Genomic DNA, 136,945 nt, shown 5'->3' with positions numbered 1-136,945 from the left:
GCGAGTATGTGTGAAATTATTGAGGAAGAATTCAATGTAAATGTAGTTTGTATTTTTTTAGGATCAAACAGGTTATTCTTGCAGGTAAGAATAGATTGTATGATGTATTGCACATGCAAATTGTGATATTTACGATTGTTGTTGTTTCGAGTTGAATGCCTATTAAAAGACTTTGAATTTTCAAGATAAAGAGCTGGCGCCATCTTAGACCGATGCCCCGAACCACGCGAAGGTTATTTCGAGGTCTCAGGTGAGTTACCTGCTAAGGAACAGGCGAGGTACTGAAGATACCTGTAGTATTTCGAATTCGCTGTCGGTGATGTCACCGATTTTTCATAAAAAATTAATTTGTTATTTTGATCACTTCGATTTCTGTGTCACACCTGCCAGAAGATTTGTGCAACAATCTTATCAATCAATATACAAAACTTCAGCATGAAAATCAAAGTTGTTGCATTATGCATGCCCGCTTTATTTGTTATTTATTCAAACGGATATTAATTCGCGTCAGACTGTAGTTATGCATTCATTGATTCAAGTACATGTGGAATGATCGTAGAATAAAATATGATGTGCATGTGATCTATACCTGATAACGAGTCATGCATCATTGTAGGAAGTGTGGCATACTATCTGGCGCTTGAATCCACCGCTTAATCTGGATCAGTCCGGATTAATTCAAGCTTGCTATCATTGGTTACCTTCTATTGTCACACTATGAATTCTGAGAATATAGTAGTACTAATTTATAAGATCTGCTTATCACTTTTTATCACTGGAAGATTTCGTGTAAAATTTCGTTTCCAAAATAATCGTCTAAAAGAAATCCTACATAAAATCCTATGTACTAATCACAGTAAATCAATGAAGGATCAGACAACAGGTTCATTACATAGATGCGTTTATTAACAAATGCGAGGGAGACAATAAATAATCGTGTCGCGCGAACAAATAAATAATTCCGAGACTCGCCGAGGAGGCATTCTCGTTCTTTTCAAACGACAACAGCTCGAGGCTCAGAATCAGCTCTTCTCCGTGGTCAATAAAGCCGGGTGTCCTTCTCGATCATGACAACGTATTAATTACCCATTAACGCGTACACGGGGGTCGCAGAATGAAGCATAACGTCTTATAATTCCACCCTCTCGTCAAGATCCCTAATCAAAGGATCTCGAATAACAAATAAAAAATACTGATCATTGATCCAGTTTCTCGACGAGGGGATGAAACCAGCCTCCATCATAATGACGGAGGACCATTCTCGCAGTCTTCGTTCGATTGACCATCGATGATCGACGATCGTGGTAGGGATCATTGGTTATTTGGCGTGCGTTTCTTTGGTCGTGTCCACGTGGGGCTCCGGCTCTGGATCGAACGTCGATCAATTGGTCGTTAGAGAGCATACATTAACCCATTTGCATCATTATTGTGTATACACGCTTTTCGTCGTGACTATCTCCAGAGCGTACATACACTTGCAACACGAAGTTTCTTCTTACTCTTCGAAATTGTTCTTCTTAAAAATAATAAATAAAGAATTGTGATAAGGACATTTCGTTCTTTCTCACGATGCAAATGGGTTAATCGGGGGGCGAGGAGCTCTTCAGTAGTTCGAGGAGCTGGGCGAGTTGCCTGACGACGAAGAAGACGACGAAGAAGAAGAGCTGTAGGAGCCGGAGCTGCTGCCAGGTGCATAGTAAGAGTATGCGAGGTTTTGGGCATCCACACCGTTTGTCGGCGTCCACACGCGGGAATATGGTCCGTTTCCGTCCCACGTGGCTGCCGGGTCGTAGCTCGACGTCGTCGAGACCAAAGGTGGAGCTCCGTACTGCGCAGCCGATTCCATTGACATTCCTGCGACAAGTTTCACTATTTTCACTTTTTTCGTCGGTTAATCGGTTAATCATTTTTCTACCCCGGCGGTTCAAATAGCCCGCCAGAGCCGCGCGTAAACATGGCGCTTCACCGGGCGCGTTGAGGTCGTCAGGTACAAGTGAAAGTTTCTTGAAATTTCATACGTTTTGCTGAATGTAAGTTAGCTGAAGTATTAAGGTAAATGATCTTTATCGTTTTCACTAGCATTATAAACGTTGAAAGTTCCAATTTATTGTTTAATAATGTTGATATGTAGGACTGTTTGGAACGATTAAATTGCCATTCATTTTAATCGATTTTGTGGCCCTTAAAATCCCAATTTTTCATCAACCCTGACCTCCCCAGTTGAAATAGAGTAACCGAACGTTCCACTACTACCGTAAAATTACTAAAACCAGTCTAATTACGTACCCATCGGCATCATCATTCCACCCTTCTTGAAGAGCTGCACGGCGATGAACCCGACCACGAGAAGAATAGCGAGCTTGGACAGCACAAGCGCCTTCATAGCCTTGAGTCCAACGATGGCAACCAGAATAGGCATGAGTGCCTTCATCTTAAGTTTCAACAGCAACAGAATAGGCAGCAGCAACTTCTTCTTGAGAATTCCTCTGGCCTGACTAGTGGCGACTTCGTTTCCCTTGAACTCAACATCGAGATCGGCGAGGCTTCTGCTGGGCCTATACTTGAGACTAGCATCCACGAAGGGTAGGTCGACCCCATAGTCGAAACTTTTCAGATACTTGAAGGTCCTGGCGACGATTGCTTCATCGATGGTATCCAAGGATCGAGCCTCTGTATTGGTCCCGAGTTTCTCGTCCAAATATCCAAGCACTTCATGTTTGAGGCACGACGTCCACGAGTCCGCGGCGATGCACTCGTTCAGCGACTTGGAGAGGAAGTCCTGGCTGGCCATGGAGCTTCCCGCGATCAGGATAACAGCTATCGGTAGGAACGTCCTCATCTTTTCCGACTGGTTTTTGTTTAATCCTTGATGTACACCTGGGCGGATCGCGTTAACGAACGGTGACTGAGAGTTTTGAACGAAAAGAAAAGAATGATGAAGCGATGATCGATCACCCGTGCGTGTGCGAGCGAGCGATCGGCGATCGAACTGCGACTGACGGAGGAGTGGCCCGCCCCTTTTATTTAATTTGCCCCCCGCGAATCTATGTTATTCGGTCGCGCATGCCGGGAATCGACGATCGAAGGAAAATTATTCAAATTTCACTGGCACATAGAGCACCGACACGCTCCTCTCCACCTTCCCTCTCGCAGCCCCCCCTCCAGCCAGGTGTCTGGATACGTGCGTGCACGCGCCCGAAACCGTGTAGATGCGTGTATGTACGTAGGTACGTACGCGGATCGATGCGTACGTCGCGTACAACGTACACGATGGCATGCGAGAGAAGCCACGGGAAACGGAACTCGCCCCGCAAGAGAACAGAACAGACAGACAAAACGACTTTCCTCTCTTTCCCTCTGCTCTTACTTGGCCTTCGTTCTAACGACGATAGGCCTCGTGGCTCTAGGCCTATAGCCTTCTACGAACCACGGTTTGGAGAACGGATAACCGTTCTCGTTGTACGGACCCGGCCGAACGGTATCGCGTATTTGGGGTTCTTTCGACCACCTCGCAATTACGCTGAATTTTAATTTATCTGCTTATTAGCTTTCAGCGATCAGACTTTTGGGCAAGTTCTCCAAGGACTTGGGTGTAGGGCGATTAGACACCATTTCTAACATTCTTAGTGAAACTTAATGAAACATTTTCTCATTGTTGCAATAATTTATTAGAACCAGAGAAGAGTACAAAATATAACATGTTATGAAAATCCACTTTCTTATATTCAATTATTACAGTTTCGCTTTTCCGTAATATTTAAAGTACCATTGTATATTCAACACTATACATGTCTCCTTATATTCGACAACAAAATGAACCGAGACAAGTAGAATTAAAATTAATTTAAAAAAGAACGATCAAACCTAGTCAGCTAAAATTTTGCAAATATGTATGTGCATGCGTTTGAAGGAATAGTTCGAATTTTTACAAGACGTTTTATTGAAAGTCGTCGGAATTATTAATAAGTACGCGAGTCATGTCTCGACGCGAGGTGGTTGTACAATTAGGCGCATTGATTTCTTGTGTCCGTTCCAGTCATCTGAATGAGACAAACCGTATGTCATTTTATGTCTTGAATGTGGCCACTGTTCAACCTACAAGAAATACTGTGAACAAATAATTCACAATATGACAGAGATTTAAAGCATAGAAACTCTAAATCACCAACAGTTAAGGCGGCATACTCGTTTCTCATTTCTCGATAATACAAAAATGGGGATCGATCTAGGGCACTATCGCCCTCAAAAGTTCTATTTTTTCGTTTACGAGGCGTAATTTGCATTATTCGACAGCATGTAGCTATGAAAATATCTACATGCGCAGTTGTATGCTTCCGAATAATACAAATTACGCTGCCAAATAATGCAAATTACACTTCGTAAATGAAAAATAGGACTTTTGAGGGCGATAGCGCCCTAGATCGATCTTTTATCTAGCGTTTTTGACTACTGAAAAACCCCATTTTTGTATTATCAAGAAATGAGAACGCGAATCCCGCACCCATGCAATCCCGGAAAAAGGAGTGTATTCCCTTAAAGAAATTTCTCCTCAACTCCAACTTTTCACAACCAACGAAGAAAATTGTTATTTCACATAACATAAGGTCCTCCATTTCGATAGTTTTCGTCACATCAGACAGTCCACTTGATGTCCGCAAGAACGTCGTGCTTGTAATTCATAAAGAGCAGGAGAAAAAGGAAAGTATATTCAAAGGAAGGGTAAACTGCTTTCCACAACGAAGACGAAACTGGATTCTCATTTTGCAAGAGCCAGGGAGTACCGAGAGACAAAGCAGTACTTCCGGTCGGTGCGAAGCGGTCGCGTCTGATCATTATCGGGCATAATCTCCTTGCAGAACCGGACTCCAGGACTCCTTCTGGAACTAGAATCGTCGAGGATCTCGCTGTCGTGGAGTTTTTATAATTAATCGACCGAGGGCACAGATTGTGTCAATTACGGAAGAGGGTCCCAGTACCATGGTATTAACGTTTATTCAGCTAACAGGTAAAATAACTTACGCGATTAACGAGACGGTTATGTTTATAGAGTATACGATTAGCGTTAACTGCCTGCGATTCTAGCCTTAGACGCTAATATACGCAGGGAAATTACCTTAATATGCAAACACCTGTCCTTAAATTACATTCCACCCTTTCCGATTAATTGAAAAATTTTTGAGCCGTGAACATATTTAATTATTTTCTAAATGAGGCTCATCAAGGAGTACGTAATTAAAGCACGTACATTTATGAATTTTTATTAAAGATATACATATATTTTACGTATAAACTAGTGTGATCTTCTAACAGGTGAAATTATATCACAATTTTTTAATATGCTTTAACAACGAGTACATATTTAAAGTATAAAATAATATGACCTTCTAAACCATGAAACTACTTAATACTTGTTTAATAATTATGAATGAGTCTAAGTATTTACGAAGCATGAACGACTCCAAGTACTTGCAGTCTTCTCTTTTAGTAAAACTTGAAGATAAAATTGTATGAATTTTTTAAACAGTTGCTAGTTCCATGAACTTCTTCTATTCTTCTTCTTCGCTTCAACTTCGGTTTTAATAAAACCACCCTAACGACGCATTATACGAATCGTAGAGTAACGAGACAGGCCAGGTTCAAATTGCAAAGAATAATTTATTAAATAAAGCGTACAGAGGAGAGTAGGAAGACAGGTATTTTACAAAAGTCTGGGCTATTTGCTCGAATCGTTTTACGACTGTGCGTGTGCGGAATACGCGAGTTCCTGCGCGTACTGCGTCGAAGGTTGCTCGTCCTGGAAGGATCTGTACTGAGCCTGGTACTCCCATGGTCCGTGAGAAGAGAGCGCTGCTCCATGACCATCAGCAGCAATCTTCTTGCACAACTGGAAGATCGCCATTCCGACGGAAACGATGAAACTGAAGAAGGACAGTTGAAGAGCGTTCCAGGCTTTCAGACCGAGAACACCGATGGCGAGAGGGATAAGGGTCATAGCCTTGAGGAGGACGAACACCAGGATGGGGATGACCACCTTCTTCAGCTTGGACTTGCGAGCCTCCTCGACGGCACGACCTTGGCCGAATTTCACGTCGAAGCTCAGGTGATCGTCGTCGATGTTCCTGGCGCTAACTTTTACGGAGGAGTCCAGGGGCAGTTTGAAGGTCACGTCGTGGGAGGACAGGTAGCTCTGTACGTTATCCAGGATGGAGCCTTCACTGCGCCCTGACACCTCTTCGACTGGGTACGAGTTTCGAGTCACTTCCACCGTCTCGGAAACCTAAAGAGATCATCCAATTATTGGTGGAAACAGAGTCAATTTACTGAAGGATCAAGAGTACCAAAGGATCCATTGTTCATTAGGAATCTGGGTCTCACGAAGCTCCAGATTAGAGACGAAGGGGATTAAAGCTTCTGGCGGAGTTAGAATCCTTGAGGTTCACATTCACCCTCAGATTAGGTCTATGTTAGCTTCAGTTAGTTCCCCAAATCTTTTAGCTGTCTAGAATACTTCTAGCATCCCAATGAAATCTATGCTAAGTCAATCCAAACCTCAATATCGAGCAGGTGTTATAATTAAAATTGTGAGAGTAAAAGTGACTTGAATCTAGATTGATGATTAATTAACGCATTGGAGGATTAATTCGTTGGAGGATCCTGGCTGGTGGGGGGTGAGACGCGTACCTTGAAGCTGTCTTTGCGGAACAGCTGGTCGAGCATGTTGAGGACCTTGAACTTCATGCAGGAGACCTCGTCGTTCTTCTGGGCGCATTCGATCTTGGTCTGGTCGACCATCTGATCCATGCTGCTGCCTTTCCACAGATCGTTCTTGGCTGGCTGGGCGGCTGCCAGGGCGAACACGGCGCACAAGACGAACAGCTTCATGGTTGCAGGAGGAGGTCGGCTCGTATGATACCCTGAGGAAGGCTGGTTCTAGCTCGAGGACAATTGCCTGGATACGACTGATGCCAATGGGTTGGGCTACAGGCTATTTATACGGGGCCCCCATATCGTCGTCGGATCGTCGTGCGTTCCGTACGCGTAGCGGAGCAAACGAACGAGCCCGCCCCCACTTCCATCCGGCCACGAATTTTCTTTTCGTTCAGTATGGTGTTCGATTATCGAGGCCTCGACACGATCGTGATCAGACTGCGTAACAGGTCGCAAGGATCAGCAAATCGACCGAGGAAAGAAAGGTTTTCTGCGAGCTGTCCGACGTTGTTAGAGACACATGGCCGCGAAACGCGATCATCTTGCGATATTAATGAGCGACAGTTTGCTTTCTACTAGCACGACACCAATTTCCGTCTGTAATCCACCGTTGGAATTTATTTTTGTCGACACGATTCGCCGAGGCTTTTTAATATTCGTTCGGCTATCGGAGGGTCTATCTTCACCCAGGAAGTAAATCTTTCAGAGTTTTTTTTTGTTTTTTCGTGTCGATTCTGAACAATGCTCAGAATTTTTGTAGTGTTCTAATAGGGTATTATTGTTTAGGTTTGTGCAGGTTCAATACACAGCGTGTATGCACTCGCGTGTGCAATACAGACGCAGAAATTAGCACCTCATGGAGCAAGAGAAAATTTGCACAGTTGTGTTTGGTTCGTTTACTTAATAGTTAATAGTTCGTTTTCATTATATGTAATCAGAATCCGTTTATAAAAATTGTAACATTTATGGTGCATAAATTATAATGTCAAGTGTCAATGATTCATCACCCAGCACGTGTTCCCGAGGAATCCGAGTGAACCGAATTAGGGAAAGGGGGTTGAAACTTTAATGCGTCTAGCCTGACATATTAAAATGCCCATTACTCCATTGACCCCGATCACGGTCCCCAATAAAACAATCACATCACGAAATCAGCTGGCACCACGAAACTTTCAAATATTTCGGCGGGCCATCTTACAGCATCGGAGACAAGCAAAAGCGGAAGTCAATCGCGATAGAGTAAGAGTAGACCCTTGATCCTTGTCACGAATGGACACTGTAACATTGGCATTGGAATCTATCATTCATTCGCGCCACGAACACGACACTTTCCACACGTCTGCTCCATTAATACCTGCACGCGTCAAAATGGCCGATTGGAGCCACCCTTTGACAGGTGCGCCAGGTAAATCATTTCTTCGAGACTCCAGTAACCAACGATCATACGTACTGTACAGGTCGATCTTCGAATCGAGCTTTTATTTTTTCATTTGGTGTTCAGGATGATTACTCAATCTTTCATTCACTTTTTATTTCCTTAATTCTGGCCAAAGACAAGTATTCACTCTTGGTTTCTGTTTTAACCGTATTCGTTTTTAAGACTGTTTATAATATTTTGTTTTAGTTCACATGGTACATTTTTTATTGCTGTCGAACTAGAGCGAATTAAAATATTTTCATTCACTAATTCGAATGAGTGTGTAACACGGCAATTAAAGCAGTAAACATTTTCGCGTTCGTAAATTATTCTGCTGCTTCCAAAGCTTAAGAAATGACTAAAAATTAGGTTAATCCCTTTTGCAGAATAAAAATTTTGTGTATAGATTGAATGAAATATCGAATCGAGATAAAAATTTCTTCCTACCATTAAAAATGAAAAAATTGGAAAATGTCCAATTGCTTTATAAAATTTGAAAAAAATCAGTTTTATGCATTTACATTACCGACTACGGATAAATTGTAGTACGAGGTGTTAATTACACTAACACTCACTACACGAGCGACGTTATCCAAAAATCTCCGAGTGTACTCCACAAACTGCTTCAGCAATCATTCCGAAATATCCAAAACCATCAGCAACGCAAGGGCCCGTTCCACCCTCCCCTAATTAATTAGTTTCACCACGCGTCCGCCGGTTTTCCTCGCGCGCAATCGCCGATGCTAGTCGCGTGCGGGATTCTCGTGCGAGAATGCTCGCCGCGAGTAGACTCTTCAGTCCGCCCTGCCCGACTTCCTGCCGCCCGTAACAATGAAGCAGAACGGTAATTGGAATTTCGGGTCGAGTTTGCATAAGCATTCAGGCCGTAGTATGCGTCGATCGGTGTCGCCTCTGGAACACACCTGTGTAACTCGCTTCCACGATGATTTTCACGAATTTCCCTCCCACGACCTGCATCCCATTACTCGCACGAAAGTCGTGGAGACAACCATCGAAGCTATTCCCGATTCCGTGTGTCAACCGTTCGTTCGAAAGAAATCGTGCAGCTTTCAAAGAAATCGCCGGAATATCGTCTACTTTTACCGCTTCGCGATTCCAAACAACGATCGACCCTGTTTCGAGCTCTGTTGATCGACCAGCGATTCCCGTCGCGTAGACAAATAACGAAAAGGGAAAGTGCTGTGTGCATGTTTTCCGACGGGTAACGTCGTTTTTCGTTTGGTGACAGAGACAAGGTTTCGTGAGACCAGGTAAGAAGTTTTATTATAAATAAGTCAGCGCGAATAAATATTAAATAGAGCGATCTAGAGGGTGATGAGGGGCCAGCCTACTTTCTGTAGGCTCGGTAGGGTCCATGGGGTGATGTGTCCCAGTGGGGAGGGTGCTCCACAGGTGGGTGACCATAGTGAACCACTTCGTAGGCGACTTTCGGCTTGGTCAGCTTGAAGATCATCATCGCTCCGCTGAGCACCATGGACAGCAGACCCAGGGTCAGGGCCTTCCAGGTCTTCAGAGCGATCAGAGCCAGTGCCAGGGGTACTAAAGCCGTGGCCTTGAACTTCAGACCCAGCAGGAACGGGATCATTACCTTCTTCACGAATCCACGACCTGGGGAAGCGATCAGAATCAATTAATCTGTTATTTCTAGCTTTGGGGATCTTAGCGATGAGTTTCAGAACATTTGCCTACCTTGACCGTTGGAGGAGTCTGTCAAAGGAATGGTCAAGCTCCTCGGCATGTTGTCGATCAGGGATCTAGGCACTATGTTAGAGCCTATGATGGCTTCGGGCAGTTTAGCCTCCAAATGATGACTGGAGATGAAAGTGTCCAACTTCTCCAACATCATGGATCTAAGGAGTTCCTTCCTGGCTGGGTCTACGGAGTCGTATTGAGGGGGATAGTACTCTTCGCTGTTCTCCTCGGGCATGTCTCGGGTCTTCACCACTGATAGATCATCTGTTATCGCGATCCTATCTTGTTTCACAGCGTTGCTCAGGTAGGCGAGGACCTTCGGCTTCACGCAGGACAACATTGACTCGTTGTCCACGCATCTGGAACAACGAAATTCATTTTTTAACTTTCTGAGGTCAATTGTCTAATTCTGATCAAGACCTCATGCAGAAAAAAATCAATGAATAAAACACAGTTAACTTTAATAATGAGTATCGAATTCTCGCTTTATTTTCAGATTGATAATATTCTGAATACGAGTATAAATTTTTTAAGATTGAAGTTTGGGAAGATCCGATTATAAGTTTTGATTGTTTGCCTAGTCTCACCTGTGATAAATGTTTCGAAGGGCCTCGGCCGTGGTTTCTGTGTTCTGGGCGACCGCAATGGCGGCCAGAAGTGCCATGGACGCAACGACAGTAAGAAACTTCATGGCGGTACCGATCGATTTGCGAGGCTAAACACCGAATGCCGGCTCGAACGGAGACAACCCGGTTTTATAGCCGATGGGAGCCACGTACGGCTGATGAATTTTGATCAGGGACGTGTGGCCGGCTGAAAGGAAAGAAGAAAGCCTCATTATCTAGGGTGCCGATGTTTTCACGACTTTACGAGCCGTCCCTGCGAGACAATTTTGGTTTCGACATCCCTCCCGCTTCCGGTTCTGCACGCGATCTAGCGTTCGATGACGTCTTTGATCGATTTTCACTGTCAGTCGATCGTTCCTCTTTGCCGAAGCCGGTCGAACTCGATTTATCGGGCGATCCTCTTCGAAAAACACGATCCATGGCGTGAAAATCGAGGGACAAGTGAAATTGATCGATCGTGAGAGGAGAATAGATGAAAGTAAGAATGGTCTATGAAAGGGGAATAACAGTCGCCATTAGAAACTTGGTAGAAAGTGATTCGGAATCATCGGGCTTGTATAAGATGTCTCTGATGATATCCTCCGATGAGGAATTGCTGCAGCACTTTGATCTTCTGAGAGAAAGAGTTCTTGTGAGAATTGCCATGATTCCGCAGTCGATAAAATAGAGGTGGACTCTTATCCTCGATGAGTATGTTCCCGGAGTTGTATGAAATCGCTTTTAAATTTGCTAGAATCGTTTAGTGGCGTAACCGACGCGAAAGCTTATTTAACATTTCGTATTTTCGGAAATGGAATTCGCGACATTATTGTTCCGTTGAGTAGTAATCGAGTGTTTACTGATTTGATTGTTTAATATTGCAAGAAAGAGAAAGCTGCGATCCAGAGAAAAATTCTAGTTCAAAAATTAGTGTTTTATTCAGTAGCAAATCAGTCTTTATAGATTTGTTTGATTACTTACTATTACAGAAAGGGAAAGGTGTAATCTAGACAGGAAAATTTCTGTACCATTTAAATAATGTTTCTTTTGTCATCGTGAGATTACACGCTAATTAGAATGGGAGATAATACCACAAATTTCACTTTTCACATAATTTATTATGTACGAAACAGTATTATACATTGAGACTTCGTGGTAGCGTATACCGAAGCATTTCTTTGTACAGTAAACCTACATTTTCATAGTCACACCGTGAAGTGTAACAGACAACTGGGTATGGCACCCGAGAACGTATCAATAAATAATGGTTAGAAATAAATAAATCCTTAGAACTAACGTTTCAGAACGCAAACACTGAGATACAAGAATAAACATATTTTACGATTCACAATATCCTCACACTCAAATGTACAATTGAAACTGTTACAATTAATCAACGGCGTTCCGACTCTTTCCGACAAACATGAAGATAATATAAATATATCACTTCCATTACAAAACTGGGAGAACTTATTATAAGACACTAGCCTAACGCAACGATAACGCAACATTAGGCTAGCGTTCCGGTGATTCTCCTGACAAGGCGTCAATCAGCATTGACACTTTATCAGAAAACGCTTCTCGGAATGATCTCCGAGCTTCAATCTTAATAAATCAAACCTGAAACATTCATGTTACAATGTTTTTAAATAGTAAGAAGATTTGGACTTCATAGATCCCGAATATAAAATCTAATCAAACAAAATGATATCTATAACCATGACGATTAAAATTAAATCGAAGAGAGAGACTCTATCCTTCTCATTCGATCTAATACAATTTTACATTCTATACAATTTGAAAGTGTAACAAGATTCGCTCGCGAGGAACACACAGAGCACTTCATTCGTATTTTCGCAATGTCATATACAAAGTTTATGATCACTTGACAAATTAACACAGCAACTCCCACCATTACTAAATCAAAGAAAAATTCCTCGACCTATAAGGACTAAGATTTAACACAAAAATCTATAGTCTTGAAGCTAGAATTCTCTTGCTAATTAACATCTTAATTAACGTTGACTTCCGGCCAGGAAAGTGATCCCAAACTTAGAAGATACGAACAAAGTGCTCATTATTATGTAGAAATAACGCCACGAAGTTGCACATAGAATTGCCAGAAATCCACGAGCAACTGGAATTCCACTTGTCGCGAGGTTCTGGCCATAATTCTGGAGTCTCTGCCTAGACAGGACGATTATGTCTTTGTAGTGGACCACTTAGGCTCGTGCCGGAGACTTGCACGCCCGACGCGGCGAGGAGACTCGAACGTCTGGTTTCTCCGTTTTTCTTCCGTTGACAAAAATCCTGGTCAGGTTTACTCGGTGTTTATGTGACACGGGTACATTCTCAGGCAATCACCACCGTCTTGACCCAATCTTGCCGCGTTCAGGTATCTGTGGAACTTCTGGCTGGACGAGCTCTCAGTTCCAGAAGCTTTTTTCAGCTCCTGCGGGTCTCTGGAAAAAGAAAACGACCGGCATGTTAAATCCGAGTTCCGTTGACACACTGCCGCGCTCGATAACCGATCGATAATCGTCCCAGAAAACTCGTTGGCCCGATTCGTTCGGTGTTTTGCACCGTAGCTGTCATATTAGTGTCACTTTCGCCATTTAGCGCGACGCTAATTGGCTGATATGTTTGTCTATGCGTTTAAATGGAAAGGAGGAGGCCGCGCAATCGCTTCCTGGCGGAACTAACGATAGTGGGATGGTAGACAGCGTGGTCCGCGATCGCGAGTATTGTTGACCGTGAACAGACGTTTGCTGGAGGCACTGGACATGGTAAAAGAGACAGGACCGCGTGAAACGCGATTCGACGTTCCGATTCGAGAGATTCGGGGCGGCGGCCACCTTTCTCTTCGTGATCGGCAGACAAGCCGATCGAAATTCGAGTACGTTGCTTCCTATACCATTCATTCGATCGATCGAAACCATCGACGCATGCTAAATAGCTGGAGAATATTTTTGGCTCGTGTGGAAATTAAAGGTGGCACAATTTTTCTGATCTTTGTACTGCTTTATCAAAAGTTTGCGGGATCTAACAATTGTTTCAGTCTGAGACAATGGTTGGAGATATTTGACTCGTTCCAGGTATACAGGCTTCTCGTTTTATCTGGGTAAGATGCAATTGAGGAAGCCTACGCGATTCGCAATTAAAGTCAGAGAATGGCGACTAACTTTCTGAATGGACATTTACTTCCCGTTAAGTAATCAACACATGTTCCGCCAGCCATATGCAATTTCATAATCGCGCGCTGGACGGTTCAATCTTTTCACCTACTTTTACCTATGTGTTTCTAAATTGTTAGCTGTGCAGCAATAAAGTTTCTTACACGGTGGACGGACTTCAGTTTCCATTCTTTTATGGAACACGTGGACGTTAGATGGATCGTAAAATAATATCTCTATTTATCTTCAATTTTATAAGCAACTTGCGTAGTTATCACTTCTGGACCCTACCACGGAGCATCCATGAAGAAGACAATTTACATATTCACCGCACAGACAAAGAAACTAAAAATTCAGATCACCGACTAGATAAAAAGAGCCCGAAAAGGCAGCGTCGACTATCATCCGCCTTCATAAATCAGACCATAAAAATGTGGCTCACGGTCGTCCTCGATCTTGAAATCGCCGTCGTCCACCCGGCCAACAATGTCTCCTAATTCCGGCCGTTATAAACAATCACCGAAGCGGTCTCGCCCGTGATTAACCCACTAATTGCGTCTTCCTTACCTGGAGAGTTCGTTCGACACGAGATTGCTGTGCGGCGAGTAGACGGCCGGGTTCTTGTACATGCTGCAGATCAGCCTCTCCCGGCAGGTTTCCTCGAAGAATCTCAGCTGCTTGAAGATCTCCTCGAGCCTGTTCACTATCGGCCCGTAGAACTCGTCTTGTCTTTGCGTCGCGACGCCTGGTTTCGCTTCCACCTGGCTGCTCTTCGCGGAAATCTGTCTTGTGTTCTGCGCGAAAACACCGTAAGAGCTTTTCACGCCGTTGGCAACTGGCAGAGCAGCTGCAGCGATGCTGTTAGGATTCACTGGGTTCGCGGGAACGTTGACAATTGGATTATTAGGGTTGCTGATGGCTGGACTGGCAGGTTGGACCACTTGTCGACGATTGTTGTCGATGTAGGCCGAGTAGGGTAGATTGTGGGCTGGTAGAGGACGTTTATCAGGGAACGTGGGTGTTATTTGTGGAGCGTTCGCTGCATACTGTGGGGCACCATAGCCTCCAGGATATCCTGGACTTGGATAGGGTGCTTGAAGCACCCCTGGACCTGGAACCCCTCGAATTGGAACTCCTCCTGCACCTATAGCGTCGTCTGGCTCTTCGTATGGCTCGATTCCCCATTCTCTTAGCTCTTCCATGTCTTTTCGGTATTGGATGTGCGGGTGTGCGTAATCGTAGGTGTCCAGGTCGTCTTCGTGGTGATGATGGTGGTGCGGGTAGTAGGCTGGGACTGGAACTGGGACTGGAACGTGATGATGGTGGTGTGCGATCTGAAATGGAAAGATTATGGTGAAATTGGTTCTGTAATTTAAAATCTAGGTTGTGCGTCGGAGAAACGAATTTAATTGGTGGTTTAAGAGGACAGTGACTTTAATGGTTCTAGTGGAAAGTATGAGTATAGGGAATTTTAATTAAATTAAATTTTCATGAATATAGATAAGTAAATGATGGAATTTGTATAAATTGTTCTTGCAAAACTCCATAATGAATGCCAGGTTTAAAGTACCTGATGATGATGATGATGATACTTGGTGTGCGAGGAATAGTAGCTCGAGCACAGCTTGAACACGTGCGCGAACGCAGGAATGAAGAACAGCAGCAGCTTAAGAAACAGCTTCTTGGCAGTGCCAATTCCGAACAAGAAAGGTATCACGAACATGAACTTCAACTTGATCAACTTGATGATCAGCAACAGCGCCAGCAAGCTAGTGAGCAGTTTATTTTGTATAAACTTCCCTAAAAGAACAAACAGATTAATACCATTGTCAAACTAACAACAAATATCCTCTCTTCTTACTTATTTTCTTGAAGATCCTTCCTTCCCCCTTCTCCAGAGCCCTCTGTCCAAAATCAACTCTAATCAAGGCTCCAGTCTCATCCACTTCCTTCGGGCTAATTTTCACAGCAGCACCCTCAAAAAAGAACTCGGGCAACTGTATTTCGTAGTCCCTAGTCGCCAGGAACTTCACAGCTTTCTTTCCGATGGCTCCAGTCACTTCTTCCAAAGGCGTTTGTTCCTCATCCATCCCCCTCCCTTCCTCTTCACTTTCCCCTTCGTCGCAATCATCACTTTCTTCCACCAAGTTCTCATTTAAAGAATCACTCTTCCTACATGTTCCATAATCCAAGCTATTCTTCTTCAACGTGAGTCCGTCGAACACAGTGATATTATCTCTATCGATGAACACATTGTCCAGATAAGAATACGCGTTCCTTTGGATGCACGAGAAACTGACAGACTTGTCACAATCCCTGAAGAGTCCGTTCCACAGCTCATTCCCAGTTTCGTTTTTGATGAGCCTATCCACGTGAAAGAACCTCGCGTACGATCTCAAGTTCTTGATGCTGAAGAAGCTGGTTGATTCGGCGTTCGCCGCGAGGACGCACAACAGAAGCACGATTATCTTTTGCATCTTGAGGGTAGATGGTAACTAAAGCGTTTTCTGGAAATGTGACGCGTTCAGGATGTGGACCAGCCAACACTGTGCACCATGGATCCGATCGAATTGACACCGAACCACGTGGATGTAGCAGCACTTCCGTCGCCCCTCCAGATCTGACCTCGAACGCTCGATAATATGGGACGCTAACCGGTTGCCCGGTGTGTTAGGGTACCAGAGCTCCTATTAGGCAGGTCCTCAGACTGTTCCGAAAACTAGCAGACTCCCGAACCGTGCTCATAGACATGTCCGTCAGAAGAGATGTCACGTCCTCATCCGGCCGTTCTGATCCTTTCTCTCTCTCTCCCTCTTTCGTACTATTTCTCTCTCCTCTCTACTCTCTCTCTCTCTCTTGCTCTCGCGAGACGTGCTCCGCTCGATCTCCCGCTCAAAACTAACCAACGAGCTTCTCCGTCTCGCAGCTACAATTCACCTGAGCGTCAAGTGTGTCAAAGGCCCTCCTACTCCGGCAACAGGCTACTCCGTGGAAGGTCATTATCGTCTCCTCTCCGGCTGCAACCGGCACGGAGCCGATCCGTTCTTGAACCGGCTACACGAGCGCCGAATATGCTAGAGACGGTGTCACAAGCAGATTTCGGAATTTGTATGCACCGAGCCTGCGTTTTGGCAGATCCCTTTGGATACCGGCCAGGTGAAAGCGCACGGAAACGGGCCGCACACTTCTGTTGTGAGGATACGCGGTTTGAGGAGGTTCGGAGCGGATTGGCTCCGCATGTTGATCAATCAGTGGGGATGTAAGGAACACACCCCTAATTTGAAGACATTTTTGGAGATTTATAGAATATGGAAAATATTCAATATATAGGAAATATTCAATATAGAAAACATTCAATGTAAATAATATTCAATATACAAAATAATCAATGTAGAAAATATTCAATATAGAAAATAGTCGATATAGAAAATATTTAATATACAAAATATTCAATATACAAAATATTCAATATACAAAATATCCTACACAGGGTGTCCCGGGTGTTGATGGACAAACTTGGGAAGCATATCCTACAAGTGGAAATAAGAAAAAAATGTTATTTGAAGTTTGCTCAGAAACGCTTTATTACAAAGTTATGAGAAAATAAAGTTAGAATTGATACGGCGGATTTTGCTTTACTGAACATTGAAGGGTCGAACGTGCTTATCGGATTATTTCAAAATGTCGTCCTTGGGCGCAAAAACAAGCTTGACATCGATTTTTTATGGAGCTTATTACAGAATAAATCTCTTCCTTATTTTGTTGCATTTTAGCAACGGAGATATTAATCCGTTGCTGCTTTAATTCTTCACACGAAGTAACTTCTGCACTGTAGACTATATTTTAAAGTTCCCCATAAATGAAAATCGAGAATTTGAAATAATCCGATAAACACGTTCGACCTTTCAATGTTCAGTAAAGTAAAATCCATCGTCATTAATTCTAACTTTATTTGTTTATAACTTTGTAATAAAGCGTTTCTGAGCAAACTTCAAATAACATTTTTTTCTTATTTCCACTGGTAGGACATGCTTCCCAAGTTTGTCCATTAAAACCCGGGACACCCTGTATAGGTTACGAAGACGCAATGTCAGCATAATATAATATATGAATTTCCGCACTGTTTATGTCACGTGATAAATGTTTAAAATCACGCCCATTATTTTCCAGTAGAGATCATAATTATAGTAAGTTCAGGAACAAAGAAATTTAATCGTGCATTCCTTGCATAGCTGGAGGTTATTAATTTTTATTAGCTACAAGTGTTTACGATGGGATGTAATGATAGAGTCCCTTTTTCCACTAATAAATCTGTAGTAACATGCATTTGCATGAACGTTTATGGTTGAACCAGAATTAGTATAGACACGTTGTGTTATGGGTTTACGACGCGCTGGGCAGGTAGTTTCTTTTTAATTCTATATTTTTTGTTATGCAAATCTGCACCAATATGAATACTGATAGCGTTAAAGATGGATCTAATAGTAATAAATATACAGCAGGAAGATGTAAAAAGTAGAACACGAAGGTATATGCAAATTTCATAAATTGGAAACAATTTATCGACATTCTTATTTTTATTTAATCAGTATAAGTATCTTGAATCAGCAACGTTTATTTTTTACCACACTGAATTAATGTCTACTTTCATAAATAAATTGGTTTGTACAATGTAAAGGAAATTGAAGAATTATTAGCAAAGTACCGATGATCTGGAACGTAAACAAACGCTGGAACAAATGTAAACAGAGGCCTCGCTGCAGTTTACGGCGCAGAATTGCAGTCTACAGCGCGCATAAAATCTTCCACAATGATCCAACAAGATCAACACCATGTTAGTCTGTTTATATCCCATCAGACCGGTCTGCTACGATCTAGCAAGTGATCCAGTTAAACCATCGATCGATTACCCACGGCGTAACACTCCAGCAAATTGCTATCGTATGCATAGAAACGGGTCGCCATCGACTCTCAACGATTTCTGAATCCGCGAAAAAAGGATCTGGAACGCGAGAGTGAAATTTGGAACGAACATAGGAAAGCAGACACACCGGCAAAAGAAGACCACCGCTGCCGCCTGGAATATTAAGTAACATCATCTAGTCGTAACTTTCTGTAATGAGGTTAATTGTCGTGGAGCGCTACGCAAAATCTCTTGGTCAGTGATTTTTAAAAACAAAGTAACTGGCCCCGTTTGAATCATCGTAGGCGTTATGAAGTAGTGGAAGTTAAAACATAGAAACTTGTTTTTCAGTCATAACTTGGAAGTACTCTGTCGGGTTTAATTGTTTCCTACTTTGTATTTGCTGGAACGCTGCACTAATCGGCAAGCTCCCGGAGCGATAGCATAAACAGGAAGCAAAGAACTTGGAGGTTGTGTTTTCCCACGTCGAGGCGAGCTGAAATCATTTCTCCTGAGGTTGTCGAAGACGTGGATCGGTGATAAAGTGTTATCATTCGTTCCGGGCGAATGTAGGTTGCCGACATAACGCTTGTATCCAAACAAATGGGAACACCTTCACCAGCGAACTATTAGTGAAAACCTCGAGGCGGGGATGTCCGAGAATTCGTGGCAGGGCTCATAACAGGGCACGTAACAGCTTCCTCTTTTTATGAGAAAAAAGGCAGGATGATCGGCCCGCGTGGGAACCGACCGTTCGCATTATGAAACTGGATCAAAATTATCGATTCGTTCTGAACAAGTGGTACTCGTCACGCTCCGCCATGAAATGATGACACTTACTCCATGTACCAGGAAAGCGGAGGATAATGTTACGTTCACGCAGGCTGGAATTAGCTCATTAAGCAGTTAACAATCAACGCTGATTGCCTGGGAGATGCGCGCCGAGATTCGCTGAGAAAGAATTCCATTTGAAAACATCTGCTGTTAATCACGAACTCGCGAATTACTATGCAACAGGCTCTGAACGTTTCTCGGAAATATTCAATGCGTGCGGAATGCTGATCACTTTGTTTCAGATCAATTTGAAAATGTTTTAAATTAGGTTGGCCAGGAAGTTTTCTGGTTTCATACAATGCCGAGCGCGAATGTCAATGAACTCTATAATCGATGCCATAATTAAAATCAGGATGCTTATGCAATTTTTCATTTTTATGTGCAGACGTTGCTTGCAACGTTAATAGCCTTCGTCGATAAAAAAAAATGAATAAAAATCGTATTAGATTCCATTGAACTCTGTGTTTTAGCATTTTTTTTTAATTTGTGTAAGCTGCAAGTGCTTTAAGATGCATAATTTAATCATAATTAATTCCGGAATAAGCGTTCTGCTCAGTCGATGCAATAAAATTATCCTCCATTTTTTAATGGCTATGTTTACTGGAGAGCAACATGGAGTATGTGATCAATTTCTGGTCTTCGAAACGCGAGAAAAAGTTAATATGACAGTGTAGCTGGCAGCTTAATGAAGTGGCAAGCAGCTACCACGACCAATGCGATATCGTGCAGCGAAAACTAGGCGAATGCTCGTGCAGTGACGTCATCGCGAATGATTTTCCCCGCGTTGACGACAGATAGTCCCGGAAGAGCTGGGCGGGTCAAGGGAACCGAACGGCGATCGCAGCTCGTTCGAATGAATTCCATTGACCTAGTTATCGGTCTGACCAGTGGATAAGCAGGTAGGTTGAGACTCGGCTGTTCTCGAGCCGCCGAAAAGCAATCGCGTGGAGTCTTCACAGAAACGAAATTTCTTACGCGAGCAGGCCGCGTGCATCTCTCACCGGAGCGGTGGGCGGCCATTTACTCCTTTTTATCGCGATCCTCGACACCCATGGCGGAACAAGGGGCGCGATCCATTCTAAAGCAGCCTAGATCATCGACGAGCTCGGTTAATGTACTCTACCGGCTGTACATATTATTTTTACGTATATCGTTAATTGTCTGCAGATCGTCGTATACTCCTCAATGTTTATTAGCCCTACATTTAAATCTTCTATAATCAGTAGAATTTGATTCTTTATGCACTGTTTATAAAATTTTTTTAAAATGTTACAATGGACTCAGATTATTTTTGGAACAACTTGTGTTATACTTGAAATGTGTGATTTTATCTTTCTCGTGTGAACTATGAGATCCTAAACATGAATAACGTGTAGCAAAACCAGCAAAGTGATAATAAATTACCTTTATCTCTCTTGGGCGCGAAATAATGATCAAAGTATCACAAAACAACATCCTCAAGTCCTCAAGTATCCAGAACGTTGAACTGTCCAATTTCGTTGGAATTCGCCTGACCATGGAAATTTCTAAGCATTCATCCAAAGGTCATGTTAAGCGAAATACTATCTATCTCAAAATCTATGTTGAATCAAGAGTTTCGTGTTTCCATGTTAGCCACCTATCGTTTAATTCATCAAATCGATAAGGAGGAAGATAATAGAACTTGTTTACAGAGTTAACGTTAAATAATGTGACCAGGAGGTACTGTTAGGTCCCGGGACACGCATCGCGAAAGAGAAATCCGAATGTCTATGAAGTAGGTGAACGAACTGTGCCACGTTTTACCAAAAAGTTGTTAATTCGCGTGAAGCTCGGCCGAGTCCTTGAAGCTCGAGGATCGAGCTCGAGAAACGCAGGAATAATACTGCTCGCCCCGACTGAAAGTATTTGCAGAGTGCATAGGAACTGGTTTCCACGTGTTGGAAGTGAACCAAGCAACTGGGACACGTTACATATTCGGTGGGCAAAAGAGTCTGTCGAGATTGTCACGTATGTCTGCGATTATCTGGATCGATGCTGACATGTGACAAAGTCAAGTGCAGCACAGACTCGATCCGATCAATTGTCATACGCGATTTTAAAGAGGAAAGTGTGCGACAGGTGATTCTTAGACATCCTTATTATCATTATCGGTTATAAAAAAATTCTTTACTTCCATCCAAAAGCGTCCGACGCAAAAGGGCGAATAAAGGCGAGACTCGTGGTATTAAATGGTGAACGACTTTAATTTCCCTTCGACCTCTTTGTCATGGATCTTTTCGAATGGAGTGTACGTTCGGTCAAGCAGGAACGGCTCGCGGGCGGGCCAGGAAAATCGGAGAAAGTTTTCGTGTCGCCGGACAAAAGTGGGCTTGCACTGCTGTGCCAGAAATAGGCAGAACGTGTCACGCCACGGGTTCGCGAATCGGTTCACTTTCCTACGCGAGCAGCACGCAGCCCGCAACAAGACAACACGATTCCTGTGACCGCCATTTACCGTTGACGTAATGGAAATTGACGACACCTTGCCGGCAGGAAGATGGAACTGTCGGGAAACAGTAGAGAAACCGATCGATGACACTCTATTTGCATAATTTTCTAGGCGACCGGCTCGGAGAAACTCTGTCTATATGCACTGGATTTTTCATTAGTTCGTTTGCATGCGGCCCACGATGTCACCAAAGTTTCTTCATTTATTTTAGGCAGCATTTTGCTGATCATTTTCTGACCGCCATTTTTTTATAATAATGTATTTATGTTTGAACATTTCTATATTCATTTTAGATCTTTAGAAGTCTTGCGGGGCACGTCTTTTGGCACAGTTTGAGATCAATGATGTGTAGGAGATTTTCACGGTAGTTATAGAGGAATTTGGCAGAGTGTGAATGGAGAAACGAGACCCGCCCGGAAAGAAGGAAGCAGGAAGAATCGTTCGGCGTACTTGAAAAATACGACTGCCGTTATACCTTTCAAATCAGATCGCGTTGTCTCCGAAAATGCTACCTGTCGCGAGTACTAAGTAGCTAGTCGCGGCTTGATGTGGGTCAGCCATTGTGCAGGGTCGATCCGGAGACGGGTACGTGCAGCATCGAGGCATACATTTCGAAGTGTGACTTAATTCCGACGTACAGTTACGGCACTCGATTAAGATGTGTACGCAATCCATTCTGATGCGTGACACCTGCGTAGCTTGTACTCGTCGTGTAGCCTTTTAACACACTCTTCAACGATTGATAATTTTTTTACAATCATTACATAGCTTGATTCATTCGAATCCTTACCTGCCTTGATATCTGCATTATGGCATATTCGGTGGTTTATTTTACCTTCAAAAATTTTTAAAACATTATGAAATCCTGCTGCAATGCCTCATCAACATAAAATTAAATTAGTCACACATACCGATATTCAAATTTTATTTACGTGCTATCCCCAGCTAGGATTTAAAATCCTATCATTGCATACAGAGCTTCGGGGACAAAAATTGAGTTCAGGAATTAGAAATCAAGAATGTTAACGGTGTTCGGCGTCCAGGAAAATTTACTGTGACGTGAATCGACGCCCTAAATAATTGATAATCGAGGTATCGAGTCAAGAGGCACAGGTGAATCAGAAATCTCCCGGTATTCATGCGGCAGGTGTGAAGCATTCAAAAGATACTCATTCGAGCAGCCGTGAACTTAATTGAGGAAGTCGGTCGATGGCCTTGGACGCCTGGTGGCAAGGTTCTTCAACTCTCAGTATGCCTCGGTCGGTAGTCGCCAGTTCAATGTCATGGTCAGCGAACGCACCTGGCGAACACAGGTAACGCTCACCTGCGAGGAACCTTGGAAAGCTGTACGAAAGATTGCGCCACAGTTTTGTGCCAGGAACTCGTGGAGAAATTGTTTTCTAGTGGTTTTCTAGTGGTATAAGGAACAAAGTATGGAACACTGATGTTTATTACGAATATAAAATTTATTCCCAACTTGTACACTAAGATTTTTTAAAACTAATTTCAAATTCCCCGCAGAGAGGATTCACCTGCTACCAAACTGCTGTCACCAAGAACATCCCTCTTCAAGTTCGTCAAAGCCACTTTGTCTTCAGAGGCCTGCCACTCGTCAGCATAAACAGGCCTGACATTCGAATCGAAATTATTAACATGATTCGTGGACCCGACACGTTTAGAACCATTCAAGTAACTTCCACTTGTACTGGAATCGCTGTTATAATCTTTAGCAGCTAAATTATGGTGAGAATCAATGTCGACATCATAATTATTCGATTCTGAATACACCAGAGATTTCCGATCAGTACTATTTCCCACGATGCTGCCATTCTCATTTAAATAATTATACTTCTGATCGTACTGATTGGAGTTCCAGTTCGTGACGTTAGGATTCATTGAAGGATTGTCTCGACGACTGCTATTGTCAATGGAGTCTGAGCTAGGGGACTTGTCTATTACCAGCGACGAGTTAGTGGAGTCAACGGTGCGATTTGTCGTGGCGTAATTTGCGGTTATCAACCGTCTGCTGAAGCTACGGCCCCAGCCGCCGCCGCCATAACCGCCTCCACCGCCACCGCCATAACCGCCACCACCACCGCCACCATAACCACCACCTCCACCGCCGCCACCGTAACCGCCGCCGCCGGATGGAGCCCCATAACTGCTTGGAGGAGGCGCTGCATAACTATCTGAAGGCCCGCAACAACCTCCTCCACCACCGCCTCCACCTCCACTGGATTTGGTAAGGAGAACGATTTCCTTGTACTGACCTGAAAACGTTTATTAATTATTAATAAATATCTCTTCTTTTCGTTGATAGTTTTTAGACTTTGTATGTTACCTCCTCCACCGCCACCACCATAGCCACCTCCTCCTCCTTTCATGAATTTGTGCATCAGCATGGCCATTGAGATCATCAAGGACATGCCTGCCATCATCATGCCTTTAATCGTTGCTATTCCTGTTGCGTAAACAAGAAACATAATCGGTTGTCTTCAGGAAGGAAATTTTTAATACGAAAATATAAAATACCAAGCCACTGTGGAAGATACTTTACCCACTACCTTCATTTTGAGCATCATCAGGCCGGCCATCATCATCATTTTGCATTTTCCTCCGCCGCCTTTGCCACCACCACCACCACCGCCACCTCCACCTCCTTTGCCTCGTCCTGTAATGAAGAAAATTTATTAATTTTCGTCCTTGTTTGTTTTTTTTTGTACTGATAATTGTCTTTCGGTGTAACCTTCTGAAAGACCAGTCTCATCGATCATAAGATCGATCTGATTCTTCTCCCGTTTGCCATTCCACCTAGGCAGGGTGAATCTCAAAGCAAACGTATCAAAGAAATCGTTCACATTACGCTCTATACTGTCATTAGTATAATTATCAGATGCATAATCATTGAGCACTCTCGTCTTCACTAATTTAATCTCTTGTCCCATCAGATAGATCTCGTTCAGGTTCTTAATAGTCTCCAAGAATAGACTGAAGCGTTTCTTCGCGCAGACCAGTGAGAAATTGATGATGCAGAGGCCAATGTCTTTCGTAGGGAATGCTGGGAAGCCGTCACTACTGTCATTCTTCAGGGAATCGCTTTTTAGGGAGGGTACTACTCTCATGTCCACACGGAATCCGTTTCTCCTGATGTCGAAGATCTGCCTTCCAGCGCTGCCAGAATTAAAGATAAATTGCAGTCAACTGTACTTTAGAAATTTCAACAACTAATGCAGCAAATCGCACTTCGGGGAATTGAATAATTGGTCAATTTCTACTTTAGGCACTTCAGTCATTAAGAGAACAAAATCTACTTTGGGAATTTCAATGCGTGGCGAAGCAAATTCCATGCTGGAGACTTCAATGCGTAGGAAGACAAGTAACTAAAGCAAGTTCTAAATTGCGGTGATAAAAATGAATGATTAAACAAGCTTATTCGTTCGAATGATAAACCCTCCAAAATATATTGAACAAAAATACAATCCAGAGAAATGCACAGTACTATTGTCTAGCAGCAGATCCAACGAATCCGTAAGGATTCACGAGCTTGTAATCCTTAGAAATCGCGGTTTCGTCGTTCCCATGACTCCCGACGGCGCTCAACAGCACTACAAACGCGACGAACATAAGTCCACGCACGGTCCACGGGGTAAACATCGATTCGCGATCGCTAACAACCAAAAGTTTGACTCCGTGTCTACCAGATGTACAAAAGACTGATCCCCATCGACCTGTAATTCGTTTATATACAATGAGATTTATGTCAGCCGACGAATTTTTTCAGCGATTCGTCACGATTGTCATTTACCGCCGCCTAGGCAAATAACTTAATGATAAGTCTGGCCGCAGAATTCGTCCCTGTGGTAACCGAGGGAATCGAACAGGATGCGGCGTTTCGAGATTTCCGGGACAACTTGTTAGCTGGGATGACGTTACGCTTTTCACGTTATCGAGGTACGATAATTACTGTGTTCGACAGTTGATTAATCTAACATCGATGCTTCAAAGTGAAAAATAAATTCACTGTTATGTTCATTGCACTACGCTGTCGACAGCAGAGTCCTTTTTCCACGATTGCAAGGATGCGGGATCCGCCTCCTCATTTCCCGATACATAATACAGACATGAGGTTTTTCAGCAGTCAAAACCGCTAAATAAAAGAACGATCTAGGGCGCTATCTCCTTTAAAAGTACTATTTTTTCGATTACGAGGTGTAATTTGCAATCCTGGAAAAAGGAGTCTACTCCCTTAACAAGTAGAATCCGGATTTTTTATATGATAAAAATGGGTACGAGAAATATGAAATGGTGCAAATTTCAGACGAACATTTCCATGAATATTTAAGTTTGAAGCTATGTGATCGTTTTACAAGAGGCTGTAGCAGCTCCTGTCACATGATGACCACAAGAGCAGCCATGCTCGGCAGCATCGACGCGAGCCTAACACACGGCGTTGTGAAGGGGACGACCTTGTTTCGTAACACTCTAATTGAGAGATAGATCCACCTACGGCCTGCTGTCGTTACCTGCAATTTCCGCGTCGAGACATGATATCGACGATCATTCCCGACGTCGGATCTCTTTCTCTCCAACAGGCAATGGAAAGGAAAATTCTCGAGCAACATTCTAATCAACAATTTTCTACATTCTGTCCTCCTTTCGCTGGAAATAAACCGAAGCAAAGCGCAGTCATCGCACCGACGCTTCTTCCTTTCTAAATTCCAAATCCTCCTCACCTAGATCGTCAAATTTTGCGATGATCCTCATCAAACTCAGCCAAACCTTCGTCCAACAAACTCAGCTTATCTTTCAACAATCATCGACATTCTGGACAGAGAAGTATCATCGAGAGGCAAGAGGAAGGCGGCGGTTTTTAGAAACGATTTTTATTAAAACTTTACAATGCATTAAATATAAATAACAAGGGAATCATGTACATGATTCGAAGACGGAACGGCGACCGGGTTGAGCCGGGTGCCGCTCGCAATAAATACCTACGAACCTATGGATAACTGTAACGGTGATAAAACGCAGGGCGATGAAATGAGACCAGGCGTGGCGCAGGGGAGCTAACGGATAGAACGAGCTAGCGAGCGAGAAGAAAGCGAGACGAATGGTGTGCGGGAGGATCTGAAGATAGTGGAGAACATGGTAGTTGGAGAGGAGAGGGCAAGGGAGATAGGAAGAGAGGAAGAGGGAAAAGGTTGTGATTGGTAGTCAGATCAAAAATGATTCGTGAGGAGTGTATCTCGGTGAGGTAGAGACGTGCTGCTGGATCTCTCGCTTGCCGTCAGCTGTTCCCTGACGGCTCCTCGATGATGATCGATGACGGATGAACGATTAATTCAATCGGATCGAACGACGATCCCGCGCGTTCCCGTACTTCTTCACCGCCTGCTCGATGGTCTCCTGAACGGCGTCCAATGATCTACCGTATCCAGAGTGACCATAACCGTGGCCATGGTGTTCCTCGGAGCTGTGAGTGTGCGAGCTAGTGTACACTGGCTTGCTCACGATCTCGTAGGTGGTCTTCTTCTCGCCGCCACCTGCCAGAGACTTCAGACCAACGATGGCTGATAGCATCAGAGCCATCAGACCCGTCATTAACGCTTTACCAGCCAGCAGGGCTAGGGCGCCAAACCCTACCGCGCCCAGGGTACCTTTCATCATCATCAGACCTGCCATGAGACCGCCGTAGCCACCCTTGTCCTTCTTGCGACCTGGACATTGAAAGGAACATGGTTGAGTCGAGGTTTTATAACTTAAGGAGATGTGAGAAGGTTTGTTTAGCTTAACTACCAACTATTACGTTAATACACTTGTACTTGGTCTAGTGAACAGATTTGCAATTCTTTCTTACAACCTAGACATTAAACTCACCGGTCCCAACATTTTGCGCTCCACCAAGTCCCAACTGCGCCAGAGTCTCCTCATTAAAGCTCCTGGCAGCCTCGAAGGTTTTAGGGTCGAACAGCTTGATGGAAATAGAGTGGCTGTTCAGGTAGCTTCCAACCTTATGCACGAGGTACGCATCCAGCCTCTTCTCAACGTCATTGGGGAAGTCTCTAGCCAAGTTAGCCACAATTTCTGAAGCTGGAAGATCAGCAGAGCCATTCTCCTTGATCACGGACACGCCGGGCAGGATGTTGATATCCTCCTGTTCGGATAGCCTGTCTAGGAATGACACCACGTCTAGCTTGAGGCAGGTAGCACTGTAGGACTTGCTACAGTCTTTGCTGAGAGTTGATACCAGGATCTGGGGTGATTCCTCGACCATCTGCTTGCTGGTGCGTCTCTCTATCTCTGCTAGGGCGCAGCTGATTAGCGCCAGTAGGAGTATAGGGTACGCTTGATGCTTGAATCCCTTCATAGCGAGGACGATTGAGTTTGCGTTGATGAAGTTCGAGATGGTTTCGAAGTGTATCCGGATGTCGTGATCCTGATGGACGTCCGGAGGCTACTGAGTCGCGTACGACAGACTACGTGAGGCCTAAGGACTTTCTTCCTCGCTCGAAGCTGACCGACGAGGCGCGTACCGTGCACTGGACATACCCTCGGATAGTTGCAGTATATATAGAGCGAGCCACCGGGTAGTCCTTTTTCCTTTTTGCCTTTCGGTCCGTTCCATACATTCTCCGTAGTCGAGAGCACCGCGCAAACGTGCTTGCTCTCCTCTTTGCGGACGTCGGAAGAGGAGGCGAGGGGCCCTCTCGCCTTGGCCACGCCGCCACGCCGCCTTTTGCCGTGTGCTACCAGGCGAGAGGGAGCGTCAAATAGAGCGGAGAACTCGAATCTTTGTCGAATTTGCGAGCCTGGAAAAAAAGGGAACCACAGACGACGATCTAATGAGAGCGAAGCCTTCGGACCCAGCCGAGACCACCGGCCCAGCAAATTCGCCACGCGACCACGCACCACAGAACTTTCCTTCTTCTGGGTCCGTTTGCTCCACAAACCAATCGATACGGCACGTATTTTTGACAAAATTTTATTTGTCATTCTGGTTTTCTGAAAGGATTGTGATGAAAGTTTTTAATGTTGAAGGTAAGACATGTCCATTGCCAACTATTTTGACAAGTTTTTCTTCTAGATTTTTTTCACTATTGAACAGCAATAAGTCCACGTGCTGACTCGCATCACGAGATTCAATCGTTCTATTAATTTCATGACGCAGTTTAAGAAGAAGGAGAGGAATCATTCGATCAAGAATGCTCGATTTGACCAGAAAGATCCTGCATGACTTCCCGATCCTACTCATAAACTAATTTATACCCCGTTCTATCGTCATTAAACATTTCCTATTCCCCGTGAAAAGTGTGTCATCATTTTTATGATTCCATTCGACGTTATTGGATACAATATACATTGATTACCACCGTGCAATTATTTTATCATTAATAATTACAATTTAAAATATACAGGAATTAAATATACTTCTGCTATCAGAAATTTTAATTTAAATTTTTTAACTTTTCTGGCCTTTTTACTGCTTTACATTTCATTCACTAATTTTTATCATTAATTCACGAGATACAAGTTCAAGGATCGGTCACAAAGATAATTGGGGGTGAACAGAGGTGTAGTGTCGTGGTAATTCTCATAAATCCCGGATCGGCAGCGATGAACGACGTCGTGAACCCGCCGGGAACCACTTTCAATCTCGACGACGAAACCGAAGCGGCCTCGGGGGTCAGACAAAGAAGCGGCCGCGGTCAAATCCGGCGTGATCGGATCCCGGAATCGTTCCTCAGCCGCGGAAAAGTCTTGAAGGATCCAGGCGGAGACGGGAGAACGCATTATTTCCCTCGGCTGAGCGAAACGAAACGGAGGCCTACTTTAAATTAGTCCAGTTAGCTCGCGGGAGATCGGATTTTCGCGCGCCACGCTCGAACGACGGCGCTTCAGACGGATCTGACGGCGAGAAAGTGCGCTCGGCCAATTTTCACGGACGCCTCGACGCGAGCCTAATGCCAGGATCAGGCCTTGGAAATTGCCCATCCGCTCGCGCATTCGTTTCCGCTAGCATGAGCCTTCTTTCTCTCAGATCACCCCCAATATATAACCTTAAAACATCCGTCAAACGCAGGAGCAAGAAATTGGGTCATCTTTAACTTTGGTACAATGTTATCATTTTATTCCCTAGTTCATCCGTTTTAGTATAGCTACATTGATTCGGTTATTCCACTGAATCATCCCTTAATCCTGGATGTAGGAATTGAATGAATCTTTAACACTCTGAACGCAACCCACTGTAGTTATTACTAACAAGTGAAACTTTATGCTCATTTGCATCGTCATGAATGACTTTACGGAAACCAGAATGGTAAATGAGGTTGTATCGAGCGAATAAAATAAAAGTCGTACAGTTTTTCAATGTCATGCAGATTTTATTTTATCTACATACATTTATCTACATAAAAGTGCACACACATCTCACAAATCGATAAAGAAATAGCCGTTTAATTACCACAGCATTATAGGCTTTGAAGATCAGACAACATCTTACACGTGTTCGTAAATATTCATGTGAAGCAGCAAAAATCGAAAAAGTAGCGTTCAAAATGAATTCAATTGGGCAGCAGAGCTGTGAATGTAATATACGCTAGCTGCATGGTTCACGGATTAAATATGCGGTCTCAGTCCAATAACGATCGGTTCCATTGTGCGCACGATGAACGCAGCCGCCAAACAAAGTCATCTTCTCCCGGTTCTTTTTTTTGGGGGGGGGGGGGCATTTTTCTCTGTTTGTATCTGACATGTTCCACAGAGGAATTCCAGGCTACGCATTCCGTTCAAATTACATTTAATTCCGCTGAAGTTCGCTCTGGGGAAATGCGCAGAATTCGTCGGTAAATGCTCGGTTGTGAGCGGCCGGTTAACACCGCAGAGGAGGCGATGGTATTTCGTACGGACAGAGAAGACGATGCGCTCGCATGCTCGGCCAGCAGGTGTGTCGGAAAGGAACGGATTAGCCTTCTTCTCGAGCCAGCTATTTCGCGACTTGTTACTTCCTTTTACCGCAACGCCTTCCTTTCGTTAATAATCGTACGATCTCCTGCTCCTGTTTCGAAACGATCCGGCCCAGAGTCGGCCAGTCGCTCGAATCTCCACAACTATAGACATTATAAACACTCTGGGAGAGGTACCGATCATTTTCGATCGGGACACGTTCGTCTAATTCCTAAAACTCCTGCCCTTTCAATTTTTCAACCCCTGGGATTTTCTCAAGAAAATTAAATGGGGGTTTCAGGTGAGAACAAGTATTCATTTCACGTTTCTGTCCGGTGAAAGAAGGATTTTTCTTAATGATCGTCGAGATGTGAAATCAATTTTATATATAGCCTCCCTCAATATATTCATTCTTCCAATTCTTGAACATCTACGAGCCTTCTCACATTTCTGATTTATAAAACAGACGATCTATATTTTCTGACGATTAACGAATTAATTCCAATGTACTGTTTACGGACTAAGAATTCGGTTTGATTAGATTTCCAGAGCCTTTCCAATCTCCCTCGATCTCATCGATCGCGAATCGTGCCGCGAGTGAAACGTGAATGGGTGTATCCATCGTCATAACTGTTCCTTGCATACTGTTACTGTCCCTCATGTTCTATTCGGTACGAGTACAGCCTAAAATACTACTGTAAATCGATCAGCGTCGATCGATCATCGAATGATCAACAGGTAATGGTGAAAAGCTGTCGATGATTGGTCGTTCACTATTCCACTTTCCGAGGCTTCGAAAGCGAAAATTAAAGCGTTTCTGAGCAAATCTGCTTCATGGCCGATTTGCAATCGCGTAAGTGGTCCTTAAGTCGGCCACGGTACGTTTCACGAGACGATTATCGACGGGGATGATATAACAGAATATCGTGAAGCGCGATTTCCACCAGGTTTTATCAAATTTGATGCTCATTATAATTACAATCCGTTTTCACTGCCTGTAAAACGACCAGAACCATGAAAGAAGGAATAAAATTAATTTTACGTTGGTGTGTAAGGTTTCTCCCTTATTTTCACTAAAATACCCCATTCATAGGAAATTATGAACAAACGCAGTAAATTTTCTAAATGATTTTCATTCTCCTAAAATAGTCAAGTCATCTATCATAGAAATTCGCGATTTCTTAATATGCTAAAAACTTAATAGAATTAATAAATATTTCAAAATAAAATGTACAAGCAAATTTTCGAGATCTGAAGCACCCAAGGGTTAATCCACCCCCCAAACGATTATTTAAAACATTCTGTGCAGTATGTTGTGTTTATTTCCGAACGGGTTGTGTGCAGCGTGCTTTCGACTTCGTAGAAACTGACATGTAAACCAGAAAAACAAGCATAAAAGCTTGTAACGATCCAATTCGATCCATTCAGCCGCGACCTCCGATTTTACGCGACTATCCCTGTCTGCGCCGCAATCAGGCCAACCCGCGCGTTCCTAGCCGTGGCTGCTCATTTTTTGCGTCGATTTTTGCTCTCGATCGTTGGCGGATCCACCGATCGAGATACTGCCCGCGTATTACACATTCGAAACGGTGAACGTAATTGCGCCGGGGTGAGCCATTAAACCGGATGATCTGTCTCCGGCACCATTTTCGCCTCGAAAATCGACGCTGCCACGAGAAAGTTACGCTTACCCGGCGATTTACGAGGCTTCTCCGAACGTACATCCACGCGATCCACGGAGGAAATCGATCGTTTCGATGGTGAATGGAACACGATTCCGGGAACCGTGCCCCGGGAATAATCACTTGTATTGACCAGCCAGTATGGATCTACTGCGTGCGCTAAAGGGATTCTGCGTGATCTGTAAACACTGAGTTCTGCAGATCTATGGTAAACATAATTTTCATTCAATAATAAAACTACTATTTAAAATTTTTTATTTCTTAATTGCTTAAATTGCTTCAAAATTTGCTGCGATTTTTATAATTTCAATAATTTTGAAAGAAACACTCCGAAACAATACAAACATTTACTCAATTTTCAACAAATCCAATTTCTAATTTCATCATCGCAATTCAAAGAAAGTCTATAGTACAGAAATTCGCAAGAAATCGTGTTCTTTTCCAAGCAGCATTATCCTCCAGAAATCCACGTCTCATCGCGCATTTGAAGATTATCAGACCTCGAAATTTGTAGCAGTAGTGACTGCATCTAATTAAAAGCGCAGCAAACACTCATTAGAAAAACGCAACACCGTACACATTACCGTGGGACTCGACTAAATTTCGTGAAATGCAGGTCGATCGAGGGATGGATCATTAATGTCTCCGAAAGCAGGCCTGAGAAGAAATGTGCATCCGCACCAATTCCTCGAGAGCGTTCATGGTCTTGTGCACCTGGCATCGCGTCGGTGCACCACGCGTCTAATATTTCTGCGACGCATCGTTCTGTGCAAATGCATCCGCGTTTTATCGAGCTCTGGGTCCGGTGAAACGAGAAAAATCCAGGGTGGCGACTGGCCGAGCTGCCTAGACCTCGTTAATTCGAGAACGGGCATCCGTTATGCACCTGAACACCGCCTCACGCGCTCATACTCCTTTGTAATTTTCATCAGCTATTTGCACCCATGCTCCTTCATCATACACTTCATGAACCATCAGAACATCTTGAATTCATTACAATTTAATTCTAAGAACAAAGGGTTATCTATGTACGTTCTACGACGCGTTTATGCTCCTTCATAATACTTCTCATCAACCATTTGGGCTCTTTGATTTCACTCCAATGCAATTCTAGGAACAATGTAGCTACAAACATTTTAAACAGTATTCGAACCGTCTAGGAACGTTCATAAACTGAATCGAACAAGCCGGAAAGATAGAAGCTGAAGAAGGCTTCTGAGAAGAATGTAATGATTGTAGGAACATCGTGGGAACATCGTGAGAATTGCATCACAGGGTTCATTCACTTGTGTAGTGCAATAATCGTAAACAAGCGATTTTTGTAAAGGGATATGAACATTGTATCTACTGCAAGCTTCCCAGCTTATTGTTAGTAAACAGTCTACGTGTACGAATCAACATAAAATTGTTAAATTAATAAAATTATGCCACCAATAAGAAAAATAAGATTTGTTCGACAATCCTTAGTCTAGGAACTCAAAAATCCTATATACCTCACAGGCTCAGCCTTCATGGACCTAAATGATAAGAAGGTTAAATAAAAAATAGAAGGGTGACAGAGGAAGGTTCTAAAGGGCCCAAGGACCAAGCCTGGGTGTTAGGAGGATATTCTAGAAAGCCTTGGCGTTGACAAAGTTTGATCCTAGAGGAGAAACCGGACGCAGAACGTCATCATTTAGACGTTCGGACATCCAAGCCGACGTTCTCCGTACGGAGGTCTGCGACTCTTGACGGTGCTGTCCTCTCGATGGCCTCGTATATACCCGAGATCCCTCTCCTATTCGCTGAGTATGGTCACAACCGATCCCGTTACGATCGCTCTCCCTCCTCGCCACGAGTGGAGTCAGTGATCGCCGAGAGAGTCGGCGAGGTGGGAGTCCACGTGGAGGCAATGACCCACTGACCGTGATCCTGATGATCCACCGAGGGGGAAACAGGACCGGCCAATCGGAGTCACGGTCAGCTTTCCCACCTTTCCCGTCACAGTGACCCCGATTACCTTCCACTTCCTACTATACCTTTACTCTCCCACCTGTTCCCCAGACGTGCCTCGGATCCCCACCTGCAGCTGCATTCACTCCCGCCCGCGTTCGCCTTCTATTTGGGTCGTTAGCCTTCTCTACCACCGCCACCTGGTTAACCTGCTTATCCGCGTCATTATAGATTTCCAATTCTAAATGATTTTTGGCCACGAGCGGCGCGCGTGATAGGGCTGCGAAGGGACTCCAAGGATTTAGGGGACTGGAGGATGGATCAGGGATTAGGAGAATTAAAAAAATTGAATGCTGATGATGAGGTACAGATGTTTAAAAACAGCAGCCTTAGGTGGAGGAATATATTTTTTTAGGAAAAGTATTTTTGAGAGAAAGAGTGGCTTTTGGGCTTTGTTTTTACCAGGAAGTAGACAATGAGACTCAAGGCGATCTCAAAATGAACGAACAACATCTACAAAAATACTGTGACGTCTTTATTCAACGCAGAGGAAACAATAAATAAAATGAAAGGATGAGGGGATGAAGAATGATAAATCATCTACAGAGGCAAGTCCTGGTAAGGGTACTGTTCAGGGTTGTACTCCGGTGCCCATCCTCTGTAGGGTTGGTTGACCTCTTCCTGCGACCTGTGCCAATGTTCATGGTGTACTTCCGGTTTGACGATGCCATAAGTCACTCTGGCAGGTGGAGGTGGTGTGAGTAGGGCCTTCAAGGCTACAGCACCAGACAGGAGCAAGGACATCAGTCCAGCACCGAGTCCTTTGAGACCGATGAGTCCTATGACAGCGATTACGATGGGCAGGACGATGATGGCCTTGAGTTTCAGGAGAAGTAGAAGGGGCAGGACGATTCTTTTCAGCTTGGTGCGGCCTGTAACAGAAAAGAAAATCTTTCGGTGAGAATAGCTGCAAAGAATTCAGCATTCAATGAAGATTTAATGAACTGCAATTTAGAGGGTTCTTTAATAGAGATATTCAGAATGAAAGACACTTTCATATCTAGATACATGCACTATTAATTTTACGACCGTTTTTGTCTTTGTCGTAAACGAACCGACCTTCCCCGCGAAAGACACGAATAATTACAACAGTGGGTGCTCGAATCGTTTTGAAATACTGTTTGCCAGGGGTGTCTAATGTCCATACACAGTCGTGCTACGGTCGATCGGTGGGGTTCAATGGATTAAGTGAAATTCGTCACGGCGATTGGCTTCGGTGGCTGGAAGGAGTTTCTAGGAGGCTCTAATAGCCGGTTGTCGGCGAGTCTACTTTCTTCGACATGTGGCACTCTCGTTCAAGGTCCTTGTTCGGCGTGTTCTCTCGTCGGCCGTCCCAGAAACCCGGAATCCCGTCGACGGCCCACTTTGTCCCGATATCCCTCTCCGCCTCTGTTCTCCCCTACTCGAGGATCTTAGGCATTTTCGCAGATGCAGAGGAAGTGGGACGCGTCTTCGTGGCTTTCTTCTTTCTTCACCTCCTCCCCCGCAGAGAATCGCCGATAATCCGCCGCGGAGGGAACGCGCGGAAAAAATCCCCGGAGGTAATCTAGACGAGAAAAGAGGCCAGAGAAAGAGGAGTCGGGGCAGACAGTGCCAGTTCAACGGCGAATCCAATCGGAAGACGACGCACCGGAAGTGCCACTTTTCAGCCAATCGGATGATAGCTCCGTGGCTTACTTATAGCGTATTGGAGGGACGATAGAAAGGCGAGGTACTATAAGTTCGAGATCCTGACGCGATCCACTCACAGCCCGAGCGGATCGCTAGACGATCCAGAGACTTAGAGGTCCTTGGGATTTCTGGGAAATCTGCGGTCTGAGACTATGCCGCGGACTCATGAGAATTATTTTCAGTTTCCGAAGTCTTTTCGAGTGAGGAAGACCAGAATGTACGAAGTTGTAGTATTCTTTAGAAAGGGGGATTTTGTACTGTTTAATGATTTTTGGGTTCATTCTAAATGTAACAATTTTTTTAAAACTATTTATGGTATAATTGGAAAGGGGTTGCAAAGTGAATGATATTGTTAGGGTTGAGAAGATTGTAGTATTGTAATGGAGAAAGTCTTTAGTTTGCATGGGGTGGTAGAACACCGAAACGATTAATAATGGGGAATCAGTGGTTTCACAATTGTGCAAAAATTAATAGAGAAAGATTTTTATCCCCTTATTTTCGGCTTCCTGTCATGGTCGTTCATTTTTTTGAAGATTGTAGATTCGATAATTACGAAGAAAATTTATTTAGATATCTGGAATCTTGGAATAGATTTCAAATAGATCAATTAGGTTAGCAACTAAATTCGCGGCCGTTTGTTTAGTAATTCTTTTATTGTATCATTATAACCTCATTCAGTGACCATTCCTTTTAAACTGTATATTATTGGGAAGCTCTGAATTTTGCGTCTAATTTGATATAAAATACTCGTGCTTCAAAAAATATATATAAATGACTTTGTTTGATAAAATGTGGAGGTCGCGAACTTGTTGCCAACCCAATACTAAGTTAATTCTTTATAGTAGTTCCGATATAACAGTAAGAATTTGTTTAGTGAAATGTACAGGACAAATTTGTGATGCTAAGAATTTAAGAACATATAAGAGAACTAATATAGCCCAAGTTCTTAAAATTCTATCATTATATTGAAATATTGTCATGTAAAAACTGGACTTGATAGTAAATAATATTTCAAACATTAATCTGTAAATTCCACTTTAAATAATTTGAAGCACTCTTGAGAATTATTGTGCGATCATAAATACATCCTTTGACAGTGGTGCCCTCTAACGACAGAATCTCCAACATATAACTAGAAAATTGAACGAAACCACACTAATGTTACTTACGCAAGCTTATACAATCATAATTAACTGCTACTTCGACTAACTTAATTTTAAAAAAGGGTTCAACCAACTCGATGATTTACGGTCTCAACATTTACAGCAACAATCAATACATTCTTAAATGAAAAACTCGATTGTAGAACAATCTTGAATGAAATACAGCCAACTTAATTTTAATTTTGCTATCATTGTAATTAATTTTACCTTCAGAAGCGCCTTTGGTGAGTCCCTTAAGTTCCATTCCAACTTCCTTCTGCCCCAAAGCTCGTCCAAACAAGTCAGCAGAGGATCCATCATCAGGAAATCGTACCTGGATCTTTCTAGTCCTCAGGAACCTCTCAATTCTGCTCACTAAAGCGTCCTCGCTGCTCCTAGCCAATTCAGGATCCATACCAAGGTCCACCTTGTCAAGAGTAACCATGTCACCATAGATCTTGATATTATCCATCCGATTTAAATCGTCCATGGCCCTGGTCAGCTTGGTCTCCATCTGTTCCATGGATGATCCATCGTCTGCAGCAACGATTGCAACCAGGGATAATACAATCAGCAATTTCCCGTTCATCGTGGCGATCGATTCGGTGTACCGCGAGGCCGAAGCTACGAATTTGACTGTTTGCCCCCAGGGGCAATTTTTCTTTTATACGTGGGACCGTGGACAATGGTGGGGCCCAGTTTGAACCATTTGGCAAGCGACGTGCAAGGACTGCGGTGTCAGGAATATTAATTCGATCGTCTTCTCCGGGCGCATACACGTTCACACATGCTCGCGGTCTCGTGACGTAGCGTCTGCCGATAGAAACTAATTTTCCTTTTACCCGGGATCACTTTCGAGCGATCGTGACCGCTCCCTCATCTAATTGGGTCTCTAATGGCTGCAACGTGAGAACTCTGCGGACAATTTCCCTTTAGGGGACTCGGGTTTCGAAATAGAAAACAATCTGCCCGACGAGACTGCCTCCTCGATCGAGAAATTATTGCGATTTTTTTTTGTGACGCTACTGAAAATTGAATCATCTTCGATTTTAATCTGATTCCATGACAGATTCATTTTTTATATGTCTCTAAACAATTTTTTAGAACTACACTATTGGGTACGAATCAAAAACTTAGAAGTCTTATGAATAGACTGCGGATTTTTATGCAAAATAAAAATTTTTTACATCAATTGCAAGAAACAGGAGCCACGTAAAAAATTTGTTCTTCTTCTAATTATCTCATATGTTCGCTGCTTTAAATTGTACGTATATATATATATATATATACCTATTTTTGTCATAAATGCATAAAATCCGCAGTCTACTTATGAACCAAAATATATACAGAGAATCAAAAATCGCATGAATCAATATACATATACAGTGATGGCAATCGCTCATCAAGCTCATCACTAGGTCAACCTAGAAAGCGCCAAACGTCGAAGGAACAAAGCTGCCGCGGCACAATGGTCTCCATTTCTGAGGAAGAGGAAGAAACGGGTGAAGTTCGACGTCGTCGACATTGTCGTGCACAATGAGTTTCCACAAAGACCGAGGAAAATGTTCGAAACGGTGTCCGCGGTCATCCACAATGGCGTGTATCCCCTTGTCATATGCAAAGGCGGCCCAGGCGGCTTGGTAATAAGTTTCTGGTGAAAATTAGATTTCCGTGTCCGTCCGTGTGACACGGAATGGCATGCAAAAGCCAGCGGCGTATGTCCCGAATGTTTCGGCGTCGTCGTCGAGCGAAATGGAACGAGAATGCCTTCGCCGCGAGGTAAGGGGAACGCAAGAAAGAGAGTACGTTAAAGTCGCGTCGGTGGGAGTGCGAACGAAACGTGGGTACCCGGCCGCATCCGATCAGAATCGCATATGAGCCAGCCGGTGATGATGCCTGATATTCCACCGCAGCTCAAACTAATCACGTACCGAGTGTTTTCTATGCACCTGGTCCGCCGGCCGGACCGAGCATAAATAATTTCTTCAATTTAGAAATCGCGCTTTCGAATACCCGTGACAACATATGACACCCCCAAAATCATTAGGATGTGAGTTCCCAATGTCGGTATTTACTTAATTTTTCAGAAATCAAATGAGAGCTGGAGCAATACACTTTGTGATAGACTTACTATTGATTTTTTTCATTATAATTACGAGATTCTGTCGAGAGTTAAGGAATTCCGATAGGTTTCCTCAGGAAATACGATATACCTAATCGGGTTGCTTCAGATTAATTTTTTAACTTTTGAGGCCTCAAAAGAAAGTTGGAAATATCCACTTTATGGTAAAGTTTCGATTTTATAGTACTTTTATATCCCGTTGGGAATCGCCGAATTTCCATCGATATTACTAGGAAACATGATTTACAGGTAGGAGGTTGTTTCAAATTAACTTTTCACCACTTTCCCCCATGAATACCTCAACTTTCAATGCTGCAAATGAAGGAAACCCATTTTACGACAATAACACATATAGAAACGCCCATATACAGAACTTAGTAGAAATAATTTATTAACAGTACAGTTGGTCGTCGAATAATTTAAGTGGTCCATAAGTTAGGGTACAGTTATACATAAATACTAGTCTAGCAGTCGTGAGCCGAAGGGTTTGAGAGTCCCACCAGGCTCGAGAGATATGGCCAATGGACCTCCATCATCAGCATGGTCGTTAAGATTGTCTGTTTTAATGAGCTTCGTTCGTTGTAGGTGCTTGAGCAGCATACGCCATATCATGAGCGTCTTTCTGGTGCTCGAAGCTGCGCTTATAGTAACCTTGTTGCTGAGCAACAGCTCCTGAAGACCAGCCTTGGCTGCCATTGTCAATCCATGCTGGTTGAGCGTTCTTGCTGAAGATATTGGCTTGGCCTTTGCTGCTAGCGCCGAACAGCCTTTGGAAAGCCAACACTCCGGCAACGAGCAAAGCAAGTTTACCAACGAATAAAGCCTTTACTACCAACAGGCCGAGACTTCCGAGCAGGATTGGCACCAGGGCGAATAATTTCACAGCCACTGCTGCTACTATTGGCAGGATCATCTTCTTGAGTTTGCCGCGACCTGAAAAATAATTTTGCAGACGATTTTACATTGGCTGATCCAGGCAATAAACAATTTATTCTATAAGTAACACATATCTATGAAATTCCACAATGTTTTAAACCAATACTAGACCAAACATAATACAATGCTACTATTTTTTATCTAATTAATACAACGGATGTTTCTTCAAGTCTTTGCTCAAGCCTTTTTAGTATCCACGACAAAATTAAGAATAGTCATCTAAAAATCAATAAAATCTATAATACATACAGGCTTCACGATACTAAATTTAGAGCCCGCAGTTAGAAAAGGTGCGAAGTGGGTCTCCGTTCTCAGAACCGCAGGTACTAAGAATCTAGAGGCCACTATGCCAGAATGAGCCCACGTGCGACAAGAGCTCTCAACAAACGTTCAAATATTTAACGAAGAATCTTTGGGTTAGACATGCGGCTAACCTTCCGTGTGGAACATGAATGAAATGCCGGCAGGACGAGTGTCCTTTCTTCGCAACGGGGGCCAAGGTTTCAGGAGGAAAGGGAATCCGAGGAACAAGTTTATCCGGAACAGGTTGCCGCGGCGCGTGTGGATGTCACGAAGGTGAAAGGCTCTCTCTCTCTCTGTATGTGTGTGTTGTTAAACAGTTCATTCGTGACAGTGCCGGGACACTGTCGGGAATGGGAGGGATCGATTACGTAATGAACACGACGCTATCATAGGCGATAGATGGAAAGTTACCTTCGTCGAGAGCACGGGAAATGGAGGCGTCCTCGGGCATGCTCAGTTTCAGGCTGTGGCTCTTGATGAAGGACATTGTAGACTTGTAGAGCATGTTCACTAATTCGACAGCTCTCTCTGAGGCGTCCCTTGGTAGTTCGTTCATGATGTCCAGCTCGGTTTTTAGGTCTTTCTCGCTGCGCGCCACTGGAATAAGCAAGAGACCGTGTAGAGATTCGTAAAGAGGTCCCTCTGCTCAATTTTTAATGGTACTAAATTTTGGCAAGGAACTCTTTTCTCTATTCAATCTTTAATTGGTCGAAAAATTGATCTATTCCATTCGATTTCAATTTCTTCTATTTCCAAGTATATTTATTATATCGTACAAACGATTATAAATTTGAAGTCTGTAGATACCTAACACCACTAACCCCCAAGCTAACAACCAGCCTGATCTTTTCCAGATATGATCCGAACAAACTTCATAAATCCCACCGATAGTAAGAGTCCAACTCACTTGGTGTTTCCCGAACGAAGTTGATGCCGTCGAAGATCTCAAAGTCGCCGGATCTTGCAGCCCTGTTCAAGGTGCTGACGGCTTTGACGAACATGCAGCTGAACAATGCATCCTCTTGCTCCAGGCAATCGAGGTCCCTGTTCGCCAGCAGATTGTTCGAGTCCGGCATGGGCACTGCCATCGCGGACGCAGCGAGAAGTCCCAGAAGCACTAGCTTGGTCATTCTTGTTCCTTGTTTGGTATCCTCTGAATAGACACGGTTCGAAGATGACTCGAAGATAGTTCAAAGACGATGGAGCACGTTCCTCGGAAAATTTTCGGGGCGAAGTGTGATCTGACCCTCCGTAGCTTCTATCTTTATAGGTGTGCACCGGTTGGGACCCTCCCCAATATCCCCACTCTGGATAACGATGACGCGTGTGACGACCAAGGCACGCGAGAGCCGTCATCCTCGTGGTTTGCCCACCTCCCCGCAGACGCGACAACTTTCTTCGATAATTTTTTAAACAAACCGCCTCTTCCGACCAAGCTGGGCCAGTTGGGCGGACCTTAGGCTTAGGCGATCCCTGATATTGGTAGCCAGCGTAGGTACATGGATTTAGGTCAGTAGGGGAGGTGACGTTTTAGGCCTACGATGCATCTTCGAGATGCTGCACCAGAACTGATTGGTTTCTCGTTGTCTAGCTTTGTCTGAAACGAGGTTGTCCCGCGTTGGATCTTCAGACACAATTGTATCAAACATTGCATCAAAGATTCTGAGATAATCACCCATCTTTTGGGATACACTTTATCGTGTGAACTTTAGAAACAGCATGAAAAACCCTAGGATTATTATCTATTTCAATCATTCGAGGAGCAAATCGAATGTCTCACAGTATCCATAAGAAGAACGTGAATAATTTGACCGACTCATAGAGAAATATTTGAGGAATGCGTGCGAAGCGTTGGAATCTCCGAAAGTAGGGACCCAATTTGCTCGTTTCCACCAAAATTTGACAATTGCTAGATTAACGGTGTCTCTGATAACCCGGCGAATATTTCGAATTTCATATAGGCGCTGTTTTGAAGAGCTTCCATATTCATGTCAGAAGATTTAAAAGTCATAACCATGGGTCACCAGCACAGTCACCGGATAGGTATCAAAAGCCGTCATTTTTATTCCATAGCATTCGTAGCTCACATTCCACGCGACCCGATAGAAGAATTCGACGGAATCATGCTCACGGGTGTCACTAATAAATGGCTGACACACGACAGGCTTGTGTGATCTTTGCTGATCCTGCCATTAGCAAAATGTTAATAGTAATTCCTAATTATTCATCTAAGAATTTTAATATATTTCAAGATTATCGACGTCTAATTTTTTTTATTTTAGTATGAGTCAGGAGTCGAGGAACTCTTTAGAAAAATCCTAATGGTGATTGCATCCAAGTGCGTCCACGTGCATCAAGCTGCTCACCTTGACCCACAGACATGGTCAGCGGACACTTCAAACCACGGATTACATCGGCATCGTCTGATATAACACCTATTCGAACAATTTCCGTTTTGTAAAAATATAATGTTCGCACCTGTTCGATCTGATGACATGGTTAACGAAGATCAGTGGAGTGTAAACGTATGCTGATGAGATGGTAGGAAATCCAATGAGTAATCTCCAGCATTTCTTCTGAGAATGAAATTTCGCCCAATACCCCGAGGCAAGTGAAAGATTAGCAAGTATTTATAATTCAAATCAAATTGAACCCTTGAATATGCGACGTGTTAGAAAAAGTGTGCACCTGGTGTTAATCAATCTCTAGACGACATACAACTTTTTAAAATATTCTCATTAAGTTCGTTTCCATTTTTTATTTTTTCCTGGTCAAAGAAACATTTTTTTCAAAATTCTGAAGAGATCACACACGTGAAAAATATGCAATGTTTATAATAATATTGTTTAACAGAATATTCAATATACCCAGCGCTAGTTTGAAGAGGGAGTAACATTTTTTCTGAACTGGTTTCCCCAAACAAGCAGTTTTCCCACTTTCTTTTGTGATGAAATATTGCACAAGAATACGAGTGTCAGGTTTCATGAAAACTTCTTTGTATTCAAGCTTCCTCGGCGTCTGACCAAACCGAAAAATGGCACAGCCTATGAATCTTAATCGCCAAGCGTATTTTGTACATCGATCCTAGAAAATCAGTCAAAAATTCATGTCTGCTCGATTAGAAAGTCAAATTATGGTCAAATGGTCCTAGACTACTAGTCACCGTGTTGTCCCCCTCCAATTCGTAGCCGACTCGCATATTAATATACTCCTGTTTACCATTTGACAAATCTCAACAGTTAGTAAAGTAAAGAATGTGAAATCCGCCATTTCGTCAGGTCGGGTAATCAACGGTAGCTGTAAATGAAATATATAGAACAACGAATTAACCGATTGTTTCGAGATGGACATAGACAATCGGGGTTTAACGAAGTCCGCGAAGTAGCCCACGAAGTGTCATTCTTCCTTGAACAAATGTTGAACAATGCAGCATCGGGGACATTTGTCGTTCGGAATGGCAACTGCCTTATTCGCTGTTCCATTGTCTGTCGCGGGTCTCTTTAAATATTTAACAGCCGCGCGCGAAACTCGTCATCTCTTTCTCTCTGTTAACGGTATCTGCGGCTCCAAGCCGACGGATTTTCGCGATTAATTATCTAGGTTACGCCCCTCCCCGAACTCGGTTAGGTTACTTCTGATTACTCCTTCAACGCTGATCTCGGTCCCGGAAACGAACAAGGTACGGCCCGTTTGCGGACCAACAACGACATATACGATCCGGACCAGCAAAGAAAGAGAAAAGAGGATCCAGAATGCTAACACCGGCACGTTAAACGGTGAAACTTTTTTTTCGAGTCTGAACACACCGCTTTCGGCGATGATTCAATTCGGACGGTTGCGTCTCGATTACTTTCCTCTGATCGCTCCGTTCCGCGTAATTCGACGATCATTCGTGTTTTGGTTCCTAGATGTACAATAAAGAATGCACAGTTAATCTGTGCATTAATGAATGTGCATTAGAGAATGTACATTAAAGAATGCACATTTAATCTGTACATTAAAAGCTGTAGATTAAAGATGTACATTTAAACTGTACTTTAAAGAATGCACATTCAATTTAAACATTAATGAATGCACATGTAATCTGTTAATTAAAGAATGCATATTTAATCTGTACATTAATGGATTCACATTTAATCTGTACACTAAAGAATGCACATTTAATCTGTACATTAAAAGCTGTAGATTAAAGATGTACATTTAAACTGTACTTTAAAGAATGCACATTTAATCTGTTAATTAAAGAATGCATATTTAATCTGTACATTAATGGATGCACATTTAATCTGTTAATTAAAGAATGCATATTTAATCTGTACATTAATGGATTCACATTTAATCTGTACACTAAAGAATGCACATTTAATCTGTACATTAAAAACTGTAGATTGAAGATGTACATTTAAACTGTACTTTAAAGAATGCACATTTAATCTGTTAATTAAAGAATGCATATTTAATCTGTACATTAATGGATGCACATTTAATCTGTACACTAAAGAATGCACATTTAATCTGTACATTAATCAATGTGCATTAAAGAATATACATTAAATAATGTACATTTAATATGTTCGTCGTATACGTGAATTTCATATGTACATGTCGGTTTCAGTTTCAAACAAATGATACGTGAGAGAGCATAAAGGAACGAAGGAAACGTCGATTATAATTGTAAACTGGTTCTGTACGTTTTAACGGGAGGTTGAAGCTTGCCACGCGAGTTCCTGGCGTGGTTCATAATTCTCGGAATTCGAAATGAACTTTCTCTCCGCGATGAAGCGGCTGGATTACGTAACACCGAAGTTGAAACGTTGCGAGACAAATTAATTACAAGCATTGTTCGCGGCCTCTTCCACGGAATTAAATGACTCGGATCCAGAATACAATCGACCGGGAAATACTTTCTACCGGGTCTGCTGCGATATTTAACTTGCCCGCGAGAACCTTGATACTGACAGTGTTTGTCGAACCCGTTAGCGGCTACCGCCGGTGTGCTAACCTCGGAAGTGAATTTTGCAATACTACGACTCGAACCCCGAAATAGCGACGTGTTATTTTATGATGAAAACAAAGCACTGAGCGGAGAAATTTCTTTTCCACGTGTCGATCCGATTGACATTCTTATTAGCGTGTTTGCGCCGAGTTCTTTGCACAATAATGTAATTAGAAATGTTTAAGTACACATACTGAAATCCTTCGTTTTACATTGCTATAGAAATTGTCGAAATCACTAGTCATTTCTGGATGATCGGTAGATGTAGCATTTGTTTGGAGAACTTTAATGATAATTATTTCTGTGTGTTTCAAGAAACATTTTTATGTGTGCAAATAATTTTTTTGTTTGAGGGATTAGGATCGAGAGGAGGTACAATAAAGACAAAAGAGACGTTTTTAAAATCAATACAAGTCTTATTCACTTCTTTTTGCGTCTTTCTCTATAAAATTTGTATGGTTCCGACTCCATGGAAGTACTGTCCGCCATGTCCAGCATGTCCTGCCTCCTGTATTTGCCATAAGGAACGTTGACTACCTCATAGCCACCACCCGAGTGACTCTGAGCGACTTTCTTCAGGCCGACTATGGCTGCCAGGATCAGGCTCATCAGGCTCAGGACCACAGCTTTGCCACTCAAAATTGCTAGTGTCTTCAATGCGATAGGTAGCAAAATAGACTTGATCAGCATAAACCCCACTACCAGGGGAATGAGGTATCTGTTCAGTTTCAGCTTCTTCTTCTTTCTGCGGGCTGGAACAATGCGAATTCATTCATACATTAAATTAAATAGAAAACAACCTTCATTTCTGTTCATCGAAATCATTATTATTCACGTTTCCTTACCATTAATTTATTGTACAATAGATTTTAGGTACTCTGCAATCTATTTCAATATATGTATATGTATATGTTTATTGTGAGAAAAATGAAGTATATTGAATAATTTTCGAATAATTATGCAATTACGGGGAAAAAGATTCTCTGGGGTGATCAATGGATCCATGCTTTATGCACGTCAGCACATTTGTCTATGTTAATTTCTAAAATGCTAAATATTTATAGACTTTCTCCAGATCCAATTTGCACGCGACTCATCAGAGATTCAATCTATTCAAATTAATCTATTCACAAGAACTCGGATGCATTGCATCAGCTCGGCGGATTACAAGACAAAGGATATCATAATCGCGCATATAATAAGTAGACTGAGGAATGCAATAAAATATAGTATACCATTGAGTTCGGTAACTGTTTCGCTCTAATAGGAACGCTCTAAACTCGTCGAACATACAAGATAATATTTGATTTTTCAGAGCATGGTTTGTCGCGTTAAATTGCGAATAACCCGATAAATGTGCGATGCGCCTGGTAATGCGGGACATCGGAAACAGAAAGGTAGCGCTCCTTGTTAGTCAGCTCTCGAAATGGACATGGTAATAGGGTGAACTGGAGTGGAAAGCACTTAGGGTTTTTATGTCGGACAGATACGGGCCATGAACGATCAAGGATCGTATTATGATCGGGATTAGAGATAACAAGAATGCGTAATTACATGGTCCTTTAGCTGGGACCATTAACATTCGACGATAATAACGACCCTGACGATGACAATAGTCGCGGACGGAAACTGGAAAAGTTCGATGGAGTCACACGGAGCCCGAACAAAATTATTTGGGTGGAAAATGCCAGAAAATCGATGACTGATGAGACAATTAAAGAGCCGTGACAGTTCAGGCAATATTTATGTAATTGTGAGGGAAAGAACATTTAACCAATGGTAAATTTTAAGAAGTCAAGTCAGTGTATTATTATATTAAAAATTTACGATCATGGATTTCGTTGGCATGGAGTCAACAATTGTTAGATAATCAATTTATTAATGAAGATGGACATTTTCAAATCTCTAATCGCATTTACCTTCAACGGACGATCGCGACACGGGAAGTATAGTGTCAACAGCATTCACAATTCCATCACTGATCCAATCCACGGGATTCTCCGGTTCCTCCAGCTGCAGTTTCGATGCATTCTGCATCACAGTGGTCTGCGTGGTCTCTGTAGCAGTCAGCAGTGGTAGGAAGAGCAGCAGGAACACCAACAGCATCCTCCTCTCGCATCTGACACTGTCCTTCACCAGTGTCACGCCAGGGTGTCGATGATATTCTCTGATGTACACTTTGGGAGTCGTAGAAAAGAAAACCGTTGATAACAATATCCAAATATACACGAGCAACTAACATCCGGCAGCTTAACCCACTTGTGTAAAAAAATTGTTCGAACTATTTGTTCGCAAGCTTCGAAAGTTTCAAAGAATGTCTTTGGAACAGCTAAAATAATATTGAGACTCTAGAAATGTTTTTTGAAGACGTTAAAATCTTGATTTTCATAAAATTATAAATTGCTAAACATAGTATACGAGTGCTTGGAGATTTCAAAATTTGTCATTGTTTTTGTCTGAACATTTTATATCAGACATTTTCAAATTGAAATTTAATAATTGTTCTCGACTGAAAATTTGAGTTCAGACATTTTCAAACTGAGATTTTAAAATTTGTCATGGTTCTTGTCAGACTTTTTCCGTTATTCTAAACAAAATAAAAATGTAATTTTTAACTTTTAATTGGTCAACTATCCAAGAGAAGGTCCAAGCACAGGAGCGAACCGTGACGCCTACATGGATTAAGTTCCGGATGTCGGTCCGCACATGAACGAAACGTCCGACGGATCTCGCGTACGGTTATTCCGCGGTTCACGGATGAAACGGGTCTGCGGATCCTCTTTGCAAAATGGAAATTGCACGTACACGATGCAGGAAGCGTAGCTCGCGATCTCCCGGCGAACAATGGCTGCGTTTCAGCTCCAAAGATTGGAGCCCTTCGGACAAAAGCACAAGAAGCTACCGGGGCGGTGAATGATTTCTGACGGAGGCGACGAACTGACCCGCTGGCAAATGAAATGTCAACTGACATTCGTCCTAGGCCGGACCATTAGTTTATATAGCAGCCACGCGAAAAGCTCAGAGAAGGAGACCGCCATCCCAGTTGGTACTGGCGCATGACGAAGGATTCGCCAGTCCGTCCACCACCTCTGCTCTCTCTCCCTCAAAGACCATTGGACGAGCTTGTCAGCGGGGCAGTGTATTGTCCCCCGAATATTTCCGACAGTGTTTCCATGATCCACTGACAGCAGAAACATAGCGTTTCCCGTGAAAAGCACCGATCCACAGCTCACCGGCACCGTCTCGATCACTGATCGCGCGTTTCGTTTCACACTCGAGTAATCCTCTGGATGAGTTCACAGCGCACCGGCCTCTTTACCACGAACGGTGGTAACTGTGTTGTTTGACTGAGGGGTCCATCGAAAATGACCTGTGAACCCGGCGACCAGAAAGGAAACGTGGAAGAATTTTTTTAAGTGGTTTTTTATTCGAATTTTATTGGAAGGGTGTTTATTGTGGGCGAAATGACTTCGGGTTCAGTGTGAACGCAAGTTTTCAAGTATATAAGAATTGCTTTAAATTTTTTAATGCATTCATGCAGAGAAATCTGCATTCATAGAAACTTTCCTGTGAGAAAGTATTTCCCATTCCGTCCTCCATCAGTCATCCCATAATTTGTCCCACGAGTGAAAAAGGGACCACCTGTCCCGTTACCACTGACAATTAAAAGAGAGAATGATCGTCGCACGCCTAAGCATTGTCATTAATAAGCGGCTCATCTCTTCGTTGAGCGCACCGTGTTCGCCGTGAACGTTTCAATTAACATTCACGAGTCGTTCCTCTAATTACTCGCGGTCACGTGACGTACGAGGGTTCATAAATCTCCTCGAGGCGCATCGTGACGCTGAATGATTGTCGAGAATGGAATCTCGTGTTCGTGATCGAAGCCTTAAACTTGCTGTCTGACTTCTTTCGCGTTCTGGAACCAGTTACCCGTTTATGGCTGAGGTGTGATCTTAATCACTGTGATCAACAATAACATAATTGAGCCCTCTACCTGCCTAAAATAATATATCATTGGGGAAAGAACTAATTTACGACTTTCACCATCACGTCACTGAATTGTGCGAATATTTATATGAACTCGGATATTTTGTATTACAATGGTAGTAATGGTGAGAGTGCCATGTTTATTAACGGTACTTTGTAATTCAGAGCTTCAGGAGCAATTTCAAGTATTTCGTGTTTTATGAATTTTTTCTTCTGGCTATTATAAGATTACTTCTCTCTCGAACAAACAAAAATTTCTTTAATCAATAATTAATTGAAAATAATAGTTCTTTAAATAGATGGTCTTCAACATTTTGTCAATATTCTCACCCTGTGTTTTTAGTAAATACCCTCTAGAAACTTATCTGAGCTACATTACGTGCCAATAAGTAGAAACAACAAGTAATGGTCAGACACAGTAGCTAAATCCTATTAGCAATTTCTTAACATTCAATGACTGCTATTCCTATGATCAAAACGTCACATAAACAGTATTGATTGTCCACTTCGTACATATCTATTTGCTGCAGCTCAAAAACGCACATGCAACGAAGTTAAACAGTCGACGAAACGGTAAACGTTTTCCGAGTAAAGAAAAAACGAGAAATATTTCTCTTTAGAAAATAAATTTTTCCGGAGGACAACAAAGTCGATGGGTATCGAACAATTGACAATTTTCTTTCTATGTTTACGTCGAAACGTGCTCCTGGATCGTTCTCGGTTCGAGAGCCGACCGTTACACGTTTCCTTGAAAATGAAATAGCAGCATCGATCATTACGTCGACATGCAACGACCGAGCGTCGAAGCAAAGACCCGAAAGGGGACTGGTAATGATGATAGTGATTTAACAGGCGTAGGCTTGTTCGTTCTCCAGCGTTCTATCAACTCGGTTGCCCCCTGTACCGTTCCACGAGCAATTATCCGCGTGCCCCGTGTTCACGCAGGAAGCAGCGAAATTGTCCTTCGCTTCCTCGGAAGACGAACGAGACAATGCTCTTTCAAGATGGCAGATGAATAAAAATGCGACGAGGATATCTGGGTCCCTCGCTTCATACGCGAGAGATTCGTATAATGTCGCCGTCACTCTCATGATTAATGATTTTTCGACCTAGGTACAGTGACCTGCATATCACAACATTAAAATTTGTCACTATGACGGGTCACTGTGATTCCTATCTATCTCTACTTTTACAGTTACCGAAACGAGCGGCTATTTACGTGAAATATTGCTACACAGTAGCGTTCAAAGTCCTGTGAAGGCTATTTAGATCTTCTGATACTTTCAAGCACAATACCTTTATGGAAAATTGCTGTAAAGTTACATCTAAAGTTGCCTATAAAATAACGATCATTTAATGAAAATTAATTATTTGAAAAGTTGCATCTAAGGTTGTATCTAAAATAACGATCATTTAATGAAAATTAATTATTTAATTGATTCGGTTTCAAAATGAAAAATTTAATCGGCATGAGTAGTTTATTAACTGTTGAATTGGAGTGTATCTACGGTTTTCGTGTCATCGAGTCTTATTTGTTCTATCATACGATGTGTAACCTAGAAACAATTAGCGCATGGTTTATAGGCAATGCGACCACGTGAAATTGTCCATGTTTCATATTTTATTACCGTATAGCAATGAAAGTTTCAGGAAAGTGTGCAACGACAATCGAGGGTGATCCAGGGGACGGTACAGTTACAGATTAATACATCGAAATGCACTTTTGATAAAAGGAGACTTTCCATGGAGGATGCAGGTTGTGTTCGATTTTAGTAGAATGCGGGTGTTCCGTCACGCGATAAATCGCATCGCGTGCCGGTGGTATCGTTTCGTCGCAGACTTACGTGCCGATTCTGTTTTTCACCGGATCTAGAAACTCTGCGATCAGTTGTCGATATAAAAACTGACCGACTGGGAAGAAGAAAGTATCTATTGTCTGCTAAACAAACGGCGTCTGCCAATTTCCCGAAGCAGTAAACAATACGACCTTTAATCTCAACGTTTCTGTTATTATTTAATTATACGTAAGCTTAAACAAAAGCATTGAACACAGAATTCACCCAACGATTATATAATTTATTTAACGATAGCCCCAATTAACTAAAAAATCATGCAATTGCTCCATTCTTTTGCTACCAGAAGCAAAAGCTTTCGCAAAAACGAGATAAAAAATTTGTCATGAAAAAAGATGACGATTTTCGCAGGATAGGCTGCAATTCAACACACAAATGTATTTCATGCACTCTCATCAACCTAAACGTTTCAGTCATCCTCGATTGTATAATCATTCGACAACCGACAATTTCAAAGTCTCCCAAGAAAAATGTTAACAATCGTAAAACTCTGTAATCATGAAATTCTTTGAAACCCTCTCCAATATATTGCCCACCACTGAACTTTCCCCGATCGACCCACCCAGATCTAAGTAATCATCGATCGACGACAACGGGCCGGTTGTTATCGGCCCGGTTGCCAGCGTAGCGTAACTCAAAAAACAACGTGTGCGTCTTGACAGGTGTCTTGCTTTGTGATTGCGATGTCCCCCAAACAGATAGACACATGTAGACGCGACGCCCTGGCGTTTTCCCCGGTTGTTTCTCGCGAGAACGGAGAACGATAAAGGGGGAGCGCCGGAGAGTCATGCTGTACCGTTCGACAATATAGCCTGACATATATATCGGCGGTATCACAGAATTTGGATCACAGTACTTACCGCGCACACATATATTGCCGGCTCGTCGCCGCGGTGCTCATTTTTCACGGACTGTCGATCCCGCTGGCAACTGAAGCGTGCCCGGCGTGGTACCCCAGCTAGCCCCCCTCGGATCCTCGACGAGGAATCAAGAGCGGATCGGTTAGTTCACGGTCGCTCGCTGTTCAGGTCGTTCCGTCGACAGACCATTCGTCATTTGCATTTGCACAGTCGATCGTCGTGACAGTATTATTAATTGCCTGGCAGCAGCGGCGCCTCAAATACGGCGTTCACGGACACTGATCCGAGGATCGAGCTGATTCTGGATCCGCGGTGAGTCTTGAAGACGTTACTCCACCCACTACCCTCGCACTATTTGCATTTTTCAAGTGGTCATTATCGCGAAGACGTTACTCAAGTGGTTGTGCGTGTTAAAATCGAGAAATTAAACAGTAATGTTTAACAAATTGATCTATTGTAATGAATTTTGAAATATATTTTGGAATCAATACGATGTACAAACGAATGAAGTCATTTTTCTCTTAACACATTGGAAAAGAACAAATTTTCCGACATTACAGAAATGCTCGATTAGCTAATTCATTTTTCGGCACCAGTTTCAGCAACCTCCACTTTGAAGAAGACATGTAACCACCTCCCATTCGCTGCGAAGAACTAGAAGAGATCGTTAATACGAATGTGCGAAGGATCCACTATTTCCGGGCACTCCGCCAGCTGGGGAACCAGCGGTAGCCTCGATGATGTGATTGGGGGTCGTGGATGATCGTGGACAGTACCCAGGTGAACCCGTTCACGTGAACATGCGACCAAGAGTGAATCTAGCCGCGGTTCTCTTGACTCTGAGCTGTGTGGCCCGGTTGATCGATACTGCGAGACCCGTTATTAGGCGTCAGGATCACAAGCATGTTCTTAGGGATCACAGTTCTATTGGGAAGAAGGCGGTTCTCAAGATGCCGCAAAATAAGATAGTACCGACCACTGCGGTGCTTTTGTTGGTGCAGGATCAGAACAAGGCTGCTAATAAGCTGACGAAGAACAATGATCTGCCTGCGTCCAAGGACTACGGTGATTCAGGTAATACGGAAATGAAGTTGAGGATGATGGAGTTACCGTTGATTTTTGGGAACGGACTAAGTAGTTGATCCATTATATTTTGTCAAAAACGATATTAAGATCAAGATCTTCCCATTGATGTCAATATAAGTAGCTAATAATTTAAACTAGCTGCTAGAAGATTAGAATTTAGACGAGACCTTCATATCTATATGTCAAAATGGCCCTAACAATAGATAATCCATTGATCGTAAAAGAGATGTTAAATAATGTCTTAAAAGCATACTTCCTCATAGTAAGTGCCGTTTTGTCGTTCCACAAGTGCCACGCAAAGTCAACTATAAAAAAAAGCCTGTTCCGCGAACACGCAATGATCAAACCCCGTTAGCCGACCCTGTCGATATCATAAGGCAGAAGTAGCGATTTCAAATATGGTTTATTAACACACATTAACTGGTTAAAACGAAGTACAGGTGAGAGAGGCGCGTATTGAGAGGGGTTTAACAGGTGGTCCGGAATTTTCAGGGCGTCCTCGTCGAAGAAAGCAGTCGATGGAAAAGACGATGATGGCCCTGCTGATTGCTTACAAGATGAAGTTCGTCGCCCTGATCCCGACCTTAGTCGGCGGCCTGATCCTGTTGAAGGCTACCGCGTTGCTTGCTGGATTCTTCTTCGCGCTATTCGCCGCGGTACTCGGGTTGAAGGTGCGCTGATCAACCACATCCGATCGACCGTAGATGATCCATGTGACGATCAATCGGTCAAGGTCATCCGGATCACAACGCGAAGCTGATCGTTTTATACCTTGCAGACCCGTGGCCGCCATTGATCCAGAGAAATAACAATCCTCGCGATCGAGGTGATCCGGATGACGATCGACGGACGATTCATAGCCGATCGTCTCACGGAGACTAGCGAGATAAGTGTGTAACATATCATGGAGAATCATTAAAGCAGTCCCGTTTATCCTGTTCGATTCTCTGCCTCTTTATTCGGTCAGTCTTCGTCTATCGATCTCCACGGCGAACGAACGCGAGGACACGCGCTACATCGTGACAATAAATACATGGCGATCGGTAATAAATAATAGAGCTTAAATGATAGTTATAGATTACACGGCTACAGCATACAGTGTGAGATTGCGACGATGAAGCGACCGCAAAATTCGTGTACAGACGATTCAGTACAGTGTTTCAGGATCAATGGATCCTACGACCTGTACAGACGTTACGGGTCGCTTCGATCGTCGACGCATAAGATAACTCGTCCTGGTTCCGTTAGAAACTCGCATGCGTGGAAATCACTGACGGCGGTGTCAGCTTGCTTTTATCTGTCGGTGCTATTCAAACTTAAAGTTGGAAAATACATTTCAACCTTTAAACTTAAATCTAACTCAGTGTTCAAAGTCAGAATGGAGAAATTTCAGTTTGAATTTCGCGTTTTTACGATGGAGTCCAAATTCGAATTTAGGTGAGTAGGAATCAAATAATCCTCGGAAGTCAAATCTATATTGGCAAGTGTCTTGTACTTGCACCGGATTCCTGTGCTTGAATTAATAAAATTCAAATTCGAATTTCGCAGACGAAATTTTGAATTTGTATTGGATCGATACAATTTATATCTAGTTACACGAGCTGTTGGTATAAATATAATTTTAATTTAAACATGAAAGCTACAATTCAAGTTTGAATTTCGCACTGTTCGATTGGAATTCAAATCTGAGTTCAGTGATCGCGTTATCAAGCGTCTAACAATTATTGCTGAGTTATTATCTCAGTTAAAGTGACCATACAGTTCTTATTTGAATCTTGTGTGCAAAAAAAAAAAATTAAAGTTTAGCCGATGCAATCGAAATTTGAAATAAATAGTCGAAGCATTTCTTTCAGTAGTTAATAATCAAATTTTTAATTTCTTGGGGATTCTCGAACTCGAACTCCAAAGCGAACGGTCTTGGTCCCGTTAGAACCTCGCGTGCAAGAAAATCGCAGCATCGTCATTGTCATGTAAAATGGTTTGCAAGCGAGTGACAGTTTAAGTGCATCTAGCGACATTTGACATCCACGGTTGAACGTACGAAGCTTCGATTAGAGTAATTTTCAACGAACTGCGTCCCCGTGACACCAGATTCGGTAACAAAGAAACAATTTCCTCTATTCATCATCCGTCATCAACGAATCTTTCTGTATTAACCATAAAGACGAGACATTAAAATTCGCGGAAACAATTCGAGGGTTACTGAAATCCTTTACGGGAACCTATAAATAACAACCCATAAAGAAGCACCCTGTAGATCAAGGTACTATAACGGCGAAATACGATCGTTCTCTTTCCACGAACAAACAGAGACCGTCCTTGGTCGTGCACACCAGATTAGCAGTCCAATGATCGCAATCGGGGAGCCATAATCGCCCATCGTTTGCAAACGGAACCGGAGGACGTCGCAGCTCATCAATGAAGATGTCTCGCAGAGTAGGCCAGGTTCTGCGCGTAATTCTGCATCTCTTCGGTGGTGGATGGCAGCATGGTCGCCGAAATAGCCTTGAGACTTCTATCCCACCCTCCTCCGCTTTGTTGCCAGCCGCCATGGTCGTGGCTCTGCTTCTGACTAAGCAGCTTCTTCAGACCGATGATGAGAGACAGCACCAGCGCGATCTTGCTGATAATAAGCGCTTTTCCAGCGAGTAAGAAGAGCACGCCAAGGGCAATAGGTATCAGAGCAGCCATCTTCATAGCCATGCCCATCATCATCATGCCCATCATCTTCTTCATCTTGCCTCTACCCTCCTCCATGCCTCTTTTCAATTCTCCAGGAGTGGTCTTCGGTAAACGAATCTGGACGTTGAAGCTGTTCAGCAGCGAGGCCACTCGATCAAACAGAATCTCGTTCAGAATCTCGTCTTTGCTGGCAGCATTCCTTCCTAGGGTGGCTTCTAGATCACTCGCGGAGCTCTTAGGAGGCTCCTCGTTGGTCCTGACGAGCTCGAATGTGTCGGACAGAGGCAAAGTGCGCATTCTGCCTAGCCGTTCGAAAAAAGCGATCGCCTTCTTCTTCAGGCAAGGTGAGACGCCTATGTTCCTCTGCTGGCAGTCCTCGTAGACCCGGTTCATCGCTCTGAAACCTCTGTCCACGAGGCTGTCTTCCTCTTTGATGGTGGAGGTCGCATAGACCAACACGCAGCCGGCGAACAAGAGAAACACACACTTGAAGAGATCCATTCCGAAGAATCGTTCCGGAGAGCCGATCAGGGTAATCCTTTGGGACTGCGAGGGATGGACAGCAGCAAAACTGGTTGTTTCTTACGATCACGATTTACCGGGAGAATTCGCACGATTTCACGGTCTTCAGGATCCTCGACTAGAGAGAACTGGCGGCAGGACGACATACTCCAGCCGATATATACCATCCGGCTCAGCATCGAAACATCCAACGGGGGTGAGCCTGCTCTCCCACGTAAGGGGACACCGTGGCCAACACCGTGGACCCCGCACACGTGACACCAGGTCCCCCTGTTGCCCCCCCTCTCGACATCACGCGGACGTCCCGCGGAAGCGTCCTCCATTCTTCTGTTCACGCCGCTCCGCTCTCGCTCGATCCTTTTCTCGCGGTCCTCATACACAGATGTACACAGGAACGTACACAAACAAACTGGATTCAGTTACTGGAGGATTCTCACGTAGAGCATCTGACCCATCCTGACACAGAGACCCACTGAGCACCTGGAAGGTGGAACGTCTATATGCCTCGCGGTCGTTAAGTTTCGCTGATGCTACTCGGGATTCGCTCTAAGTGCATGAGAGGGGGGATTATGCACAGGAGGATGCACCGACAGGGATCCTATTGGCGTACCTGGCACCGTGACCTCTTCGTTGACCTCTCGGGGATCGTCGTGACGCTCGAAAGTAGTTTTAGGTCGTGGACGGTCCGCGGCCTTACTCTCTCGATTCTCTCCAGCCCTAGTATTAGGCTGTACTATATGAATCGTTCGATTCGTAGCAGTAACGATAAACGAACGAACTTTATACACATTAGTATATAATGTCTACATTAGAGTATACAGTGTCTACTGTCATCTTTATGGATATACTTTAGGAACATCAAACAGTGCCGTATTGCTTTGCTATGCTATACTATGCTATTCCCTTGCTCACATGGAGTCACTACGATCCAGATCTAATCGAGTGTGATGGTATCCCTAAACGGATCTCACGAAAATCGGTGCACAGAGTTTCTCCGCTTGATATCGATCCGGTCGCTTTGTTTTCTGTGTTGAGGTCAGCTGTTCTTTTCTCTTCTCATCGGAGGAGGATGAGGATGATGATGATGATGATGATGACCAGTCCATCTCCGTCGGTGAAATCCCCCTTGTTTTCCTACGTGCGGTTAAGGATGACGGTCACCGACACCGTGACCGATTCATCCGACTTCCGATCAATGATCGTCAGTGATCATCGCTGTGCGATTGATTCTTCCGCTTCAAGTGTCTTCGACTTCACTGTTGGAAGATGGAGAAGTTGTCCACGATCTATCAGCGATAGTAGTACTACTCGGTACATCAAATTTTATCTTTCCAGCTTTGAGTGCATTAATCACATCATTCTAATTTTGTAGAAGGATTTTAGAGTGTAAGTGTTAATTGCCGGGAAATCGCGAACTAAACCGTGAAATCGTTCCGTTCCACTAGAAGTGCCTCCTCTGCTATTAACTTCCCTGTCCAGAGATTAATCGCTACTTTCTAGTTGATCGAGGATTTAGCTTGAAGCGATAGATCGCCGAGTCATTCGATCAAATTCGACAGAGCTACATTGACAGAACAAGTTGCGATGGTACACGTAATATACAGCGAGAGGAGATTACGTCTGGCTAAAAGTGAACCGCATCGGTTGCACCTTTTTTTGCCGGTTGCACCAGACCGCACCGACTTCACCTTCACTTCGCGGTCTTCTTCTTTTTCCAATAGCTGCTGGGCGTGGCCGTGTCCGAGGTGAGACAAACGAGGCGCCTCTGGATTGAATTAGCAGATCGGAAAGCGTGAAACTTCGTTTTAAGCGTGAACATCGCGTATCTTAATGATCGACGTAACAGTAGCTGCTGTGGTATTCATTCCTGTTGTTCAATTACCTTATCTCTTACCACGATGGCTGAACATGAATTAAGCTGACCGTGTTTGCAACATTCAGACTTTTTATAATGTATGTACATTTTGTGCATTTATATTTATCATGAGATTTAGCTTGTACTTTAATCCGTGTGCACTGTAGAAATTTATTCTCCCTCTAAACACTATATTAGAAATATATTTCCACAGTTTTGTATCTTGTTTTTATCATACATGTATAAAATCCGCAGTCTACTTATCACCAACATTCACGATCAATCTTGATCTGAAAAATCAGGCTCTGTATATAATGTAACGCAACAGTTAAATGAATAAACTGTAGATATTAATGTAAATTGAAGTTTCCATTACATAAATTCAAATATCTGTAAGCACTGGCGTTAGTTATGAACTTGAGGATTTGTCTAGTTGTTTATTGCGCAGCGACCTCGAAAACCGCGTATCTCCAGGCCTCGGGACCGTTGTCGAAAAAACGTTTACGATCTAAAAATTAAGGGGGACGCGGACGTGGAGGATTTTCCTCGGAACAACACCCGAAGGCGTCGAGCTGTCGCGTATTTCTGGCAGTGAATTTATCAAACAGAATGTGTCACTGTGCCGATCTCACAATCGGCGGGCGCGTAACGTTGGCACACGCTCGATCGAGGTTAACGCATCTCTAATGGGACAACGTAGCATCCTCCATTCTGCCGGCTTACCTACATTCACGATTATCCCATACCGAGCTCTCCGTGCAGTAACGCGCGTGCCACATTCGCGTGGAACGCCGATTGAATTCGCAGGAGCGCGAGAAACGGATTCCGCTCGCAATTCCGCTGGCGGAAGCACGGAAGCAGCCGACAGACGAGGAAACGCTGCCGGGACGATCGAGATCGTCTGCCGAAGATCCAGCGGACTGTGCTCTTCGACAGGGAAAGTCAACGGTATTAACATAACGCTCTGGGATTTCATTTAACTGCGAGTGAGCTTGAAAATGAGATTCGGCGTAATGATCGGATTCTGAATTTTTAATGTGATTAAGTCAAAACTCGGGATCTTAACGAGTGAATATCAGATTCTTTTGAAGTGCGATCAAGCTACAGTGTGATTCCGATCGAAAGTTAAACGGGAGAGTTTGCAGATTGCGTGTTAACAATGGAATTTGGATGGGATGGAGATCGAATTTTGAATCTTGAATTTAAATTTGAATTGCAAACCTAGGATTCTAAGTAAGGTGGAATGGCGTAACTCCGCCCTAGTTTTTGCAAAGTTGGACTTTAAACTGATGTATTTTCAGTCTGGTATGTAAAAACTTGAGGTTCTTGGTATCAAACTCTTGCCACAGTCATTACTGATGAATTAGTATTATGTAGGATTCTAATTTTGCTTGAAAATTGTCATTTTGATAGGATATTGTACAAAGTGTCAACTAGGATGCATTTGCCCCGAAAATGGGGCAAGTCCGTCTCTGAGAGTTAAAAATGCTTTCGAACCTTGTTTCAAGTGCTACGGGGCAAGAAAAGAATGATTAACAAGCCTGCTACAAAATGCTTCTTATTGCATTCAATTATATTGTTTAGTTTTATATAGTTATCCACTTTTAAACAAATATGTACTTTCATGCTGAAATATGAAAGGGGATACAGTGATATTAAAGCAGTTTAAAAATGCTTTCGAACCTTGTTTCAAGTGCTAAGGGGCAAGAAAACAATGATTATCAAGCCTGCTACAAAATGCTTCTTATTGCATTGTATATATTGTTTAGTTTTATTGTTACCCATACAGTACGGACTTACCCCACCGTGATAGTACGGACTTGCCCCGTGTAGTAATATTTACGGGGCAAGATCATCTTAGTGTTTTTCTCAATAAATTTTAAAAAATACAATAAAAACGGTTTATTTAATGTAAACCTACATCAATATTTGTTGTACTTACCTAAAATAACAACAGAATATATTAATAACTTGTAAACTATTGCACGTTCAGGGTAACCTCAAAATTGTACGTGTACATTTATTTTAGCGAGGAAAACACCCTTATTCTTGGGCGACATCTATGTCGAATAGTTCATACTAACTTATACTACATTAATAAATACAAGCTAGAGAAATTTCGTTCATATTATAATGAAAATAACCAATTAACGGACTTACCCCACTCCACCTTAGCATTTTATTATTGGGAGTCGCTCTCGAACGGCAGTACGGATTTTAATTTCCACACTTCTCTAATCATTTCAACATTCGGCTGAACTCATTTGGCCTCGCTAAGACCCCGGATTAAGTTTGAGGACGCATCCTCCATTGTTGCCGAGGAAAGTTGATTTGTCTCGAACGAGGACACCGAGAATTAATACGTGAATATATTACTGTCAGCGTTCAAGTACTCGTTTCAAGGGAATTCTGCTTAAGTTTCTCTATTACCACGATCTCTTGATACGATCTACTGAACATAATAGAGAGTGTGATCTAATTTCAATCCTCTGATAACATCGATCCATTAACATCCATTATATGACTGCGCATATGGAAAAATACAGTTTCCTACGTCCTGAAAATGTAAATTCGATTGAAACCGCAGGTTAAATCTCGGCAATACTTTATCCGCTTAAATTTCGAACATTAAGGCTATGAAGTTAAACTTCAATTTTAACAAGAGTACACGTGCTGGAATTGTAAAAATGCAGACTGGGAGGGGGAAATCCAGTCTTGACAAAACCCTTGTGTTGAAATTGTAAAAATCGAATAAAAATAGCCATTTATCTCGTCCAATAGCCCGAAATCAACCAAACAGCTAAAAACTAAAAATTAAATTTTTCTACGATTCTTTGCTGAACACTTTCTGTGTTTCAAGGAGCCATGCAGACTGTAGAAGCACTATACTTCTACTCCAGACGTCGCCTAACACTTTCTTCGCGAAGAGCAAACAAAGCCATAACAAGAATATCTTGAACGGAAATGGGAAAAGGGGCATTTCTCAAGATGCCATGCTTTCGTTTATTAGCCAGACGGTCTGTCGAGTGACACTTTCGGCGTTCTTCATCGACTTCGCGTGAGTGTACACGCGTTGCACGTGCCGCGCAAGTCTAACGAGTTCGCGGAAAAGTGTTTCCACTTACGTAATTTGAACGGTCCCACGGGAACGTGGGCAAACAGAGCGGTTTCCGGTGTAATGGAAGCCAACGGGTTACAGGTAGCTGCGGAGCATAGAGGATCCTCTCACAGGCGATGCTTTTTCGATAAGCCGGCGTTTCTCTCTGTTATTAGATTCAGGTCACCGATCCGCAACAGGTGGCCGTGTCCGCGGCGTTAGCTTCTGACCTGGCTCATTACCGCCGCTACGGAACTACGGATTTATGCGAGCCGTTTCGAATCCAGCTACTGTTCAATTTCGCCGCTATTGGATCCACGGTGTACTAAATCCTTGGATCGGCTTGACCTCGATACAGGAAACAGGACGGGAACACGCTGGGACCTGTGGGAAATATTTCAAATTCAAACTAGAGGCATCTCGTTCATTTTGAGATGGAGTTTAGGCATTTACTCGTACGATAAAAGAATCCTTTTTCAACTCCATTGTATTGTCTTTATAAAATCTTGTTAAAAACGTATTAACAATTTACAATACATAATTCCCATATTTTATTACATACTCGTAATATGTACGAACTCGTCGTCTACTAAATTAAATATTCATCAAAGAACGTCAAACTAAACATTCTTCAAACGGTACATAATAATAGCCGGAGGCAAACAACAGCAGATGGCTCATGACCCGACATGAACGAACAAAATGAAAATATAAGATACTTGGATGAACTACATGAAACACACTAGCGCCTGTCATCTCCTGCTAAACGAGTAAACAGCGTTAAATTCGCATTAAATCATCACCTCTCGTCATTATAACTGCACAGGTCAAAAGATGGATGAAAGAAGAGATCAAAAGGTGGAAGATCCTCTGAACGACTCTAGGATCATTGAAAGAGATTCTTGAAACGTGAGTCTCGTTTTGTTACAGCGAGAAGAAAGCAGTGTCGACTTCAACTTCTATTATTTCTTCGGTGATGTTTACTTCGCATGTACTTTCGACACGATTTTTGAAGAGACCGAGCAGAAATTTGACGAGGAGAAGGTTCCAGAACCGGCTTTCTCATAATGTCCCAACATTCCGGAATGTCAAACGGTCCGACGACTGACACGTACGCGAAACGATGGTGATTATCGGGCCTGTCGGTGTTTTCTACACATTCCGTGTTTTCACGGGTTTGCCAGTCGCGTGCGAATCGCGTCCTTTGGAGGATACGCTTTTAACATACTCCGAACCAGTGAATCGAGGATGCTCGATCGGCCCAGTGGCACACAAAGCAGAAAAAGACGCAGTCTTTTAGACCTTGTTCTCCACTTCCCAGCAGTGTGGGGAGATGTGGGTAGGCGGAGCTAGGGAAACAGTGTTTTACTGCATCCTTTGAAGCTTTGGCTGCTTTCCAGGTGACTTATAATAAGCTTCCACACCGCTGTCAAGACCCACAAGAATCACATCTTGCAACCCTGTGTTCATAACTAAATATAACTAACAACCCTGTTTTCTGAATAGCTTCGTTGTGGAATAAAGAAAATTAAGTGCAATTAGATTTACACCTTGAAAATAAAGTCAAAATGAAGAGGACAAATTATATCTGTGTAATATGTGTAGACAAAAAAAATTAGTGAGTATTTTTGCTTCACTCACAATCAGTAAAATAAGTCTCCGTGCACCCTTTAAAACAGAATAACTTTTTTATAATTGTACCAAACGATCTGATTATTTGTAAGCAATTAGAAGCATTGGATTACTAGATGATGTGCAAAAAAGATTTTCCAAACATTACAATTGATCAGGTTACATGCAAAAATAAAAGAAGCATTTTTTTTACTTTTTTATTTGGTTTCCTAATGAAAATATATGTTTTGTAGATCTATGTTAGTTACACGCCTGCTGAAAATTTCATCGGAATCGGTAGACGCAGGAAAGAACGACACGGATCGAAAGATGTACGATTCTGTGGATTTTAAGCAAGAAACTGATCAAAAGTCGTGTTTTCACCATTTTTAACCGCTTGTAGCTCGTGTGTATGTCAATCGATTCCGATGAAATTTTCGGCAGGTGTGTAGCTACTATAGATTCACAAAACATATATTTTAAATTTTTATTAAGGGCCCAAATAAAAAAGTTTTAAAAAGTGCCTTTTTTATTTTTGCATGCAACCTTATAAATTTCGAAGTTATTCTGTTTTAAAGGGTGTACGGAGACTTATTTTACTGAGCGTATGTTTACAATAAAATCAATCTGACAAGAACAAATACCGTTCTCAGCCTTGTTTACATGTACCATGATCGTTCAAGAAGATAACTATACAAAACAAGGCTAAAACCACTGTCAGAGTTTCGAATATTGTAGCTGGCCCAAAAAAGTCTCTTTTCCCGAGCAATTAATTACTCTGAGCGTAGCAGGAGGCATTTAATTTCCCAAACGAGCGGGCAATTAGCCCAATTCCTTTTCATTTCAATTGCATCGAAACATGGCCTACGCTTCATAGTCGTTGCACGGCAATTATCGGTGACCGCGGACCGTGATTCTCCGGATTGTGGCATGGTTCGAGCACGCGTCGGCGGAGATACACGCCTAGCCGCGATCTATGAAAACTGATCCGGCAAAACACACTCGCGGGAATGATCTTGCATCGCGAGTGCATTCACGCTCTGTATGGCGTAACCGCTAATTGCTTCTGCCCCCTATAAAAATGGTGAACTGTTCGGCCGGCCAGTCGGCGTTGAACATGCTTCGACGTATGATCATTGTTCTGCCGCTGTGTGGCTTCCTAGCAATCTGCAGCTGCACTGTTATCCGTCAGGATGTTTACACGGTTGCATCGATATCACCTAACTGCAGCGAGGATGGCAATTCCACCGCGTGCGCGGCTAGGACGAAGGAAATCGTGACAGGGAGCGATTTAGGCTCGTTCAGAGTGTCCAGGGGCCTTCAGGTTCTAGGAAGTGATAATGAAGAGGGTGAGTTCTCATGATTTGGAACAGTAAGTCATGAAAATGTGCTCAAAATCTCTTGCGTGCTGGCGAAAAGTGCAAAAATCCTGGTTGGAAGCAATAAAAGACTGAATTCGGTGATTTTGTTTGTTTCAATTGGATTATGGGACATCTATGTATAATATTTTGACCGTCTTAAACCGTCTGCAAAGTAATTTTTACCAGGATTTTGGTAATTTTCGTCGCCGTGTATGGTGACTGTGCATTTTAAGGAGAACGGACAGATTCGGGTCAGACGTGTGAACACATTGTCAACACGTAATGAGAAAGATTTTGTCTCTGGACTGTGTAGTGGGATGAATATTTTATAATATGATCTCGAAGATAATTGATGTATGTATGATGACAATGTGGGCCATGTTTGGAAGGTGCGGTTGGACTAGATTCGGTGGCAAGGCGGAAGGAAGAATAAAGAACATAGTAGAATTTAACGAATGTGTAAGGAACACATTTGTAGAGGAAATGGCAAGTTTTAATCAGACTTCCTAATGAAATAGACGCTAGTATTTATTCATCTGCGATTCTCACTCTTCAGAAATCTATGTAGAACCAATTAGCAGTACACCAATTTTTAATCGCTTTCGTTGCGAGTAGAATCGCGTAGTCTGGGTCAGACAAACAATGAGGAAGCACAGTTTCCTGGGAACGATGGCATATCGCAGCTCTCGTTGATAGATAATTATGCAATTACACAATGATTCTCGGAAGCAATTATTCATGAAAGTGTTCTCTGAGTAAAGAGGTGCTGCAATTCACACGTAATCGTGAATCTCGATTGTTTTCTGTCCGCGCCTTGCATTGGATTGACATGTGCGCTCCAATTTAAAATGATTTTACTAACATGGATGTTGACTTCCAAGTATGTTTTTCTTTTGTTTTGTTAAGAACTAATTTTTTTCAGAGAGTGGGCGGAAGAAAAAAAACAAAGGATATGGCAAGCTGTTGCTATACTTTCTGGGAGCAGCGAAGGTAATGATGCTGCACGTCGTGCTCAAGGCAGTCGCTGCGATCGCTGCCAAGGCTCTGGTCGTCGCCAAAGTGGCGCTGGCGGTCGCCACTGCAATCGCATTGAAAAAATCAATGGGTAAATAAGCTATCTTCCTTTTGAAAATAATATACTTACTGAATAGATAATGAATTGTTTGAATTTGGTTCATAGATCACAAGGAGAAAGTGTCATACGAGATAGTGAAGCATCCTCATCATAGTTACGAGCACACGCACAGCTCCAGCGTCGATTTCGACCATAACGAATTAGGAGAGGGTGATTTTGGATACCGAAAACGGCGGAGAGCCCGCCGGTAGTGATCGAAAATATTCTGCGAGACAAGTTTTACGATGTTGTATAAAAATATGTATATTCCGAAAGTACAAACATGTCGACGAAATATCATATAAATATTAAAGTTTCAAATTTTATATATTGTATTATAAGGTACTGCAACTGTTTCATTTATTGAAATCTTCTTCTCTTGACCTTCCAGATCGTTTTAGTAATCGAGCTTCTGCGATTACGTGAATTATTTTATGGTCTACCTAGAATTTGAGCTATAAATAGAAGAGTATAGATATATTTTGTAAATTTCTATTCACGTTATATCTGTGGTTGTAACGAAGGAAGCCGCATGTCACATACTTTCACTTTCGAGATTTAGCCATTTAAAGTCTCGATCACTAATTCTTTGACATAGGACATCGGTTAATTGCATTATGTTTTTTAACCTTCCAAATTTGTTTTCATGAATTTTTTCTGGTAAATACGTAAATCCTATACTCTACCATTTTTTGAAATTGTGACATGCGGCGTTTTCCTTACAACCACAGATATAAGCTCATAGAAAACTGTCAATCATTTAATGTCATCGAATGTATATAGTTCATTAAGCTTTTCTGTAAATTCCATAAATTAATAAAATGATTTCTGGAACAGTCGTAAACCATTCACTGTCAAATGTAACATACTTCACTGACTTGTTCTTTTCCATATAAGGAAGTAAAATGACTTCAAACACAATTCATAAACATTTACTGTCACAAATTACACCATTCACTGAATTATTCTCTTCTACGTTACACAAGGAAGTAAAGTGCCACCTCGGACGATTCTTAACAACGCCATGTAATCAATAATAAATATCCCTGAATTATTCCTCTCCAAATTATGCAATGAAATAGTATGGTTTCTTGAACAATCTTTATTCACCGGTGAACATTATTTTACACAATATACATACAAGAACACCCTCCGGTGCGTCCAACTGAATAAATATTAATTTTTGGTACAGCATAGCAGTCATACAAAATAACTACCCAACTACGACTAACTACATTCAACGACACGTTTACAATAAATAATACCGTGATAGCCTCCTCGCTTTCCTTGAGCCAATCGTTCCGTAAACGGACAGTCATTGGTCCTCGGAGTTTGTTATACATGTACAAATGATAGAGAAGTATTTCTTCCGTACGGCTCTTACAATAAATATACGATAAATTAACGCGAAAATTAAATCTTCTATTCAATTATCTCTACTAGAATTATTTACTCGACTCAAGTCGGTGCAACACCATCGAGAGTCCTTTGCCAGCCACCGCCGTATCCTCCTCCTCCACCATAGCTTCCATGGTGTTCGGAACCAGTCGCGTAGATCACTTCGTGACCTCCGCCACCTGAACTGGACACCAGCTTCTTCAAACCGATGATAGCGCTCAGGACCAACGCGATTTTCGCTGTCAGCAAAGCTGTTCCGGCGATGAACGCGATTTTGCCGTAGGCCAACTGTGCCATCATTGCTAAAGAATCATTTTAATCAGGAGATTAATCAATCTATTAGCAGTAATCGAGAGATTATTTTATGATCTATTCACAGTTATAGGTGAAGGAACTTACCTCCCACCGCAAGGGCTCCCATCATGAGGGCACCATAACCTTTTCCTTTCTTCTTACGACCTGCAGATTCATAAATAATCCATAATTAAGTATCATGTCATAACTTTTGCTAAATTTGATTCGATTATAATTCGAACACATCGAAATTTATAATCTGTTTTGTGTAATTATCTATTCTAGACTTCCTCTACGTCTCCCAACACTTTCCGTCGTTTCATAATCAAACTAGGGCTATTAATTAGATCGATTAAATTGTATCAGATCATTTTTCTATCTCCGATAAAGACTCCGGTGATTTTCCTACCGGTTCTACGTATTTTATTCTACATGTTTTCTACTTTTTGAGTCTCGACTTGACACCATCACCCAGAACTATCAAAAACGCCACTATAAAACTGACCAAAAGATCCTTCCACACCACTCACCTTCGAAAGCATCGCCAGGAATAGTAAGCTTGACGCTCCTAGACGACAAATACTCGTGGAACTTGTTATCTAGCTTCTGATCCAGACTCAACTCGGTCACGTTCTCGTCCTTGAAGGATCTATCAACGCTCTTAGCCGCAGAGGCAGGATCTCTGGCGATAGATACGTAACTATTCAGCACGTACACCGTGTCATCCTTGATTGCAGAGTCGAGGATCTCCAGGGCCCTCTGTTTCAAACATTCGAAAGCGTTCTTCTCGTTGGTGCATCGGTCGAACAGCTTCGTGTACTCATTCTTGCTCTCTGCCAGAGCAATCAACACCGTCAGATGAAGGATTAGGATGAAATCCACGAGCCTGGTCCTGCTCATCGTGTTCCAAACGAGCTCTCTGTTTCCCTTGGAACGAGGATGGCTGGGGCACCGGCTACAAACTGACCGTTCGAAAAAATCCCGCGGACTAATTCGAATTGTTCTGTCGCGACTCTTTTATAAGGGTATTTCCCGCTCTCCTACCATCTGCCATCGGTCAGTACTGCGATGCCTGCTCACACCTGATCCACGCGCTGTTTAACGCCTCCTACCACCGAAGGAGGGATTCCTGAACCAAAACATTGTTGTACAGCCCCGTAAGTAAGTATCCCTCTGACCCTGTTGCCTAGCGAAGCCGAAACTCACTGTTCGGTCAGAGACTGTCCATCGGAGCCTCCTACGTCAAGGCTTCTGCAGGTACTGTCATCCGCTCCGCCATTTTCACCAATTCCTCATCATCAAAATTTTATGCACTCAGTTACAACAAAGTTAACCCGTGAATGGTACCATGTTCATATTTCTAAAATTCCATAAAAATTTACTGAAATAGCCTAAACTAAATCTTTCGTTTAAATCTTTCTGTTTTCGATAATTGTGCTGTGCGAAACAGAAGCTTCGAAATCCCCTTTTATATTATGATCTGAAATAAAATAAAATTTCATTGGGATCATGGGAGGTCCCAGGATACCATGATAGGGTTAAATTACACTTTTATTTCCAGAAGTAGAAGACTTAACTATGTCCGAGAGCGTCGAGAAATTGAAACACGTCGGTAAGCAATTTTGTAATTGCTACTTGTGTAACAAGGATTCAAGAATGTTCTTTATTTTGCAGCGAAAGTCGCTGCATTCGTTAACCGTCCCCCTGCCTTCTTTTTTTCTTTTTATCCACGAGGAATCTGTTTCCCGTGGATCGCAGTCACGCGCGATCCCGAATGCTACAAATCGCCGCTTGTTGCGAATTAATTAATGCCGGACAGGTACTGTTAATCCGACACAGATTACGGAACCGTGACGAACCAGTTCCGACGAATCGCCGACGCATTTACGCGCGTACGAAATTTCATGAAAAATGTCCATCACGCTGCAGTTGCGGAAATCCAGGACGATGATCGTTATTCCCGGCTTTCCCGTTCCCATGACCACGCAGTTGATCGCGATTACCCTACTTTTTGTTGGAAGAGACACTCGTTAATATCATTACTCGCGAATCCTGAGCAATTACCTGCAATGCGCGGGCTACGAAAATCTTTTTCAACGTTGTACTGCCCGAGGTAGTTGTACGTTCATTGTATGAGGTACAATAATGATTTCATACAGGAACCGTATGCGATGATTTTATACAGGAAATTACTTTTCGTTTAACTTTTGTGAAGTTAATTCGTCCAACTTGGACAAGGTTCTTGGAGGTTCTGCTTTAAGACTTTCAATAATATTGTACGAAATGATCAGAAATAATTCTTAGAAGCTACCTAAGCGGCATAAAAATGGAAAAATAGAAAATTGGATTCGTTTCGAAGAAATCATCGTCGGATGAGGACGGACGAGCGCATAAACTGCGACTAGTCGTCGGCGGTCTCGTGCAGATCAGGGACCGTGAAACTGTGGCGGAAAACAAGGAACTTTTATGGTCGACTGTCCCCGACTGTAATGTATGCTCGCCTTGATTGTTACACTTGACGTAACGAACGCGCGTGGCGGTACGAGAAGCCACGGGACCGTGGCGGCTACGCGAGCATTGCCATTTACGAGCAAAAGCGTATTTCCCGGACGCATTTTCTACGTTGCCTATGGTTCCACCTTCTTCCGCGGATGAAACTACAGTTAGGCGACCGGCTCGGAACGCACAGATAATGGTGGAATCCAGGAGTGAAAACGGACCGGGCCGGAGGGACGATAGTTCGGCTGGAAATATTCGAAATCGATAGTGATGAATAGCGCGCTCCTCTGCAGTCTATGTTGCGAAAACGAAGTCCAAGGAAACTTCATTTTCTGCAACAATTCATCTGAGTTAAGAACAGCATGAATTTATTTAAGGAAGAAAATGCGTGCTTACACTCTCCGTAATCGTAAACGAAACAATGTAGACAGATCTAATTGATGAAATATGTTAAAGCTGAGCTCATAGAATCAATTAAAATCGTTTTAATAAAAAATTACAGTAGGTATGGACAGTGTTGCGCAATAAATAAATTTATTTAAATAAAAATTTAAATAAAAAGTTATTTGTTATTTGGATATTCAAATAAAAAACAAAAATAATTATTCATTAATTGAGCAAGTCTAAATGAATTATTTAAAATAATAAAGTTAATTGTTATCTATCTATATAAATAAAAATCAAATGCTGTTCGTTGGTAAGCGCATCACTTGAGAACTGCTGGACCGATTTGGCTAATTCCTTTTTTTAAATGTTCGTATTAGTCCGAACTAGGTTATAGGATAAGAAAAATTGGACAAGTATCACGGAAAAATGGAAAATTCGGGAAAAACTAAAAGTGCTTTTAGAATCATATTTCAATACAACAAAAAAACGAACGTCGTAGCTTTTAATCAATATTTCAATAGAAATTTACATTACCGACGTCTGTTAAAATAAAATGCGTACCACTAATCGCGTCCGTCGCATGAATCGTACGACGATCAAGACGTGCAAACTGCACGACGCGATTACAATTGACCCGTGTGTGGACGGCAATCGCGTCCGTCGCATGAATCGTACATGACGAGCAAGATGTACGAACTTCACGACGCGGTTACAATCGACCCGTGTGTGTGTGTCTTATTAACGATGATACACAAAACACTACACTTCTACACAATCACTGTACACTACACAACACACTTTCCGAAATCGTGACAGCGAACGGGAAGAAGTTACTCCGTTTTTTGCTTGCTATAACGTCCTTTACAGATATATCGCCTAATCCATCGAAGACCCATCGAAGTGATAAACGGACTACCCTTATAAATCTCGTTATTGACGACTTAAGACAAGACCAAAAGGAATTTCTGTGACAGTTTCCCACTTCTCAACCTAAAGTCCTTCCGACGCACCCCCATCCAATTAACAGACGCAACATTTCCCCACCTAAATCCACCCTTAACCATTGACAACCGCAGTATTATTTTGAGCTTTTGGTCGGAGCAATTTCTTCCCGTTCGCTGTCACGATTTTGGAAAGTGTGTTGTGTAGTGTCGAAGTGTGGTGTTTTGTGCTTCACCATTAATAAGACGTATTCGTGCAAATAGCAATATCCTGTTGATCCGACGGAGGAACAGAAGATTCTGAAAAATTTATAAGTACCTAGACCAGTAGTTCTTAATCTTATTGAAGTCAGGGAATACTTTGGATTCTATGAAAAATTTGTGGAACACCACAGTGAATGATTCAAAAAACAAACAAAAACATCCCGCGTAGAAATAAATATATTTTTGAAAATATATTATTAAGTATATTTAATATATTTTGCGGAATTTCGCGGAACATTTGCAAAAAGCTCGTGGAACACAAGTTAAAAACCAATGACCTAGACATTAGTATTTTATAACGCAGGATTAACATTCTTATGTATTATATAAAAAATGGATATAAGGCAGCGGTTTCCAACCTGAGAGGCACGGCCTCCAAAGAAGGCGCGGACTATTTCCACGGGAGGCGCCAAAATTTGTTTTTGCGCCAGTATTATTTTGTAATAAAGTTATTATAGTTTAAAATGTAACTATATTATTATATCTATTAGAAGATTGGGAGGCGCGGTAAAAAAAATACGTTTTAGGGAGGCGTAGTAGCATAAAGGTTGGAAACCGCTGATATAAGGTATTCTTTCATATTTTGCTAATTCTTTATGATCCGAATGGGCAGGGAGACGATCACTTGGTATGGTTCTAGCGACGAATGTGCCATTAAACTTCGTTTGGCTTAAGGCACGCACACGATCATGTAAAAACAAACTCTAACAACAGTTTTCTTTGTTGTAAACAATTTTGCGACAAGTTTCTCTTACAAATGTCCACCGATCCAGAGGTGTAGATTCACCCCTAGGACGGATGACCATTACATTTTATACACCCTGTACAATAAACTTCACGGTTCTTCAAGTTTATTACACTCGTTCGCTCCGTCATAAACAGTTTATTTTCCCCTGTGTGTCTAGTTTCTCTTGGGCATTGGCCGTTGACCCAACACTATACACTTCTCCGCTTTACTTTTAATCCAGAACTGTCTTTGATAGCCTTCATTTAAATTGAATAGAGGCCATTAAGTGGGAACACAGCGTTTCCCCTCGAAGCAGAGCGAAGGAGGAGTGGTGGGGTGGCTGCTACATAATGGAAGCGGAACAATCGGCGAGGGAAGAACGAAATCAGGTGTGGTTGCGCACTGATTGTGGGTATTTCTTGGAATCTTAACCTTTTACCAGAACGCGACGAGACGAGATAGTTAGCAACACCTGACGGATGAATGAGTGCCCTCGTTCTGAATGCTACGTAAAAATATACAATAGTACAATATTGCTAGAAACACTTCGCTAGACTAAACTTGTTGTTTTATTGTAATACATCTTTGGATTAAAATTACACAGTAATACGTCTTTGGATAATGAGAATCAATGAACATCCTAGTTACGCTGCGGATTATCTACACCTAATTACAATCAAATCTTTGCATCAATCACAGTTCGTTCAATTGTCTGTTCAACCACCTTTGGCCCACACAAAGTTCTTTCCACTCCGCTTATTCTTCGTCTCCTCTGTGTTATCATAAACATCTACGACTTCTCTGATCACATGCTGGTTATACAGCCCTAAATCGCTGGCCTGATGTCCTCTGTAAGGTCGATATTGGAAGTTGTGCTGATCGTAGTATGGGTATCCTCCGATTGGTGTTTCTTGAGGATATGTATTGAAACCATGAAGTCCTCCTCCGGGATAGGATGACGAGACTGATGAGAATAAAGAGTTCCAGCCTAGCAGACCACTGATGAAGAGGGCCAACTTGGTCAGGATCAGTGCTTTCTTTGTCAATAGGAGCAGGAAGCCGAACAGCAGAGGTACCAGGGAGACTAGGTTGAATTTGAAGCCAAGAAGGAATGGTACTAGGAGGTGTCTGACCATCTGTCTTCCTGAAAAAGGATCACAGTTGCTTCAATTAAAATCGTCTTCTTTTAGAAGTGGATTATGTCTTTTATATCAGTCTAGATAATATTTTGGTAACGAGGTCGAGAAAGAGAACATAGTTTCCGTAAACTCAACGAGGTTCTAGAAGCTGAAGATGTCTCTGGCCTTCAACACGAGTGGCCTTGACCGTGCTGCCAACTGCAGGTGAATCCGGAAACCAGCAGGTGAACGTCTCAGCAAGGATGTGAACCTTGATGAACATTAGGTTCGCTTCCAAGCTTATGACACTTGCTTAGAGCTCCCTCTACAAGACTTTTAATCCTCCCTATCCTTAATCACGCTATTTTTATTTTTTACTTTGAATATATTTTCCAAATCTTTTATTATCGATGAAGTCCTTAAAATTCTCGGGACATGAAAGATTGAGTTTTTGTACATCATCAAATTTTCTCACCTGGACCAGCCTGCCTATCTGCAAAGGCAGTCTGTCTATCGTTCAACACGAACTCCAACATTCCATTTCCATTCAACATTGGTCCAGCCCTAAGCTGCAGCCCAGGATACAGATTATCCAAATTCCACTTGAGACTCCTTCGTTCCATTAACCTGGTCGCAGCTTTCACAATACTCCCGAAATCCTTCGGATCATAATCCCAATCCAGAAGATCCCTGCCAAACCCATCAGCCCTCTCCAAATGAGCATTCCCAAACTCCAAGTCATCCTCTTGATTGAACGACTGCAGAGCACTCAATGCCCCTCTATTGATACATTCGATAGTACCATACTCTTTCCTGGCTAGACAGGTTCCAAAAGCTTCTGTGAAGCTTGAAGGATCCTCTGTGTTTAATATAGGCTCTTCTTTCGGTTCCATGATCACCGTGATCCCCGTAGACACGAAGATGAACAGACAGAAGCTGCGCAATTCGTGTCTCATGGTGGACATCGGTCAACGCCGGATGGAAATAATGCCGAAGGAAGAGCGTGGAGAAAGTCGATAAGGTTTCGTGTAAATGCGCCGAGATGAAAGTCCCGTGCGAGGAAAGGGGAATGCGTAATTAAGCCGATCGCTCCGCTCTGGGAACAGATAATTCGCATTGTAGACGGTTCCTGAAGCCGGGGCTCGTTCAGAGATACGCAGGGAAGATTGAAAACTAACTGACTCGAAACTTGAATTTTTAGCAGACATCTAATTACCCTTATATATTGCTGTCATTTTCTCCTGTGAGTGAATACAGAACTGTGAAAATATTTAAGGAACTTATAAATCTTACTGTATTATAATACTTCCAGCTCATTAAAATTATTGGAGAGAGATATGTCTATGCAGCTCTTGAGTCTTGCTATTAATGCAGACAAATTTTATTTTCAATTTTAAACCTATACACAAAATTCCATCATCCAGTTACGACAGAAATGGCACTAACATATTATTACTAAAACTACGAGCACTGGGCCATCTGAAATCACTGATTTCGCAACTCCTACACCTTTTCCAGCTCTTCAAGATCTCGGGTCTCAATCTTCTCACTTTCCACATCCCTCCACTGATCCGCGTCAACGATCGATCCTCACCTAACGCGTTTCCACATTTTGTCTTAGATCAACACCATCAACTAGCAACGTTACACGTTCCACCACTGATTTTTGCGGCCGAAAACCGAAGAGACCTGGTGTCGTAAGAAATGCGGCCGGGTTCCGAAACAATACTGTTGATCTAGCACCCATGATCCAGCGGCTATATAGGCGTCAAGGGGGCGTTCACACACAACGGAACAATCGGTTTCACTCGACGGGTTCGCCGAGCAGCGAAAGTTCGCGGGAATATTTCGTGCACGGATCCCTGGACACGCCGGATGCACCCGAAGAGGAGCAATTCATCATCCGGGGTCCGGCATCCTGGGACTCGTTACCCCGTCAAGACTTGTCCAGATGTCGTAGAAGCAACGAGGAGAAACGAGGAGTCGTAGAAAAAAAATAAAAGTCAAAGCAAACAAAGAAGACAGGGACGAACATTTTATATTGCCAACATACTTCTTCAAGATTCAATCTTGTAGAGTACGTACCTGATCTAATGCGATTATTGATATCACGCTGCAGACAATGTGACGATGTTGACTTGTTTGTGATTTTATTGAATAAATTAATGGAATATTAAATTATATTAAATTATATTAAATTAATGGTCCATCTTGTCGTGTACTAGGTCATTCAGAAAGTGAACAATGAAATGACATGAAATAATGAGTCAAAATACATTTATTCGTCAGTATATTCTCCCTTAAGCTCAATCCTTTTTTTCCACAGATTTTCTAATTCATTTACCCCATCTCTGAAATGATTTTCCTCGAGACCTCTAAAATACTCATCTGCGGCTGCTATAACTTCTTCATTTGATGAAAAACGCCTGCCACGTTGGAATTTTTTGAGGTTTGGGAACAAATGGAAATCAGAGGGCCAGGTCTGGTGAATATGGTGGATTCTCCAACAATTCGTAGCGTAACTCCTTCAATTTGGCCACTGCAAGACCACCTTTGTGAGCCGGTGCATTCTCTTGGTGAAAAATGACTTTGGGTCATTCCAGGCCAAATCGATCACTTTTTGCAGGTATCATCGTCGATTTTGTTCTAAATGAAATATGTTGTAGTCTATGTGAAATTAGGGGGGGTTTAAGTCATCATTTTGCCGGTTTCGAATTTTTTTAGAAATGCCAGGCTTTCAAAGTTTTCAATTTTTGCCCATTTTGGTGAAAACGGGCCCTTTGTCTTCGCTAAGCCTGGTCTTTTCTCCCGAATTTGTGGTTCCAGTTGACCCAAAAGGTTTGAGTAGTACTTTTCTGTTATTGTTTTCCTGATCTGAAGGTAATCAAATAACAAAATTCCTTTTGCATCCCAAAAAACGGATGCCATGACTACTATTTGACTACTTTGGCTGCTTTGGAGCTGAACAACCGGCTCACGCAGGATCATAGTGGTAAACTCAAGTCTCATCCATGGTTAGAAATCGACGCACAAAGTCAGTTTCAGTTTTTTGCAAACGATCCAAATGTTGTTGAGAACATTTCACGCGAATGCGTTTTTGATCCGAATTTAACGAATGCGGCACCCATCTTGTCAATAGCTTTCCCATACCTAATTCATTAGTTAAGATCTCGTGAACTGATCCAGTTGCGATGCCTCAGCTAAATCAACCACAGTTAGTCGGCGATCATCCAAAACCTAATCATGGACATGATGAATCATTTCTGATGTGGGTTGCAGTTATTGGACGTCCTGAACGTGGATCATCATTAATGCCTGTACAATCATGTTTAAATAGAGCAACCTATTTTTTTACCATTGCATATGAAGGAGCACTGTCCCCTAACACATTCACCATATCATCAAAAATTTCCATTCCCAATTAATCCTTTTTTATATAAACATTCAATGACTGCACGATTTTTGCAAGTTTTCTATTCTTCTAACCAAAGCAAACACGTCCACTTTAATCAGCTGCCTGAAGCAAGCTATTTGACAGATCGATTTGGAATGTATGGTATGTTCACATCAAGGACGGATGTTTTCAACAACCGATATATTTTTGCTGCTACTAATATCATCTGTGTGTCAGGCTACGAACTTTCTGAATGACCAATATCGATTCTAGATTTATGGAACTCATTATGAAGCTGTCCTAGAAGCAACGAGGAGAAATTCTAACACCATAGAGAAAAGAATCGAAGCGGAAGAGGAAAATAGCCAAGACGGTCAACAAAGTAGACAGTGTGCTAGTAAACACTGGGTAGCGTTAGCACGATTACGAGCAGTTAGCACGTGCCGGATGTCGACCGAGTGAAATGCATGGCAAATACAGTCTGTCGAAAAAATATCCGGACACCGCTTAAACTAGAAAAACTTTCCTAAAACTTATTCAAACGAACTGAGTTTCTTTCAGTTGCTAAAGGATCAGTTCACTATCACACGTATAAAAATCTTCTGGTTATTACAACTTTCTCATCTGTGTCTTTAACGAAAGTATCAAAAAAATAGGTTCGCAGATTTGTACCAATTATATGCACGCCGAAGATTACAAGTAGTTCAATTGAATAATTTCATGCAGAAAGGAACGCCAGACAAGGGAAGTCGTAAAAATATTCGTAGCAGCAATTTTCACTACTTTGAACGGTTTAGAACTCGCGTAAACGTTGTTCAATTTCGTTGAAACTTTCGCGATATATACAACTGACATGAATTTGCAATTTACTATTTTCTTCGTGGCTTGTGCCATTTGCAATCTTCTCTGTAAATTATCCTAAACTACTGCTTCTAAGTTCTAGAACAAATTCAAGTAGTTTGGTCCACTTTGAAGAAACTCACTGCGTTTCAGAGGTAGTGAAGAGGGTTTGTAGGCTGCGAGTAAAAGAGAGGCGATCGTTTTCATATAAAATTAGGATTTATTTATAAATAATGCGATAAGTTACATGGCAGCCCTATCCGGGGCAGAATATAAATAATCATTGGAATTAAATCTGGTGGACCTGTGCAGGTACTGACTACGAGTCCGAGCGCGTTCGTCCCGAGATCTCCGTTTGAGATCGTTCCGAAGCGTCGACCCCATGAAGGGATACCGCACTAGGGGATTGCGTGTCTCGGGGGTGCGCGACTGCCACCATATATTCACTGTTCCTAACAAAACAAAAGTCTGTCCTGTGTCTGTCACTGTAGCAATAATCGTCGCGTCGTTGTTTCGTCAAACAAAAAGAAACCGTCCAAGCTGAAAGTGTCCCGTGTCGTCGATCGGTCACAGTTCGTTCGTCACAGTTCGGTCACTGGTCACGTAATAATGCGTGGTAATCGTCTTAAACAACTAAAAAATAACAGGTCCCTGGTCCAGGTCGTGGGTGGTCGTGGAGATACAGATCGTTTGACGATCTTTGACGAGCTTGCACACGGTGTCCGAGAGGAGTCGAGCCGCGCAGCCCCCCGGGTGATCGCCAGCGGCTTTGACGATCACGTTGACGAGTGAAGGTAGCGAAATGTGAGCGTGGTTGATGATGCTAGCAGCTACGAAGTTATTCGGATGGCTTGTATGCTTTGTACGCGAGCTCGGAGCCAGACGATCTTGCCCAACCGTGGTGGTCGTGGTGCTCTTCGTGGCCGTACGAGTGGACAGGATGAGCAACGACCTCGTAGCTCTGGTGTTTGTTGGCGAACAGCTTCTGCAGGGCGATAACGGCGCTGATGATGAGTGCGATCTTGCCGATAGCAAGAGCTTTCAGAGCCAGGAGTGCCAAAGCTCCAAGAGCGATCGGGATCAAGGCTGCGGCCTTCAGTTTCAGGAGCAGCAGAATCGGCAGCAGCGATTTCACGATCTTCTTCTTCTTGCCGCGAGCTGCAAAGACATCGAGCAATTATTAACTTGGTAACATCGATTTTCGATCGGTGGTGGGGATCACAGTCGCATGGTCAATCAATTATTAGCTTAGCAATTGCGTCCTTAAGAATATTTCAAAATTGAGTGCGACAGTGGAATTTCTAGCATTGGATGATGGCTACTTCATAGCCATGTAATTTCATTAATATATTTGAAACACTACAAATTATTCGTACTTGTAAACTGGAGGAGCACAAGTGATCATGAAAGAGTGTTTTCTCTAGAACAAACTTTAAAAGAGATATGAAGCGTATATGAAACCTCATTTGCCCTGTTTAATGCTAGATAGTGCCCCTTAAAATTGAGGTTGCTGAAGATGATTACCTTCGTCAAACGAGCGGGAGACCTCCTCAGGAATGCTGAGCTCGACAGTGTGCGTGGAGAGGAACTTGGCGGTCCTATCGAAGAGGGCCTCGTTGATGGCGGCTTCCTTGGCTTCTACCTCAGCTGGCAGGGTACTTTCGATGTCGTTGAGGGACCTGGCGTTGTCGGCCCGGCTGGAAAGTAAAATCCTCCAGTGAGCCATCGCTCGGTACAAGATCCTCTGTTTGCGGACCTGTGTTCAGGTGTCAACGTTTTTCTTCATACCTGTTCTTAGACTCCTCGGTTTGCACGATCTTGAAACCATCGACCACGTCGATGTCAGCGGACCTGGCCGCCCTGTCGACGAATCGCAACGCCTTCAGCTTCAAGCACACTGCGAGGTCCTCCTCGCCGGAGCACGATGCGTAAACACCGAGGGCTTCTTCGAGGATCGACGATTGAGCGACCAGGTCCTGGGTGGCCGGCGCGGCGAAGGTGGACGCGGCAAATACCGCAGCGATTACCACGTACTTAAACATGTTTCCTCCGGGGGGGTTGATTAGAGCTTCGGCTGGTTATACACCAAGTAAAACAAGAACCAACTGTGCGGCGGACTCCTTTAGGGCTCCTCTCTCCGGATGACACTCTCAAAAATGGACGGAACGCTTGCACCGTAACTCGGGAACAACTGCGGCGATCGTATCGACACTGACCGAAAGAATCACGATTGCTGCCTTTTATCCTCGTCGCGAAAGGGGCCCGCGTACGTTTTTGAAATTTTGATGGCCCCCACCGGTCAGGTCCCCGGGCCCCCTCTCCCCCCTTCTTCCAGGCCCGTACGAGCTATTGGTTCTCCTCGAGGCGGTCGGTGTCCCTCGTGGTTCCTCTCTGTCGCGCGCCTCCACGAGAGCTCGCATACTCTTCCTTCTTCTTCGCGCTCTCCTCTCCTCTCCGTGTTCTCGCTCTCTTCGGCCGGACCGCTCGTCGGGCCAGCCCTCCGCGTTTGTGTGCGTGCGTTCATTCTCTATACGTGTAGCTATCGTACGAGAGGCCACCTCGATGACCGGTGCCCGATCCCCCTGCAAACGAGAAGCGGGGCCCGATTCACGGGAGAGGGAGAGTGGAAATCGGTGGAAGATGCTTCTTCTTGCCCACGCGTCGCTGCCCTTTTCCAGCCGCGGAGATTCGAGCATCCTACCGGACACGCAGACGCGCCGGCGCGGGTCAAAGCCGAGCACGAGGAGACTTGATCAAGGCCCGAATGGAGCGCGGATTCCAGCTGCAACCGCTTCCGGTAAGAGCAGACGTCTCGGCTCGATCGGACGAACGACCAACCGCACACATTCATGATCAAGCGTGATTGTTCGGGCTCAGGCGACTTTCTGGACCTGGCCCGTGCTATTCTGCTGGTTTATTTCAAAATTTTTCGTAAGAGAATGGAATAGATACTAGTGTAGATTTGATGGTGGAGGACATGTAAAACTCTTTTCAGATTGAATCTTGTGAATTATCTCTACGTCCTCGTTCGATTGCCCGTTCTTACATGTTCTTCGAACCTGTCCAATTAGATTATACGCTATATCTTAAGTGTTTCCTGGTGACACTAAGATTTGCACATATGGAACGTGTAGGACTCTATTAAGATTCAATCTGTACAGTATGTCCTCGTTTGATTTTATGAGCTGACGTGGTTGTCGAAGCTGTCCGATAAAATTTTTGTATTAGAATTAGCTGATATAATAGTGTCGAGTGTATAGCATTCTCTTCAAAATCAGATTTTGTAAGCTGCTGATTTTAGAGCTATCCCATTTCGCATTTAAATTATTGAACAAGGAAAATACATTACTGCGTTTTAATATTTCAAATGTTTCATAGTGGAAAGTGTAATACACTTTGTAGATTGGTTTTGGTAATGTTCAAGAAATATTTGATAGTAGACCGGGTCAAACAGGCTAGGCTTTAGTAGTCTACAGATGGCTAATATAAAAAGAGAGCTGCAGAAACGAGGTGTCTCGTTTCGTTCGGAGACACGTGGAGAATATTTTAAGAATCGGATATTCAAGGTCAATTATATTCATGGAGGACTGTTGACATTGAAACTGAATCCCGCGAGGCACCGTAGGGAGCGTCGTTAAATGACTGACGAACGAAGGAATGATCGACATTTATGCCTGACTTTATGCCGACAATTATCGTTCGAACTATACCGACGGCATCTAAAAATTAATCCTCGAATCAGCATATGATCTTTCAATAGAGAGTAACATTCGCAGCAGAATTTGCATTGAATCGAACATTAAAAGTAACGTGAAAACTCTGATGGTGACTGAATGAAGTAGGTGTAAAGCTGAGTGAATCTCGCAAAATTCGCGCGGCGCTCAACACGTTAATCACAAAAATACTCAGTTGAAGCTTCTGTTAAATATTTCTTTCATCTTCGTAGAAACTGGGTCACCTAGAAAGTAATAAGTCATTCACAAAATTCCATTTCATTCGGACAACTGTGTAGTGGGGATGATTAACGAACCTCCCGGGGGTCCGTTAGCTTTCCCTGCGAGAAGTTCCCATGGTTTCACGCATAGCTTAATCTGTGGAGAGGAAAACGTGGCTGGAGTTCAGCGGAAAGTCGCGACGACGATGATATCAAGGATATCCGCGGCGGTTTCGCTTTCAGCAAGCCGTATAATACCTCAAGCCTGGTGGAGAAGCTCACCGGAATATCTCACGCCTCCGCAACTTTCCTTGGCGTGCTATCGAACAGGATTTCGCGGATCTCTGCGAGGCCCGTCGACTTTTCACGACACACATACCAAACATACCTAACCGGTCCTTCGATTCTAGACGAAATCACACGATTATTCGGAACGGTCCCGGAGACTTTTCTCGCTAACTGTAATTCGCAGTTAAGCCGCATTCCCAGGAGGGATCTCTCTCTCTCTCTCTTTATCGGTTTCGCGGGACGCTTCCCTTTCTCTTTCTCCGTCGTTCGGGCGTCCCATTCATTCGGATCGAGTGTCATCGGTGTTCGGGTGGTCCTCGCCGGTCGGCCATCTTCGAGATTAATATATTCGCGGGGAACGTTTAACGGTTTTTCATGGAATGTCCACGCAGACGAGTTGGGCTCGAGCCAACAGAACACCGGAGTCCATCGTGGTGTGGCCGCGCCTCGCCTCGCCGTGACCCCGAAGACGTCTCTCGCCTAGAAAAACAAGGCGAACGCAGGGAAGAAAGATGATGAGAGGCCTGGAACCAGGATCGAGTCGTTTCCGATCGTGGCAGCCCGCCGCGCCGCGCCGGACAGAACGATCGTTGGCCGCGACGCGACTTTCTCCGCGGTCGAAGATGGTAACACGAGGTTACCTCGAATTTCTCGCTTACAAGTCTCCTTCACGTCTCAATCTGAATTGCCGATTTCAAGGTAGCTAATTAACGTTCACTAATTAACCCTTCGAGATCTTACCGAACCATAACTGCGGTTTTTTCTCTTAATCGTGATCGCCTAATCGCGCGTTGAAATCACCAGTGTACTTTCCTCACCGCGCGTTGAAATCTTGAGCGCTTCAATCGATTTAGCACACCATTTCGAATATTTTCCTGTTCTATTCTGCCACTATGACCTCCCAACTATTACTACTAACTATAATTACAGTTTCTTAAACCCGTTTCCATTAACTTTCCAAATTAATAATAAAATCGCGGTTTGCAGAACTCGCTAATGTGACGCATTAAAGGAATCATAAATATTTTCTAGCTATGTTCAAGGTGTCATATAAAATTTGATGCAAAATCCTCCTAATTGCAAACAATTATAGATAGTAGATTATTTTACAATTTTATTTTAAAATTAATAATCACAAATCTAACGTCAACACCAGCAAGAATAAACCGGTCGAAAAGCGTATTGGAGCCGAGGAATCCGCCGGAACTTTCACGAGTCCGCGCGCGGCCCGTATCGAAAACCCACGAAAGTATATTAAGTTAATTACGCCGGTATGATAATAAGTAACCGAAGAAGCGGGCTGTGCAAGCCTCTCATCGTCCGAAAGAGGCTGCACGCGTCGGACGAGTTCTACAAAATCGTCTACACGAGGCCGAAACGAAAGTGTCTGCGAGCAACGCGAATGAAAAAGGAACACAACGAGACAAAGAGAACATCGAAAGAGAAGAGAATCGCCGGGCGTTACATCCCGGCGGAAGACTTTCACTTTATCTTGATCCGCCAATGTCGAGTTTTAGCGGTACGTTTTTCTCGTGTTGCTCGCTGTTTGATTGAGCAACTAATCAGCGAACCGTGTCACGAATAAATTTTCAATGATCACGCAGCACGTGACGACCTGATGATGCGAGGTCGATGGCGAGACACGAGAATAGCTCGTGGACCAAAACGCTAATCCTGGTGGCAATAGCGAGGCGAGTTGTACAAGCCTGGTAATGGAACACTTTCCTCTCGACGACGCCGGCGAGAGTGAACTCGCCTCAGGATCGAGGTCAGGTCAAGGCCCCCACGAAGCGAAGCCTTCTTCCTCTTCTTCTTCTTCTTTTCTCCGTTCTTCGTCTCCTTCGTCGAATCTCCATCTATCATCGCCGCGGAACGCTGATTTGTTTCGTCATTATTTTATATCGTCGTTATTTTACAAACCGAACTTCCTGCAACTATATCCTCAAAAATTTATGGAACAATTTATACATTCTGAACAATTTCTGCATGTCATTAATTCTTTTCATTAACTCGAAATCCAGCGATTATTCTACTCACTAAACTCCTACTTATTTATTTCACAGTATAAACTTTTGACAATGATTGGATGAACGGAGACACAAAAAACTAAACTAGCATATTTTTACGTCGACTGTAATAAACTGAAAATGTACATACTTAAATTTAATTGCTTAAGTTTCCGAAACTTTGCAGTTTCTGTTCATCACTTTTTAGTTTTGCGACACGTGTCCCCGACATTTTCGGTATTTATAAAGAGAAACTTTTCCGAGTATAAATAGACAGATATAAAAAGATCATAATCGAAATCGACCGAGAGAAGTCGTTCCCACGACGAGTTAATTCTCATTCGGAAGTTTATAGACCTCGCATGTTGCGAAAGAAAGTGGTCGGAAGTGGGTCTCTCTCTCCCGAGATTTGCGAACGAACGAACAGGTGCATTCACGAGCGTCTGTCCTCTCATGATTATCATGATCCTGACCGCGCAACTGCTCGCATAGCAGGAAAATGTAGTACATTAGTAAGCGGATACGCAATCCACGAGAGCATGCTTCGCGCGCTTCCAATTATCCTTCTCCTTTTCTCTCTCCTTCATAGCGATGAACAAGTGCCGACGAAGACGGAGCCACGCAACTTTCCATATACGCTCGCGGTATGAATGAATGATCCTCCTTTTTTCTCTTATTCCGTTTCAGTGATTCATCCAAAGGACTTCGAAACTATAAGGGACTTCATAACACAGTACATCTTCTATTTACTACTGAAATCGCCATTATCCTAACTTTCAAGAAGGGAAGATCTTCGAAACTCAAGCAAGCAAGAAATACTATAATAAATAAAACAATATTTTTGAAGTTAAAGATCAGCGTTCCGTAGATCACTCTTCTATACAGATCTTCTTAGATTTTGGTAACTCTCCAATCTTCGACTTAAACCAGCATCGTCTCTGCTTCAAAAGAGCAAGAATTCTGGAATCAGGAGCAAGTGAGCAACAAATATGAATTGAAGAACGCATGATCGAGGGTCCCGTGCACCGGTATCGCGGATGAATATACGGGTGTCTCGAATTTCCCACAGATCTACGGAAAGAAAGCGGGCGCATCGGCCGTGTTTCCATCGGCACGATAATTACCACTAAGCCCGGTCCGTCCCACTTGACACGGCCTACTTTCGACCTGATCCCGGCCGAATCGTCAGCTCCGGCCAAATCCACGGCTAATTAGCAACGTTTCGAAGCTTATCGTCCTCTATCCCCGGGTTCCTGTCGAAGGATCAAGTTCGCCGGACCGTGGAAAAGGAGGTGGGGCAAGAGAGCAAGTCTGTTGGACTTGTTGGGGACGACTTTCGGAAGTCAAGAAGAAGAAGCAGAAGAAGAAGAAGGGCCCTGCTTGGCATCCTCGGAACGGGACCACCTGACCCGAGGTGTGTTCGAGGATCGATGAACCTGAGTCGAGTAGGGAGATCGATCTGGTGGACCAGAGGAGAGGGAGAGGGGACAAGCAGAGTCCAGATGAAAGAGCGACTGGATGGAAGATAGAGATGGAAGAGGACAGAGTGGACAGAAAAGACAGAGAGACGCGCTCAGCTTTTTCTCTGGTGGACGGTAGAGAGTGTTAGGCGCACCTTGAAAAGGCTCAGCGCGGATGCTGACTGGCCTGGTCGGGTCTGGTCGGCCTGGTTTACTTCTTGAACAGACGTGTGTGCCTCGTACGAGGCGCACACGCGTGCAACACGGTCCCCGATGGCAAGTGCGTAAGGTGCCCAAGCGTTTCCAGTATGTAGGTAACAAGTCTCTGCCTCTTCTCTGCCGCCTGCGCCGGCCTGCAAGCCGGAAGTGCTCTCCTGGCCTGCATCGGACCCCACAGATGCCGATGCCGATCGTCTGTAGCCGTCCAACTAGCTAATCGACCTTTCTAATTGTGACGCTTGCTTCGATCTCGGCGGCATGCTTCCGGTCAGCTCCACTTCCTCTGACTCTAGGACCCTGGCCAGGTTCACTGGACCTTTTAATCATCGAGTACTAACTCAGACCCATTCTTTCCTCTCCACTAGAGCAATGTCTAAAATTTTCCACGACGTAGTCTTAATGTGTACTTCATAGTTTTACAAGAATTCTTGCCATTTTTCAATAAAAACTTTCAAAGGATTTTAAAGATAAATTGAGAGTAGAGGTAGTTACAAATTGACGTAAGGATTATGGTGTGAGGTTATCAATAATGCACAACTGGTCGCATGAATATAAACAACGAAATACTGAAAGTAAATACGCAAGTAGTGAATGAAGATTAGAAGAGAATGCGTTGCGCAGCCGTATCTGTGGGAAAAAGCTGCGAAACGGGTGATAAGAATGGTCTCGAGGTAACTGGTATGAATCTTAATATATTTGTGTATCTATAAATATACATGGCTGCCTCGCAGCACCGCGGGAAACAATAAATAGTGAGGATGACGTCGAACGGGCGCTCGCGGTGTCAATGAGGGTCGGGCACGGATGACGCGGTGATTGGGGGGGGCTATCCATGTGCGATGGGAGGAGGCAAGATATGGGCAAGAAGCGGCGCCCGGTAATGCGCATGAAAGCGAAGTCTGATGAGGTTGCGAAGTGAAGAGTCTCGTTGACTCTCGGGGCCATTGTGTTCCTAGGTCGACGCTGGTTTGTAGGCGGAGTAGGCGAGGTCGTGGCTCGACCGTGCCCATCCGCTGGACCCGTGTCCTCCGCCGACCTGGACGACTTCATGACCATGATCACCGCCGCCTGAGACCAACTTCTTCAGGCCGATGATGGAGGCTAGGACCAGCGCCAGTTTGCTGACGATCAATGCTTTGCCAGCTAGAATAGCCAAAGCACCGAGAGCCAGGGGGACCAGTGTGCCTCCAATCAGCAAGGGAATCGCCAAGAGACCGCTCATGTTCTTCTTCTTCTTGCGACCTGGGAACCGCAGAAAGCTTAATCAGATTCGGCCGGCCGAGCGTGAATAATAAAATAACAACGATTACGTTCGTCGAATTCTAGCGGACGATAGATGCCAGTGGGCCATCCGGTCTACTGAACCAAGAAATTATGTCCGGATGACTGGCTCGAGCGAGTCTTGACACCGCCTCCGCAAGTCGACAGCACCGATTAGCACGCTCACCTTCCTCCACAAGGCTGCGCTGCAGCTCCTCCACGTTCGGCAGCTTCAGCTTCAGCGTGTGGCTCTGGAAGAACTTCACCACCTTGTCGAAGATCATGGTGTTCAGCGCGTCCTCCTTGTCGTCCAATGCTCTCGGTAGATTGACTTCTATCTCCTGGATAGATTTCGGTGGTTCGTCAGTCGCGACCTGGTCGTCGCGAACGAACGTGACACCGTCGGCCACGTTCAGCTCCATGCTCCTGTACATCCTCTCCACCACCGAGAGCAGTCTCACTTTGAGGCAGGGGCTGAGCTCCTGGTCGGAGCACTCTTTGTACACCTGGTAAATCTGCCGCAGCTCCCCGAAGACGTTGCTGTTGCCGGGCGAGCTCGCCGTCTCCTCGTCGATCGAATTGGTCGGGTTGGTCTCGGCTGACCTTGCCGAGGCTGTGGCCAGCAAGACGGCCAGGAACGCGCAGTTGCGGCCAAAGTGTCTCATCGTGGATAAACTGGAGGATCTGCGGACGATTCACAATTTTTCTCGCTGGTCCTTCTCTGATTTACCGAAGACAAGTGCGACAAAGTTTCAACGAGTTGAGTCGATATAAATAAGTGTATAATAGTAGCCACTCGAGTGCGATAGAGTCGAAGCTACGATTCTCAGATAGCAAAGGACGCGGTGTTTGGTTTATCTACACACTGACTCGTCTCGTCGGATCTACGGATAGGTACCTACCGAGGGAATATCAGGATCAAGACAACTCGGTTGTCGTCTTCGGAGTGTCGTCTCCTTCCCGATTGCAACCACCGCGACTCGTTTAGGCCCACGCCACGCGAGATCCGTGCGTACAGAGAGCACTGTAACTGGACTGTCCGTAACGGAAGCCCTGCCCTAGCTCTATATATCTGGTCAGGTGTACCTCCGTAGCTGGCCTGGCGATATTCCTCCCCACCCACCGGCCCCGCGTACGTAGACGACCATTGTGGGAGCATTTTCATTGCCAAGGATCACCTGAGAGCGGATTCCGTCCCGCAACCACCCGGCGCAATAGAGAGCAGAGTTCCGACGACGGGATCAGCCCGGAATTCAACTGTCCCTCCTTCAGCCGATGTGTCCACCCCACCAGCCAGGCCGATAAAACCAGCGATCACAGCGAATCGTTTCGCTACTCGCCGACAAACTCCCCTGCCCGGTGTCTCTCTCTGTCGGCTCGCTCCTAATCCGGTCGAACCGGATCATCATGCCGCGACTGGCTGCATTTTCTGCATAGAACCGAGCCTGGTCTCATAGTCTCGCAGCTTCCGCTCGGCAGCACGTGCGCGACCGGATGGCGCACCGTGTCCTCTTCTTCTTTAGATGTCTCTTCGATCCTCCTCTTCTATCTTCCGAGCCGATCGGTCTTATGATAAGCCTGAAATCGAAAGCGACCGGACGCTCTGACAATTAGTCGTTTCAGAAACTTCACGATGCGTTCGATGCTTCAATGATTGGAATGATTGGCATGCGTGAAGATCAAGTGTCTGGGAAGTTTTTTAGTAGGAAGATGATCGTTGCTGTTTCAGCGGATCAAGTGAAACTCGTTGTGTACCGTTAGAACGCGATCCAGCGCTATCAGTCGACCCGGTTAGCTTTTCCCCTTATCCTGTTGCAGAGTCCGAATCCTTGCTGTTTTCGTCCTGTCGCGGCGACGACGCTGGTCTAGGTAACTAGGTCGCGCCAAGTGAAAACACGCTACCACGTAGACACGCGTAGGCCTTGCCGGAGGGTGCTCGGGGAAGGGGGATATCGTTCTGCTGGTGTCCGCGAACGCAGTGAGGCATCGAGAACCACCGAGGCAAGACTGAATATTTCGGGGGGAAGTGGCCCTGTTCCGGCACGATTTCTTTTCGCATTATCTCTCTCTCTCTCTCTTTCTCTCTAGTTTCCATTCTGCAGCCTCAATATGAATCACCGGATCCACCAAATTCAGCCGTGCAGACAGACCACCGGATTCGTGGGGGATTGTTAGTAGATCGTCTGACGGCTCGCTTTAACATCGGCTATATAGATTACAGTGAATCAGCGATGACAATTGGAAATCCATGCAGATTAGTTTCGAGGACCTATTATGGTCATCGGGTGCCTCACATTTCAGGCTTCGCCGGGCAGTCTAGATTGCAGTAACTTGGTGGTCTGCCGAATTTACAAGATGGAACAGACTGGTCGTAATGATTTAAAGAGGTTATTAATTGCACCTCGGGCACCTTGCTCCATTTAGCCATCAGCAGTCTAGATCGCAGTGAATCAGCGATCGACCAAATTCAAATAGCTACGCAGACAGGTCGCGGGAACTAGAGGAAGTTGTTAGTTGGTCATCCTAGTATCTCGCTCTCTTTAACTACCGCCAAGCAGTCTAGTCAAGATCAATGATCCACTAAACTGAAACAACGATGCCAACACTATCTTTGTTTGTCAATAGCTTATATCAAGCAGTGTCCATGTAATTTATTAATCCACTAAACAATTGAACATCTAGACAGGCTAGAAAGATGTTAAAAAATTGTTACCTAATTATCATATAATTATACTTCTCCGAAGCTTCTAAGAAGTCACACTGTGACTCAGCGATCCTGTAAATTGAACAATCCAGACATTGCAGTTCTCATCTAGTGGATCTTCAAGCACCTGTATTAATTTCTGTTACTTTCTTTCATCTGTAAACTTCTCAACGTGATCCAGCAATTCGAAGGAGGTTGCCAGTCAGTCATCAGGCAGCCGGAACTGTTGATTGCGTCGCGTTACCGATTTCACGGCCGCGTACGTGCTGTGAAAATGATCTCTCGCGGCGAAAGCGACGCGATCTTGAACTTGCGCGGACTATCGCCGCTGCGAACCGTGGTCCACGTCACTTTAATTTACAAGCCCCCTTGTACACGGGAGAGAGTAACTGATCAACATTTTTACATTTTCAAAAATTCGCTGATATTTTAAGGACATTAAATATTTTACAACTAAATATAATTTTTCTTCAATACGTCAGTAACTTAAAAGTAACACATTGATACCTTCCAATGCTCCTAATCTTTCTACTGTTCCAAATTACATTGTCATTTGCCATAAGCTTTGCAATGTATTGTAATTAGGCAAATGGAATAAAGAAATATGGTGCCTCTTAAATTTCTTTATTTTTATTTTAAATATGAGCAATACTTCATTTAAACTTTCCAAGGAATGACATATACCAATTCTAACTGGTAAAATCCTCATTTGGGACCATCATAAGCAACCTGGCGGCCCCCTAGCCGTTTCGCAGGTGATTTCCGGTCCGGTATCGTCGTCCGTTGATTTTCTGCATCACGATGCCTGTTGATGGTTGTTGGTCAGTTGGCAGTGGTCGTCACGCGTCGCTTGTTCGGCCGCCAATGAAATCCTTGTTATGATTACCGTGGCCCTGGCCACGAATCAGGCGCGGCAACATTAGTCCCGGTATGCAGGTCACCGGTTTGAAGTTCGCGCATCCGGCTGCATGCCGGCCCGGTAATCTATGCTCGCCGGTAGGTAATGAAGGTGTTTTGCCGGTGGAAAATGACTCTCGGCCGGCTTTTACGAGTCATTAAAGCGACCGACGATCGTAGCTGGGTCAGTAGCGTGGCATCGTCGAGCAAGACCCTTTTTCCTGGTTCTTTACGACGTCCATCAGCAAGGATATTAGACAACGGACGGAAGAATATCGGACGCATCGATCCATTGCCGGACCCCGGTGTTCTCGCTCGAGAAACTTCGTGGTTTCTCTTTCTCTCCCTCGATCGTCTTTTGGTTTTTCACGAAAATAAAAGAACGAGAAACCATACTTTCTACTCGGAATTCCCCTCCCTCACCGGCATGTTTACGCGAGGCTCATTAAGTCGTATGTAGTTCAGGTATCAATGGATGTATACTACTTTCACTCGTTTTCATAAATATCGCGGCCGCTATGAAAGCTGCTTTGTACGCCGTTTTACTTTATCTTCTTTTTCCACGATACGTACGCCGGTGCGTACTTCTCTACTCTTCGATAACGTTTTGGAGGGTAGGTGGGCACTGTGGCGTTCATATTGTGTTAGATGCAACATAGGGTGGCTTGTGATACGGTTTTCTTTGGGACTGGACGCCGGGCCGGCGTACGCCATCTCTTTATTACAAAAGAACAACGGGGGGCAGTAACAAAATAGCACACGGGGTCGAGTAATTAAATAAATACTAAGTCGTGTTAGCCGCAGGAAATAAATAATAACAAGGCTCGCGAGTGATAATGCTATACATGAAACGAGTATCTCGACGAGGCACTGGTTCGTTGTTTGGGAATGGACAGGAGGGTGAGAGACAGGGGTAGGACAGAGACAGTACAGAAGTCAAGAAGAAAAACGGTCTAGAATAAAGAGAGTCTAAAATGAAGAGAATCTAGAATCAAGACAGTCGAAAGGAAGGCAATCGATAGGAACAAATAAATAAACATTCGAGAAAAGAAAAGGAAGGAAGAAGGAGGAAGATGAAGAACGAAGATATGGGCGAAAGTGGAGGAGGTCGAAATCGTGTCTAGCCGCTTCATGCTTGCGGTTGAGGTTGATGGGCGCGATAGGCCAAGTCGTGGGCGTCCTGGGGCAGGCTCCTGGCCCATCCATGGCCACTGCCACCGGAGTAACCACCGCCATAGTCAGCGCCACCGCCACCATAACCACCACCACCGTGTCCCTCGTCGTGGCTGACTACGTGGCTGCTGCTGTGATGAGGATGCGAGACGACTTCGTATGTCACGTGCTTCCCGCTCGAACTCAGCAACTTCTTCAATCCGATGATTGCAGAGATGACAAGGGCGATTTTGCCGACCAACAACGCTTTACCAGCGATAGCAGCAATTGCACCAAGGGCCAAGGGCAGTAGGGCTGCAGCCTTCAACGCCATGGCCGCCATGAGCGGGCCCAGGATCTTCTGGGCTTTCTCTGCAAGTTTTTAGTATAATTAGACTAGGGCATTTCGGTATTGGAGATAATTTTGAGCTATTGGAAAATTGGCTATATGTAATAGGTCGACAGGGGCGCCGCGCCGCTGTGTTGTTCGAGAACCGTTGTCCCAGTATCGATTGCTTGGAAGCGACAGGTTGACGGTCTCGAGCATAGTGTTCATGGCTAATTTGCCGCTCAGCCGGGCACAGGGTCGTCGTACTGTAACCGCGATTTCTCACCGATTACGATCGCCACGGTACACCGTGGACATCTTCACGAAACAACTGGAGTTCTTCCCACGGGGAAGAAATTCTCACCAGAGTATTCGTTGTCAAAAATCTCTAGACTCGACCTTTCTCAGAGGAAATCTCAAAAAGTGGAATAGCCGAGGGTCAATGGCCGATGCACCCTGTGTTCGCGGGATGGAATGTATGTTAAAAACCTGTACACGCGTTCGCAGCTAGGTAGGAACAAAAGAGAACATATTACATGTTTATAAACGAGTCCCAAGGAGTAAGAGAAGAGAAGTGTACATCGTGGAAATCTTCGTGAAGCAACCATGCAATTTTCCACAGGTAAGAAATCTCCACAGGATTCCAGCATCGAAGATCTCGCGACCCGACCTTTCTCAGAGGATATCTCGATAAGTGGAATAGGTGAAGGTCAACGGCGACGTACCCCGTGTGCACGGGATGGAAAGTATGTCAAAAATCTCGCGCGGCGGGAGATCTTGAGAGGCTTCTATCTGTCTCTGTTCCACGCTCGTAATCGCTCTCCTCGTTGCCCGAGGTGTTTCAAGGGGAAGCGGAACCAGTTCCTCAGTGGGTCAACGTCTCTCAGCTTCCCCAGAATCATCGTCATCGGCGTCGTTGAATAGAGCCCACCGCGCGCGATGCCGCGTGAATTCCGGTTATCGGATATACGAGCGTTAATTACGGCCGCGCAATTACCCGATCGCTTTAATAAAGCGGCTTAATTTACCGCGCGAGACTGTTCCTCGTTTCGTTCGCGGAAGAATCAGCGCTGTGGGTCATGAGAACTGGGAAGACCTCGGTGTATGATTCGCCTAATGAATAGGAACCGTTCTTCGTTCTTTTTCCCGCGATATACTCGATTTGATTAAATCTCCAGCGCACAGACCCAAAATGCAAATTTACTATCCTATTGTTGTACATTGCGTGATATTTAAAAGAAATAACTTAAAGGAAATTAAAACAGTACAAATTCATCCGTGAATCTCACGGACCCAATCTGTGCACTGGTTAATTATTTGGAGTACCAAAAATGGTTTCAATGGACGCGGTACTTCTTGGGCTAGAAGATTACACTGATTTTTTGATTTCGTTGTTCATACTCACTCTTTTTGCCTCGGCTTTCGACAGCGTTGTCGGTGAAGTCTTCGAAGCTGCGGCCAGCTGATTCAATGGCCCCGAGGATGTCGGTTCCCTTGAGGTCAACCTTGACCGTGTGCGTCTTCAGGAACCTGCCGAGTCTGTCGAAGAGTAGCGTCTCGAGGTCGCTGGACTCAATAGACCTGCAAAATTACAGTTCAATCTTCGTCAAACAATCAAAATTATCTACCGAATCTTTATCAAACTCGTTCAAACTTTAACTATATCGCAAAAGAAACAATCTACAACGAAGAATGATCTATCTTCCGAATGCTCGGGGAGAGACACTTGGAATATGCTTGTACGCGTAATGTCTCTTCACTGTACTCGTGTCATGCAAGTCTGAGAAGCAATAAAGAGTAAAATACAGTATAAACTAGGAAGTAAGTAACACCTGTTCGCTCCACTCTTACTTCCAAGAAGAGTTCCTGAAGTAACAGGAGTGGGGTGGACAGTTATTATCTATGAGCGTGTTCCAGGTGTCTTCTTTCAATAAACAGACCATAGCAATATCTAACTCCACGCGCTACGATACTAAAGCTCCACTAAACACGTACAATATTTTATCAAACAAAATGCAATTATCCCGTTCTCGACATTGAAATTAGCAACAAAATATACCGCTAGAAACGGTTGAAATTTTGGGTGTCTTCCAGGAAAGTATGATCGAAAGGCAAACTCTAACTGCAGTGGATGCAAATAAGACACGGAGCAAGGGGTCAATGCGATGCAGATCGATTCGAGTCACAAGCAACGGACCTCGGCGCGCCTTCCTCGGCGTTTGACGTCTTGACGACGGTGATGCCCTCGGTCAGCGTGATATCCTCTTTGTCGGCGAGCATCTTGTCCACGTAGGAGAATACTTTGTACTTGATGCAGTTGATGGACTCCTTCTTGAGACAGTCGCTGTAGATGGTGGCCATCAGGTCCTTATCCGGTCCGGGATTGTCGATGATCGAGAGCGCCGCGGTGAACACCGGTAGTAGCCACAGAACGGTCACAGTGTACTTATTCATGTTTGTTGTTCCCAGGAGGTAGATCAGATCAGCAGTCTACTGAATCACCACCGAGAAGCCGTAAACGAAGTGCGAGGGTAACCAGCGTCTTCGATTTTATCCTGTGTGGTCTATGGAGACTATACCAGCTGGCTGGTTGTCCGTCTGTTACGGGTGCCTTCGTGAACGTGGACGCCGGGATGCGTCGATCGAACCTCGTGTGTTACATCCAAAAGAGGTTGCATTGCTTTTATACCGAAGTATCGCACGAAGGGGAGACCCGACAGAGCCACGGGCCACCGAGAGTTCGCGTTCGCTTGGTGCGCGCGCGTGCTCTCTCTTTCTCCGTTACTCTTCGGTGTTCGCTCCCTTCCCACCAACGAAGCCTCTTTGCACGATCCCCGGAGCCCCCACTCCTTGATCCTGCAAAACTGGAGTTGCACGGGGACCCACTACTCTTCGACGGGGTCCTCCTCTCCCTTTCGGCCAGCCCTCTCCTCCGAGGGGCATCCTGTAAACGAAGGCCCCCACGATTTCGGCGGGCCCGGGAAGCCTTTAGGAAAATGGGAGAGGGACGCACTTGCATTTTCTTCGCCTTCTTCATTCGTCCTCCTCTTCCTCGATGAGACTCCTGATTTCCCTCTTTCCATGGCAGACCTACTTAAAGCCACCATTAAGGTCCCATGGTAGAAGGGAGCCCCCCTCTGACCGCTCGAATGGGATTCAATGAGGGAAATCTACTTGTGCAGCCTGTGGGGAACGCTAACAGACGGCTCCCTTGTGATTTCTCGCACGACTTCGCCTGACCCCCTGTAGCCTCCATTAGTTGATGGTCGGTGCAAAAATAATTTCATTCTCGAATTTTAAAGCTCTACACGAGGTGCAATTTAAAAGAAACTGGACTTGCATCCTAATCTGAATTCATAGAATGAGATTGCACGAATTTGCTTTCTCTCCATTTTCGCTCGGACAGGAAACATGATAATAAATAGTTACGGCAAAAGACAGAAGATAGTCAGTGAACAAAGACAGCCGCGGGTCACCACCGACGCCGATGACTTTTCTCTCCGTTCGATCGGCCGGTTGGTTTCTCCGGAAGGAAAGAAGGGCTTGTCCAACCTGTTCCCAGGCATCGTTTTGCTTTGGCGAGGCGATTTTCATTTTTAAAGACTCTCTACGCTCGGAGTTACTTAACGCGCAAACCGGAGATGCTTCTTTACCATGCGTTCAAGTCACCGGAGCGAGAAAATATAATGCAATCGTTCGTTTTGTTTGGCCGCTCAGCTGGTTTAGAAATGGAACAATTTTGTTTAATTGCTTGTTAAACTTTACTCGCTCGTTTGCGAAACGGCCTGGTTCGATGTTTATGCAAATTGTTGGCTACATGGTCTTGGATTTTACACATTTTCTTATGTTCCAGAGAAAGGCAGAATATCGTGAACTTAAAAAGTTACAATATTTTCCTGTTTTCACAGTCACAATCTAATCAGCACGAACGATTGAAGAAAAGATGCTTATGATTTTAGCTGCTGTCAGGTTCGAGGACATCCCTTCGACCTCTCCAGCAAACGTGGATCAATTAGCTACCTTTCACCTACGATTTCATGTAAGCAGTGCCGGTGCCTGGCGAATTAAATAAATTAGTTGATTCAGGACAGCTGAGAAAAGCAACATTGTGTCGCCGTGACGAGATCGTTGGCCATTAATTGTCACAGGTGGTTCCAGCGAGGCAAAATTCGCCGGTAGATGATGGACGCGAGATATTATCTCGGGAACGGGGTCGCTCACCCATTTACAACTGGGTCGAGCGTCGGGCGTTCAATTTCGGCTTCCCTATCTCTCTCGCCACCTGTCTTCATCTCCGCTCGGTCCATTCCCTTTTTTTCATGCCGGTGTCCTCGTCTTGCTCTCTCTCTCTCTCTTCCTCGCTCTTTGTCTCTCTCTCTCCCTCTCCTCTCTATCTTTCTCTCGCTCTTCAGGATCATGAGAGAGGGCTCCCCGTCCCGCCTTGTATCGGGGATCAAGATCGCCGGTCCGCAGGAGAACGAACGTCGCCCCGGGCGAAATCATCCACCTGACGCTACGACATATCTGCACACACGTTCGCAGACAGCTAGGAACAAAGGGGAAACGAGAAACGCTAAAAGCTTCATACTCGTTCAGAAAACTTCACAGGGGAACGATCTAATTTTTCTGTAACATTTACATTTTTATGAACGAGCTCCGAGATGAGCAGAACTTCTCGCAGTATTCTTACTTTTATAGTGAACTGGGAACTGATCTGTGACAGAACATTGTTAAAGAGTGTTGAGAGATTAGTTTAATGTAGTGTTCCCGATTTCTCAACATTTTTAATTTCTCGATAAATGAGAAATAAGACTATATTTCTCGAGAATTCTCTACAATTTTTAATAAAATATAAAAATATTGGAAAACTTATGATATTTGGAATATCGTTGATAATATTTATCGAAACCGCAAATAACTTTAACTCAATGTTTCTTCCTGTCTAATATGTACATAACTTTAAAAACAAGGAAAAAATAGACGTTAAATATAACCGATAAATTTATTTATTTAAAACCAAACTTTTATGAAATGAAACATTACGCTTTTTCGTTTTGAAATGACTTCTTCAGAAGCATAATGCGTCTAATGTAGAATCAGACAATCTACTTCTTTTTTTTTTTTAACAAAATCTGTAGCCGTAGAAAAATTTCTTTCATTTGGTGTGGATGTTGGCTTTATTGTATCTATTAGAACATCCAAAAGTTGCTGCAGATTGGGTGTCCTTTTTCCAGTGGACTGAAAAATCTGGAATTCCTTTGTTACAGTCACTTTTCCGAAGTTTCATCGCTGCCGCCTAAACATTGTATTACATTGTGTCGTGCAGCGAACATCAAAGCACCAAGTGCATTACCTCACATCGACACGTGTATTCCCAACAATTATTATAAATTATCACATTGCAAACATGCATACGTAGGCATCGATATGCTGCTTGTAGATATGCTTATACGTACGCAATTGATTAGTAATATGCAATTTGAGTTAACTAAAAATTCATTTCCGAAAATATGGTATAAAATAAATGAGATTCATAAGAATTTTCCTAGATTTAAATTTCTCGAGGAATACTGTAATCTCTCGAGAAATGAGAAATAACCAATTATAAAGTTTCTCGAGAAATTCTCGAGAAGGAACACTAGTTTAAAGTGCAATTTAATTGTCCTGTGCTATTTACATTTTTATTAACGAGATCCGAGAAGTATGAGTAAAGAACGAATTCATTTCTCGTAGTCTTCTTACTTTTCTGCTGAACTGGAAACTGATTTATAGCAGTCCCATTGTTCCAGACTGTCAAGAGATTGGAACAAAGTAGAATTTAATCTCCTGTGCCGTTTCCATTCGTATAAACAAGCTCCAAGACGTAGACGTAAAGAATGCAGCCTATAGTTTTACGGTTACGTACTATTGTAATAAATTCTATAAATTATTGATATCGCCTGTAATAAAATGTGTAAGGTCTACGGCACAGTCGCATAAAATTTATAGTCAAGAAACTAGAGTGAACTAGAAATTGACTTCCTGTAATAGCACCATTTTCATAGACGAATGTCAAGCAACTGGTGTGAAGTAGATACTGACATCCTGTAGCAATCCTATGTTTATCGACTGTCATGCAACTGAAACGAGTAGAATTTAACTTTCTGTGGTACTTTATTTCTTCCAATTAATTTTAACTCGAATGCACTATTCGGATTCGGATAAATTCATTTAATCCCATCAATTTATTTATTGGTCCAGTTTTATGCAGACATTATTAGAGAACTGAACAATTAGCAAAACGAGTCTATAAAAGAGCAATCGAGGCTAGAGCCCGTTCGAATCACAGCAGAAGAGTTCACAGAAGAGAGGAGCAGACACGGCAGCACACTTTCGGCCGATCAAGAAAGTCGCCGAAAGTCGAAATGCTCATCGAAAGTACGGTGCACGTGTGGTACGTCGGAACCACCGTCAGATTATCATCGATACAAACCTGTTACAGAGAAGGTGGTCGCAAAGAACATAGAAGAGCCTTTTCTTCATCTTCAATTAATTCTTGTGTTCCAACGACTCGCGATCAAGAACCGAGATAGATGACGATGATGATGCTTCGAACCGACCGGGCAAACGTGCCGGATGAAAACGTAGCCGTTGCGATGCGATACGACGCGATGAGAAAGAGTAACGGTCGTTGGGACGATTGTTTCGAAACGCGCCCGCCGTGAAGCTCAAGGCGTAGCCGCAACGACCAAGAGACATGGCGTGCGTGATCAAGGGACAATGACGCCGCGTGAGAGACACGCAAGAACCTCTGCACCTTGACATTCTGAATAGACGGGAATCTTCTCGACTCTTTTAGGATGAATCTGATTAAACCGTTACGTTTTTCTCTTACTCCCTCTTTTCCCTGGCTTTCGAGGCTCATTAATCGAGGTGTCTCGTGCAGCTGTGACACACAAATTTTAGAGAAGCCACATGTGCACGAGTAATTGATATTTATAACTCATAGAATCCTCAAACATCGCTGTTCTTAACATCTTCCTGTGATTCCCACGCAAATTTGTTTTATGCAGGATTAGTAGACTGTGGATTTTATAACTGACGAATTTGGAGATGTGATGTTATAAAAAAAAAATACATTATCAAAAGAAAATAAAGTAAATGAGTATTCACAATATTTTATCCTCCCACCTAGGAAACCATTTCATAAAAATCCCACGACGAATGTGTCGTGTCGAACGATTACAGTGCATTTACGGAATCTCTAAAATGGAGGCTCCATCCTGTACACGTTAATCGAACGTGGAAACAAACGGCGCGGCGTCAGACGCGGCGAATCGTCGGTCAGCCCGGAAAAGGTCGGATCACGATGGCAGGAATCCGTGTCGCGCTTTTACCAGATTTTACGCAGCGTGTACAAGTCGATTGAAATCGCGTGTATCGGGCACGGAAGGAACGACGCGATAGAAGCAGCCGGCCCTCGGCCGGTGTCCACGCTGACATTAACAACTATCGAGCGGCTGGTATGCGGCTAATAAGGCACTAGGCAACCGAACGAGCGAGCAAGGAGAATCCAGTAACCCAGTGACGCATGAGAAACTGCCTGCTGGTAACTAATCGGTGACGTGAGAACCGTACCGAGATTTAGATACGAGCAAACCAGCGCTCGACGACCGTTCGGAGGAGGAGGAGGCCCCCGGGACACTCGTTCGGTTTACGACTCTCTAATAACGAGAGACAGAGGAGCGAAACACCGTCAGAGTACCGAACCAACAACACCGAATTAGACGCTCTCTCGCGTTATACGAGCACGGTGAAATCCTGCTTTTGTGAATCCAAAGAAACCATCTATTCAGCCGCCTGCCAGATCCATGGTGACGGGCGCAGCGCCAATTTTCGTTGCACCTCTTTTTCTTACCTCGGTACCACTACACCGGGGGCCTTGCACTCTCGCGGTTTATGCACCACGCTATGCTCCGGCATTTTTAATGGACGTGTCCGATTTTTCTGTCCGCGTTTTGCACGACATTCGGACGTCTCCGACGATTTACGCGCGCCTCACGATTTTATAATTACCGCGAACTTTCTTGGATTCCATGGTTTCCGTTTTCTAATTTTATTCTATTTTAACTCTGAAACGACTTCCTAGGACTACCAATGAGTCCACAACATTTTACTCTTCTATACAGACAAATAAATATGGATTTTTTTTGTTTTAACAGGTATTTACGATATTGTGATTTTAGATTGGTTCAACGGCGCTCCCGATTTTTCTTTGCTAATCACGAAGGATGAATTAACAAGCCGTCCCCATTCGCGTGGCTCGCGGAAAGAAATATTCAGGTTGCGAAATTTATGTCGATGTCCCCGGGAAGTGGAGGATGCTTTTCAGGTTTTGTCGAGATAAAAAAGCCGGCTCTTCGTCGGTTGAACACCGCCTCGCGATTAATGCACCGTGTCCCTGGCCGCATGGCTTCACCACTAACGAAAGTCTCCTCTTCCTTTCAAAATAATTCCCTGGCCTTTTTCCCCCCTGGATCCCTCGCGATCCTGTCGCCCGACGAACGTTAACGAGCCGTGACACTCGCGCGCCTCCACTTCAGATTCGTTTCCCCTTCGTTCTATCCGTTTACGATCGCCCGCGCCTCTTAACGACAATTAACGAACCTCTCTACATCATAATCGAACTACCAATGTGGACAAATATTGACAAAACGTTGACAGCGTCCGAAAGCAGTCCTCGTTCGTGGAAAGTAACGATCGTCTCGTTAAACCGTGCACGCTATTACAACTGCAAGCCTTTTCTGCATTCATAGCGAGTAAACATCGTGATTCATAATCGTAGAGTTGCGTGTATAAGTTGATTTGTAAAAAACCACAAGCGAAACTGTTTTAATTGAGAGTAATCGCAGCGAGTTCGACTATGAAGAATCTGCGTGCAGTTCCTAGTGGCCTATTCACTATAGCGAATAATTATGTTCAACAGGACGAGAGTCAACTATATTCATTAAATGAACACCGAAAGCGATTGTGAATCTGCGACTAACTGTTCATGAATAAACAACACTTTTATCCAAATTTAACTACGCGAATTGTTTCATTTTGAACGAACTTTCGTAGTGGATGGTTGGGGGAACTTTATGGTATAACACACAGAGCAAATATTCTAAAGGCAAAAGTAGTGCAGGAGCTTGCATAGAAATAACTGAAAGCCGCGTTCCAGTCGAACAAACTTTAGCTATTTGATTCCGGTGTTTCTCGAGGAGTTTTACGAGATATAAATAAAAGATCCGTCGACTGTAATCGTTCCAGTGCCTATTTTCGTCGGACTGGAGTTCGCGACAAATTTATGCGTCGACCAATATACATCCAGCGCCACTAACTGGGACAACGACTATCAACGGCTCAATCAGCGTTAGCTTATTAATCGCCGCGGGGCGTCGGGGACTAACAAACGTCGGTCGATTCATCGTCGATTCGTTCCTGTTTCGCTAATCATTGCGCGTCGGGCTGGCCCAGAAACAGCGATGCAAAAATCATTTTTATCGGCGGCAGCGGTGCAGCGCTCGCCGGACGAAAGAAACCGGCAATTTTGCGTCAACCTCCTTTCCAGCCGCTCGTTTTCCTTCTATCTGGGACTAAAGGACATCGTTCGCGGAAGATTTAGTAGAATATCCGTCACCGCGACCCGATTCGGAATGACGAACGCGAGCCTCGGCCTCTCGACCTTCGCCGCTCCGCGCCGCGCCGCAAAGACGCACGATCCGCAAGAACGATGCGCAAACGCGGACCGGATGTGCACCTTGCCGGTGCACTTTCCCCTCGGCCGGAGTACAGTTCCCGTCCGACACGCTTCGTCCAGCCATTTTCCATCTCGTCACTTCGGATCCGACCCCGACTAGGCTGGTTTCGAGGCCGCTGCCACTTGAAATTTCGCCGGTGAAACAGCGAAAAAAGAAACCGTTTCGGAGGTTCCTGGAACGATGGAAAGTCGCCGGCCCGTGCGTGATTTCTCTTTTCGCCAGGATTTTCGGCGGGGCCTCCTCCTTGATCCGCTCGCGAATTTTACTTCGCCGGAAGTGCAAAAATTCCGACGGCGGAACGAGTCTGAAATTAATTCAAGCCTGGAGAAGTCGCGTACTATCGCTATCCTGTGAAACCACAGAGTTTCAAACGGAAAAATTTTAATTATAAAATTCGAGATAGGAAGTGTGGTAAAAAGAGTTTAAGCGGAGGTCAAATCGAATTCTTGTAATTTTGACTTTTTCTTGCTTTTATCCTGCTTTTGTATCGTTGATCATTCTACTCTCAAATTAAGAGTTTTGTTCTCTCACAATCATTTTGAATTGGTGTAAGTGCAATGAAGTGACAATAAATCTATAGGCAGCAATGGACGATAAAGCGATTGTGGTAACAGCGGCTTCATCGATCGTTGAGCTTACTATAATTCCACAGAATCAAATGCCCGGTTAAACGACCGCGACTACGGAGACTTGAACGCCCGATTCGGCGAGCACGCTGGAGACTTCAACGCGCGGTTAGGCGAACTCGGCCGGAGACTTCGCTCGTCGTTGCAATAATTGAACTGTAAATGAATGAATGCGATTGTATATTTTTTTTTTTATAAAAAATGTATTTGACTGACATCGTCGGTATTACAAAATATTGAGAGCTGTTCCAAAGGAGTTCGTTTTAAACCGTACTGGACTAGATGGTGTTCAGCTGCGATGATACGGGGGTGGATGGGGATTTGCGGGGGTTTGTATTGTACCATAATGCGCGCGTCGTAGCCGCGACAACGATTCTTTCTTAAACTCGAACGGAAGCGTTGCGACTAGCCTCTATGTTTTGATTGTGACTCCGTGTGTTCATGCTATATTAATCGTGTCGACGCACACCTTGACGATTAACGATACGTTAATTATTTACATCAGGCCGCGGGCTGGCCCGCTTACTATTCAAACATGATAAATAATCAATAAATATATCCTCTCCAGCGGGACGTTCTCGGGAAGGCTCGGGCGGGTTTCGGAACGATCCGCATCGTCATCTGAGAAGCGTTTTTCGGGTCCTCCGACGATTCGTGAATCAATCTCGAGGAAAGGAAGACGGGAAAAGGGGGAAGGAAGGAGAAGGGGAGACAATAGGGACAAGAGAAAGAGGATGAAGGTGGGGTGGGAGAAGACAGGTTACATTAATGGAACTCCTAAGAAATTAATGATGGTGGCCGGAGTAGGCTTGGCTCTGCGCGTATCCGTGACCATCGTCCCAGGAACCGCCCGAGGACCATCCTCCGGAAGATACAGGGGCAGACCATCCACCGGATGCTGCTGGACCACTGCTCCAACCGTGGTAAGGTGTGACATCCTGGCCGCCCTTCGACCAGAGAGACTTCAAGCCAACGAACGCAGAGATCGCCAGCGAAACGAGGGAGACGAAGATGGCCTTCTTCGCGACGAAACCAGTTACGAAGTAAGCCAGGGTGGCCAGAGCTCCGATTTTCGCTTTCACCGCCAGCAGCAGGGGCAGCAGCTGTTTCAGCTGCTTCTTCTTGCCTCGGCCTGAAAACATTCCATGTTTACTTGCGCCCGAAAGTGGTGTATTCTATCCCAATTGCATTGACTATATGTATAGAATCTTCTAGATCCGCATACGAAATGCCTACATAGAATCGTAATCGTAAAATCGCGAGCGTAAGACATTTTATTGCTTCGTGTTTGAAATTTCTGCTACTGGACAATGTATTAAAGCACTCACAAACTACTGGTAGATAAAGTGTTAATGTCGCAAAAATTAAATTGTAAAATTAAATTGTGTAAATCTAACCAGATATAATTTAGCCTTACAAAAATTAAATCTAAAAATCTATAGGGGATCAACTCACCTTCAACCACCAAGTCAACAGCCTCGCGGATCTCTTCGGGTGCAGAGTCACTGATGGCACGAGCGCTCGTACCAATCTTCTCAATGATCGGAGTGAAATTGATCTACCGAAAAACAACGAATAAAATACTGTAACAAAAGTGTCGAAAGAACGAATCTAAAGTGCCACAGGAAACTTCACTTACCCTAAGACTGCGTCCAGTGAGGAACTCGGTAGCTTCATCGCTAACATAATTCACAAGAGCGTCCTGTCTTTCGGAAACACTGTTGGCGGTATCGATCTCCTGATCGTACACAAGTTCCTTTCCGGTCCTGGAGCTCCTGGCCTGGTTGGCGCTCTTCACCAAGGTAACACCACTGAAGATCTCCATGTTGTCGGTATCGAAGAACTCCTTCGCCCTTCTGTAGAGGCTCATCTGCACGCAGGAGATGCTGTCCTTCTCGAGACAGTTCTCGATGGTCTGTCCCTCGGCCGCGAGGACGACGACCACGGACAGGAGCACAAACGCGAAGAGTTTCATGATGATTTCACCAAGTGTAAGAAGTCGTAGACGTGTTTAAACGAGACGGAACTGCGCGAGCGGAGAGAGAACTTGGGATGAGGAAGGCTGCCCTTTTCCGAAACCCGTCCCGTCGGTAGTGAAATTTCGTGTGGTCCATCGTACAATCTCTTTAGCTTATATTTGGCGGGCCCCTCCTCTACCGTCGCTTGCCTCGCCGCCCCACCTCGCCTCTTTTTTCTTCCTATTTGCCTTGCATGAGTGTCGTCACCGATGTTCGTCGTCCCCGGGGTCCCCTTTGGGCCCGGCTAAACGGCCTAACCGACGAAAGTATTCGCCCAATGGAACCGGCGCGCGGCGCTGCGGATAGGTGTTTCACCGTGCACACCGCCCATCGGGCTCCCGCGACCTGCGACCTGCCCACCGACAGGTAAATACCGGACCAGGGGAACCGGCCTCGGGCGAGAAATCTCTTCCGTTGTTCCCTTTTATCTGTCACGTCGCCTAGGAAGTTTCCACGATCCTCGCTCGATTCTCTCTTTCACGAAGGACCACGAATATACACCTATTTACTGTTATTTTTCACAGATAACGTGGATCAAACCGAAGACCACTCGAATAGATGACCTAGAAGGTGCCCGGAGCTGTTTAACGACGTTTAAATGCGGTTCCGGTGAACCACCCGTGACCCTAGCCTGACATACTAGGCTGTTCGCTGAGGTGGCACCTCGCGAGCATGAGAAAGAGCTGATCTAAAACCTATCGGGCGACCTACAAATTATTTACTACCGAGGGAATCGTGTAATTGCTCTACATAGCAAGCTCCATTTATTTTTAACACTAATACTACGACTGGTGTACATACATTCCTTTATAATAATGACAAGACTAGATTTATTCGGATTTTTATAAACAAATTTTTTCACAAAATGTTCGGTTTGATGCATTTTTGGGGAAAATGGGTCTTCAGTTTCTCGTGTGCTACACCATGTGCCTACTGAATCGAATTCAGTGGAATTCTTCTCTGCATTCTTCTATGAAAATCAATTAACTTGTGGGACTCAAGACAACCTGTAGACGACCTAGATAGAAAGCTACGCTAGCTCATAATTGATTCAGATCCATTGTAAAATATTAAATTAGATTTAGAGGAGCACCGCAATTTTCTATATAAAGTTTTCATCAATGGTTTCGGCGCATAGGTTCGATCCAATTTTAACTAACAAGCAATTTTGCAAATTTTTAAATCATTCTCAACGTTTCGATCCGGATATGGATCCTTTTCCGTATATTATAATGTACAATATGTTTAACTGATTAGGGTAACAGCTATTATACCGAGAAAAACTTTCCGTACTTGCTGTGTGAAAACAATTTCGTTAAATTAATTATTGAAATTTAGAAATAATAGTGACTGAACAATTTTCTATAAATGTCTGTGAGTAAAGCAGCCGAAAATCCAAGGATTTTGCATCGCTGCGCCATCCCCGACGTTCAAAAATAAAAGTTAGTAGGATAGCTGTTTCATCGGTGACATCTTAATAACGCGGCGACTGGATGTCTGATTCATTCTTCGCGGTTTCTCTCTTCGCAACGGACAATTATCGACGGGCCATCAATTAACGACGCCACGGGGAGAGCGGCAAACCGTGTACGGACGAGTTAGTAGCACTAAACGCCGCAGATAACAACTGAAAGACTAACAAGTAGGGAACAGTCGAGTTGAGGAGAGGAGGACACGCTGTTCCAGACCTGTCCCGGAGGTGTTCGACGTCAGAGAAGCCGAGTTTGGGTCGCAATTTCCACAGGAAGCCTCACAGAAATCGGCGGTTGGACTCTCACCAACACGGAACACGGGATCGCCATGAATGAAAGAAAACTGGTATAGATCAGGTTCAAACATCCCGGATCCGACCTTCATCGAGCGGACACCACTTTCTACTCTGACCCCACGGGCTCTGACGCTCTCACGGGCGCGCCGATAACGTCTCTTGTCGTTTTCGTTTCGTTTCGCTCGTTGCGGTTACAAAGTCGGCTTCGGAATTTCGGGTTGCGAAACAGAAGAACGTAGTGTAGGTGACACACGGAACTTTTCGTGTGGACGGTGATCGAAATTCTGGGCGAGTACTGTGTCTGACTGGCTACCGATCCCGTCACGCTCGTCGATAATCAGGAAGCGTACCACCGAACAGATTTATCGTGCGAACGAGCAGATTTTACGATCCGCAGGAGCCTAGAATCAACAAACCACGTTTGTTTTCCATTTTATTCGTCCTGGAATCTAGAACTCTCTCGCCCGGAGAAACTTCTGCGTTTTAGGCACCGTAAGACGTTTTATTGTTGAACTCTATCCTGGAACGGCTCCATTACTCGGGCATTCTTTTAGGATTTTTAAACATTGCCTATATTTTATCATTTTCTTTTCTTCCATTTTTAGAATTTAAAACACTGCTCTATATTTTTTCTTTCAAGGACCACAATCGATGGAATGAATCACTAGTGTTCTAGAATCATCGCGAAAGTACTACGCTACACACAGTTATGGGAAGAAAGCCTCGAGTGCTTGATCCAGCTTGCTCGTTTTTCGTCGTGATTCAATGGAACAGAGGCTCGCTATCGAGCAACAAAAACGCGATCTCGATTAGAGATCCTCCCGGTGAAAGTTTACATAATCCGTTCAGCGATAAGTACCTGTCTGCGCGAGCACCTAATTTCGCGGTATCGGTTTGCCAGTGCTCGGTGATCATCGTGTTTCTTCATCCTCTTATTTTCCCCGTGATCTAAGCGATGTTCGCCGTCGGTGTTTCTGGGCGTGTCCTGCGTTCCTCGTTGTCGATCCGGCGTAAAGGAGAAACTTTGGTTTTACTTTTTAAGAGCTGGGGAGTGAAGGATCGAGCCGAAAGGATACCGAACTCGCCTGGCCGAGATCGCCGAGAAAGGATGAATGAGTACTGACGTAAGATCAGGCGAATTTCCATTTCATCGAGGTCCCTTCGCGTCCCGTTTCCTCCTTGTCCTTCTCGGCCGAATTAATCGCGCGGATACCGAGAGAGAAAGAGGAAGAGTATATCCGGCTTATTAGCGTGATTGCGCGGTTTTTATTCTCCGCCGACGCCGCAGACTTTTCCACGACGCGGCGGCGGCACGGCGCGATTATGTCAACACGGTTAACCGAGCCGAGTTACGTCGATCCTTTGTCTCCCGGCCGCGGGGTGAATCGAGGTCGTTTTCTTCGCCATTGTCGTGGTCACGGAAGTGTGAAACGACCGACGAACGATACTTTAATGTCTGACGCCGCAGAACATCCGGAAACGTGGGAACATCCGTCTACATCCGGTTGGATTCTGAATTTATTCCGCGGAAGATTCGAACTAAAGTATTTCAGACGATACAGACTTTAAGATTCGGATTCTTTATTTTAAAATTTCTGGAATTATACAGGTGAATTATGCATTGAAAATAGGTGTTAAATAATACAGATAAGAATTCAAAAAGTTGGCGCGCAGTCTCGTATATTTCTGGCGTATTTTCGAATTTGGCCCGAGCTAAACGGTGTCAGTAAACCAAGTTCCTGTTTGCCTTTCATGAAGGAACAGGCACTTTCAATTTTAGCGCTAATTCCTCGCTGTCTTGAGACTGTCACGCGATAGAAAATAGTAGCATCTCACGAGAGCATGAAGCGACCTGTATATTCGTATGCGAGCGTACAGTGAAATGCGAAATTCAGGAAAATATGGTGTCGCGAGGATCATGAATGACTGGCGTGGCCTAGAAACTTTTACCTTTTATGCAGAAATCGGCTGGCGACGCTTGGCCTCCTCATTGCCATTCATAATGCCCGCAAATTGCTCGTCAAACGGCCTAGCAATTACCTTAGAAATGAAATCGCTGATTCCGAAGAGGAGACCCTTATTAAATCAGAGTTGATCTGTGTCAAGGACACCAGTCAACGTAGTATGAATCCTCCTGAAAGAAAGTCGAAAAGAAAAAGGAATAGAGAGGATGTATTTCAATCGTAAATTCGAGGTTTAGCTTAATTGTAGATACATATAATTTGTTAATTTAGTAATCCGAAGAGAGAAACGGTTTCGAGTGTTTAACGGTTTCGAAGTTCCGTCGAAGATGAACGGTCCGGGCATTTTTGGAGGCTGGGGCAATGCCGATTATAGACGGCATTAACATTTTTTTCGGCTCTGCTTAACATAACGCGAGTTTCACTTGGGAAGTAGAGAAACGCCCGATGATAGTCGCTTATGACAATATCATTTTTTAACGACGAAACTTTTGATATAATTTGATGAAATTTTCATGTCACTAGATTTAATAAATCGCTAAAAATCTACTGACGATTATTTCGTCATTTTTTTCATGTAAATGTGAATTCGTTCAATTTCACTTTTTCCTGTTTATAAAATGTCCTGGGTCAATTTTTAGGTAGAATTACACTGCTGAGCTCTGCCAGGTACAGTGGATTCCAGTATAACCAGTTGACATACTGTGGGACTGGTTTGTTAGAGATCCACTCGCGAATATGTCCGCGGCCTCTAACAATCGTTGGCCGGCCAAAAGTTCGCCGTGAAATCACGAGCAGTAATGTGAAAGTACGAGCGCGAAGTCGGTCAATAATGTGTAGCGATCGTTCCGCGTGCGACACGCGGAATTTTCCGCCTACTCGCGGTGAAAATCCCTCGGATCGTTATCAACGGAGAAAATAGTGCTCGCGCGGCATCGCGATCAGGTTAATCGATCGATCCCGCGTGGGTGGGTTTTCGAATGAGTCAGTGCGACGATGGCGACGCGATTTGTGACACTTTTTATCTTCCCATGGTGCTCACGAAGAATTTCTAGCAGCTTTTAAATGTTCAGAAGTTATAAATCCAAATACCAGTTGAAAATAATTTTTCTCATGTCATTTCCATTCTTAATTCCGTGTTTCATTATCACTAACTTTCAAAGATTTTTGAATCTTTGATCATCTTTAGCATCATCTTTAATCATACAGAACAGTACAGTAGATAAGGACCGCTATACACAGCCGCTAATCTATCTGGCAGCAAGTTAATCGCGCATCGGGCGGTTGTCAACAAATTGCCACGATCGAAATCTCCATACCAACGGATCGAGGATCGAACTGGGTCACGGAAGACCGAACTGGTCCCAAGGTTGCGTCAGAAATCCTCGCTCCACCCTATTCTTACCTTTAATTCTCTCTCGATCCACCTGTAGACCACAATTTTTAAAAAAAATGTCTATCCAATTTTCCAACCCAGTTCCAACTACCAAATTCCGATTCCCGATCCTCGTTCCTAGAATTAGAGAGCTGGTTCCCAGATGCTCTCCTCTAACGCTCGTAAAGTTGCGACAAGAATTTCTTCTGCGGAGACGAGAACCAGCGCGCGGAGCCCGAAAAATCGGCCAGGCGATTTGAATTTTAAATTTCCATCTGTCGATCGGTAATGAGCGAGGAATGTAACGGGCTCTGGTCGAGATGGGATCGTCTTCGCGACTGCTGTGCCAGAAAACGCGATATTAACCCTAGAAATCCTGAGCCGTTACTGTGCAACACCAAGAAATCAGCTCATCTAACCCATCGGATGACAAATATAGAAAAAAAAGTTATTTAAAATCCTTTATTGCCGATTATATCTCCAAGATTGCTGCTAAGCTGTCGAGATTCGTATGATATCAAAGGGGAATGTGTCACAATGTGTATTTGACCTTGTGATGACCTTGGAACGTCCTGAGAATCTTATATATGCGCTCCGTTCATTTCTTTAATAATATCTTCGTTACCTGTCGGTTGTCTCTGGAGTATCGGTTCAAAACGGACATATTCTCAGGTATCGGAGCGGGAGGTACCCGGGTGGCCCCGGCGCCGCTTGGAATTTCAAAAAGCAGAAACTTTTTTCGGTTTCGCGACGGAAACGGGAAGAGGAGTCGAACGCGGCCAGGTTCTTCTTTCGCCGCCCGTTTCACGGGCCCATTCACGAAAACGTTCTAACTTTCGTTTTCCCTTGGCGATGCAAGTGACGTCAGGCGACCGTGCTCGAGTTTACGGCGCTATAAAAATTTAATCGTCCTGTCGCCCGTTGTTCCGTCGCGGGGACGAAAACGAAAGCAGAGCGGGTTGACGACGAATTTTTTTTCGTTCGCCAAGTCGATTCTGGAATTGCTAGGGTGGGCGATAAGGTGGAGACAATGGGGAACCTTGTAGTACCAGTGCTGAGAATGGTACCGTGGTTTTGAATAATGTTAATATCATTATCATAGCAGCACTGTAATTCAAAGATGATATTGTACTCTCAGGATATAGAGGATTCAAGAAAACAAAGCAAAGTGCCACAAACAGCCACGCCATCTGCAAGAACCAGCAGAAACCCACTACGACCCAGCACCTCTAAACATTCGCCAACATTTTTTTCCCAGATCAGACAATTAATATCACAATTTATAAACTATTACATCAGCATCGTCTTTAAGCATACAGAAAACCAGAATTGATCAAATACAACGAATGCGCTGTGCAATAGATAAGGACAACCATACATGGCCGCTAATCTACCCGACCTAACCCGAGCGACTTCGTAGAAATAATTACACACAAGAACGTAGGATAGTATCTCATCACTAGACTGCGGATTTTATGCATTTATGACAAAAATAGATAACCACAATTTAAAGCAGTGGACACATTAAAAAGATTTAAAGACATCAGCGTATTGGTTTCAGCTTAATCAGATAATTAAAAGAAGAAAGAAATTTTTATTTCGCTTCTGTGTCTTTATTTTGCATAAAGATCCGCAGTCTACTCATCACGTTTAGCTTTACACGTTAAATCAACAAATTATGTTCAATTTACAACGTCATTGAGAATAAACCTTAAAACACAGCAAAAATCATCTTCAAAAAAAGAAAAGCTTCTCTGAAAGAACCTGGGAAGATTGAAGATCAAGGACGTAACTAGCTAATATAATTAAATCGAGGAGAATAGAAAAAAATTGAGGAAAATCGGTGCATTTTACGGCAGCAGGACGCTTCGGGTTTTCGAAGCGCGTGCGCAGCGGCCTCGGCGCGGTCTGAGCCGATTCGAAGCAGGACCATCCCGTTTTATGATATTCCGAACGTAAAAAAGGCATCGTTTAGAATGTGTGCCAGTGGGTCTTGGGCCCCCGTCATTGCTTTTCCTCCTACTCCGGGCCTGGGAGAACGGGAGGATCGCGGTGAACGGGCTTAGTTCTGTTCGAATAGTGGGGGTGGACGAGAAGAAGGCGGAGGAAGAGGTGCATAGAAAGAGGGAATCTTCTGGAACACCTCTCTAGACTCGAACTCCTCGTCCCGACGCTTTCTTCCTTGAGAAAGAGGGGCCTCGAATTTTCTTCCGAGCTAAACCGATTTCCTCCGAGCGAGCAGTTTTCCAGGACACGGAACGCACCCTCATCGCGCGGAATCTTCACGCGTTACGATAACGCTGGCTCGGGCAATTGAATTACGATTCCCGGTGAGCAATTAGTCGGACTCATCGCCGCGGAATATGAGCGTGCTAATTGGTAGATGGCATTTCGCGCACTGCCTGCGCGAGCTTCGTTTCACTTTGCACGATTTGTTGCACAACCTGTGCTACTTGGTTCGCGGACATCCGGATCGTAGAAGCACACACGAATCGAGTGCTTCTTCTTTCTTGATCGATTCGGGAAGATAAGAGTTCGACGTATAATAACATACTACGCGCCGGCACACTTTCCTCCGATTTTTCGTCTACCTTTCATCCGGTTTATCGCGGCCTACCGGCGCAATAATAAATGACGACAAGGCGAATGCTTTGGTCAATGGTTACGTATAACTTTATTCGCTGCACGCAATAAATAAATAAATAAATAGGTACAAAAATAGAGGGGGAGAGAGAGAGCATGAGCGTATACTGTTTTAGTCGATAAATAATAATTTCCGTGTGTATGTACTTTGGTTTTCGCCGGGTCGAGCTACTGTGGTTTGAGGTTATCACATGGTTTTCTGTTGTGCGCCTGTATGTTCATGTATCATTGTGAAAATGTCTGTCTCTGTCTCTTTGGGTCTGTGTGTCTGTGTTCACGTCACTTTCTACGAAACGTCCAGTCCGTCAACACGCGTGTCTCAATGTCATTGTCACTGTCAGTACGTAATGTCCTCTCGCCTGCTCTCGGCGATCCCCGAGCGCGTTACTCGACGAGGATTTACGACGGAGCCTCTGTCATCGGGTTTATCAGGACACTCGTGAGTCGCCGAACAGGTGCGCGTATCCTCTGTACGGAAGCTCGAGATCGTCCTCTCCCAGGGAACGTTTCTTGCGGTAATGGTGGTGGCCGACGTCCTGCGCGTACACCACGTGGTGCCCGCCGCCACTATCATGGCCGCTCGTCAACTTCTTCACGGCCACGATCATGGAGAGCATTAAAGCCATCGCCGACACCATCAGAGCCTTCATGGCGAGGAGACCCAACGCGCCCATGCCCATCGCTGCCATCATCTTACCTAGAATTTTGAAATTCAGTGTTGTTAGGGGATGATTCGATGCTTTGATTGTACTCGATAAGTCCCCGGACTTTAGACTCTAGATCATTGAATTCTAGATCCTTAGATCTAAAATTCAGACCCTAGACTTCAGATATCTAGATTACAGCACTCTACATTCCAGATCACTAAATTCTAGACTCTGGATTTCTAGATTCCAGACTCTAGACTCCCGATCATTAAGTTCCATATTTATAGATTCTAGACTCTACGTTCTGGACACCAGATGTGTAGACTCTAGACTGAACTTAACGAATCAACACCCCATCTCAACGTAATCCTAATCAACTACAAAAAATAAATCTTCTCTCCTGAAGATAAAGCATCTCAGGTTACTAAACCAGTTCCACAACTAGCCAAGCATCTGAATGATTTAACATTAATCTGACGATTAAACATTTTATGTAACCTTACCCATCATCAATGCCAGGATCATGTACCCTCCACCGCCGCCCTTCTTTCCACCACCGCCGCCGCCGCCTCCTCCACCGAATCCACCTCCGCCTCCACCAGCTCGTCCTTTGCCTGGAACAAACCACACCGGTTACAACCCTTGTCGATTCACCCTAGCAATCCCATAAAACCTCAAAACAACCTTGATCAGAGGGCAAGCTCTCCTGTATAGCGCTTTCAATATTCTGCGGCAGGAAGCTGGGCAGTTTAATTCGAAGCTCTCTCCCTTCCAGAAACTGTATCAGAGACCCCATGCCTCCGAATCCCTTCATCAATCTTCCCTTTCTAGTGGGTCCAGCTCCAGGAACTTCAACGAGACTGACACCATCGAAGATCTCGATATTGGGCTCTTTGCTGGACTTCTCTAACAGCTGTTGAACGACCTTCCTGACGATTCTGACTCCGTAACAGGACACAGACAGGTTCTTCGAGTCGTTGGTTGAACATCCTGTGGTAATTCCGCTCCAGGCGTCCTTGGTCTCGTTGGTATCCGTGCAATGAGCTTGCGAGACAATCACGCAGACGAAGAGGACGCATAGGGTCAGCCTACGCTGATCCCCTAACCCCGGTAACCTCCCCAACCAATCCATTGCGTTGATAGTAAATGTCGAATGTCTTCGAACGATCCGTTTATCCGGAGATGATTGATCTCTCCTTGCACCAGAGTTTAATGACGATCCGACTATGGTCACGATGCTCACGTGTATACTGATCCTACGGAACCTACGGCGGAGGTCCGAGTGCTGCATCTACGCCCGCTTCAAATCTCATTTATATAGTTGTAGCTGCCGGTCTCGGTGATTGTACTACGAAAAAAGCAACGAGAGCATCGGGATAGGCTTTACATTCTCTGTTCTTACCGTGTGCATTAGCCTGCAATTTTTCGTTCGGTCGGGCGATCCTCTCGTGGATTCTTATAATTCTTGTTTCCGAGGCGTTTCAGAGCGTTACGCCGCGGTTGGCTGCGAGAGGCTGCTAGCCTTCTCTCGGAACCATGCGGCCGCCAGACGGATCGACGTTCTAAACCCCAAACCGTCCTGTCTCCCTTCATCCGATCATAGTTTTCCACGCGATCCCCGTGTCCCTCTCTCTCTTTCTCTCTTTCTTGGCTAGCCCGGCTTATTCTAGATCACTGGCCAGGCTGCTCGTGAAAGAGCAAGCTTCACTTCCGCCCGGACCCGACCCACACACAGACAACTTTGTAGGAAAAATGCGGATGGAATTGTTTTAGTGGATCAAGCGATTCAAAATCGTCCGAGAAATCGGTTTGATCGTGAGGTAAATGAGATGGGTGCACGTGGAATCCAGTACACCAGGATTTATTGGGAAAATATGGATGCAGTAGTTGTAGTGGATTAATCGATTCGAAATAGCTTGAGAAAATGGGATTTAGAACAGCCGGATTAATAGGAAAAGAAAGATGAAATTGTTTTAGTGTATCACTCTCTGTATAGTGCAAATATTTATGAAATATTTTTTTGTCGGACAGGTTAAACAATATTTATATGTCACAACGCCAAACGACATGTTATTTAGAAAGTCCTAGAATACTATGATATCTGAAACATAAATTTCCAAGAAATAGGAGATGTAGTGTTATCTGAAACCGGATACTTACTCTTGATTTCTACAGCCTTAGCTTTTACTCAATGAACCTGATCAAATTGAGCAAAGTACATACATTTTAATACCTCGTACTTCATGATTCAACTAAAAAACAAATACACGTGACAAGGAAATAAAATTTTAACCCAAAACAGGCTAAAGATACTAAACCATTTGAAATTTTAATTTATCCTGAGAAGAATAAATTTTTTAAATAAAGCGATTATTCCATTCTTAAATTCTCTGGTGATTCTCGGACCACGGTTTACATTCCCTTCAAATTTCAAATATACATGTATATAGCCAACGTTCACTATACATATTATATCTAAATTAAAAAAGGTTGTCACTATCAAACAAAGCCAAAAATAAAAATTTCAAATTCCGTCCACATTCCCCTCAGCCGCTCGACCTTCCTTTCCCTCTTTCCGCGATTTAGTGGAGCGGAAGAGAGCGTGGCCGATTTCGCATCACGCCTGCGCCTCGATCGACACGTAATTAACAGGTTCACCTGACCAGTGTACGTCTGCTCCGTCTCGGAAATTAGTCTGCGAAGTTCGTGTCTGAACCATATCTGTAACAAAAACGAAGCAACCAAGCAAAAACAATTCATGTGTTCGCGGGACATCTCGATTTTGTGGAAAGGCAATAGCGAATGGCCACCCTTCGTCCTTTCTCTCCGAGGACTCCGGATAGTCGAGGAGAAGATCGCGGCAGGCGTGGTAGGGACGATCGGTTCGATTCGGCTCGATCGACGCGACAAGATCGAGGGAGCTGAAAACTAGTTCATCTCGCCGCATACCTTTCTCTTCTGTTCCACTTCCCTTCGCGTACTCGCCGATACGATACGGTATACATATACGTAACACCGGCTGGTAGGTATAACTAGGCCCGGTTCGAAACCGTTCGCTCGTTCCTCGGGACGACGCCACGCCACACGGACGATCTCGTGTATCCTTGAAACGAGATCGTCCCACAAGTGCCCTTCAACTTCATTAGAACTTCCTCTTCATGAGCGGCTAGAAGTGGCTGGCGTCGTCCTCGAGGCGGTCCTTTCGATCCTCGAACACCGAGATCGAAAGCGCAGAAATTAGAGTCACTCTCCTAAATATACATATCCAGCTGACACTCGGAATGAGATCCGCAAACAGTTTCTCTAACTTGAATTTTCTAGTCTATGAACAGGAAGATTTCTCTGTAATTAGTTTAGCGACCTCTATCTCGCGAGTATTGTTCCCGGCAAATTAATTAAACCCAAATTACCTCCACGCACGGAAACGCGTATACTGTAATAATTGGTTTTCCGTATGGGTTTGTAGGAGGATCTTTACATAATGCCAATAGAACTAAAGTGGAAATCGGTTTATGTGTTCTTTGAATCGGTAGGAGAGTTGATTCTCCAGGACTCGATCAGTGAATCAGAGCCTCTAATTAGTCCACGGTTTCTCTGCGCACTTCCGCGACCGCAAGGGGAACGTTAGAATCTACCTGGAAGGTGTTTTCTCCTTTCTCGATACGCAGAATGTGTGTCGACTGCTCGATCGTTCTCTCACATACACACATACATTTATACTGAGAGACACCGTTAGCGGTCATCGAGCATCCTCGTGTCAATAATAAGAAGATCCGATCAATATCCGATACTTTCTCCTCTCGCGACGAATTTCTCCGAATACGGCGAAAACGTGGCCGTGAAAAGAAATCGGGTCAGCCGGTCTATCTAGCTTAAATTTCATCTCTTTATCACTCCATCTCCGTTACTTCTCATCAATTATTCCGGGAGAAACAATCATCAGCTCCTTCTGATTCTAACTCGACCTGGGCTCGATATTCACTCTTGTACTAACAATTAATTTTAGGTGCGAAGAATTATTTTGAACCACAAAGACTTAAAGGATTGAACTAAATGTCAGATAGTTTAATTGTTGTCTTACTTGATTGATTGAATAGGATGTTGCTTGAAGACATTTGATTTGTACCGAATAAAATGTCAGATAGTTTACAAAGTAGAAATTGTAGTAGTGAGCTGTGTTTCTTTGAACAGATCGGTGGAATTGTATTTGTTTTATTTGTAGTAATTGTTAGAACTGTTTCTTGGACCAGGTATTGGATGATCGAATAGGACCTTGTGGCGAAGAGGCGTAACACGTGTCGATTTTTACCGATTTACGAGGACCGCGGGTCCCGGGAATGGGGTCAGCGATGACGGCGGGCCCCTCTTCACACCCGAAACCGAAAGTTGATCTCCCAGAGGGACACCTTTTCTTTCTCTCCCGGCCGTCCCTTATCGCCCCGTCATCTCCTTTCTGATTCCTCCCAATCGAGCAGGAGAAAGCTGCCGGGTAGAAATGAGGCCGACTTATTTGAATGAAAGATGCCTCGTGCATCGTGTGGTCCCCGGTAGTTTTCCCTTCGTTCCGATCATCTTTGACGCCTCCGAAAGTTGCCCCGGACACACTGTTTGTTCCCCGCCGTCACCGATATCCAGGTCAACGATATAAAATTTTTCGGCCGTCGCCGCATTCCAATGAAAAATTCTAGTGTCGCCCATCCTCCCACCGATTGAACAGTTACAAAGACAAATTATAAAATCATTCGACTTCGACTCTCTAGCTATTTACTCAACAATTACACAGGAGACTTGTAGAATTCTTCAACTTTGACTGTAGCCGTTAATTTAACAGTTGCGCTCTTTGCAAATGTCTCCAACATTTTTAGGTACTCTTCTGGACCTTTAAAGGACCACTGGTTTTTTAGCTTAGGACCAATTTTTTAACTACTGTAACTTCATGTAGAACTCTCTAATTTTTCTTGCCTGAATTCAAAATTATTTAAAGTATGATTTCCAAGCATAAAAAAATTGCACACCAATTTCTGAGAGGTCATTGCAAAGAGAGAACTTCCCTTTAAGAGATCACACTGGAATGACAGCGGGAAGAATTGTTCAAACTCCATGGAGTCGTTGAAATTGTAAAATTCTGAAAGAAGAAAAGCCACTTTACTTTATAACGAGCAAGAGACCATGCAAAAATTGAATTCCGGGAGAATTCAGGGAATCAACAATTGAATTCAGGGTTTTATAGAAATTTTGTTTCACGAGGAAGTTCCAGGAATTGCCAGTGGCGAACCGAATAATTCTGCATGCTGGTGAATCGCATTCCTAGAGTAACTCGACGCTATCGTCACACCATACGTACAAGTCCCGCTAAGTTCCGCAAACCGGAGCAGGCGCGATGAATACGAGACGTTCGACATATTTCTATCGTCGTGCGAATCGATCGCAAAATCCAGCTCGCAATAATTCGACCGATACCGGGCGATAAAGCCGGTACGAAGTCGCCAGGTCGATCTTCCTTTTAATTTGCCAAAGTGGTCGGACTTCATTAAGCTTATTTGAACTCTGCGAGAGGTTGTCGGGCAATTAACTGTGCTCCGCCGGTAAATTGGTCGTAATGAAAAGCACACACACGGATCCGTCTCACTGGCTTCCGGCTGGCAAACAGACCAAATCGGAGGATGCCGGGCTACATACCACTATAATTAATCGGACTGTATTACATACTCGCCTGTGGATTATTTCTCGATCGGTAACACGCTTACGACGTCTTATGAACGAGTTCTTTGAGTGTTCAGCGACCCGCTTAGAACTCAATGTGCGAATCGTCTTGTTCGTGGTTTCCGGTGAGGAGACATCTTTTAATGAGAAACGTCGCGACAAGTTCTATCTCGACCTTCGTTTTCTGTTCAGTTGTAATTACATCGCGAGACAGCTGTAATTATCCCGGGAGGCGAGATTGTCGTGCACGTGGCTCGTGTTGCTATTTACAGGCGTAATCGCGGTATCGCAACTTTGTGGAAATTATGGTTGCGTGTCGGATTACCGCCGGAATTATCTAAACGCGATGGCGGCCTCTCGCGGTGAACGACTGCTCCTCTCTGCTTTCTCCGGTTCTTCCTGGTGGTAACTCGACTGCCACGGTCTTTTTTATTAGTCGAGTAGGACAGTTGTGCGTTATTATAACAAACACTGTGTTTATCCGCGAATTTAATTTAATTTGTACATTAAGTCTTGGGATTGAAGTCAATAAGGTGACGTTTCTGTGAGTGTTTGTATAACTGTAGTTTATATGATTTGTAAAACTGTGCTGCATGATGCTGTTAAAGTTACGGACTTAGTTGAATGTAATTAATATTTTTATATGCTGCGTGATATATTGAAGTTATTGTTGAAGTGACTGTATAATTGGATTACTACAATTAGGGTTGGTAAATATGAGCTTTAGGTCACCGAGAAATCTTGCACACCTAGTTGTATGCAATTAATATTTTTGCGTGATTTATAGTATTGAGGTTGTTGTAGCATAGAGTGATTAGGTTAATGAACTTGTTTTCTGATCTCAGAGAACAAAGAAACGCAACAAGGCCGATCTCAAAGGATCGACTGCAGACGATAACACGCAGGAATGCACACGTTACAAAAAAAACAATAAATATTTATTTATACAAAGGAAAACAACATGAGTACATTATGGTACAATCCGCATCACGCGGTGGTAAGAATAAGTTAAGTTAATAAATAATATCGATCAAGTATAGTTACAAGGCTCACACACGTTCGTAGGTCGTCTTCTGTGTCAATGGGAGTGTCTCGTTCGTCTGTCAGTCATCTATCAACGTGATCTTCGCCAATCAGTCGAGACCACGCAATTTTACACGGGCGAAATATAATTTTCGCCAGCTATCAATTAAGTGACACTATCAGTCTTCATTATTCAGTTAAATAAAAATAATTTGTCGTAGGAGACTGTCGAGTTCGGAATCAACTTTATCAATCCTGAATTAGAAAAGAAAATTCTAAGCGCTCTTCAATGTTTTCAGGAAGCTTCAGAAGTAATGTTCTAATTTTTTAAGTGTCTACAAAGTTTTCTAAATTTATCATACGTTTAGAACAAGACAACAAATTCCGTAAAAATTTGAATATCGATTAAAAATTTATATAAAATTTCAAGCTCTCAAACATTGATAATGTTTTCTCCAAACAAATTCTCATTTAGAGTAGAGAACCAATTGCGTCCGTCACAGCGTTCTGTCTATCGTCAAGGAAAGTGAGTGATCAGTTCGAGCCTAAGATCTCCTAGTCAGAGCAAGAAGATTAGTAGAAAGAGAGGAAGCCCAAAGAAGGCGGAAGAATTAAATATTAAAAGAAAGGGCAAGAAAGTGCTGGCAAGCGTCGTTCGAGTAGCAGAGTCGACGGGGTCCAGAAATCGCGTTTAAGTGTCACGAAGTAGGTCCCAGAGGTCGGACAGCTACGTTCACTTAGCATGAGCCGAGTAGGCTAAGTCGTGGGCGTCAGTCTGTCCTGGGATGGGTCCTTGGCCATGGAAGCTCCTCGCCCATCCGCTGCTATAACTATCTCCGTGACCATGATCGGAGCTGAAAGTATGGCTGGAGCTGTGATGAGGATGCGCGACGACTTCGTAGGTAACATGCTTCTGGTGAGAGAACAGCTTCTTGAGACCAATGATTCCAGCAAGAAGAAGAGCGATCTTGGACAGCAACAACGCCTTGCCAACTAGCAAAGCTAGAGCCTTGAAGGCCAGGCCTCCGATGAGACCAATCTTCAACACCGCAGCGGCAATTAGGGGTCCAAGATTGTTGTTCTTCTTACCACGACCTGGAAGAAGGTGTAGGATCAGTTAGCTGTCGCTTTCGACGAGGAAGGTAAAACGGGGACTTTCTATGGCAGTAAACTCTGGCGAGCCGTGACCGAATTGCTGGATGCAAGAACTACTCGAAGAACACCAAGGTTGTAATTGTTTTCGAGTGAGAGTGGGAGGATTCGCCTTCGTTTGATTCCTCAGTTAGGTGAGCGAGCTTTGAGCTCCACGGGTCGTTTGATATATGGACTTAGGGTCTAAGAGGTTAATATGTGAGTTAGATGATTGCTAGGCGATCTTTGAGCTGTTTAGATTGATATAGGGGTCTCGAGAGCTAAGTAGTGATTGCCATCTTGCAGCACGTCTTTGTTCGAATCTAAAGTTAGCTGATTGATAAGTGCTCTTTGACCTACCTAGCGAACTAGATTGCTTGATGTATGGGATTAGTAGCCTAGAGAGCAGACTAGTGGGTTAGCTGACTGCTAAGTGATCTTTGATCGATCTATATCGATTTAAGGAATCTAGAATGATAATTAACAATTACCGTCTTGCACAACAGCGTTGTCAGCCCGCTCAATGGATAGACTAAGGTTCAAAGAGCCGCTTTCGTCCTCGGAGGCAGAAACCACGACATCGTCCTCCGGCAAGATCCTCCATTTAATACTTCTGGACCTGATGAACGCGTACACCTTGCTCGCGACAAGGTCGAGGACCTCGGACTCGTCGTCTTTGCTCCTGCCCGCCTCGAAGTTAACCACTTCCTCGGACACCTGGCTGGTTTTTCTGATCTCGATGTCGTCCGTCAGCTCGATCGACGCCTTCTTCAGAAACTTGTTCATGCTCGTCACCAGCTTCAACATCACGCAGCTGCTCAGATGGTTTTGAGAGCAGTTCGAGTTCAATTTACGGAGAAGCTCCTCTTCGTACTTGGCGCGTTCTGTTATTGTTGACGATTGCTCGAGTGTGTTCATCTTGTCGAGCTTCTCGAGCGGGTTCGCCAGGCACATCGCCACGAAAGAGAGCGACAGCAATGCTAGTATCGCCTTCATCGTGGTCTGCTGTGAAAAAAATTTCCAATAAGCTTTTGCCTTCGAATAATATCGTTACAATTTTAATTTTCTTTGTTGAATAATTATCAGGATAATATAAATGTAACTTAAATTGAATTTATTTCGACCTTCAAATAGAATGGGAAACACGTACAATTTGCATGTAACATCTCTAAATTCGAAATATCGAATTTTATATGAATTTATAATCGGGAGTAGAATTATAACTGCGTTGGAGTCCGGTGTAGACGGATTGGTGACAGGTGATAGAAGATTAGTTGCACGTTGCACTTTGCATTGATAGCCTACTATTAGGCCATTCCGTCTTTAGTACGTTAAACCGCATGATTTACTGCTTCTCCACGCGTTGAAATCACCGGAGCGGCACACGGCTCATGCTACTTCCACGCAACCGGTCACATTAAATTTCAACTTTTTACTGAAACACTTCACATTCCAAAGAAATCACTATTCGACAATGTTATATGGGTCATCTCATATGCTGTAAACCTATGTTCTTTATTTTGCGGCAAGTTTCTTAACATCGGCGGTCTTCTACTTTGCTGAAAACGTCGTACACGAGAGGTTATACTAAACAATAATCTGGTTCATGATTAGTGCACGATTGTAAATGTTTTTGTATAATCGAAAACTTTCCCTGGAACTCTTAGATATGAACTTTCAATAACTATGAAAGAATACCAAGTTAATAATAAGTCGAGATTATTTTATCTATACAAGAATCGTTTTTTAAATTCTGTTAAACTGTCGGCATTGAATAAAAATGTCCTCTACCACAATCTAAAATAAAAGGGAACCTAACATCGTAAATCCTAGTTAACCTAATCTATCATGAAAACGTCGAATTAAGATACCACAGATCATCAATCACACACGTCGATTAAACAAACCCATCTATCAAGATAACATCTTACACCCAACAACCATTAATTACAACAGAAAGAAACCCCTCAACAAAATGTTCCACTAGATCTACAATAAACAAGACCATCTATCAAGACAACATCTTACATTCAGCTACGATTAATTGTAACAGACTTACAACCGCAATAAACAATATTAAAAATCCCAAAAGCAAACTTCCCAAGAAAATGGTCAACTATTGGATTGCTAGACCTGCTATACACCTATGAAATCCTGAAGATAGCAAGCACCCTAAGGGAACAAGCGAAAGGTCGAAGGCAAGACTGACCTGGGTTCGGATCCTCGTGATCGTAAACCGGAAGCTGGGTCGAGGGCACGCTGCTGGCGCCTCTTCTCTCTGCCTTCCTGCGCGATCTGTTCTGGGTCCTCTTCCGGGTGCTGGATCGTGTCACCCGATGCGTGGATCGAGCGTGTCGAGTATTCTGAACCCGTGGTCTCGCCCCGGCCACTTTATATAGGTAAGATCTCCGGGTTAAACAGAGGCGGGTTCAGGCTCGGGCTCGGCAAACGCGAAAACGTTTCCACCGTTCGGACGCAGGCAAGTCGAGCAAGGTGGCAAGGTGGAAGAAGAAGCTTGGGGAGGCGGGTGGTGCCCACTTTTGCCTTTGATACGAGCTGGCTGGCTGGCTGACTGGTCGCTCGGTATCCGGTGGTGGGATCTCTCTGTGATCGACTGCCTCCTTCTACTCCTGGCTTCGGACGGGGAACCGACCCGATCCAGGAGGCGAAGGCCTCCCCTCGTCGCAAGAAAACTGGTTCCTTCGAGAGAGACACCTTCGGGGGCTCCGCGAGACTTTTGCACGCACACCACGAGATCTTCCGACAAGAGGACATAGTCCTCCCGTGGGTGTGCTCGTGCTCATGGTCGTCGTCTTCGTCTTCGTCGCAGGGACCCACGACCCACCGCGAGAACCGTGTCACGGATGTGGAGCACGCACGCCAATGCAATGGCCGAATGCCTATACCTGGCCGTTTTGGTTGCGCCGAACGCTCCGGCAACCTGCAATCTACCTTCCGCCGTGAAATTGTTCTGCTCTTGTTAGGGAAACCGACTAAACGGACCACACCGACGCGACGGGAAATTTCCCGGATCATTCTCTCACGCGAATGTTGCTACGCCTTTCCACAGACAATGTCGATGTTTCCTTTTATGGGATTTGTTTATCAGGTTTCTTCTGGAGAAGCTCCCGCTATCGTGTTCGCTGGGAGAGTTAAAACTAGTTGGTTTTTAATAATTGTATTATGTGATAAGAGTTGTTGGAAGCTGTAGAACAGGCTCTACATGAGTGTCCTTAGGCTACTGGATGTAACACGGCCTCTTTTCTGTAAGAGTTGGTAACGAAGCTTCTATTTTACCTATTAAATTATTTCTGACTTTATGGCAGCTTTGCGACCGTTGTATGATTTATTGTACAGTTTCACATTTATCGCTGTTCGGAAATTGAAGAACAGCGTAGGTCGAACAGCGTGGGTCACGATACCTCGAGTACATGTATATTCTGCGTGTAGTATACATATGTATACATGGGAGAATCGAATCGAGGCGAAAAACACTGTAGGCAACGGGCTCGGCGTTATATTACGCTCGTAAAGAAAGTAAATATCGCGGTACCGCGTGCCGTAACAAGGAACAATTACGCCAGGGAAGAAACAACATGTTCTGGACGGTCACGTATGACGAAGTGTGCCAAGTTCGAGCGTGTTTGCGAGTCCCTGCGAGTCTGCTCAATTAAACCGAACCGCTTCGGACGATTAACAGGCCGCTATGCGGAAGGAGTTTCACTCGATTATTAACCGGGCTGTGGCCTCTGCGCTGTGGAAACGAAAACGATCCTGCCGAGAGAACTGATGCAGATTTTCAGGGCCACTCTACTTGACCGGTACCTTCACTTGCTTCACCATCTGGTCCACGAACTATGTTCAATGTTAAAAAAACGTACACAAATATTTTTGGACAGCATTTGCTTTTCTTTGTATCCATGATTTTTGAAATTCAAGATCCGATCCACACGTTGAAACTTGCATCTCGTTTCTCGAGGTTCGAGGCTCCTAAAATGTAAATTATTGTAGCCAATGTAAAGGCTGATTTTCAGATTTTCCTAAAATTATAGACTCTGACGCGACCAGAAAAAATATTATTAAAAAATCTGCTCTTTGCCAATTCTCGATCGTTGAAAATCAAGGTCCATGCTCAACGAAGCTTGACTCTCGTCTCACGAAGTTCAAGGCCCCATTTCAACATTCACGTCGCCAGGAACGTGGCCAAGACGTAAAAAGTTGAATGATCTATGGAGCCATTGTGAGCCGACTTCGCGGTCCACGGAACAATTTGGAAAAAAAGGTAGTTGCGGTGTCCCTGTTTTAATCAGTAAAACACTTTCCACCGCAACGCGGTCGGCACACGTGTTCGGGGACCCGATAAAACGAAACGGACTACCCGAACGGAAACCATTCGTTCCCTATTCCCGATACACTTTCGTGGTCACGCGACACATCGATCGGGAATAGAAGAAGAAAAGGAATCACGCTAGAAAGCGACGCGCGTACGGCGTCGTTGTAGCAGGCCTTGTATTTGCGTTCCGGTTGATAGATGAGCATCTGTGTAAGAGGAGTCGTCGTTCTTGAAATTCTTGACACGATCGCGAGGCTATTAGACTTCTGGGTCTGTCGTGGAGATCTACTCGACTCAGAAAAACGGCGACACATCCGCTTTTCATTCTTCTGTGAAGCCCGTACTGGCTTTCGCGAGATGGTTGATGGTTGCAGAAAAATCAATGAATTCCATGCCCAACCTAATTTTTATCGTGATGCACGTCATCCTGAAACGATTACTATTAATATATTCAAGTGAACATAGAATATTGGAGGATTCTTTCTAAACTAAATGTAATAAAAATCTAAGCACAAAAGAGGCTAGGATTTTATTTCTACGCGATAGCCATTGAAAAAGGGAGCGTTCCAACACTTAATTCCCACTGCTCGTCGTATACAATTCGCCACAGTATAATTCATGGGAATATAAAGTAAAGCAAACCCCTCGGGGCGGAAGCTTCAGGCGCGAGTAAATCGTCCGCATCCTCTATTTGCGATTCTACGTTCGAAGTCGGAACCCAGAAGAGCGAATCCTGATTATGGGAATTAGCGTTTTAAATTGAAAATCGGACAGACGTTCCAATTTCCATGGTACGCGAACGAGTGTAGTGCGAGCCGGCTAAACCTGTGCGAAACACGCGCGAACAGGAGGGCAATCGGCGAGCGGCAATGAAAAAACAAGAAAAAGTATGCCGGCGCTGATTCGTATATGGTAACCGATTATTCGCCGTGGCCAGCACGATCTCACGGTCCTGCGAATGTGTTTTGGTACTCTCTGCGAACCGTTACGTCGAATTCCAATCGCCGATTCGTCAGGGTCACGATCTCGGGACTTGTTTTGAACGGCCAGACAGCGTGGGTGACCGGTTTCCGGTGAAATCGGAAGATCTGGATTCGGACCGACGCGACGCGGCTACGCTGCGATCGTAGATTCCTCGCCAGCAAGCATAGTTTCTGTGAACTATGATCGCTGGACCATCAGTCCATAAATTGTACATTGATTCTTAGTTTATTTTGCGTCCAATGTACGAATTGTTTTACGGACCACTATGTCTCCATTCTAGTGCACGAACGCATCGATAAATCACAGTTGGACCATTAACAACAGCACAAGCTAACACGAACTTACAAACGAAGAATTCCATCAAGATAGCGGTCGTCAGATCTAACCCAGACCAACACTAATTAATTAGTGCACGACTAAAGACTGTAACAGGTCAAGAGATCAAAACTCCGCGTCCAAGGATTTATGACATCTTCTTCCAAGAAGTCAGTGTTGCTTTGCCGAAGTGAATTCCGCGGGTTAACAGCCGACGAAATAAAAGCAGACACACCTTCTTGCGGGATAGCGTTCGTCCGACGCGATTATCCTATTTCCTTCGAAGCAGAAACCGGTCGGGAACCGTTCGGCTATCGATCAAATCAGAATTAAACGATAGAATTGGTGCGACTGTGCCCGAATGGTCACGTGCGAGCACCGATTTGCATTGCTCGATCGCGTTGACGTCTACCTGTTTCGTTAACTTTCTCCCGGTAACCTTGTTCCCTCATTTTTTTCCTTGACACGTTACCGTTCGTATCGGCGACTTTTTCGCGGCTCGATCGATCGCGAAATATTAGCTACTCGATCACCGTCCTATCTGCCGGGGATCTATAATAAATCGAGGCGTCACAGGGGAAAATCACAGGTGTCGCGCGGAGCTTGCAACCTGGATCTCTGAAGGATGTCGATCATCGAATCGGCGAGGTCATCGTAGAACGAATTAACCAAGTCATTCTTCAAGCAGTAATACCAATTTTAAATATTGGGTGTACAAATTCATTTTTCGTGAATTTGTAGGAACGTCTAAAATAATCTCCATTCACTTTGATCAAAGAATCTTCAATTTGGAGGATAAAAGATTTTCATTTGAATAAGATTTCAGAGCCACGAATTAATTTGTAAATTTAATAACTATTGACGAGAACGAGGGCTAAAAGTGAAACTATGCGACCTGTTGACTGAAAGTTTGACCGCGCCGAAGAGGATCTCGTACGATCCTGTGAAAGGTTGATGAATCGAGAGGCTGATAAAGATCGTAGGCAGATAAGGGGCAAACAGGTTTGTCCTGTTCGCAGAATGCTGCAAAATCCACGGCTGTTATCGGACAGTTGGATGAAAAACGATGGAAACCGAGAGAAATGCTGCTCAAGACGATGCGGTCTCAAAGAATCATCTCTTGAACTGCTTCTGACTGGAACCGACGGAGAAACCGCATTTTTTCGGCCATGTAACCCGTTTATTTTGTTTACTCAGCTGCGAGAAAAACTGTTCGTTAATGGATTTCCACAGTTTTCACTCTTCGGAACGGATGTGTTCTTAATACCTCGTCAGAATAATGTCGGTTTCTCTTTATGCGGTATCTTCGGTCGATCGGGCATGCCATACATTTTTCCTTGGTTTTTTCTTGTGTTCTAGTTTTTTTCCAATATATTAAAGTAAAAGCGAACAATTCGTTTGACTGTGCACAATTATGCTCAGCCGTATCATTTAGGTTTGCATATTTATGCGGGACTTTGCAATTTGATATCGAACGTGCTTTTATTGTATCAAATGTTATGTGCTCTGTAAAGTCTGCATATCTATGTGGGACTTTGCAATTTGATATCGAACGTGTTTTTATTGTATAAATAGTTATAGTTTTATACGGTTTTTTTCTTAAGGGGTACGGCTTGAGCAACCTTACCCTAATGAGTGCAGTCGCTTATTTACTGTGGCGATTTCTGCAGTTTTGTTGGGAGTCGGGTATGCTTCTTGTATGTGCAATTTCTTTTTCGAAGGCTCGCTATTTTTTCCGCGAACGATCTCAGTGACGAGCGAACCTCGTGCAATTTTCGGATTCCTGGCCGTCGCGTCGGAATGCCGGCCGCCATAACGGAAGCGCGCGATTTCATTGTGGGATCCGTCGTTGAACTGGTTCGTAAAATCGCCAGTTTTTGCGATCGGCGACGCAACGTGCCGCCGCGGCTTTCCGTGTTTTCCATGTATCGCCTCGGGACGGCAGACCGCTTCCGGTCTCCTGCGATCGAATGAGGCCACTTGGTCAACAGGTCCGTTTCATCCGATTCTCTGGATCGCGAGTGAGAATCACATCGAACCGGTTGCCTCGTCCAGCAGCCTTCCTCTTCTTCCTTCAGCATCTCACGGTAACAGACAAAGAGAGAAAGAGAGAGACCGAGAACGAGATTTTCACGCGCGGTTTGATCGCTTCGAATCTCTTGTCTGGCTGCTGTCGCATTAAGGAACAAGAAAATAAGTACAGTCAATCATGCCTCCGAACACACTCTCTGCCAGAAAATCGCTATAATTAGTCGGAGATTATATCCGCGTGAATAATTTGAAAACGTTACTTAATCGATAGTAACATAGATCGCTCTTTTTACACACTTTTTCCTGCTATAAAATTCTGCTGTACGATTTAGTATGCTTTAGTTTTAATATACACCCGTCCCTCAATTTACGCGGCACTTTTTTACGCGATTATTTGTTTTACGTGGCAAATTTACCTCAATGTACGCGGAACTTTTGTCTAAATTTATATAATTTTACTTAAATTTACGCGGGAAGGAAAGAAAACATCAGGAGCAGTGTGGCCTCTGGAACCTTATCAAGTTCACAGATTCAATTTACACGTTTTTTTTCTTCCAGGAAATCAAATCCACGTGGAGCGGATATTTGCGTAAATGAAGGGATGGGTGTAGTACGATTTAGCATAATCACAAAAAATATCTACAAGCAACTCTACAATAATTGTAGTTTTTGTTCAATTAACGACTGTTGAAGTTACGCCGACATTTACGATTATTAATTGCAACAAGGCCGTGCCCCATCCACAATTATCTCCAAAAAAAGATACTCAATTCCTGAAGCCCAGCGAACCGTGCCAATGACTACCACTTTTCGATAACTCAATATTTAATTAAATGTTCACTTATCATCTCCCGTGCGTTTGCTCGACATTGCACGTTCGAAAATGGAAGAATGGGAACAACTCTCGGTTCCTCGATGATTCTGCCAGTATATTATCCGTCCACGACGCAAGCTGAAACCTGTGGGTTGCGGCGTGGCAGCATGCGATAATCTGTTTACGTTAGTTTGAGGTCGATGGTCCCATTTTCCCGGTATGCTTCCGGCTTGGGAAAATTAATGGCCAGAGCCTGGAACGGCGAGAAAACGGGGAAACAAAATGATCCGGGGTCACATATCTCTGGAACGCATCGGGGAACCATTTGCGGAAGGTTTCCACGCCGATGGGAACGGCAAAGTGCCATAAAATGGCAATGATGCCTCTCGGTTCTCGCTTGCTTCTCGGTTATACGTTTGCGGTCCGAGCGATTCTGCGACGTCGAAAGTGACCCAATTCAGCGAAACGAGAGACTAAATTAGAGACGTGCAGGTATTTTATGACACGCACGTCTTGTTTACAAAAGTACCATTTTGAGTCTCTTCTGGTGTAAAAAAGCTGCGAGCGAACTTGGCCGGTTTTGCGGTCGATTAGTTGGACACTTTATTGACACTGATCGCTAAGTTTAAAATACAATTCTTATTCAACTATATAATAAATAATGCTGTAATGGAGAGACGAGTCTTAGTAATACTTAAATAATATGTACAGGCTGACAGTGCTTTGAAGACCAGGTGCCGTGCGGCTTCGAAATGTAACAACTAAATAATACGCTGTTCAAATATGGCAACATTTTACAGCGTAGATCCGTGTAATTTCCTCTCAGACTATCCGAACTCCATCTTTAGTTTTATAAACACACAAACGCAACATAACAAAATAGACTCTCTCAAAAAATATTCAAAGATAATCTTCCTACTCTACAATATTTAAGTGCAGAGCTACTATAATTTCTAACATCTCATGGCGATTAAAGGTTGAACCTTCCTATAGATTCAGTGACCTCGAATTAACCTGGATTATAAATGAATTAACTATCAATTAATCTGTTCCCTGATACGTCAATTATTTTATAAGAATACTACGTCTGGCGAAAGTATCTAGCTAATGAATCGTGAGAGTATTGAGTACTATTTAACCTAATGCTCAAATTTTCCAGCATCTTACGACTGGTACTCTCGGTAGCCTCGATAAGCAAGGTCCTGGCCGAAGGACACGCTGTCCCTGTGATAATCCTGGTACTCTGGACCATGATGAGTATCCTGCTCATTATACGCATAATTATTCGAATTGTCTTTATAATAAGGGTAAGCTATACCACTCTGACTGTACACTGGAGGATGATAACTCTGGCTGAGAGGTTTATACAACTTGAAGAAGCCGATTAGACCGGGTATCACGATCGCCAAGAAGCCAAGGAACTTCTTGAAGGACGCCAGACCCAAGATCAGGGGTAGGAACAATAGTAATTTCAGCTTGAAGAGTTTTAAAACGATCAGCATCGGTATGAGGAGCTTCTTCAGCTGATGGCGGGCTGTGCAAAAGAAGATTGATTAGATCTTGAAGATGCAGTGTCTCTTTTGGTGGATCAAGGTTGGAGCTTACAGAATAGAGTGTCCTTTTTGTTTTCCAGAGTGTCGATCTCGTCAGCAATTTCGTCTAAAAATCGGGGAGCGTAAACTTCGTTATCACCGGTCTCTTCTGATGGAATGTGAAGCTCGATGGCTACTGTTTTTACAAATTTTTCTGCTTTTCTGAGAGCGAACTTCATTAGTTGGTCCCATTCCGAATCGCTCGACCTAGAAATTAAGCAAAGATGTAATAAAAATGTGATTAGTGCCACGTCTAGGTGAACTAGACTATACTAGACTAATTTGAACCTCTATATTAATATATGCAATTATTCTGTTTTAAAATATTTATTTTTCGCAGTTATCTTCAGAAATATTTCAGTAAAGCATTTCCTAATTTTTGTAACGTGTCTGACTACGAGTCTCAATCTACTGAAGACACCAATGAACCAAATTTTCAGATCTACTGAATTGTTTTAAACTGAAAGCAGTCACATAAGGATTGAATAGTTCCTAATACCTTGCTTCACCAGAATATTCGTACGGCTGACGATTAACTTCCTGAACAACATCTCTAGACATCCTCACAACCTTCACATAGTCGTTCAAATCGTAGCGCGAATGATCGAAGAAATCAGAAAAGGAACTCAACGCCTGAGACTTGAAACATTCGGCAAGATCACCATTCAGACAGCCCTTGTTTGTCTTTGCCATATACGGATCTACGTTTCGTCCCGTTCCTAGACCGATCCAATCAAAAAGTCCTTTCCCGTGTCTGGTTTTGTTGAACGATGCTTGATCTTGTGGTTCTGGTACATTGTTCTCTGAAAATAAATATATATCCATAGTTAAACACTCAATCCTCTCAACGCTACTTCAAGGTTCAACAATAAAAGTATCAAAAGCAATCACAACTCACCTCTCGCCTCTGATTGGTCGCTAGCTGCCCCATCCTCGAAGGTAACCGACAGACACGGCACCAACAGCATCCACGACAGCAGCACGCCTTGGGTTACCAACAACGGAACTAGTCGCATACTGCTCACCTGGACGTTGCACCTGCAGTGATATCACCTTATCGACACACGTTTCACATGGATCCCGTATTGCCAATCAACGGAACACTCTCACGTGCTCGCGTTACCTGTCATCGTAGGCACTCGTGCCATTTTTGACAGGAAAAGAAAATAACGAAGCAACGAAACAACCGAATTCTTATTTTACGTCGAAACTACTGTAGACGATCGACTGAGGAGGGATTTTCAAGATCGAGATCGATATACGTGCCATTTTTTTAACAAAAACAGAAAACGGAATTTCTGTTCTACGTTGAAACAGCTGTAGATCGATCGATGACGTATTTTCTAGATTGAGATCGATGTAGGTAAGATCGTGACTGTTTAGATAATAGTAATCGACACCTCTTACCAGCACTCTCCGTCAAATCGCCGGTTTTCCGGACGCCGTGATCGGCGGCATCGTTTCACAGTTTCGGGGAACGAAAAAAAGTAACGATCGTCGTGATTCACGAACAGCACTCGAGTGTCTGCCAAGTTGGATCGCAACCGCGTTGTAGAACCCGAGAAGTGCCGTTACCTGGACGGGCCAATGGGCGATCAGGGTTGAAAGGAACCGGGTCCGTAACCTTGTATTCCGACCGCGCGTGCACGGTATACGTTACGCCGAGCACGCACTCTCCTCGATCGCGATCGATGGATCCCGAATTTTCTGACTCGTGTCAGTGTACTCTAAGCTAGGCAATTCTTCAGACTCTTAAATTGTTCTACTTAGATCTGCATCATTTTGATTGTCATTCAAATTAATATTTTCCTAAAATGCTTCAGTTAATTCTGAAACCGTAATTAACCACATCACAGTAAATGTTAATCTACTTTCAGTGCCGACTTCGTAAGTACAAAACCAACCAATTAATTCCAGCAGAGACTCAACAATGAATTTTTTTTCACGGTTTGTTAGCTCCTTGAATTGAAATGTATATTCCACTCTAACTTATTTCATCAATTAGAAGCAAACTGCTGAATTCAACTTGCTTCAAAATACTCTAAATCAATCTTTTCGTACTTTCGACCACGATGCCACGAGAAATTAAATATTCAAGTTCATCTCTCAAAAAAAACCCGTGCTACAGTGCACTCGCTGGTCAGGTCAAAGAAAGTCGTCTCGGATCTCCAAATTCCTTCAGTCTTACAAGAAAAAAGTCTTTCACAAACGTATGTAGCTCATGCACGCGAAAGAAAGTGCCAATATTGTCTCTCCGCGAGAGTGTTCCCGCGTTGGCCGATTTTCTGGGACGATTCTCACCTTGTGTGACACTGACTAAAACTCGATAGCAACCGGTCCAAATAAAATAACGGTGGATAACGCGGACAAGACGAACATAGACCGACAGCGGCCGCTCCGCACCTTTATATATAAAAGGAGTGCTCGCGTGTGTAAGAGGTGGAAGATCCGCGTGGGTCGTTGTCGTTTTGTAGAAAAAGGCGGTTAAAAATCGAGAGTGAAAGTGGTCCCCGGATACAAGACCGGAACAGGACGGTTTCGAACAAAGAGAGACGAGCAAGGAGCGAGAAACACGATCGGACTTTCCTTCGTGATCCAACGATCGAGCGTGCGTCATCGGCTCCTTTCGTTTTCTCTCCTTCCCGAGCCTCCTGTATATTTTTCCACTCGATCATCACGTTAGCCCTTTCCATTGCGCAATGCTATTCCTAAGAACCAGTGTTACGTCCACCGAAACAGTTAACGAAACGTTCCCAGAACGATTTGCGCAAGGAAGAAGAAGGATGTAGCGCAGTCACAGCATTTATTGGCGCACTGTACACATGGACGCGGCTCGCCCTTCGATCTTCGAATAAATAAATAGTCGTTTAATTTATGCGGGAACGTTCATACACCTCTCAGCGCGCTTAGAACAAACGAGAAAATCATTTACACATTCGTCTTTCACTTTGAACGGATTCGTTCGCTTCTAACACGATAAAAATGGTACAAATTATATTCGTGATGAATGGGAACGAATTTTTATGTAATTTAACACTGGAACTATGGATGCGAGTCCAAGCAAATTTAGTCGTAGTTTTATAACTGCAATAATTATATGACCGAAAATTTGAAATCAGTCACTTTGACTAGTCCGGTAGTATTCAAGGAAATCATTTTCCTCAATAGTATTTTCATAATTTCAATAATCATGAACTGAGAAATTTGGAATCAATTATTTTGACGCGTACAGTAGTTCTAGTGATAAATTATGTATTGACAAAGGCACACACTAATTCTTTCGGAGTAGGAATGGTTGAAAACATTGCTCGTTTGGTCTAAACGCACTATCACACGATTGTTCAATAAATTAACATCCGCACGCGAAATAAATAAACTCGCAACAAAGAGCCACGGGCGACGAGACCACAGGGCGGTAAGGGTAAGCTTTCAGGGCCGTCGACAAGCCGGGCTCTTAGGGCGACGATCGCTCGCTACTTTATGAGTCTACAAAGGATAAACAATAAGTAAATTACACCGTCTAATTTTTATACAGAAAGAGGTCCCTGCTAATCAGTGATGATATAGAAGCAGTGTAAATATTGATGTATTGTTTCTTAATAATTGAGTGAAGTGAACTAGTATTATGAAAGAAGATGAATTTATGCTGCTTCTATATAACTCTTCCGAAACAAAAATTACAGGTGTAAATTATTTATTGATTGATACTCGTAAGTCGTTTATCACTATGCTCCGTTTTGAGAAAAAACGGCGGCGTCGTCCACGCAGCGACGCCGCAATTTTCTGTAGGATTTGCAGCGGAATTATACGCTGATGTCTACGGGACCGATCAAAAATATGGGACCAGCTGAATTAGTTCGGGATACAATTTTTCCTAAACTTTATCCCTGCCTTTATTTTGTATAGAGGTCCACAGTTTGTTGATCAACAAGCAGTGCAGCACCGACTTGTATTAACGATGCAGTAATTATTCATGCTGGTCCCATATCAGATCGATAACGGATCTCGAATTTCGTTCGAGCAGTATCGTGTCTCTCTCAGTCCACTTCTGCTATATTAGCAGCTGTTATACAACATGCACATTTGAGTCTCGACGGTGTATACGATCCAGGTGGATAGCGTGTACCGTTATCACCGCGGTCGATGCAATCATTATCATTTCTTCCGAGCACTATTAACCTCCCGCGAAGAAACGGTCTCTCGCGACAGACGACAAGTGTCTCCGCTTTTTGATTGAACTTTAATTGTTCTACCGACGACCGACTGTGTGCGAAATGAAATTCCATGATTGTCAGCAATCATTCTCCAAAGAATCATTCTCTCACTCGTTCGCGAAAGCTAGGTCGACGAAGGTATGCAAGCATGAATCAGATTGTACTCTTTGTGCAGACGATGGAGAACTCGAATAATTAAGACATCGACGTCTGATAATGAGTGCAGAAACGCTTTCATGGCAACTTCAGAAATATACTTCTAACATTCTGCAACATTTTTCAATGCCTCGCAATTTTTAGGTAACTTAAATCTGCTAAACTTGTCCCTAGGCTTAGATTAAATCCTAGATTAAAATTAACGGAAAATTAACGCCACTGGTAACTGCAAATTCTATTTTTTTTCTCTCAAATTCTGTTCTATTTCTTTTCCCTCAAATTCTATTTTATTTCTTTTGCTACAGAGGTCTGAGGAGCAGAACGTAGGAGACGATAGGTGGACAATACTCCCTTCGATTAAAAAATCCGACTCAAAATTGGCCACCGTTCCGTAGACCTCCAAAATCCTTCTAATTCGAAAGGTTCACTAAACTATATTCCAATTTCTTTAAAGATGCTCAAAATGAAGTAATTAGGAGCTAAAATTTCAAGGCCTCTTACACATCGAAAAATTGTGATTTAAATGATCCAGTCTCACCGCCGAAAGGAAACGGAACTAACTCGAACCACCTCGCGTTCTCTAGCATCGAAAGCCGCCAAACCTCGAGCAAGACAATAGAACACGCGATTCTAGCAATCTTCCTGCGCAAGTGATTACGCGTTTATCCACACTTGAGTTGCCAGCTTTCTCGGGCACTAATCTCCGTAGCAATCTTATCGGACTCCAAATCAGTCCAGCTGCATCATGTATAAATAAATCCATCGGGTCAGTTAATTTCCGCGAACTAAACTGCGTCTATAATTACCCAGAATCAGCATTCTGCAACTCATGCTTGCACACCAGCGTGCGATCATTCTAGAAAACAGAATCAACCCCAACAGAAAATAATTTCTTCGGGGGTAGCAAGGACTCCAGGTCCTTTTTCAGGGTTTCAGTCCTGGGATCCTTTTGAGGCAAACCTCGAGGATCCTGGCTGGTCTTCTAGAGCTTCCTGGCATGGACCAGCTTGTCGATGTCCTGATAGGTCGCTAGGATCGCCTGATTTTGCCTGAGAGACTCATCGTTGCGCGCCGTCGCGCAATTCGTGTAGGCCTCTTCGCATTTGATGCCGTCCTGGCCATCCTTCGCGGCCTTCATGTACCGGAAGAACCGGAGCACGTCAGGGTTGTCTGAGCTGGGCCTGCGCAGCTCATTTAGCTCCCGGGATAATTGCGCGGAGACTAGGTTCGAGTACGGAGCGTACCTCGCCGGACTTCGATACATCGCGCAAACTGTGTACTCCCGGCAACCCTCCGTCGTGTGGCCCAGTCGCGAAAATACAGCGTCCAGGCGAGACAACAGAGGCGAATAGAACGGGTCGTAGTTCGTCAGCATCAGCGAGCTCGTCGGGATCTCGTGGAACACCTTTTGGAACAATATTCAAGGTCAGTAAACCGCCAAAAAGAAATCGCAAATCAATTTTTGAAAAGTTGTTGTGAAGAAGAAGCTTCAGGCTTCAGATCTATGGTAGATTCGTTTCACAAAAAAATTTTCTAGCGTTTTCACAGACTTTTGAAAATGTAACATTTTCGAGAAACATTTACAGAGTTTCATTCCTTCCTACATATTATTTAAACTATTGAAAAATATATGAAACATGAATGAGTACTTCTTATAGATCTCGCGATAACTGTACGCGATCATAAAAATGTTTACTACTTGGTATCTAAACGAGGATCGTAAATATGCAGCGCCGTGCTCTGATTGTTGCTTTGTTCTCCGAATGGTCGATTGTCTAACATGTTTATTATTACTGTATCACAAACTGCTGCAATTGAAACCACTACATTATACTTAACCAAGTATACTGAAGAGAGTGTCAATGATAGAAAACACTAAAATGAAATGGTTACCTTAAAGTCCTGCTTTTTGCTGGAAGAGAGCCCGTTCATAGCCACGTGCCTCGTGTAATATCGATCCGAGATCGCGTTCGCATGCGTCATACTAGGGTTCACGAATGAATATCGCGAAGAAATCTCCGGGTTCTTCTGCATCATGCTCTCGTCGTACATAGCGGAAGCAGGCAACGTTCCTACCG

General features: G+C 43.9%; 20 protein-coding genes across 30 annotated transcripts in view; 2 read left to right on the top strand and 18 right to left on the bottom strand.

The window, feature by feature from the left end:
- Positions 1–890: 890 nt before the first annotated feature.
- Positions 891–2,984, bottom strand: Osi20 (DUF1676 domain-containing protein Osi20). Its single transcript, XM_076439028.1, has 2 exons — positions 2,287–2,984; positions 891–1,854 (listed from the first exon to the last, which is right to left on the bottom strand). The coding sequence occupies exons 1-2, from the start codon at positions 2,837–2,839 to the stop codon at positions 1,604–1,606; spliced, it is 804 nt and encodes a 267-aa protein (XP_076295143.1). The 5' UTR covers positions 2,840–2,984; the 3' UTR covers positions 891–1,603.
- Positions 2,985–5,553: 2,569 nt separating this feature from the next.
- Positions 5,554–6,947, bottom strand: Osi19 (DUF1676 domain-containing protein Osi19). Its single transcript, XM_076439213.1, has 2 exons — positions 6,682–6,947; positions 5,554–6,277 (listed from the first exon to the last, which is right to left on the bottom strand). Exons 1-2 carry the CDS (start codon positions 6,880–6,882, stop codon positions 5,732–5,734), a joined length of 747 nt encoding a protein of 248 aa, XP_076295328.1. The 5' UTR covers positions 6,883–6,947; the 3' UTR covers positions 5,554–5,731.
- Positions 6,948–9,391: 2,444 nt separating this feature from the next.
- Osi18 (DUF1676 domain-containing protein Osi18) lies at positions 9,392–10,565 on the bottom strand. Its single transcript, XM_076439308.1, has 3 exons — positions 10,426–10,565; positions 9,836–10,197; positions 9,392–9,754 (listed from the first exon to the last, which is right to left on the bottom strand). The coding sequence occupies exons 1-3, from the start codon at positions 10,527–10,529 to the stop codon at positions 9,474–9,476; spliced, it is 747 nt and encodes a 248-aa protein (XP_076295423.1). The 5' UTR covers positions 10,530–10,565; the 3' UTR covers positions 9,392–9,473.
- Positions 10,566–11,546: 981 nt separating this feature from the next.
- Positions 11,547–16,674, bottom strand: Osi17 (DUF1676 domain-containing protein Osi17). The gene is made up of 4 exons (XM_076438997.1): positions 15,478–16,674; positions 15,187–15,416; positions 14,184–14,950; positions 11,547–12,905 (listed from the first exon to the last, which is right to left on the bottom strand). Exons 1-4 carry the CDS (start codon positions 16,091–16,093, stop codon positions 12,764–12,766), a joined length of 1,755 nt encoding a protein of 584 aa, XP_076295112.1. The 5' UTR covers positions 16,094–16,674; the 3' UTR covers positions 11,547–12,763.
- Positions 16,675–26,690: 10,016 nt separating this feature from the next.
- Positions 26,691–28,377, bottom strand: Osi16 (DUF1676 domain-containing protein Osi16). Its single transcript, XM_076439311.1, has 2 exons — positions 27,701–28,377; positions 26,691–27,540 (listed from the first exon to the last, which is right to left on the bottom strand). The coding sequence occupies exons 1-2, from the start codon at positions 28,188–28,190 to the stop codon at positions 27,161–27,163; spliced, it is 870 nt and encodes a 289-aa protein (XP_076295426.1). The 5' UTR covers positions 28,191–28,377; the 3' UTR covers positions 26,691–27,160.
- Positions 28,378–34,910: 6,533 nt separating this feature from the next.
- Osi15 (DUF1676 domain-containing protein Osi15) lies at positions 34,911–37,899 on the bottom strand. 2 transcript variants are annotated; one of them, XM_076439314.1, is made up of 2 exons: positions 37,482–37,899; positions 34,911–35,312 (listed from the first exon to the last, which is right to left on the bottom strand). In XM_076439314.1, exons 1-2 carry the CDS (start codon positions 37,840–37,842, stop codon positions 34,981–34,983), a joined length of 693 nt encoding a protein of 230 aa, XP_076295429.1. In that variant the 5' UTR covers positions 37,843–37,899; the 3' UTR covers positions 34,911–34,980. The 2 variants fall into 2 exon arrangements, 1 of the variants encoding a protein (XP_076295429.1); XR_013010553.1 differs by lacking the exon at positions 37,482–37,899 and adding an exon at positions 35,500–36,001 and having other exon boundaries at positions 35,174–35,312.
- Positions 37,900–39,761: 1,862 nt separating this feature from the next.
- Osi14 (DUF1676 domain-containing protein Osi14) lies at positions 39,762–41,835 on the bottom strand. Its single transcript, XM_076439306.1, has 3 exons — positions 41,522–41,835; positions 41,026–41,211; positions 39,762–40,308 (listed from the first exon to the last, which is right to left on the bottom strand). Exons 1-3 carry the CDS (start codon positions 41,742–41,744, stop codon positions 39,938–39,940), a joined length of 780 nt encoding a protein of 259 aa, XP_076295421.1. The 5' UTR covers positions 41,745–41,835; the 3' UTR covers positions 39,762–39,937.
- A 4,173-nt stretch (positions 41,836–46,008) lies between these two features.
- Positions 46,009–48,609, bottom strand: Osi13 (Protein). Of its 2 annotated transcripts, none has more exons than XM_076439238.1 (3): positions 48,416–48,609; positions 47,530–47,787; positions 46,009–46,362 (listed from the first exon to the last, which is right to left on the bottom strand). In XM_076439238.1, the coding sequence occupies exons 1-3, from the start codon at positions 48,579–48,581 to the stop codon at positions 46,031–46,033; spliced, it is 756 nt and encodes a 251-aa protein (XP_076295353.1). In that variant the 5' UTR covers positions 48,582–48,609; the 3' UTR covers positions 46,009–46,030. The 2 variants fall into 2 exon arrangements, with proteins under 2 accessions (XP_076295353.1, XP_076295354.1); XM_076439239.1 differs by having other exon boundaries at positions 48,348–48,489.
- A 3,689-nt stretch (positions 48,610–52,298) lies between these two features.
- Positions 52,299–56,198, top strand: LOC143216315 (uncharacterized). The gene is made up of 3 exons (XM_076439235.1): positions 52,299–52,625; positions 52,910–53,387; positions 53,892–56,198. Exons 2-3 carry the CDS (start codon positions 53,114–53,116, stop codon positions 54,077–54,079), a joined length of 462 nt encoding a protein of 153 aa, XP_076295350.1. The 5' UTR covers positions 52,299–52,625; positions 52,910–53,113; the 3' UTR covers positions 54,080–56,198.
- On the bottom strand, positions 53,784–56,765 carry Osi12 (DUF1676 domain-containing protein Osi12). The gene has a single exon (XM_076439234.1). It carries the CDS (start codon positions 56,580–56,582, stop codon positions 55,815–55,817), a length of 768 nt encoding a protein of 255 aa, XP_076295349.1. The 5' UTR covers positions 56,583–56,765; the 3' UTR covers positions 53,784–55,814.
- A 5,989-nt stretch (positions 56,766–62,754) lies between these two features.
- On the top strand, positions 62,755–66,485 carry LOC143216384 (uncharacterized). 2 transcript variants are annotated; one of them, XM_076439358.1, is made up of 4 exons: positions 62,755–63,173; positions 63,820–64,515; positions 65,450–65,632; positions 65,708–66,485. In XM_076439358.1, exons 2-4 carry the CDS (start codon positions 64,248–64,250, stop codon positions 65,851–65,853), a joined length of 597 nt encoding a protein of 198 aa, XP_076295473.1. In that variant the 5' UTR covers positions 62,755–63,173; positions 63,820–64,247; the 3' UTR covers positions 65,854–66,485. The 2 variants fall into 2 exon arrangements, with proteins under 2 accessions (XP_076295473.1, XP_076295472.1); XM_076439357.1 differs by lacking the exon at positions 62,755–63,173 and having other exon boundaries at positions 63,758–64,515.
- Positions 66,486–66,524: 39 nt separating this feature from the next.
- LOC143216383 (uncharacterized) lies at positions 66,525–68,412 on the bottom strand. Its single transcript, XM_076439356.1, has 3 exons — positions 67,864–68,412; positions 67,439–67,498; positions 66,525–67,341 (listed from the first exon to the last, which is right to left on the bottom strand). Exons 1-3 carry the CDS (start codon positions 68,231–68,233, stop codon positions 67,100–67,102), a joined length of 672 nt encoding a protein of 223 aa, XP_076295471.1. The 5' UTR covers positions 68,234–68,412; the 3' UTR covers positions 66,525–67,099.
- Positions 68,413–70,727: 2,315 nt separating this feature from the next.
- LOC143216223 (uncharacterized) lies at positions 70,728–74,993 on the bottom strand. Of its 4 annotated transcripts, none has more exons than XM_076439085.1 (3): positions 74,486–74,987; positions 73,745–74,365; positions 70,728–73,295 (listed from the first exon to the last, which is right to left on the bottom strand). In XM_076439085.1, exons 2-3 carry the CDS (start codon positions 74,232–74,234, stop codon positions 72,868–72,870), a joined length of 918 nt encoding a protein of 305 aa, XP_076295200.1. In that variant the 5' UTR covers positions 74,235–74,365; positions 74,486–74,987; the 3' UTR covers positions 70,728–72,867. The 4 variants fall into 4 exon arrangements, with proteins under 4 accessions (XP_076295200.1, XP_076295202.1, XP_076295201.1 ...); XM_076439087.1 differs by having other exon boundaries at positions 74,716–74,987; XM_076439086.1 differs by having other exon boundaries at positions 74,779–74,987.
- Positions 74,994–77,703: 2,710 nt separating this feature from the next.
- LOC143216563 (uncharacterized) lies at positions 77,704–87,844 on the bottom strand. Its single transcript, XM_076439727.1, has 19 exons — positions 87,573–87,844; positions 86,858–87,354; positions 86,373–86,652; positions 85,903–86,037; positions 85,749–85,783; positions 85,347–85,570; positions 84,735–84,802; positions 84,605–84,691; positions 84,157–84,211; positions 83,478–83,600; positions 81,534–81,594; positions 81,151–81,222; positions 80,663–80,706; positions 80,456–80,562; positions 80,205–80,412; positions 79,800–80,085; positions 79,292–79,577; positions 79,028–79,200; positions 77,704–78,661 (listed from the first exon to the last, which is right to left on the bottom strand). Exons 1-19 carry the CDS (start codon positions 87,833–87,835, stop codon positions 78,342–78,344), a joined length of 3,324 nt encoding a protein of 1,107 aa, XP_076295842.1. The 5' UTR covers positions 87,836–87,844; the 3' UTR covers positions 77,704–78,341.
- A 3,103-nt stretch (positions 87,845–90,947) lies between these two features.
- Positions 90,948–94,420, bottom strand: LOC143216353 (uncharacterized). The gene is made up of 3 exons (XM_076439307.1): positions 93,949–94,420; positions 93,157–93,332; positions 90,948–91,795 (listed from the first exon to the last, which is right to left on the bottom strand). The coding sequence occupies exons 1-3, from the start codon at positions 94,203–94,205 to the stop codon at positions 91,401–91,403; spliced, it is 828 nt and encodes a 275-aa protein (XP_076295422.1). The 5' UTR covers positions 94,206–94,420; the 3' UTR covers positions 90,948–91,400.
- Positions 94,421–102,190: 7,770 nt separating this feature from the next.
- Positions 102,191–104,283, bottom strand: Osi6 (DUF1676 domain-containing protein Osi6). Its single transcript, XM_076439027.1, has 3 exons — positions 103,799–104,283; positions 103,615–103,717; positions 102,191–103,291 (listed from the first exon to the last, which is right to left on the bottom strand). Exons 1-3 carry the CDS (start codon positions 104,132–104,134, stop codon positions 102,945–102,947), a joined length of 786 nt encoding a protein of 261 aa, XP_076295142.1. The 5' UTR covers positions 104,135–104,283; the 3' UTR covers positions 102,191–102,944.
- Positions 104,284–111,930: 7,647 nt separating this feature from the next.
- Positions 111,931–113,890, bottom strand: LOC143216357 (uncharacterized). The gene is made up of 3 exons (XM_076439310.1): positions 113,256–113,890; positions 113,075–113,185; positions 111,931–112,621 (listed from the first exon to the last, which is right to left on the bottom strand). The coding sequence occupies exons 1-3, from the start codon at positions 113,860–113,862 to the stop codon at positions 112,353–112,355; spliced, it is 987 nt and encodes a 328-aa protein (XP_076295425.1). The 5' UTR covers positions 113,863–113,890; the 3' UTR covers positions 111,931–112,352.
- A 5,300-nt stretch (positions 113,891–119,190) lies between these two features.
- On the bottom strand, positions 119,191–122,847 carry LOC143216318 (uncharacterized). Of its 2 annotated transcripts, none has more exons than XM_076439241.1 (3): positions 122,638–122,847; positions 120,920–121,430; positions 119,191–120,392 (listed from the first exon to the last, which is right to left on the bottom strand). In XM_076439241.1, the coding sequence occupies exons 2-3, from the start codon at positions 121,422–121,424 to the stop codon at positions 120,031–120,033; spliced, it is 867 nt and encodes a 288-aa protein (XP_076295356.1). In that variant the 5' UTR covers positions 121,425–121,430; positions 122,638–122,847; the 3' UTR covers positions 119,191–120,030. The 2 variants fall into 2 exon arrangements, with proteins under 2 accessions (XP_076295356.1, XP_076295355.1); XM_076439240.1 differs by having other exon boundaries at positions 120,920–121,433; positions 122,638–122,837.
- A 6,619-nt stretch (positions 122,848–129,466) lies between these two features.
- On the bottom strand, positions 129,467–132,945 carry Osi2 (DUF1676 domain-containing protein Osi2). Of its 2 annotated transcripts, none has more exons than XM_076439153.1 (5): positions 132,799–132,945; positions 131,396–131,535; positions 130,997–131,300; positions 130,511–130,704; positions 129,467–130,439 (listed from the first exon to the last, which is right to left on the bottom strand). In XM_076439153.1, the coding sequence occupies exons 2-5, from the start codon at positions 131,511–131,513 to the stop codon at positions 130,069–130,071; spliced, it is 987 nt and encodes a 328-aa protein (XP_076295268.1). In that variant the 5' UTR covers positions 131,514–131,535; positions 132,799–132,945; the 3' UTR covers positions 129,467–130,068. The 2 variants fall into 2 exon arrangements, with proteins under 2 accessions (XP_076295268.1, XP_076295269.1); XM_076439154.1 differs by lacking the exon at positions 132,799–132,945 and adding an exon at positions 131,905–132,746.
- A 1,322-nt stretch (positions 132,946–134,267) lies between these two features.
- The window catches only part of Osi24 (Protein), a 6,118-nt gene continuing 3,440 nt past the window's right edge, over positions 134,268–136,945 (bottom strand). For all 3 annotated transcript variants that reach the window (XM_076439150.1, XM_076439152.1, XM_076439151.1), the window contains exons 4-5: positions 136,761–136,945; positions 134,268–136,272 (exon numbers count right to left, since the gene is read on the bottom strand). The exon at positions 136,761–136,945 is cut by the window's right edge and continues 108 nt beyond it. In XM_076439150.1, the coding sequence (XP_076295265.1) occupies positions 135,850–136,272; positions 136,761–136,945 (608 nt within the window). In that variant the 3' untranslated portion in view covers positions 134,268–135,849. The remainder of the gene's footprint in view (positions 136,273–136,760) is intronic.

The sequence above is a fragment of the Lasioglossum baleicum genome, chromosome 15 (assembly GCF_051020765.1).
Source record: "Lasioglossum baleicum chromosome 15, iyLasBale1, whole genome shotgun sequence".
Taxonomy (NCBI): Eukaryota; Metazoa; Arthropoda; class Insecta; order Hymenoptera; family Halictidae; genus Lasioglossum; species Lasioglossum baleicum.
Note: the sequence above shows the minus strand (reverse complement) of the source record. Positions and strands in the feature narration are given on the sequence as shown.

Bases quoted from the DNA above. Each gene is read 5' to 3' on its own strand.
- Osi13 (XM_076439238.1), bottom strand. From the start codon at position 48,581: ATGTCAGTTGACATTTCATTTGCCAGCGGGTCAGTTCGTCGCCTCCGT. The intron at 47,788-48,415 runs GTACGTGCAATT...CGACTCCCAAAG, and splicing joins AGCTACGCTTCCTGCATCGT to TGTACATCAGAGAATATCAT. The intron at 46,363-47,529 runs GTAAATGCGATT...GCATTGTTCCAG, and splicing joins GTCGCGATCGTCCGTTGAAG to CCCGCAGAAAGAAGAAGAAG.
- Osi17 (XM_076438997.1), bottom strand. From the start codon at position 16,093: ATGCAAAAGATAATCGTGCTTCTGTTGTGCGTCCTCGCGGCGAACGCC. The intron at 15,417-15,477 runs GTAAGAAGAGAG...TTGTTCTTTTAG, and splicing joins AAGGATCTTCAAGAAAATAA to GGAAGTTTATACAAAATAAA. The intron at 14,951-15,186 runs GTACTTTAAACC...TTTCCATTTCAG, and splicing joins ATCATCATCATCATCATCAG to ATCGCACACCACCATCATCA.
- Osi15 (XM_076439314.1), bottom strand. From the start codon at position 37,842: ATGAACGGGAAATTGCTGATTGTATTATCCCTGGTTGCAATCGTTGCT. The intron at 35,313-37,481 runs GTAAAATTAATT...TTTCTGTTACAG, and splicing joins CACCAAAGGCGCTTCTGAAG to GCCGCACCAAGCTGAAAAGA.
- Osi14 (XM_076439306.1), bottom strand. From the start codon at position 41,744: ATGACCAAGCTAGTGCTTCTGGGACTTCTCGCTGCGTCCGCGATGGCA. The intron at 41,212-41,521 runs GTGAGTTGGACT...TGCTTATTCCAG, and splicing joins CTTCGTTCGGGAAACACCAA to TGGCGCGCAGCGAGAAAGAC. The intron at 40,309-41,025 runs GTAACTTTCCAT...ATTATTTTTCAG, and splicing joins TTCCCGTGCTCTCGACGAAG to GTCGCGGCAAACTCAAGAAG.
- LOC143216384 (XM_076439358.1), top strand. From the start codon at position 64,248: ATGGTGAACTGTTCGGCCGGCCAGTCGGCGTTGAACATGCTTCGACGT. The intron at 64,516-65,449 runs GTGAGTTCTCAT...AATTTTTTTCAG, and splicing joins AGGAAGTGATAATGAAGAGG to AGAGTGGGCGGAAGAAAAAA. The intron at 65,633-65,707 runs GTAAATAAGCTA...TTTGGTTCATAG, and splicing joins CGCATTGAAAAAATCAATGG to ATCACAAGGAGAAAGTGTCA.
- LOC143216563 (XM_076439727.1), bottom strand. From the start codon at position 87,835: ATGAAAATGCTCCCACAATGGTCGTCTACGTACGCGGGGCCGGTGGGT. The intron at 84,803-85,346 runs GTGCGCCTAACA...TTCTTTCCGTAG, and splicing joins CCGCGCTGAGCCTTTTCAAG to ATCTGTGGGAAATTCGAGAC. The intron at 83,601-84,156 runs GTTCGTTCGTTC...GAAACAAATCAG, and splicing joins AGACGCTCGTGAATGCACCT to CGTTCCGCGGCGATGATAGA.
- LOC143216383 (XM_076439356.1), bottom strand. From the start codon at position 68,233: ATGAGCAGGACCAGGCTCGTGGATTTCATCCTAATCCTTCATCTGACG. The intron at 67,499-67,863 runs GTGAGTGGTGTG...ATGAATCTGCAG, and splicing joins TCCTGGCGATGCTTTCGAAG to GTCGTAAGAAGAAAGGAAAA. The intron at 67,342-67,438 runs GTAAGTTCCTTC...ATGATTCTTTAG, and splicing joins GGGAGCCCTTGCGGTGGGAG to CAATGATGGCACAGTTGGCC.
- LOC143216315 (XM_076439235.1), top strand. From the start codon at position 53,114: ATGCGACCAAGAGTGAATCTAGCCGCGGTTCTCTTGACTCTGAGCTGT. The intron at 53,388-53,891 runs GTAATACGGAAA...CGGAATTTTCAG, and splicing joins CAAGGACTACGGTGATTCAG to GGCGTCCTCGTCGAAGAAAG.
- Osi12 (XM_076439234.1), bottom strand. From the start codon at position 56,582: ATGGATCTCTTCAAGTGTGTGTTTCTCTTGTTCGCCGGCTGCGTGTTG.
- LOC143216223 (XM_076439088.1), bottom strand. From the start codon at position 74,234: ATGTCCACCATGAGACACGAATTGCGCAGCTTCTGTCTGTTCATCTTC. The intron at 73,296-73,744 runs GTGAGAAAATTT...ATCCTTTTTCAG, and splicing joins AGATAGGCAGGCTGGTCCAG to GAAGACAGATGGTCAGACAC.
- LOC143216353 (XM_076439307.1), bottom strand. From the start codon at position 94,205: ATGAATAAGTACACTGTGACCGTTCTGTGGCTACTACCGGTGTTCACC. The intron at 93,333-93,948 runs GTCCGTTGCTTG...GTAATTTTGCAG, and splicing joins GCCGAGGAAGGCGCGCCGAG to GTCTATTGAGTCCAGCGACC. The intron at 91,796-93,156 runs GTGAGTATGAAC...AAAAACTTGCAG, and splicing joins CGAAAGCCGAGGCAAAAAGA to AGAAAGCCCAGAAGATCCTG.
- LOC143216357 (XM_076439310.1), bottom strand. From the start codon at position 113,862: ATGCAGCACTCGGACCTCCGCCGTAGGTTCCGTAGGATCAGTATACAC. The intron at 113,186-113,255 runs GTTGTTTTGAGG...GGTTTGTTCCAG, and splicing joins GAGCTTGCCCTCTGATCAAG to GCAAAGGACGAGCTGGTGGA. The intron at 112,622-113,074 runs GTAAGGTTACAT...TCAAAATTCTAG, and splicing joins GATCCTGGCATTGATGATGG to GTAAGATGATGGCAGCGATG.
- Osi19 (XM_076439213.1), bottom strand. From the start codon at position 6,882: ATGAAGCTGTTCGTCTTGTGCGCCGTGTTCGCCCTGGCAGCCGCCCAG. The intron at 6,278-6,681 runs GTACGCGTCTCA...TGATCTCTTTAG, and splicing joins TCCGCAAAGACAGCTTCAAG to GTTTCCGAGACGGTGGAAGT.
- Osi6 (XM_076439027.1), bottom strand. From the start codon at position 104,134: ATGAAACTCTTCGCGTTTGTGCTCCTGTCCGTGGTCGTCGTCCTCGCG. The intron at 103,718-103,798 runs GTAAGTGAAGTT...GTTTTTCGGTAG, and splicing joins TCACTGGACGCAGTCTTAGG to ATCAATTTCACTCCGATCAT. The intron at 103,292-103,614 runs GTGAGTTGATCC...GAATGTTTTCAG, and splicing joins TGTTGACTTGGTGGTTGAAG to GCCGAGGCAAGAAGAAGCAG.
- Osi2 (XM_076439153.1), bottom strand. From the start codon at position 131,513: ATGCGACTAGTTCCGTTGTTGGTAACCCAAGGCGTGCTGCTGTCGTGG. The intron at 131,301-131,395 runs GTGAGTTGTGAT...ATTTATTTTCAG, and splicing joins CGACCAATCAGAGGCGAGAG to AGAACAATGTACCAGAACCA. The intron at 130,705-130,996 runs GTATTAGGAACT...CTTAATTTCTAG, and splicing joins GAATATTCTGGTGAAGCAAG to GTCGAGCGATTCGGAATGGG.
- Osi18 (XM_076439308.1), bottom strand. From the start codon at position 10,529: ATGAAGTTTCTTACTGTCGTTGCGTCCATGGCACTTCTGGCCGCCATT. The intron at 10,198-10,425 runs GTGAGACTAGGC...TCGTTGTTCCAG, and splicing joins CTTCGAAACATTTATCACAG to ATGCGTGGACAACGAGTCAA. The intron at 9,755-9,835 runs GTAGGCAAATGT...TCGCTTCCCCAG, and splicing joins AGACTCCTCCAACGGTCAAG to GTCGTGGATTCGTGAAGAAG.
- Osi20 (XM_076439028.1), bottom strand. From the start codon at position 2,839: ATGAGGACGTTCCTACCGATAGCTGTTATCCTGATCGCGGGAAGCTCC. The intron at 1,855-2,286 runs GTACGTAATTAG...AACTTGTCGCAG, and splicing joins TGGAATGATGATGCCGATGG to GAATGTCAATGGAATCGGCT.
- LOC143216318 (XM_076439241.1), bottom strand. From the start codon at position 121,424: ATGAAGGCGATACTAGCATTGCTGTCGCTCTCTTTCGTGGCGATGTGC. The intron at 120,393-120,919 runs GTAATTGTTAAT...ACCTTCTTCCAG, and splicing joins CAACGCTGTTGTGCAAGACG to GTCGTGGTAAGAAGAACAAC.
- Osi16 (XM_076439311.1), bottom strand. From the start codon at position 28,190: ATGAAGGGATTCAAGCATCAAGCGTACCCTATACTCCTACTGGCGCTA. The intron at 27,541-27,700 runs GTGAGTTTAATG...TTCAATGTCCAG, and splicing joins AGCGCAAAATGTTGGGACCG to GTCGCAAGAAGGACAAGGGT.